The 144179-nt window shown below is 40.7% G+C and overlaps 4 protein-coding genes across 6 annotated transcripts in view; 2 read left to right on the top strand and 2 right to left on the bottom strand.

Moving 5' to 3' along the window:
• LOC307119559 (cadherin-7) overlaps positions 1 to 29343 on the top strand; it is a gene marked incomplete at its 5' end in the record, with an annotated part of 85256 nt that extends 55913 nt beyond the window's left edge. The window contains 3 exons of the mRNA XM_079805901.1: positions 11652 to 11769; positions 12792 to 13043; positions 27169 to 29343. Of these exons, the coding sequence (XP_079662027.1) occupies positions 11652 to 11769; positions 12792 to 13043; positions 27169 to 27677 (879 nt within the window). The 3' untranslated portion in view covers positions 27678 to 29343. The remainder of the gene's footprint in view (positions 1 to 11651; positions 11770 to 12791; positions 13044 to 27168) is intronic.
• Positions 29344 to 52153: 22810 nt separating this feature from the next.
• cdh19 (cadherin 19, type 2) lies at positions 52154 to 81658 on the bottom strand. Of its 2 annotated transcripts, XM_079805850.1 has the most exons (13): positions 81494 to 81635; positions 76029 to 76368; positions 75220 to 75514; positions 71805 to 71924; positions 71293 to 71460; positions 68818 to 69005; positions 68169 to 68422; positions 66824 to 66960; positions 61781 to 61902; positions 60917 to 61034; positions 58724 to 58975; positions 57699 to 57740; positions 52154 to 53822 (listed from the first exon to the last, which is right to left on the bottom strand). In XM_079805850.1, exons 2-12 carry the CDS (start codon positions 76233 to 76235, stop codon positions 57727 to 57729), a joined length of 1875 nt encoding a protein of 624 aa, XP_079661976.1. In that variant the 5' UTR covers positions 76236 to 76368; positions 81494 to 81635; the 3' UTR covers positions 52154 to 53822; positions 57699 to 57726. The 2 variants fall into 2 exon arrangements, with proteins under 2 accessions (XP_079661976.1, XP_079661975.1); XM_079805849.1 differs by lacking the exon at positions 57699 to 57740 and having other exon boundaries at positions 81494 to 81658.
• A 9290-nt stretch (positions 81659 to 90948) lies between these two features.
• LOC307120102 (uncharacterized protein) lies at positions 90949 to 105061 on the bottom strand (the record flags this gene model as incomplete). The annotated part of the gene is made up of 5 exons (XM_079806968.1): positions 90949 to 93287; positions 99614 to 99754; positions 100470 to 100513; positions 103343 to 103428; positions 104951 to 105061. 5 exons carry the CDS (start codon positions 105059 to 105061, stop codon positions 92467 to 92469), a joined length of 1203 nt encoding a protein of 400 aa, XP_079663094.1. The 3' UTR covers positions 90949 to 92466.
• A 391-nt stretch (positions 105062 to 105452) lies between these two features.
• LOC307119529 (uncharacterized protein) lies at positions 105453 to 121686 on the top strand. Of its 2 annotated transcripts, none has more exons than XM_079805860.1 (3): positions 105453 to 105640; positions 108027 to 108149; positions 119669 to 121680. In XM_079805860.1, the coding sequence occupies exon 3, from the start codon at positions 119674 to 119676 to the stop codon at positions 121555 to 121557; it is 1884 nt and encodes a 627-aa protein (XP_079661986.1). In that variant the 5' UTR covers positions 105453 to 105640; positions 108027 to 108149; positions 119669 to 119673; the 3' UTR covers positions 121558 to 121680. The 2 variants fall into 2 exon arrangements, with proteins under 2 accessions (XP_079661986.1, XP_079661985.1); XM_079805859.1 differs by lacking the exon at positions 105453 to 105640 and adding an exon at positions 106573 to 106631 and having other exon boundaries at positions 119669 to 121686.
• The last annotated feature ends 22493 nt before the right edge of the window (positions 121687 to 144179 follow it).

Below are 144179 nucleotides of genomic sequence, written 5' to 3'. Positions count from 1 at the left end.
TGTACAGCAGCTCTAGAAGAAAGTTATTGTCCAGGTTAAGCAGGTTTTTGACTGATTCATTTCCATTGTAAAAATGAGTTATTAACTAATTACACAACGACATCCTCAACCGAAAACAGAAAACCCCTCATACGTTAACACAACAGACACCAAACATGACCAAAACATGAGCACATGGGCAGCGAACACAATCATAAGACATGTGCTCAAAGAAAACAAGACACAAACATGCAGCCAATGAGAGCTGTCACCGCCTGCTGTCAATCAAAACATGAGCTCGGGCCGATGGAAAAACACGAGCTGAACTCAACAGAGCGCACAGAGAACGACTGAATGCTCATCCCGGTAGCTCACAATGGAAGAAAAACATAATAGCAAAAGACAGAGCAAAGACTGAGGAAACAAACTTTAGACATTTTATATTTGTGACAAACTGCTGAGACGCAAAGGCTGAGGATTCAAATGCAGCTTTATTTAAAGGGAAATTCACAATCGTAGTTGAAAACCGGTAAAAGGTCATAAACACCGGGTACCACCAAGCGGCAACCTCCCGCAGTTTCTCTTGAGGCCATTACGGAAGTTTCTTCAACTGCAGTTCATCGACTGGCCGCTAGAGACAGGCTCCAGAAGGGAGCAGAATCTCATTGAGCCCATGTTAAAATGGCCAACTTTACAGCAGATTAAAACATGTTTACAGCCTGGTACAACTTGTGCTTTTGGTCTATACGGCTAATTTTGCCCTTCATGACAACTGTGAGGGGGGATAACTGAATTTTTTATAGCTCATTCGTTTATATTATATAAAGCATTAAAGTTCTGCATAATTAAGGGCGTGGCCACTTCGAGTGACAGGTGGATAGCCATTTATCTGCTGTCTGTTAGTCATCGTGTCACTTAAGCTCCGCCCACGTCCCGCCTTTTTGCCCATTTTCTGTTATCCGGGAGTGACGCGCGATGATGAGCTGCCAAGATGGCAACGGCCATCTCGTCCATATTTTGCGCTTCAGAACGGCTCATCAGAATCCTATGGGTGACGTCACAGACACTACGTCCATATTTTTTTACAGTCTATGGGTACCACACAATAACAGGGGCACAGGGGCACAGGCAAAAACAGAGGAAACTAAGAAAACTGGACAGAGGGTTACAAAAAAACTTCATACGGGAAACCAGAAGAATGCTCAGAGTTGCAGTGTTACACTAGACAAGAATTTGCAATGAATGACGGAGATAACCAGGGTGAGGTAATCAGGCTAATGAGTCCATGCAAATGATTATGGGTAAATCTTCCAGACACTCCTTACAAAGTCCAGGAGGGAGCGAAGCGGAGCGGACCAGGGGGAAGGGGTGGGCCAGGTCCATGAAGTGGAAGAGGATTTGCAGACTGAGGCGGAGCAGGCGGTCAGGGCGGAGCAGGCGGTCAGGGCAGAGCAATTGGTCAGGGCGGAGCAGGCGGTCAGGGCGGAGCAGGCGGTCAGGACGGAGCAGGCGGTCAGGGCGGAGCAGGCGGTCAGGACGGAGCAGGCGGTCAGGACGGAGCAGGCGGTCAGGACGGAGCAGGCGGTCAGGGCGGAGCAGGCGGTCAGGGCGGAGCAGGCGGTCAGGGCAGAGCAGGCGGAGCAGGCGGTCAGTGCGGAGCAGGCGGTCAGGGCAGAGCAAGCGGAGCAGGCGGTCAGGGCGAAGCAGGCGGTCAGGGCAGAGCAGGCGGAGCAGGCGGTCAGTGCGGAGCAGGCGGTCAGGGCAGAGCAAGCGGAGCAGGCGGTCAGGACGGAGCAGGCGGTCAGGGCGGAGCAAGCGGTCAGGGCGGAGCAGGCGGTCAGGACGGAGCAGGCTGTCAGGGCAGACCAGGCGGTCAGGGCAGAGCAGGCGGTCAGGGCGGAGCAGGCGGTCAGGGCGGAGCAGGCGGTCAGGACGGAGCAGGCTGTCAGGGCAGACCAGGCGGTCAGGGCAGAGCAGGCGGTCAGAGCGGAGCAGGCGGTCAGGGCGGAGCAGGCGGTCAGGGCAGAGCAGGCGGAGCAGGCGGTCAGGACGGAGCAGGCGGTCAGGGCGGAGCAAGCGGTCAGGGCGGAGCAGGCGGTCAGGACGGAGCAGGCGGTCAGGGCGAAGCAGGCGGTCAGGGCAGAGCAGGCGGAGCAGGCGGTCAGTGCGGAGCAGGCGGTCAGGGCAGAGCAAGCGGAGCAGGCGGTCAGGACGGAGCAGGCGGTCAGGGCGGAGCAAGCGGTCAGGGCGGAGCAGGCGGTCAGGACGGAGCAGGCTGTCAGGGCAGACCAGGCGGTCAGGGCAGAGCAGGCGGTCAGGGCGGAGCAGGCGGTCAGGGCGGAGCAGGCGGTCAGGACGGAGCAGGCTGTCAGGGCAGACCAGGCGGTCAGGGCAGAGCAGGCGGTCAGAGCGGAGCAGGCGGTCAGGGCGGAGCAGGCGGTCAGGGCAGAGCAGGCGGAGCAGGCGGTCAGGACGGAGCAGGCGGTCAGGGCGGAGCAAGCGGTCAGGGCGGAGCAGGCGGTCAGGACGGAGCAGGCTGTCAGGGCAGACCAGGCGGTCAGGGCAGAGCAGGCGGTCAGAGTGGAGCAGGCGGTCAGGGCGGAGCAGGCGGTCAGGGCAGAGCAGGCGGAGCAGGCGGTCAGGACGGAGCAGGCGGTCAGGGCGGAGCAGACGGTCAGGGCGGAGCAGGCGGTCAGGACGGAGCAGGCTGTCAGGGCAGACCAGGCGGTCAGGGCGGAGCAGGCGGTCAGGGCGGAGCAGGCGGTCAGGGCGGAGCAGGCGGGCGGAGCAGGCTGGCAGGGCGGAGCAGGCAGAGCAGGCGGTCAGGGCGGAGCAGGCGGTCAGGATGGAGCAGGCGGTCAGGACGGAGCAGGCGGTCAGGACGGAGCAGGCGGTCAGGGCGGAGCAGGCGGTCAGGGCGGAGCAGGCGGTCAGGGCGGAGCAGGCGGTCAGGGCGGAGCAGGCGGTCAGGGCGGAGCAGGCGGGCGGAGCAGGCGGTCAGGGCGGAGCAGGCGGTCAGGACGGAGCAGGCGGTCAGGGCGGAGCAGGCGGTCAGGGCGGAGCAGGTTGGGCAGGAAGGGCTGAAGACCACCTCAGAAATGCTGGAGACCACCACAGCAGCACAGACTGGCTTGAAGACCTCCGTGTAGATGGTTCTGAAATCCACCACAGCGTTGTTGATAACCAACACAACAGCGAAACGGAAACACAGAGCACAGAGAGTTTCAGATTTGCCTCAGCGGCCCTGTCCATTGACCTCAAGGGCGGCCTTCATGGTCATAATGGGACAGGCAGGGTGTTCCAGGTCGACCTCTGTGTTCATTTCAGGGCAGGAAGGAAATTCATGTATGACCTCTGCGGCTACGGCGAGGTAAAAAGGAAGTCCAGGTACAACCTTTGCGGTTGCATTGAGGCAGACAGGAAGTTCAGAAATGAACTCTGTGTTTGCATCAGGGCAGACCGAGATCTCAGGTGTGACCTCTGTGGTCGTATCGTGGTAGAGAGGAAGTTCACAGGTCATGAGGCTGGGCTCTGGGACAAGGGCTGAACTGGACTCTGGTCAGGGACTGGAGAGCAGTGTGCGGCCCAAACACACAGAATGGCAATTGCGGTGACATGGAGAACCGAGGACAAGAGAGCAACCTCTGGGCCAGACAGCACAGGCACCCCAAGGCTTGATGGCACTGGGGCCAGTGGGCTAGATGGCACTGGGGCCAGTGGGCTAGATGGCTCTGGGGCCAGTGGGCTAGATGGCTCTGGGGCCAGTGGGCTAGATGGCACTGGGGCCAGTGGGCTAGATGGCACTGGGGCCAGTGGGCTAGATGGCACTGGGGCCAGTGGGCTAGATGGCACTGGTCTAGGGATGCCGGTTGCACGTACAGACATCAGCGGTGTGTCCTCCAAGCTGGATGCCAGTCTCACTCGCATGGGGACCACCTTAATGGCTTCATGTTGATGAGTTTAAACACCTTAATAGTGCAGTTGGAGGTTCTGGCATGGCAGCCATCTTGGCTGAAGGCTCTGGTGCGGCGGCCATGTTGTAAACCACAGAACGGGAAGGTGCAAAAAGCATAGGACTGGAGACCATTATAACAGGACATGTTGGTGACCGTGGCCACTGGGTGTGTCTTGCTTGATTTCACAGATGATGTCTCAGACTAAAATTCATCTTTGAGCTGTTTTCACTGAAAGCATATCTTAACATATGTCAGTGCCAATGTTTTGTCTCAAAATGTACAACAGTAAGTTTTTTTTTTCTAAGGCACGTTTATAAAACCTACGTATATGTCCTACTCCTGGCTTAATCTAAGCCCTGTCTGTGAAACCAGGCCATAAAGTAATGATTAGTTAGCAACCCAGTCAACCATAATATGAGATGTATAAATGAAGTGCATGTTATGTGTCTGTATCACTGTTTCACCTGCACCTCATGTGGTTTGGATAGACAAAAGACGCAGTCAAACAGAGAGAAGAATGAATGACTGTGAGTAAAGGTCAGAGGAGGCACACAATTCATGAATTACACAGCAAATATTTAGAAAAAGCCTATTGTGGAGCTTAACGTCTGAACTGTGTGATCTTGGCATTTGGAAAATATATTCAGAAAGCGAGAAAAGCCACAAGTACATAAAGCATCATAGATCAAAATGATACTATTAAGGAAACGGCCATTAGGCTTATTTATTTCATGTGGATTTGCATTGTCTCTTGCTGCTTATAAGAGCAAATAAAGCAAAGCTTTCTTTTGAATCTGCTACTAATATATCAGTTTTGTTTGGCTTCCTTTCTGTGGTGTCAGTGGCTTTGAGTTTAGAAGATAGAGGCTTTGTAGGAGCAGAGGTGAGCACTATTGAGTCGCCATGTATTTCACAACCTCTGTACAGTATTTATATTTTGTTGTTTTATATTATTTAATTGAATTAATTAAAAGAGCCATTTCATGTCTATCCTTGAATCACTTAAGTAGTCAATGATTGATATAGGAATTACAAAGTAATAAGTAATTAAATACTTTTTGGAGAGAGTCATTTGTACAGTAATCTAACTACACTATTGAAGATGTAATTAGTAACTAGTAATTCATTACTTTTTTAGAGTAACTTACCCAACACTGGTCTTCATGAGCACCACCTTTTCACATCCACTCTCAGGCTGTCATGAAAGGGAAAAATCCCCCTTTCCCCCTTTGTTCCCTCTCTGCTATGTGTGATACAAATTGACGGGAATGAAGACTTTGCTTGCTGGAAGAGAGCTGCTAGCATTAATGAGTTTGATTGTCTCTGTCAGAACTCAGTTATTTGATCCGTTCACACATGCTCTGCTGACACATTTAAGAGCACATTAAGGTGCAGCTGTAATCATACAAAGGTTGTACTTCTGTCTTTTTAGTTTGAGTGTGTGTGTGTGTGTGTGTGTGTGTGTGTGTGTGTGTGTGTGTGTGTGTGTGTGTGTGTGTGTGTGTGTGTGTGTGTGTGTGTGTGTGTGTGTGTGTGTGTGTGTGTACAGGTATGTATGGTTTATGAGGAAACAAATGTGTAATGGCATGGGTATTACAATGTAAACATGGTTTATGAGGACATTTCCTGTGTCCTCCGTGGCGGCATCAGAGGAGGACCATCAGAGGAGGACCACCAGAGGACCATCAGAGGAGGACCATCAGAGGAGGATCATCAGAGGAGGACCACCAGAGGACCATCAGAGGAGGATCATCAGAGGACCATCAGAGGAGGATCATCAGAGGAGGACCACCAGAGGAGGACCATCAGAGGACCATCAGAGGAGGACCACCAGAGGACCATCAGAGGAGGACCATCAGAGGAGGATCATCAGAGGAGGACCACCAGAGGACCATCAGAGGAGGATCATCAGAGGACCATCAGAGGAGGATCATCAGAGGAGGACCACCAGAGGAGGACCATCAGAGGACCATCAGAGGAGGACCACCAGAGGAGGACCATCAGAGGAGCACCATCAGAGGAGGACCACCAGAGGACCATCAGAGGAGGACCATCAGAGGACCATCAGAGGAGGATCATCAGAGGAGGACCATCAGAGGAGCACCATCAGAGGACCATCAGAGGAGGATCATCAGAGGAGGATCATCAGAGGAGGACCATCAGAGGACCATCAGAGGAGGATCATCAGAGGAGGACCATCAGAGGAGCACCATCAGAGGAGGACCACCAGAGGACCATCAGAGGAGGACCATCAGAGGAGGACCACCAGAGGACCATCAGAGGAGGATCATCAGAGGAGGATCATCAGAGGAGGACCACCAGAGGACCATCAGAGGAGGATCATCAGAGGAGGACCATCAGAGGAGCACCATCAGAGGAGGACCACCAGAGGAGGACCATCAGAGGAGGACCACCAGAGGACCATCAGAGGAGGACCACCAGAGGACCATCAGAGGAGGACCACCAGAGGACCATCAGAGGAGGACCACCAGTGGAGGACCATCGGAGGAGGACCATCAGAGGAGGACCATCAGAGGAGGACCATCAGAGGAGGACCACCAGAGGAGGACCATCGGAGGAGGACCATCAGAGGAGGACCATCAGAGGAGGACCATCAGAGGAGGACCATCAGAGGAGGACCACCAGTGGAGGACCATCGGAGGAGGACCATCAGAGGAGGACCATCAGAGGAGGACCAGTGATGTTCAGGACAGAGGATGGCTCCAACACAAGTGTGCACGGGTCCTCTCTGACAGAGAGCCTCAGCTGAAGGCTGTTGGGCACAATTACCAGCCACATAAAAGAGAACAAACAAGCCAGAGTAAGAGAGAAGCAGAGGAGGTGAGCAGACACAGAGTGCTGGATACAGCCCAGGTGTTGGACCAGTCTGAACCCAAACAAGCTCTTGAAGATGCCTTGTGGAGGACTACATCTCTTCGGCCTCCCTTCCAGATCTTATTTGATGTCCCAAGGAGCAACTTGAGAAAGAAATACTTGAGTTACAGTTTTCTCCCTTTCTCCTCTCCCATGCTTTATGAACAATAAAGAAAGTGAAGTTTTGCTATTAAAAAATGCCTGTAGTTTAGTGTGATGGGTAGGTTTAGGGTTAGGGGTTGTGTAAGGGGAGAGAATATACAGTTTGTACAGTATAAAACCATTACATCTATGGAGAGTCCCTGTAAACCGTGTGTGTGTGTGTGTGTGTGTGTGTGTGTGTGAAATAGTTATTTGTGGTGTTTAGCAGCCTTTACCATTTGCATCTTTGTACTTTGCCATTAAATCACTGCATGAAGTGTGGCTGGGTCCTCCCGAAATGTTTACTGGAGTAGATGGATTTTACATTAGTGCAAATAGTCCGCATCGTTTACTAAACGTCTGGTTGGGCCAGACAAAATTACAAAAGTCATCAAATCATTTACAGTGACAGTAATGTAGGGGTAAGACGCATGGCAGAACATTTTGACCGCTTTTTGCCGAACTCACTCTGCTCCTTTTTCCCATCACATTTCAGATCGGAAAGGCATTTATTTTCAATAAAAATGAAGAAGACATTTGAAAAGTGGAAATAAAGCCTCTAATGTGTGTTTAATAATGAAGGGTTTATTGGTTAGGGGTAGGTGAACAGAATTGTTCTTAAAGTGGGTGGGTCTTGTCCCGAACACATACAATGCTTCCGAAGTCCATCAATCACTGTATTCACTGTGTGTTTAATGGGACACTTCTTCCTGCATAAATTCTATTTTTTTATGTGCTAATTGAAATGAAGCTGCTGACAAAATTGCACATTAAGCCTGTGGTTAAACTATTGTGTTAAACTCTCTCTGCCGCATACGCCAGGCTGTGAACTGAAGGACACTCAGAAAACATTTATTCTCTGGCTAATTTCTCATTTTCTACGACCAATATCTTCTTATAAAAAGAACGGAATTGCTTATCAAGCTGTTAAAGTCTTTGTTGAGTGTCCAGTGGAATTATAATGCTTTGTATGTGGCCAGATGTTTGCTTTGTCTTTCATTTGGTCATCTTGTGAATCATGCCACTATAAACATTTCTGATGGAACTATGAATTCTGCTCTGTATCAGAATATTCTTCTGAACGATGCTACGCCGTATGTCCAATATCTGAAGCGCAGTTGGCTCGTGCTTCTGTTTGAAATCATCCTCTTGCTGGGATTCTGCCTCAGGATGGTTGAAAAACAAGAAAGGGAAAGAGTTTTGGAATGGCACAGTCAAAGTCCAGACATCAATCACTGAAGCAGCACCGATCAGACAGGGCAAACACTTTCTGTTTCTAACAGAATTATGTATGGTGATTAATTTTAATGCTGAGGAAGTTGAGTCTGAATGTTACAGTTTCACATGAAGCCCTTTAAAGATGTTTCTTCAGAATATTACAGCATCAAGCATGTAAAAACTGCCCATTGATCTGCTGTGATAATGCTCTCTCTTCAGCTCCATTCACAGAGTAGAAGAGAGCCAAGCCATCAACACTGATGTGCGATGATTCCCCACAAGCACTTGTTTAAAGCAGGAAATAGAGGCTTTGTATGGGCTTTACATTTTGTTAAATTACTAGTTTATGTAACATTAACCCTAACCCCAGCCTAAATGAGATACGTCTCTGTACAAAATTGCATATTGTGTTAAGGGTTAGGACATTTTATCACTGAGAGACATCTGCACATTATTTTTGATGTTGTTTGTAATGCCTTTTATTATGCAATTATATTAGTAATGTTTTTAATGACATAAAGGAACACAATCTGTGGAACTCTTCTTACCACACCACAGCTATAGCGAGAACGGCACAGAGGAACTATATCATTGGAATCACTTTCAGAATATTTTTTTTCCAGCTGATGAACGATAAAACCATTGACAGCCAATCAGAATCCATCCAGAGGGTGTTCCAGAAAGCAAGGTTAACTTCCATCACATACTGTATAACCTGAACTCTTGGTTGATTAACCCAAACCTGGCTCACTCGAGGAATGCAAATAAACTCTAACAAGTTCAGTTTACTTAGAAAAGTTTGGAAACCGATTGCCTTATTTTTGCAAAGGACACTTAAAGGGAAAACTGAAGTTGATATAATAATCAGCTAAAAGTAAAGAAAGCTAACACCTCCCAAGTAAATTAATAAATATCAAGTTAGTTTAATGCCAATTCTATTTAACATACTCTAGAATATTTACTAATCTTACTTAAGATTTAATAGTAAGATTACTTGAGTAGTTCCATTTAACTAACAGTGTTATATTATGCTGTGCAAACATCTTAAATACTATAATACCTAACAGAGTTTTAATCTGTCATTTTCAGCTATGGCGTTTTTAAAAAACTGTGTATTTGGTTTCCACGTTTTCTTCAAGTAAAGTGAACATATTTTTAGTAGTTCATCTAGCATTGAATGCACTTAACACTCAATTAAGTAAGCTAAATAACATCAAGTTGTTCTTACTTAAACCATTTAAGTTTTGTCAACTTAATTCTATGATCTGAGGATGTGTACTCCCAGAATGCATTGCGGCATGAATAAATTAATTTCTTTGTTTTACTATTTTTGGCTTTATTTTACTATTTTATTTGCTGTCTTTTGTCAGTATAATCCCAATAACGACAGAAAATAAAATTGTAATGGTCTTAAGTAAAAAAATAAATTGAAAAAAGACCAGCTGCCACTGTTGTGTTGTGATGCTGAGAGTTGAAGTGTGTGTGTGTGTGTGTGTGTGTGTGTGTGTGTGTGTGTGTGTGTGTGTGTGTGTGTGTGTGTGTGTGTGTGTGTGTGTGTGTGTGTGTGTGTGTGTGTGTGTGTGTGTGTGTGTGTGTGTGTGTGTGTGTGTGTGTGTGTGTGTGTGTGTGTGTGACTCAAGCATGGTCAGCTGCAAGATATTGGCACAAATATAGAGGGATTATATCAACACAATTAAAAGAGTATGTGTTTGCAATAAAATGTTAAAAGATCATTATTTGACATGAAATATAGTTATGTTATATATTCATTTACAAATATATATAAACCACAAGACCAAAATACTTGCACATAATTGTTGGTATATTTGTCATCTACGTCGACGATTGAGAGTTTCCTGCCATCCAAACGTCTGGCCCTGCAGTGACGATCATCTGTACAGCATTATCTAGATCAGTGCCAAGTTGGCTGAATCATGTATTCTCTTTGTGAAAGGCCAATGTCCTCATAAGTTAATTACAGTATCGATTCTTGTCTTAGACATAAAGATTTAGATCTGCTTAAAAAGATTCTCCTTCTGCGATCAGCCTCAAACTTCCTGCCAAATAACCACTTTCAGTCTGAATGATAAATGATGTCCAGAAGCTAAAAACCTCAAACTGTCCAGCTTCAACAAGCAACATGGGTCATAACATATATTCAAAAGCACTTTCCACAACAAGAGAGATGTTTTTTCACCTTTTCCAGCGAATGGTTAGTGAAAACAGATGCTTATAGTGCTGCTGGGCTCCAGGTCAGGATTGGTTGATTCCAAGAACCGATCCGAAGCTGTTGGAAAACTGGATGGATGCATGGCTCATCTTTCATGAAGGCATATTTCATACTAAATTTAGTTTTACAAAAAGAAATTATAATTAATAGTGTCAGATATTATAATAAATGGCATCAGTCAGATAAAGAATATTGTTTTAATATGACTTTGCAAAACTAATAATTTGATTCCAGTTACTAGAGAATATTGTCAAAAAGAGTCTTTAATGCTGAGATAAGACCACAATTACAGGAAACCAAAAGCTGTTCTTAGCAAACAGTATGTTGAATGTATTTATCTTAGATTCGATTGTTCATGTGTTTTTGATTAGACTTAGAGCCGCACTGCAGGAAAACCGCTGGTGTTCGGCCGTTCACACAGAAAGGGTTTTATAAACGCAGGCTAGTGGATATAAAAAAGCTACTTTTCATGGTAATGGTTTATCCAACAATATGGGATACAGAAAACATGGGATTTGTTCTGTAGTGCAAAAGTAACAGAAGAAGTTTACCCTGTAAAGTGCAATATGTATTTTCGGTTACACTCTATTTCGATAGTCCACTTTAAACATTCTACTAACTATAAGTAACTTTGCAACTACATGTCAACTAACTGTCTTTAGAGTATTAGTTGACTGTCAGTAGACTGGTAGGTTATGGTTAGGTGTTAGGGTTCGGGTTAGTAGAATAAGTTGAATTGTAGTTGCCAAGTTACTTACAGTCAGTAGAATGTCTGTTGGGGGACCAATAAAATAAAGTTTTAGTAAATATTAAACAGACAGTCTACAAATACTCTAATGACAGTTAGTTGACATTTAGTTGCAAAGTTACTTATAGTTAGTAGAATGTCTAAAGTGGACTATCAAAATAAAGTCTTACCGTATTTTCTCACCAGCATTTGCCTCTATAATCATCTAATAAAGCTTCAAGTTCAGTTACAGTAATCAAGGTCATCTTTTGTGTTTGGTGGAATCTTTTCAAAATATACAAACCTCGGCTGACGAACAGTTTTTGAACCTTCAGCAGTGAGTTATGAACATGAGTTATTAAAAATGGCTACACAGAATGAATGTGATTAAACTGATATGCATGAATATTACATTATAATTAGATTTTCAGAAACCTGAGAACATTACATTTCTTAGTTATTGCTTTAAACTCTCAGGCTTGCTGTAGATTTGAGCAGCTCTTTGGTGTTGTTGTGTCTGATTCAGGTCATTCAGACGGTCAGTGCTGTGGATAAAGACCAGCCTCCCAGCGGACACCGCTTCTTCTTCTCTCTCGCTCTCTCTGCCCTCAATAATAGCAACTTCACCCTCAGAGATAACAAAGGTAAACCACGAGTTATTACAGGCACGGTTTGTATGATGCAGCATTTGTGACCATTTCAAATGTTGACTTTTTAATTTCTGTGACACCAAACAGAATTGCAGGGCGTTTATTTTGAGCAAAAGGGAACTATTTGCAATTCTGTTTGCTGGAACAGAAAATAAACAACTAATCTTTAATACAGTTTTACATGAACTGCATTTTAATTCACTCTAGATTTTATAGTTCAGATTTCTTTCTTTATGTATGTGTGTACTGGAGTCTGCAGTCAGATAATGTATGAAATATTGAAGAACTGAGGTCAAAGGTCATGTTGAGCCCTGCAAACACATACATGCTCATAAAGATTTACACAGGCAGATTCGATTCTGATCATGTATTTAGCCTCTCTTTTCTGTGTGATTACAATCACTTCCATAGAAAGGTAAATCAAATCTTTAAAGCTGTTTAAAAAAATAAAGGAATCCATACAGATTGTGTGTTCTATTCACATCTTCTGCAGTGAAATAACAAACAGACCACAGTCGTTATTCAGTGATGATCAGGGTTATGGTTAACCGGTGTCAGCGTTCAAGCCGAGGATGAACAGATGAAGGGATTCGTCCAGCAAGCACAGGATAGCGTGACAGCTCGTCCTAAAACAAGACCAGACAACAGCGGATGAAGAACAGAACCAAACTCAGGACTTCAGTACAGAGGGAACTAATCATGAACCCGAAACTAAACAGATCAGGGAAACGGGAACCAAAGGAAACAGAAAAGAATATAAAAACAAGACAAAACTGAACATAACCGTGACATTCGTCCCTCATCCTTGCGCCGCAGAGAAAAGAATAGAATTATGTTTGCTTATATTTTGTATGTATATATTTGTTCCTCTCTTTTTCATGAAGTGATTGTGTTTTCCCATCATCCAACTCTTCATCCATCTATCCCTTCATTTAGGGATTCATTTAACTCTGAATCCTGGGTTAGGTGTCAGGTAACCCGTCTTCACACTCTCCCCTTGACCTTTGCCCTCTCAGATAACACCGCTTCAGTGCTGACGGCGCGCTCTGGCTTCCGGCGGCAGGTTCAGTCTCTGTACCGGCTGCCAGTGCTGATCGTGGACAGTGGCAGTCCGGCCTTGAGCAGCACCAACACACTCTCAGTGCGTGTGTGTGACTGTGATGCGGACGGGCTTCCTCAGGCGTGTGGCGCTGTGGCCTTCTCCCTCCCCGCGGGTCTCAGCACCGGAGCCCTGCTCGCCGTCCTGGCCTGTATCATCACACTGCTGGGTGAGAAACTCATCGATTTACCCTCACGCTGCTCACACTCCATCAGACTTCACATTCATTCATTCTGCCGTGTGTGTGTGTGCCGTTACTTTCAGCTCTGTCCTCTCCTGGGCTGTAGATTGCACTGCTTTCCCTCTGTACACACACACACACACACACGCACACACACACACACACACACACACACACACGCACACACACACACATTTTTTTACATTTTCAAAAAACATCACGTAGTCTGATTTATAAGATGTTTTCCTCATGGGGACCTAAAGGATTGTATGGGGGATTGAGAATTTTGGATATTGCCATTTTTGTGGGGACATTTTGTCCCCATAACATAGGGATTACCAGTCCACACACACACACACACACACACACACACACACACAACACACACACACACACACACACACACACACACACACACACACACACACATACACACACACACACACACACAGATAGATATAGAGATAGAGATAGAGATAGAGTTAGGTTTAGAGTTAGGGTTAGAGTTAGGGTTAGGGTTAGAGTTAGGGTTAGAGTTAGGGTTAGGTAAGGTGTGGAAAAGAACAGCCTTCTGCTAAATTATTCCTCTTGTGTTGCATTAAAATCATTAGAGTGAGTAAATGAGGATAACATATTTGTTGGAGGTTTTTTAATGTCTACTGTCTTCTCTCCGTGACTGCACATAGAGATAGAGTTAGTGATAGAGTTAAAGATAGAGTTAGAGATAGAGTTAAAGATAGAGTTAGAGATAGAGTTAGAGATAGAGTTAGAGATAGAGTTAGAGATAGAGTTAAAGATAGAGTTAAAGATAGAGTTAAAGATAGAGTTGCTGTCTTCTCTCAGTGACTGCACATAGAGATAGAGTTAGAGATAGAGATAGAGATAGAGATAGAGATAGAGATAGAGTTAGAGATAGAGATAGAGATAGAGATAGAGTTAGAGATAGAGTTAGAGATAGAGTTAGAGATAGAGATAGAGATAGAGATAGAGTTAGAGATAGAGTTAGAGATAGAGATAGAGATAGAGATAGAGTTAGAGATAGAGATAGAGATAGAGATAGAGTTAGAGATAGAGATAGAGATAGAGATAGAGATAGAGTTAGAGATAGAGTTAGAGATAGAGTTAGAGATAGAGTTAGAGATAGAGATAGAGATAGAGTTAGAGATAGAGTTAGAGATAGAGATAGAGATAGAGATAGAGATAGAGATAGAGATAGAGTTAGAGATAGAGTTAGAGATAGAGATAGAGTTAGAGATAGAGATAGAGTTAGAGATAGAGATAGAGATAGAGTTAGAGATAGAGTTAGAGATAGAGATAGAGATAGAGATAGAGTTAGAGATAGAGATAGAGATAGAGATAGAGATAGAGTTAGAGATAGAGATAGAGTTAGAGATAGAGATAGAGTTAGAGATAGAGTTAGAGATAGAGATAGAGTTAGAGCTAGAGTTAGAGATAGAGTTAGAGATAGAGATAGAGTTAGAGATAGAGTTAGAGATAGAGATAGAGATAGAGATAGAGATAGAGATAGAGTTAGAGTTAGAGATAGAGATAGAGATAGAGATAGAGATAGAGTTAGAGATAGAGTTAGAGTTAGAGATAGAGATAGAGTTAGAGTTAGAGTTAGAGATAGAGATAGAGTTAGGGTTAGAGTTAGAGATAGAGTTAGAGATAGAGATAGAGATAGAGTTAGGGTTAGAGATAGAGATAGAGATAGAGATAGAGTTAGAGATAGAGATAGAGTTAGGGTTATAGATAGAGATAGAGTTAGAGATAGAGTTAGAGATAGAGTTAGGGTTAGAGATAGAGTTAGAGTTAGAGATAGAGATAGGGTTAGAGATAGAGATAGAGTTAGAGATAGAGTTAGAGATAGAGTTAGGGTTAGAGATAGAGATAGAGATAGAGATAGAGTTAGAGATAGAGATAGAGATAGAGATAGAGATAGAGATAGAGTTAGAGATAGAGATAGAGTTAGAGATAGAGATAGAGTTAGAGATAGAGATAGAGATAGAGATAGAGTTAGAGTTAGAGATAGAGTTAGAGATAGAGTTAGAGATAGAGATAGAGATAGAGTTAGGGTTAGAGATAGAGATAGAGATAGAGTTAGAGATAGAGATAGAGTTAGGGTTAGAGATAGAGATAGAGTTAGAGATAGAGTTAGAGATAGAGTTAGGGTTAGAGATAGAGTTAGAGATAGAGATAGAGTTAGGGTTAGAGATAGAGATAGAGTTAGAGATAGAGTTAGAGATAGAGTTAGGGTTAGAGATAGAGATAGAGATAGAGTTAGAGATAGAGATAGAGATAGAGATAGAGATAGAGATAGAGTTAGAGATAGAGATAGAGTTAGAGATAGAGATAGAGTTAGAGATAGAGATAGAGATAGAGTTAGAGATAGAGATAGAGTTAGAGATAGAGTTAGAGATAGAGTTAGAGATAGAGATAGAGATAGAGTTAGAGATAGAGTTAGAGATAGAGTTAGAGATAGAGATAGAGATAGAGTTAGAGATAGAGTTAGAGATAGAGTTAGAGATAGAGATAGAGTTAGGGTTAGGGTTAGGGTTAGAGATAGAGATAGAGTTAGGGTTAGGGTTAGGGTTAGAGATAGAGTTAGAGATAGAGTTAGAGATAGAGTTAGAGATAGAGATAGAGATAGAGATAGAGATAGAGATAGAGTTGGGGTTAAAATTGGCATTTCAAACACAGACACATATCTCTGTGCCATCTACATTCCCCCAGCGGATTCCCCTTACCATGATGAGGAATACATGCACAACATCCACACAGAAACCAGCCATTTCCAGGCCCAGGGAAATGTGCTGCTGTGTGGAGACTTTAATGCAAGAACTGGATCTGAACCGGATAACATAGATCCAAAGGGCAATGAATATGTGTTTGGTCACAACCCCCTGAGTCTCACAAAAAATCTCCCACCAAGAAACAACCTTGACCAAACAGTGAATAAAAACGGTAGAGAGTTAGTGCACCTCTGTCGAGCCTCGGGCCTGTACATCCTCAACGGCAGGATCAGAGGGGACTCTTTAGGGAGGTTCACGTGTTGTTCAGCTCTTGGAGCTAGTGTAGTTGACTACGCCATCACTGACATGGACCCATCCTCCTTCAGTGCATTCACTGTCAAACAGCAAACTCCGCTTTCTGACCATAACCAAACTAACATTTATATCAAAACACACAATATACCAGAACAAAACAGGCTGGAAACCTGCAAAATGCATCAGGTCCAGCAGAGATACAGATGGGCTCAAGACAGCCCAGACAAATTTATTCAAGCCCTAAATTCGGAAGAACTAAAAAAGCTGATAAATACATTTATTACTACAAAATTCGAAACAACCAAAGATGGTGTGAATTCGGCTACAAATGAAATCAATTACATATTTGAAAAAGCAGCATATAAAAGTGAATTGAAAAAGAAAGGCAAAAAATATACTAAAAAAACACAAAAAGATGAAAAATGGTTCGACTCAGACTGCAGAACATTAAGAAAACAACTTAGAAAATTATCAAATCTGAAACATAAAGAACCAAACAACACAGACATAAGATCTGAATACTGTTCAAAACTAAAACAATACAAAGACACAATTAGAGTGAGAAAGCAACACCATCTGACCAAAAGTTTACAGGAAATAGAACACTCAATCAACAATAATCAGTTCTGGGATATGTGGAATAATCTGAGCACAACTAAACCACAAGACCTACCAATACAAGATGGAGATATCTGGACAAAGCATTTTGGAAAATTATATAAAGAAATCCCACCAAAACAACTCAATGACAATTATAATCTGATCAAACAAAATCTACAAACTTATGAAGAAACAATTAAAAATAATCAAAATCCACTTGACTTCCCAATTACACACGAAGAATTGACAAACAAACTCAAAAGCCAAAAAAGTAAGAAATCTTGTGGTCCTGACAGCATCCTGGGTGAAATGCTGAAGCACAGCACACCTGAGCTGCAGGCGGCTGTGCTCAAACTATTCAACACTGTACTTAGTTCAGGCTGTTTTCCTGACATCTGGAGCCAAGGACTTATAACCCCAATCCACAAAAGTGGAAATAAATTGGACCCTAATAATTTCAGAGGCATTTGTGTGAGCAGTAATCTGGGGAAGTTATTTAGCAGTATTTTAAACAATAGAATTGTAAACTTCCTTAACGAGCACAATGTCCTGAGTCCGAGTCAGATTGGCTTTCTTCCAAATCACAGAACTACTGACCACATTTACACCCTACACACCCTAATCAATAAACACGTAAAACAGACCAAAAATGGAAAAATATTTGCATGCTTTGTCGATTTCAAAAAAGCATTTGATTCTATTTGGCACAACGGATTATACTACAAACTTTTACAAAGCGGTGTAGGGGGTAAAGTTTATGACATCATAAAATCAATGTATTCGAACAACAAATGTGCAATACGAATTGGCAACAAACATACAGAATTCTTCACTCAGAAGAGAGGAGTGCGGCAGGGCTGTAGCCTGAGTCCAACGCTGTTCAACATTTACATTAATGAACTAGCGGTGCAGCTGGAACAGTCGACAGGCCCTGGACTCACTCTAGGAGACGAACACGTCAAGCTCCTGCTGTATGCAGACGACCTGGTGCTGCTGTCACCCACTGCACAGGGACTACAGCAGCACCTGGACCTGCTGGAGAACTACTGCCAGAACTGGGCCCTGGCAGTGAACCTCACAAAGACCAACATTATGGTCTTTCAGAAAAAGCCCAGATGTCAGGAACACAGACACCAGTTCAGTCTAGGCAGCACCGCCCTAGAGCACACGATGCAGTACACTTACCTCGGCCTGGTCATCACTGCATCGGGGAGTTTCAGTATGGCAGTGAATGCTCTCAAAGACAAAGCTCGAAGAGCTCTATATGCCATTAAGAAAAAATTCCAAAACATTGACTTACCAATTCCAATCTGGTGTAAAATATTTGATAGCGTGATTCAGCCCATAGCGCTGTATGGAAGTGAGGTTTGGGGTCCACTCAGTGATCAGAGCTACACTAGATGGGACAGACATCCAACAGAAGCCCTACACACAGAATTCTGCAAACTCATCCTAAAAATACATAGAAAAACACCCAATAATGCATGTAGGGCAGAATTAGGCCGATTCCCTTTGATTATTAATATGCAAAAAAGAGCCCTCAAATTCTGGATGCACCTAAAAGCAAGTCCCACAGAATCGCTACATTTTAAAGCGTTACAAACCCAAGAACTGAACCCCGAAAAAAGTCCCCTCAGTCAGCTGGTTCTGAGACTGACTAACCCGACTAACCCTACTAACACTAACCAGTCTCAGACCAGCACTGCTTCTCACACAAACATCAGAATAAACCAAATTATCAAACAATCTAAGAATACATATCTGGAACATTGGGATCAGGAAACTAAATTACAAAGTAAATTACAATTCTATCGAACTCTAAAGTCAAATTATGAATTGGAAGAATATCTCCAGAGTGTCAGAGACACAAAGCAGAGACGGATCCTGACCAAGTACAGGCTCAGTGCACACAGTCTGGCCATCGAGACGGGCAGACACAGAAAGAGCTGGTTACCCAGAGAGCAAAGGGTGTGTGTTCACTGTAGGACAGGAGAGATCGAGACAGAGACGCACTTCCTCCTTCACTGTCAAAAATACATGTCCATAAGAGACCTCTACTTTAACAAATTGAATACATTATTTTAGAACTTTACAGCCATGACTGAAGTAGAACAAATACAGATAATATTAGGAGAGGGACATACAGCAGCACTGGCTGCGAGATACGTATGTGAGTGCCACAGCCTGAGAGACAGCAGGTGAATGTGTGTGTAATGTGTGTGTGTTGCGTCTGACCTCAGTGTGTTTCCCTATTGTCCACCACAGTGACCCTCAGTACATGTGAGTGTATATATATGTTAAAACACTGTGGTATCAAATGTTCTAATTTGTTACACTGTTAATTTAAGTTTAAGTTATGTTGTAATATTTTCCTCTATTATATTGATGTTTATTATCATCATTAATATTATTATTAATGTTCACGTATAATTATTTATGTTCATATATGTATTATTATTTATGTTCATATATTCCTAGCTTTGGCAATATTGTACAATTTACATTCATGCCAATAAAGCAATTTTGAATTTGAATTTGAATTTGAATTTGAGTTAGAGATAGAGTTAGAGATAGAGATAGAGATAGAGATAGAGATAGAGATAGAGTTAGGGTTAGAGATAGAGTTAGGGTTAGAGATAGAGATAGAGATAGAGATAGAGTTAGAGATAGAGTTAGAGATAGAGATAGAGATAGAGTTAGGGTTAGAGATAGAGATAGAGATAGAGTTAGAGATAGAGTTAGAGATAGAGATAGAGTTAGAGATAGAGTTAGAGATAGAGTTAGAGATAGAGTTAGAGATAGAGATAGAGATAGAGATAGAGTTAGGGTTAGAGATAGAGTTAGAGATAGAGTTAGAGATAGAGTTAGAGATAGAGATAGAGTTAGAGTTAGAGATAGAGATAGAGTTAGGGTTAGAGATAGAGATAGAGTTAGAGATAGAGTTAGAGATAGAGTTAGAGATAGAGATAGAGATAGAGATAGAGATAGAGATAGGGTTAGAGATAGAGATAGAGATAGAGTTAGAGATAGAGATAGAGATAGAGTTAGAGATAGAGATAGAGATAGAGTTAGGGTTAGAGATAGAGTTAGAGATAGAGTTAGGGTTAGAGATAGAGATAGAGATAGAGTTAGAGATAGAGATAGAGATAGCGTTAGAGATAGAGATAGAGTTAGGGTTAGAGATAGAGACAGAGATAGAGTTAGAGATAGAGATAGAGTTAGGGTTAGAGATAGAGACAGAGATAGAGTTAGAGATAGAGTTAGAGATAGAGTTAGAGATAGAGTTAGGGTTAGAGATAGAGATAGAGATAGAGTTAGAGATAGAAATAGAGTTAGAGATAGAGTTAGAGATAGAGTTAGAGATAGAGTTAGAGATAGAGTTAGAGATAGAGATAGAGTTAGAGATAGAGATAGAGTTAGAGATAGAGTTAGAGATAGAGATAGAGATAGAGATAGAGATAGAGTTAGAGATAGAGTTAGAGATAGAGATAGAGTTAGAGATAGAGTTAGAGATAGAGATAGAGATAGAGATAGAGTTAGAGATAGAGTTAGAGATAGAGATAGAGTTAGAGATAGAGTTAGAGTTAGAGATAGAGTTAGAGATAGAGTTAGAGTTAGAGATAGAGTTAGAGTTAGAGATAGAGTTAGAGATAGAGATAGAGTTAGAGATAGAGATAGAGATAGAGATAGAGTTAGAGATAGAGATAGAGTTAGAGATAGAGTTAGAGATAGAGATAGAGATAGAGATAGAGATAGAGATAGAGATAGAGATAGAGATAGAGATAGAGTTAGAGATAGAGTTAGAGATAGAGATAGAGTTAGAGATAGAGTTAGAGTTAGAGATAGAGTTAGAGATAGAGATAGAGTTAGAGATAGAGTTAGAGATAGAGATAGAGTTAGAGATAGAGTTAGGGTTAGGGTTAGAGTTAGAGATAGAGATAGAGTTAGGGTTAGAGTTAGAGATAGAGATAGAGATAGAGATAGAGTTAGAGATAGAGTTAGGGTTAGGGTTAGAGTTAGAGATAGAGTTAGAGATAGAGTTAGAGTTAGAGTTAGAGATAGAGATAGAGATAGAGTTAGAGATAGAGTTAGAGATAGAGTTAGAGTTAGAGATAGAGATAGAGTTAGAGATAGAGTTAGAGATAGAGATAGAGTTAGGGTTAGAGTTAGAGATAGAGTTAGAGATAGAGTTAGAGATAGAGATAGAGTTAGGGTTAGAGATAGAGATAGAGATAGAGTTAGAGATAGAGATAGAGTTAGGGTTAGAGATAGAGATAGAGTTAGAGATAGAGATAGAGATAGAGATAGAGATAGAGTTAGAGATAGAGTTAGAGATAGAGATAGAGTTAGAGATAGAGTTAGAGTTAGAGATAGAGTTAGAGATAGAGATAGAGTTAGAGATAGAGTTAGAGATAGAGATAGAGTTAGAGATAGAGTTAGGGTTAGGGTTAGAGTTAGAGATAGAGATAGAGTTAGGGTTAGAGTTAGAGATAGAGATAGAGATAGAGATAGAGTTAGAGATAGAGTTAGGGTTAGGGTTAGAGTTAGAGATAGAGTTAGAGATAGAGTTAGAGTTAGAGTTAGAGATAGAGATAGAGATAGAGTTAGAGATAGAGTTAGAGATAGAGTTAGAGTTAGAGATAGAGATAGAGTTAGAGATAGAGTTAGAGATAGAGATAGAGTTAGGGTTAGAGTTAGAGATAGAGTTAGAGATAGAGTTAGAGATAGAGATAGAGTTAGGGTTAGAGATAGAGATAGAGATAGAGTTAGAGATAGAGTTAGGGTTAGAGATAGAGATAGAGTTAGAGATAGAGTTAGGGTTAGAGATAGAGTTAGAGATAGAGATAGAGTTAGGGTTAGAGATAGAGATAGAGATAGAGATAGAGATAGAGATAGAGATAGAGATAGAGATAGAGTTAGAGATAGAGATAGAGATAGAGATAGAGTTAGAGATAGAGATAGAGTTAGAGATAGAGTTAGAGATAGAGATAGAGATAGAGATAGAGTTAGAGATAGAGTTAGAGATAGAGATAGAGATAGAGTTAGAGATAGAGTTAGAGATAGAGTTAGGGTTAGAGATAGAGATAGAGATAGAGTTAGAGATAGAGATAGAGATAGAGATAGAGATAGAGATAGAGTTAGAGATAGAGATAGAGATAGAGATAGAGTTAGGGTTAGAGATAGAGATAGAGATAGAGATAGAGATAGAGATAGAGATAGAGTTAGAGATAGAGATAGAGATAGAGATAGAGTTAGAGTTAGAGATAGAGATAGAGTTAGAGATAGAGTTAGAGATAGAGATAGAGATAGAGATAGAGATAGAGTTAGAGATAGAGTTAGAGATAGAGATAGAGATAGAGATAGAGTTAGAGATAGAGTTAGAGATAGAGTTAGAGATAGAGTTAGGGTTAGAGATAGAGATAGAGTTAGAGATAGAGATAGAGATAGAGATAGAGATAGAGATAGAGTTAGAGATAGAGTTAGAGATAGAGTTAGAGATAGAGATAGAGTTAGAGATAGAGTTAGGGTTAGAGATAGAGATAGAGATAGAGTTAGAGATAGAGATAGAGATAGAGATAGAGTTAGAGATAGAGATAGAGTTAGAGATAGAGTTAGAGATAGAGATAGAGATAGAGATAGAGATAGAGATAGAGATAGAGTTAGAGATAGAGATAGAGATAGAGATAGAGATAGAGTTAGAGATAGAGATAGAGATAGAGATAGAGTTAGAGATAGAGTTAGAGATAGAGTTAGAGATAGAGATAGAGATAGAGATAGAGATAGAGTTAAAGATAGAGATAGAGTTAGAGATAGAGTTAGAGATAGAGTTAGAGATAGAGATAGAGTTAGAGATAGAGATAGAGATAGAGATAGAGATAGAGATAGAGTTAGAGATAGAGTTAGAGATAGAGATAGAGATAGAGTTAGAGATAGAGTTAGAGATAGAGATAGAGTTAGAGATAGAGATAGAGATAGAGATAGAGATAGAGTTAGAGATAGAGTTAGAGATAGAGATAGAGATAGAGTTAGAGATAGAGTTAGAGATAGAGATAGAGTTAGAGATAGAGTTAGAGATAGAGATAGAGATAGAGTTAGAGATAGAGTTAGAGATAGAGATAGAGATAGAGATAGAGATAGAGTTAGAGATAGAGATAGAGATAGAGATAGAGATAGAGTTAGAGATAGAGATAGAGATAGAGATAGAGATAGAGTTAGAGATAGAGTTAGAGATAGAGTTAGAGATAGAGTTAGAGATAGAGATAGAGATAGAGTTAGAGATAGAGTTAGAGATAGAGATAGAGTTAAAGATAGAGATAGAGTTAGAGATAGAGATAGAGTTAGAGATAGAGATAGAGTTAGAGATAGAGATAGAGTTAGAGATAGAGTTAGAGATAGAGTTAGAGATAGAGATAGAGATAGAGTTAGAGATAGAGTTAGAGATAGAGATAGAGTTAAAGATAGAGATAGAGTTAGAGATAGAGATAGAGTTAAAGATAGAGATAGAGTTAGAGATAGAGATAGAGTTAGAGATAGAGTTAGAGATAGAGTTAGAGATAGAGATAGAGTTAGAGATAGAGATAGAGATAGAGATAGAGATAGAGTTAGAGATAGAGTTAGAGATAGAGTTAGAGATAGAGATAGAGATAGAGTTAGAGATAGAGTTAGAGATAGAGATAGAGATAGAGATAGAGATAGAGTTAGAGATAGAGATAGAGATAGAGATAGAGATAGAGATAGAGTTAGAGTTAGAGATAGAGATAGAGATAGAGATAGAGATAGAGTTAGAGTTAGAGATAGAGATAGAGATAGAGATAGAGATAGAGTTAGAGTTAGAGATTTTTCAAGGTTCAGTTTTCAAGGGTGAGGAACATAGCGATAGTGAATTAATGTAAGGGTTGTAGTTCCACAAGAAACTGATTTTAGTTCCACTAATGTGTGGGAAGAAAGGCCCTGAGCCTCGGTTCATTTACACTCCAGGAAGAGAGTTCACACACTTCTTACTAATAGCACATGATGGATTGTTTACACAATTTATTACTTCAAATCCTCAGGAAAAAATGGACCATGGATGTAAATGAAGACAACAAGGAAAGATTCTTCAAGTTCAATGGAAAAGAAGATTTTTTTTAATGTATTTTTTTCAGGGCTCTGAACCGGTTCAAGGAACGAAAACGAAAACCGGAAACGAACAAAATTTTAAGAGGAACAAAAACGGAAACGAAATCCAAATCAATTTGAATCGTTCTGAACAGAAACGTTAATTTGAAATGACCATTAACCGGTTAATAACGTTATTTTATCGTTCTCTTTAATATTTTAATTTGGCAGTGACCAATCATAAATTGAGTAGTACAGCATGTGACGTTGACTTATCAAGCGTGAGTGAAATGCCTGCGCACCATCATCTATGAATCTATCGGTACGCAAGTCAGTGTAGAGCGCGCATTTTCATGCCTCAAGTACATTTCTTTCCCCGCTGAGGTTTGCAATGAAAGTGCAAGTATTGGAGGACATTATTTTCGAACGTTTAAATAAGCAGTGCAGACTTTAAGCTCAAATAGACTGATTTAGGCTAGTTTATGGATTTTGTTTAAGCCTGCCCAAGCAGGCTATAGCATCTATCAAACATTTTTCCTATAGTCTTTCAGATGGCCAATGACAGGTCAATGTTTTCTCTATAGACGGCTGATGCTTCGTATTAAATGGTATGTTATATTGCATTAAATGATCAAGCTTTATTAGCTGACTGAATTTGATTATGTGATGCAAGAACGTGTTGCGCAGTGTTTGCTTTGAAATTAGCAGTTGACGATGCATTAAAAGAGCAATGGTTATCCAGTTTATTTATTCTTTATTCATGCAATTTTTAAAACAAGTCGTGTTGAAAAAAAGTTATGTACAAAGAATGTTATCACTCTTCTGAAAATAATTCGGCATAAGAGGGCACTTTCGATTGTCTAACGCTCCATTAAAACAGGTCCGCTGTTTATGCTTTGTAATTCTAATGCATGTATTTCTGGTTTTAAAAATGTTATGAATTAAATATTCAAGTTTAATTACCATGCGTTATATTATTATTGAGTGAAAATAAGTCTATTTATACATATTTGTTTAAAGTATAGGCTAAATTAAAATAACGTTATTAACTGGTATTTTTTCATATCAAACCGTTTTCGGAACAGTAATGTTTATTGAGGAACGCAAAAACGGAAACGCTATAATATCGATTCTGCTCGGAGTGAACCCATTGATAATTTTTTCCGTTTTTAAGCCCTGATTTTTTTACAAAATATCAACTTTAATTAACAAATAAACAACGACTTTGCAAAGAGAACTGATGCACACAGTTAAAGTTAGACCATAGTGTTTTATCTCCATAGCCTCCACTTGATCTCTTACAGTACGGGACTTCCTGAATCCTCCAGCTGCTCAGGCCTGTGTGAATGTCTTTCTATCTCGAATCTTCACAGGTTCCACTAAAATCACAGTGAAATATTGCTTTCACCGGGCAATATTTCATTCTCGCTGCTGGAACATTGATGGATGGTGTATCATTAGGCATTTTCTGGTTGACATTTGGTTGTAGATTATTTTCCGTTGTAATATATGGGGAAGTGGCAGAATGAGTGAGATGGCAATGGAGCCTGAGGAGGAATGTTTTTATAAAAAACTCCACAAGTATTTTTAGCACTGTTTGAATTTCCTTTTCATATAATTCAAACAGTCTCTTCCTGGCTATGTGGATGGTTCTTGATCAGAAGAAGCTGTGAAACACACTTAACATCACACAGAATAGCCTAAACTCTGCACTGCTCCTGATCCCGGGTTAGGGTTAGGGTTAGGGTTAGGGTTAGGGTTAGGGTTAGGGTTAGGGTTAGGCCTTCTGAAGTCTGTTCAGAGACACACATAAGCTATTCAAACAGAACACCTTTTCTGTTTCCATGTGTCCTGTTGTCAGAAGAGTCCATCAGAAACTGAACAGACATATTCTGTGTGCAGTGTAGACAGCGTCAGTAACCGGTTCTGTTACAAGGTGATTATTGTAATTTAATTTTGCATAGATCTTACAGTAACTTCAAGGAACATTACAGTTAAATGAATTAATAAGTTTTTACTGCAACATTTTACATAATTGTACCATTAAGATTACATCGTAAAACATTTTACAGTGTGTTTTATGACCCATTTTATGTTGCTTATACAGTCTTTTTTGATTTATACTAACTCGTTTTTGAAAAAGTTGCCAGTCACTGCCAGCATTTTTGATCATTTTCACAAAACTTTCATGGCCCCCAGAATATGTTGTTGAATGAATATCTGAACAGGCAGTATATCAAAAGAAAGAACAGAGCCTATGCTTTTAAATAAATTATTTTAGGTTCATGCATTCCTTTATCAACACCTGAATGTGGATACGTTTCTTAAAAAAGCAAAATTTTGAGCAAAAAGCTGAGAAAATTGCATTTTTGTCTTCATCCAGACCAGGGCCGGGTTTCCCAATAACGAAGTATCTTAGCTCTAAAGAGTGTGTTCTACGAGCGAAGTTACGATCACTCACAGCAATTCCACGTGCGTTTCCCAAAAATGTACTTAACATGAACGCGCGAGAACCCGCTCTAAGTGCTACTTAAGAGTCGCTGTCCATTTGTGAAGTGATGAAATATAACCTTATATGGAATCGTTTCCTCTGAACGTTTCACCTAATAATTGTCATCTGATGTGGATTAGCAATCAAAACACGTCTATATAAAGCAACTGCCTACAGGCTGAGGCACTGACAAAATGGCTGAACAAAAAAAACCAAGAAAAGATACCTTTCAAAAAGACGAAATAAATATCCTCATTTAATTCAGATGTGTATTTATAATTTTTTTTGTTTGTTACCTGCCCTCATAAAAAAAAAAAAAATCCGGTGATGATAAAGTCAGTTTCCACAAAAATATTAAGCAGCAGAACTGTTTTTTTTTTTAATCAACATTGATAATAATGAGAATATAAAAAAAAAAAAAAAAAAAAAAAGTGTGCAATAAAGTACAATCAAAACCTTATAGTATTATCACAATGCACTTGAATAAAGTTAAAGGTGTAATCTGCCGGTTGTCTTGTAGGTGACCTCATAACTCTGTCTTCTTACGATACACTTAGAGCTTTACGATTACTCCAGAGCACTCGTAGATCTACGATCATTTTCAAGTGCTACTTACTAACAGACCTTAATATTAAGATCACTCGTACGGCTTACAATGCTTTTGGGAAACGCAGCCCAGATCGTTTTCTCACAAATGGCAGAAATTTCTGTCAATGGCAGGGAAAGAGTTAAAAATGAGTGATCAGGATGTTCTTCAAAAGAAAGTCATATCGGTTTGGAGTGAACTGGATAAAAAACAGTAAAGAAAATTGTGTCAAATTTTGGTTCCGTTGTATTCCGTGCAAGCGCTGAACCTTCATGTCTGTCTCTCCTCTAGTTCTGATGCTGCTGATCGTGGCAATGCAGCGCAGACGGAAAGTGCCTCTTTTCCTGGAGGACGAGCGGGATGTGCGGGAGAACATTGTTCAGTATGATGATGAGGGAGGAGGTGAAGAAGATACAGAAGCTTTCGATATGGCTGCGCTGCGTAATCTCAACGTCATACGTGATTCAAAGGTCCAGAACGTCACGCCAGAAAGCCCGTCTGTCAACCCATACTCCGCTTCAGCCAGGACATCTTACAAAACTCTTCCTGACAACATCTTTGAAGAGTTTATCTGGGACAGGCTGAAAGTGACGGATGCGGATCCCTCAGCACCACCGTATGATTCTCTGCAGACCTATGTGTTCGAGGGGAATGGCTCGCTGGCGGGATCTCTGAGCTCGCTGGAATCGCCCCGCTCAGATTCAGAGCAGAGTTACGACTACCTCAGCAACTGTGGGCCGCGCTTCAAGCGGCTGGCAGACCTGTACGGCAGTCTGGACGGAAGCAGTGTGTTCTCCTAGCCTGAAGGATCCTGGCCAACCTTGGCCTATAAACATTCGACAACATAATTGTTCTTGCTCTACAGGTGTAAAGGCTGTGTGTAAGGTCTGTATTTATTTTGTTGGCTTTAACAGGTTTGTCGAATCACTCAAAGGAAACAGACGTGAGGTACTAGGGTTAGATTTGGTAGCTGGACTGAATCTGGCCACTGCCCTGCATAGTTTCAACCTTAATCACAGAAACCTGAGCAAGTTCATTAAGAGGAGTTCAAGCAGTGCAATCTTAGTCTGATTTAAACACTGCACAAGTGTCACTACAGGAAGTCTCACAGGACTGTAGTGTACACCACAAGTTTTTAAAAGTTTAGCTTAAAGGTGTGCTATAAATGCTATGAAAGTGTTCAAATTGCTGTTGAGATGGTATTCTCAATTGAAAAGCAGTGGAGGCTTTGACCAGTAAACACTTTCCTATGCAGGGCAGTGGTCGTCCAGGGACGGATAAGACTATGGATAGCGTACATTTGCACTTCAAAGAGTTTGTCCATGTTCAGAGGGCTCCAAAAGAGCATTAGAGTAATACACCGACGGGAAAATGAGGATATATTCATATGAAACACATAGTAGTTATCATTAAACCTGGTTAAAGGACACATACCGTATGTTTCAACTTGTTTTTATTTTACGTTAGATATCCTGAACTAGGGTTGCATTCCAAATGATTACGTGTGTTGGTGATCTAGTGTGTTTGCTTGAATCTTTCTATGAAAGTCTGAAAAGAATTATTGTATATTTTTGTTAACCTCAGATTGTCAGTGTTTATATATAGATCTGAGCGTTCACTTTGTGACCTATATCAGACTGACATGTAAAAGATTGGTTCAGCAATCTATTTTTTAAAATGTAATATATAACATTGCTTTAAACTTTTTTTCAGCCAGACATCAAAGAGATGTCAAAGCTGCTCTGAAAGCCACCAGTATAATAAAGCGAAAGCTTGCGCGGATGTGTTCAGTTACACAAGGCAGAGGATTTTAAACATTTGCTGATAATCTGAGGTTCACAAAAAAAATGCAGTGTATGTTTTTCACTGGAGATAAATATCACAGTCAAAGCTGAGAAAACAAACAAGTGTTTTACTTCTACATGTTGAAGATACAAGAAATGAAAATTTGTATTGGATTTTTTTATTGTGAACAATCAAACGGCATTGGGTTCTTCAAAACCCTATTGAATGCCAGCTATTCTTCTGTTTAATGGAAGAAAGCAGTAGTTGGTCATTTTCTGTTAGAAAGGTGAGGAAGATCATTCCTGATTGTGAAGGTGAAATATTTGTTTCTTGGTGATATAAAACTGCCCGTCCCAGCTAATAAAATCCAAGAAAAGGACACATTTCTAATGCAACATGTCTGGTAGGAGAGAGAGAGAAAGTATGCATTCGGTGTTTCTGGTCTTCTTTCAGTTTGTGTAGTCCAAAGGCAGCAGTGAAATCTGTTACCAACCCTTTTATTCATATATACGGTGTTCTTCTTCTTCCTGTATAATAGCATTAAACATAATGCAGTTATAGATTTATACAAAAAACGGCACGGCTAGGAGACTGAAACCTGTTTATTTGAACACTTTCCTCTACTGGGTGAATGTTAATACATTTATGTTAAATAAAAGTCTCTCCGAGGCCTGACGCCACGCCCACCGAGTCTGTCTTCACTCGTCCCGCCACACTTGTTAAATGTTCTGCTTCTCCTTGGACAGCTTGGTTTATGCTCGGATCATCCACAGAAACAGTCCAGTGCTGATGTGCTGATGTGCTGATGTGCTGTGGCTTCTTTATTGCATCAGCGCCCTGTTTGTCAGGGTTAACATTACAGGGCAGATTTCTCTTTAATTGCATGCCCATATGCACCACTGGCTTATGTGAAGTGATGCAATACCAGGTGTAGGGTTTGACTGTATGAGCATCATGTCAGTGAAATCAGCAAGGTGTTCTTTAATTTACTGTGATGCAACCAAATGCAATGAGGATGTGTTCCATCTCCGCTTGCTGGTAAACAGAATCCACCCTAAGGGATATTGACACCACACACTTTGAAGATACTGTACTACACAGAGGGAAAAGAAGAAATGAGCATCAGAAGAGTCTGGGAGAAAGAGGTTTGTCTGTAATATTAAAGAGTGATGAAATGCATCTGGAATTCTAGACTTTTTGGGTCTGATTTGATCAACACTTGATCAATACCAGATTTTCCATGATTACGTTTGCATTGTGTTTTAGACTTGGATTGGGTGACTTTTGCACTGTTTATGGTTATTTATTTTTGGAAATAATAGTTAGCCACGAATCACCTAATTCAATAATGTCCTGTTTGTCCTGATGGAGTGTGCAATGTGGGTTAGGTTCATACATGAATCTCTGGATATAAGACACAAGATTAAATCCATGGCTTCGACTCATTGTGGTGATTAACACATTTACACTGTTAGTTAATACTAGATGTTGATAGTAAATTAATCCATGATGACATTTAATTAATAGCAATTCTTATATTACTAGATCTATTAATCAGATCTCTTTATTATCATTAATGACTGGGTTAGTTCTTCATTAACTCATGATTATCTGTGCATTAATAAACATGACTGAATATGAGTGCACTTCTATTGTAAAGTGTGACCAGATCTGTAGTTGTAATCTGAGATATTATGCGGTTTCGACTCGTTGGTGAGTAAGTAGGTCAAGTTCAGCTTTTGACCTTTTACTCGCCGCTTGCCCCCCTCGCCACATAATTATAGACAGCTTTAGTTACAACTTCTACTAATTAAAACTCATTTGTAAATATCAAAACAATATTTCCGAAGTATGTAAATGGAAGTATGACTAGTTAATATAGCATTCTCAATGCCAATTAAAACGAGTCAAAATCGCATGATATCTGGAATTCACCCTTCGCCGGGAGTTTGATTGACAGGCGATCTGACCAATCATAATCCGCCATCCGTCAAGGGTCCGACAAAGCAGTCAAGAGAGTTCGTAGAAAAACGGTGTACTGACGTCTTTCTGCGTTTGAAACAACATTCCTTCTGAAGTTTATTTGATACTATAAATGAACTAGAAGGAAAAGATGATCGGTTCACGAGCAGCTTTAACTGAGGCGCAACAGTGACCTGCCACCACACATTAAAAGGTTTACATTTCTTTAAAAACTGACAACATTTTAGAGTTGAGACTTTCTCATATTAAAAGTAACCTGCTCTGTCCTGTCTGTCAGTGTGTTGTCAGTGTCCTCTTTGCTCTGTGATGTGTTTTCCACTGCGGGAGAACGTGTGTGTGTGTGTGTGTGTGTGTGTGTGTGTGTGTGTGTGTGTGTGTGTGTGTGTGTGTGTGTGTGTGTGTGTGTGTGTGTGTGTGTGTGTGTGTGTGTGTGTGTGTGTGTGTGTTGTGGTGTGAGAGCGCGGATTGTCGGACATAGCAACAGTAACTAAAGGGGGCGGGTCTTTGCGAATGGTCAATTGTATTAAATGTTAAACTTTTACTTGCCATACATCTGTAGATTGTTCTAACATTCAAAACAAGAGTATTTTAGTTTCTTAATCGCTCTTCATGTTTCAATGCTTCCAATCTTTGGGGAGATTCAATTTTCTGAATGATCAATTGCCAAAAGAGATATGTTAATGTCAAGCCAGACCTGAGGGAGAGTGTGTCATCTCAGCGGACAGAAACACAGTCTGCAAGGGATTCACTGCATGAATAGATTCTGACACATCAGTCCTCATTTCTGTGTGTGTGTGTGTGTGTGTGTGTGTGTGTGTGTGTGTGTGTGTGTGTGTGTGTGTGTGTGTGTGTGTGTGTGTGTGTGTGTGTGTGTGTGTGTGTGTGTGTGTGTGTGTGTGTGTGTGTGTGTGTGTGTGTGTGATTTTAAGAGTCTCAGATGTAGCATTTACGTCATGCAAGAGAGAGAAACAAAAATGAGGAAGCAAATGCAGCTAAACTGAGACTGAAATCCTTTTTATTCAGCACAGAGTTTCAAAATACGGCTTGTTGAGGGGTTCAACATGCAATCTGCAAAATAAAGCATTTTTTACCATTATACTACACTTAAAAACTACTTTTAGCTCCATCGAGACAGTTAAATCTCTTGCCATACTAACTGTTCCCATTCAGTCGGTCACGTTCGACGTACGTCGGACGTACCGACGAATTGGGATCACTTCTGGGAGCCCCTATCAGCTTCGAGCTATCTAGAACCGGCCAATGAACAATTGGCGTGCGAGATTTGCATCTCGCGCTCCGCCCCGCGCCGCGGGTATAAACAGGAAGCGAGAGCGAATGCACGCTGTCATTCACTTCGGAGCCACACGGCAGATGAAGAGGACTCTCAACGCTACACTGCTTGAGTTTATCGCTGCTATCAGCAAGTTATTTAGAAGACCGGAGAATCCAGGAAACGCGTGTTGGAGAGACGGCACATTCCAGCGGGATCCGCGCTGACTCATCGGCTGCCTCTGCAAGCAGAGAAAAACTGCTGTTTTAACAGCAACAGCAAATCCTGTTGGTCTGGTTGGGCGTTTTTCCTGCTGAGTACAGGCACGGGCTGCACAACAATCCCGTGCGCTGTCGCGTTTCCCCCTGAGTGCTTCAGCACAAGAGCGTTTCCTCACAAAAAGAGTTCACGGGTGACGTGCCGTCCTTTTCAGGATGTCTTACCACCCGTGCGTTTCTGGATGCGGTCGTTCCCTGTCCCCTGCTGACGGTCACAATCGCTGTCTCACGTGTTTGGGCATACAGCACGTTGAGGCGGCGTTTGTGGATAGTTCATGTTCCCACTGCGGGAACATGACTATCGCGGAGCTTAGATCGAGACTCTCCTACCTCCGGGCTGGGGGAGTCCCCTTACCCATCCCACGAACCAGGGCTGCCCCTAACCCGGGTGGACCTGCTTCTTTGGATGGCCAGGGTGATCTGAGGATCACGTTTAGGGCAAACCCGCCGAGTCAATCTCCGCAGGCCCCTATTCCCTCTGCTCCGCAGCCGGTAGAGCCTCCAGGAGAACCCGCTGGACCCTCCCACGGGAGACCAGTGGTGACTTTTGGAGCTCCAGCAGATGAACAGATGTCAATCGCTGCATCGGAGGGGGAGTTTCAGTCCTCGGGGGATGAAGGTTCAGTTGTACTGCCTCCCTCTGGGAGAGTGGCAACGGCTGCACCGGACCCTGAGATGGCTGCTATGCTTTCCCGGGCCGCCGAAAGGGTTGGGCTCGAGTGGAACCCTCCACCGTGTCCCGAACCCTCTAGGTTGGACGATTGGTTCCTCGGGGTGGGTCGCGCTGGTTCTCAGCGTCCCGCCCCGACACCTTTCTTCCCGGAGGTGCATGAGGAGCTCACGAGGTCGTGGAAGGCACCTTTTTCTGCCAGAAACCGGCCGAGTGACTCCTCCCCCCTCACTACTCTCGACGGCGGACCAGCCAAGGGTTACGTGGGGATCCCGCCAGTGGAGCGCGCCGTCGCGATGCAACTGTGTCCGGCGACCGCCTCTAACTGGCGCGGTGACCCGCGTCTCCCGTCCCGGGCCTGTAAGTTCTCTTCCAGTCTGACTGGGAAGGCTTACAAGGCCTGCGGGCAGGCTGCGTCCGCCTTGCATGGCATGGCGCTGCTTCAGGTCCACCAGGCCCAAGCGCTCCTTGACATGCACGAGGGTAGGCCTGACCCAGAGCTCCTCCGGGAGCTCCGGACGGCGACGGACCTCGCCCTCCGGGCGACGAAAGTCACCGCCCGTTCCATCGGTCAGGCGATGTCCACGCTTGTGGTCCAGGAGCGTCATCTCTGGCTCAACCTGGCTGATATGAGGGAGACCGATAAATATCGGTTCCTGGACTCCCCCATCTCGTCAGCTGGGTTGTTCGGCGACGCGGTCGAGAGCTTCGCCCAGCAGTTCTCGGCCGCCCAGAAGCAGACGGAGGCGATCAAGCACATCCTGCCCCGGCGGCCCGCTGCTGCCTCCACCCCGCCGCCGGCGGCAGCGCCTCCGACTACTCGTCGCCGAGGACGTCCACCCGCCGCCGCCTCCGCCCCCGCCAAGGCACCGCAGCAGCCTTCCACCAGCCGACGGCGTGGGGCCGGCCGTGGGAAGGATGTCCAGCCCGCTCAGGCCGCTGCCAAGCCAGGTGGCAAGCGTCGTCGCAAGCGACCCTGAGACGGGCCACCCAGAGATGGAGGAAACTGCTCGGAGGGAGATGGCTGCAGCACCACTCCTTCCCCCGGAGGAGGGCCGGGGGAGAATCTTTTGTTTGTCTGTTCCGCCGCTGGCCCCAGTGCCAGCGGCACCCAAAACATCAATAAAAGAGCAGTTTCCAATATCTCTGGGTGCCAAGAGAGCGCGCTTGGCGGTGGTCGACGCTCCCATGCCTCGCCACCCTCAAGTACCTCTCCCTTCGCCAGCAGGGGACGCCGGCTGTCGGGACGCACACAAGCGGCCTCCCCACACTCGCACGTCCCCTCCGCGGATGCAGGTAAGTGTTGCACAGCACACTCAGATCCCGCTTCGGGCCGCTCCCATGCCGTCCGTGCCGGATCCCTGCGTTCCGCCTCGCTGCCCCGCTGCGGGTACGTCTGTGGTGCCGATGGTCCCCCTTGCTCGGAGTCTGGGAGCCTGGCTAGCGCTTCCCAGCCCGTCTCGGTGGCTCATCCGTACCATCAGACTCGGCTATGCGATTCAGTTCGCCCGGCGTCCCCCCAAGTTCAGGGGCGTTCACTTCACGACTGTAGTGGAGGCGAACGCCCCCGTGCTCAGGGCGGAGATCGCTGTCCTACTGGCGAAGGACGCGATAGAGCCGGTCCCTCAAGCCGATATGAGGTCCGGGTTCTACAGCCCCTACTTCATTGTACCCAAGAAAGGCGGCGGGTTACGACCGATCTTGGATCTGCGATTCCTGAACCGGTCCCTTCACAGGCTGCCGTTCACGATGTTAACGCAGAGGCGCATCTTCAGGTGCATCCGTCCCCGAGATTGGTTTGCAGCGATAGACCTGAAGGACGCGTACTTTCATGTCTCGATTCTTCCTCGACACCGGCCCTTTCTGCGCTTCGCGTTCGAGGGACGGGCATATCAGTACCGCGTCTTACCCTTCGGCCTGTCCCTGTCGCCCCGCGTCTTTACGAAGGTTGCGGAGGCGGCCATTGCTCCCATGAGAGAGCATGGCGTTCGCATCCTCAACTATCTCGACGACTGGCTGATCCTTGCCCAGTCGCGAGAGCAGTTGTGCGAACACAGGGACAAGGTGCTCAGTCACCTCAGCCAGTTGGGACTTCGGGTCAACTGGGAGAAGAGCAAACTCTGCCCCACGCAGAGGATCTCTTTTCTCGGTATGGAGATAGACTCGGTCGCCATGACTGCGCGCCTCACCGAGGAGCGCGTCCAGTCGGTGTTGAACTGCCTGAATTCGTTCAGAGGCAGGACAGCGGTTCCACTGAAACATTTTCAGAGGCTCCTGGGGCATATGGCATCCGCAGCCGCAGTAACGCCGCTCGGATTGCTTCATATGAGACCGCTTCAACGCTGGCTACACGATCGAGTCCCGAGATGGGCGTGGCACAGCGGTTCCCTCCGCGTCCAAGTGACTCCGAGGTGCCGCCAAACCTTCGGCCCGTGGTCGGACCCTCTGTTTCTCCGGGCGGGAGTACCCCTAGAACAAGTGTCCAGGCACTCCGTTGTCTCCACGGATGCCTCATCCACGGGTTGGGGTGCCACGTACAACGGGCTTGCAGTTTCGGGTCTGTGGACGGGGCCTCAACTGCAATGGCATATCAATTGCCTCGAGTTGTTAGCAGTTCGTCTTGCACTCAGCCGCTTCAAAGTTCCGCTCAGAGGCAAGCACGTTCTGGTCCGGACGGACAACACTGCGGCCGTAGCGTACATCAACAAACAGGGTGGTCTACGCTCCCGTCGCATGTCGCAACTCGCCCGCCATCTCCTCTTATGGAGTCAGAAGCATCTGAGGTCGCTTCGTGCCGTTCACATTCCGGGCCTGCTCAATCGTGCGGCCGACGAGCTGTCACGTCAGCAGGTACTTCCGGGAGAATGGCGACTCCATCCCCAGGCGGTCCAGCTAATCTGGAGTCGTTTCGGGGCCGCACAGGTAGACCTGTTTGCCTCCCCAGAGACGACCCACTGTCAGCGGTTTTATTCCTTGACCGAGGGGACCCTCGGGTCGGATGCCCTGGCCCACAGCTGGCCCCGGGAAGAACGCAAGTATGCGTTTCCCCCAGTGAGCCTTCTTGCGCAGACACTGTGCAAAGTCAGGGAGGACGAGGAGCAGGTCCTGTTGGTCGCTCCGTATTGGCCCAACCAGACTTGGTTCCCGGAACTAGTGCTCCTCGCGACAGCACCTCCCTGGCCCATTCCTCTGAGACAGGACCTCCTGACTCAGAGACGGGGCACCCTATGGCACCCGCGTCCGGACCTCTGGAAACTCCATGTTTGGTCCCTGGACGGGACGCGGAGGTTCTAGGTGACCTACCGCAAGCGGTAGTTGACACCATCACTTCCGCTAGAGCCCCCTCTACGAGGCGCCTCTATGCGTTGAAGTGGAACCTGTTCGTCGACTGGTGCTCTTCTCGCCGAGAAGACCCCCGAAGATGTTCGATCGTTTCTGTGCTTACCTTTCTACAGTATGGGTTGGAGCGAAGGCTGTCTCCCTCCACCCTCAAGGTCTATGTCGCCGCTATCGCCGCTAATCATGAGCTCGTAGATGGAAAATCTCTAGGTAAGCACGATCTGATCGTCAGGTTCCTTAGGGGAGCAAGGAGATTAAATCCTCCTCGTCCTCCCTCTATACCCTCTTGGGACTTAGCTCTGGTGCTAACTGCACTACAGAGAGAACCCTTTGAGCCTCTGCAGTCAGCTGAGTTGAAAATACTGTCGTTAAAGACTATACTCCTGATTGCGTTGGCCTCCATCAAGAGGGTAGGGGACCTGCAGGCATTTTCGGTCGACGAATCGTGCCTGGAATTCGGGCCCGGTAACTCTCATGTGATCATGAGACCCCGGCCTGGATATGTGCCCAAGGTTCCCACTACTCCCTTCCGGGACCAAGTGGTGAGCCTGCAAGCGCTGCCTTCGGAGGAGGCAGACCCAGCCCTAGCTTTTCTCTGTCCCGTCCGTGCTCTCCGGACTTACGTGGATAGAACGCAAAGCTTCAGGACCTCAGAGCAGCTCTTCGTCTGTTACGGAGGACAGCAGAAGGGAAAGGCTGTCTCCAAGCAGAGGATGGCCCACTGGATAGTGGATGCCATCGTCTTGGCTTATCAGTCCCAAGACGTGCCCTGCCCGCTCGGGTTAAGAGCCCACTCCACTAGGGGTGTTGCCTCTTCCTGGGCGCTGGCTCGTGGCGCCTCGCTGACAGATATCTGTAGAGCTGCGGGCTGGGCGACACCTAACACGTTCGCTAGATTCTATAGCCTCCGTGTAGAGCCGGTGTCTTCCTGTGTGCTCACTTCCCATAGTCAGTAACACCGAAGTACCCGTTCTAGTGTCGGCTTGCTGCGCCATTCCCTCCCCTATGGTAGACGGATGCGTGCGCTTTTCCGCTCCAGTCGAGTTCCCCGGAACGGCGAACCCTGTTGAGTCCTCCGCAACCCGCGGCAGTCGGACGTGGCGGAGCGTTCGACGCCAGGTCTAACACTCGTATGCATTGTGGAACTTGTGTTAGGCTGGGTTCCGTATGTAGTGACCCCCACGGCGGTCCCATATGTGTATTCTTCCACGGTACGGCTCCCTACGGCGAGCCCGTGTCTTTCCCTCGGCAGAGCTCCTCTGCCGTCTCAGGTACGTGTTGTCTCCCTCCTAATTGGCCGGGGCCACCCCTGAGACTTCCGTATGTTGTGCTGCCCACGGCCAGCCCATACGTGTATTCTCCACATGTTAACTCCCTCTGGGCATGATGTGGCTTCCGCAGCTGCCTTCACAGGCACGCTTTCCCAGCGTTATCCAATACAGTCAGCTGAGTGGGTCTTGCGGAACAGCAGCTTTGACTCTCCCTGCGTGAACCTACCCGCCCGCATCAGATCGGGGTCTGTGGGGCTCATCGCTGGGCGCTGGAAGTGGTAGTAACTATGGCGTTTTCCATAGGGGATCCCAATTCGTCGGTACGTCCGACGTACGTCGAACGTGACCGACTGAATGGGAACGTCTCGGTTACGTATGGTAACCCTCGTTCCCTGAAGGAGGGAACGGAGACGTACGTCCCGTCGCCACAGTTGCTGTACCATCACTGCAGGTCGAGCCACTACGTGTGGCTCCTCAGTGAAAAACAGCGTGCATTCGCTCTCGCTTCCTGTTTATACCCGCGGCGCGGGGCGGAGCGCGAGATGCAAATCTCGCACGCCAATTGTTCATTGGCCGGTTCTAGATAGCTCGAAGCTGATAGGGGCTCCCAGAAGTGATCCCAATTCGTCGGTACGTCCGACGTACGTCTCCGTTCCCTCCTTCAGGGAACGAGGGTTACCATACGTAACCGAGACGTTTTTAAAATGTATTTTTACATTAGTAGTAGCTCTATAAGATATTAAGTATAATTTGTAACCAAATTTAGTGTATTTCAAAAAACACCTAAAGACACATCTCTTCCAGCAGCATCTAACCAATCAAGAATAGCACTTATCATTTTATTCATTTTCTGTCTGTCTAATTTATTTAAAAAAAAAAAAAATATTCTGTCCTGTGTGTTCTGTGCTAGATTAACTGAGACTTGTTACAGAACTTGCATACTGTTGCCCTTGACTGTTCTAGTTGCTTCTTTTGCTCTCATTTGTAAGTCGCTTTGGATAAAAGCATCTGCTAAATGACTAAATGTAGTGAAATGAAAATAATCCAACTACACCGTCACAACCTCCCCAGTCTAGGGTTGGGAAGCCAGTGACAAACACTAATGCCATGTCCTCTCTCCTGTCCCAGCTCACACACTAACACCACAGAGAGAGAGGATATTCAAACTAAAGTCAGTCTTTTATTCACAAAGAAATAAATAACAGGAACGGTGGATAGGCAGGCCAAAATAATAAACAAAAGTGAATCTAGCTAAAGGGGGATTAAATTTACCTTACCTAACAAAAGACAAATCCCTAATAAAATACAAAAGCCACCGTTTGCTCCCTAGCTAACCAATAAACAGGAGAAAATGATTGATAAAGAAAATGACAACCTCCTCCCTATGGCTTCCGAAAGAAATATGAAGTACGTAAATCAGCAACAAAATAAGAAAACTAAATAAAAATATCTTAAATCACGGATAAGATACAAAAGTAACAATGAAAAGTGTAAAGTCTCCAAATGAACAACAATGTCAAACTCTCACTTGTGGCAGCTGTGAGTTTTAAAAGCTGCCCATAACTGCTGGTCTAGGATTTCTTCGTAATAATACCATAATATTGGCAAAGGATCCTTCTGTATTTGTGCTCGTCAAGTTATTCAATCTCCAACGTTTTTTCTACTTTGGTGAGTAATGTAGCCAATCACAGACATGTTTGTTGATTTCTTGAACACAATGGCCAATCACAGGTGTTGAAGTTAGAATCCACTCACCGCTCTTCATCATGTGGATGGCCGGGTGTGTGTGTGTGGTTCCAGAACACACTGCTGATGTTGCACAGCGCTGTTAAAGTGTGTCTATGCCTACAGGGATCCCTTCCAATGCCTCAGGATGGACAAAACTTTCTCTTTCTCTGCAGTCATAAAAAGAACAGAATTAGTACCTCCTCCAGACTTTTAATGTGCGGCAGCAAAGTTTCTCCAGCTATTCCTCACCTGGCTGAATGACAAATGGCCTTAAATAGGGAATAATCTAGAGCAAAACAGGTGCACTACAATTAGTTAGAAAAATCCTTACATGATTACTTCAATTTAACATGATTATTTAATCATTTTAAGATTATTCGTTTTTTTCTGTGTATTCAGAAGCCGTCTTCCAATAAACAGTTTACCAGTGTCAGCGCTACTTTGGTTTTAAATCAGAGCTGAAGCTGAAGAGCGCGTTGTTTGTGTTTGAGCTCCGTCAAATTGATTCATAATCCTTGATTTTCTCCTTAATACTCGCTTACAAAAGAATACTTTCTATTATTTACAGCGTGTGAACATATCTCCGATACGATTCTCTATAAAAAACAATCGGATTGCTTTGATATCGCTACTTATATCCGAACTTCCGCTACTAGCCGTAGCCCGCTAGCCTTGCACGCGTGGTAACTTGTTTAACGTTACACCCGGTAAACACTGATAGCTACAATTCGCCATCGTAGCACATCTGCTACAATGGCGAATAACTCGGATGTGTGTCTAATGTTACCTTTGAGTGCAGGTGAGGACACGTTCGAGCTGCATTCGGTGCAGTTGGAGTTGCAGTCGTTGGAGAGGCAGATTCGCGGCCTTCTAGACAGACAAGCTGTGCTGAGAGAGCGGCGAACGGCGCTTGAAACATCACGCGCCGATGCGCACAAGTCAGTGGATACTAACATTTTGACTCCGACCTCGTCTACTCCGCGTGTTTCTCTGCACAGGACCCAAGCACCCAGGACGCGATCATCATCCCTGGCTTCGTTCACTCCGGCACCGACACAGCGCCATGGACCCTGGGTGTTTCCACAGCGGAAGACGCGAGCCAGGACCAGAGCCAGGACCTCTCCGCCCCTCCCGGTCTTCGAGATCTCCACCCGGAACCGCTTCTCCCCTCTTCGCGAGACGGAACGCGACGCTGTGGTCATCGGTACTTCATTGTCCGGCATGTCCACGCTACCTCAGGTAAAGGCAAGGTAATCACTCACTGCTTTCCTGGTGCTCGAGTTCTCGATGTCGCTGCGCAGGTTCCCGAGATCCTGAACGGTGACGAGCGCATCGGAGCTGTCGTGCTGCACGCGGGAACGAACGACACCAGGCTGCGGCAGACGGAGGTTCTGAAGAAGGACTACAGGAGCCTGATCGAGACGGTGCGCAGAACATCGCCTGAAGCAACGATCATCGTGTCTGGACCTCTTCCCACGTACCGACTAGGACATGAAAAGTTCAGTAGATTATTTGCTCTAAATGAATGGTTAATGTTATGGTGTAATGAACAGAAGCTGCTCTTTGTAAATAATTGGAATCTGTTTTGGGAGCGACCTAGGCTCTTCCGTCCTGATGGCCTTCACCCCAGCAGAATCGGAGCGGCTCTTCTGTCGGACAACATCTCCAGAGCGCTGCACACCGCCATCATATGACTAGTAAGTCAAAGTCCAAATAACAGTATTTGCTGTCCTAACTTAATTGACATAAGTACCAATGTAGAACATTATATAGAAACTGTGTCTATTCCTCGTTTAGTGAGGTCAAACATTAAATCTACTGTAGGATCTAGGAAAAATCTAATTGTGATTAAACCAGAAAATCTCAATATTAGTGAACAAAACCAATTTTGTACTAACTTAATTGACATAAGTACCAATGTAGAACATTATATAGAAACTGTGTCTATTCCTCGTTTAGTGAGGTCAAACATTAAATCTACTGTAGGATCTAGGAAAAATCTAATTGTGATTAAACCAGATAATCGCAATATTAGTGAACAAAAACAATTTCTAAAACTAGGTCTTCTAAACATTAGATCGCTCACACCTAAGGCGGTTATTGTAAATGAAATGGTCACAGATAATAGTTTCGATGTACTTTGCCTTACTGAAACCTGGCTTAAGCCAAATGATTATTTCGGTCTTAATGAGTCTACTCAGCCAGGATACTGTTATAAGCATGAGCCCCGTCTGATTGGTCGTGGCGGCGGTGTTGCAACAATCTATAGAGATATTCTAAATGTTACCCAGAAAACAGGTCACAGGTTTAATTCATTTGAAGTACTAGTGCTAAATGTTACGCTATTAGATGTAAGAAAGAAATCTGTATTATCTCTAGCCCTGGCTACTGTATATAGACCTCCAGGGCCGTATGCTGATTTCCTAAAAGAGTTTGCAGACTTTCTCTCAGATCTATTGGTCAACGTCGATAAAGCATTAATTGTTGGAGATTTTAACATACACGTAGATAACACAAATGACGCTTTAGGGGCTGCGTTTACAGATCTATTAAACTCCTTTGGGGTTAAGCAAAACGTCACTGGTCCCACTCATCGTCTTAATCACACACTAGATTTAATTATATCACATGGAACCAACCCAACCGATATAGATATTATACCACAAAGTGATGATGTCACTGACCATTACATGGTAACTTGCATACTGCGTACTGCTGAAATCTGTCATGTTGCGCCACGTTATCGGCCAGGCAGAACAATCATTCCAACCACTATAGATAGATTCTCAAATAGCTTACCGGATCTGTCTCAGCTGCTCAGTGAACCCAAACAAACAGATGAACTAGAGGAAATGACTAGCAGTATGAGCACCATTTTCTCTAGTACATTAGAAATTGTAGCACCAATTAGATTGAAAAAGGTTAGAGAGAAAAATAAAGCACCATGGTACAACAGTGCTACACATGTTATCAAGAGAGAAACTCGTAACTTAGAGCGTAAATGGAAACAAACTAATTTAGAGGTCTTTAGAATCGCATGGAAAGAAAGTATGTCACGTTATAAAAAGGCCCTAAAAGCAGCCAGGGCTGAGCATCTCCGCAAACTAATAGAAAATAACCAAAATAATCCAAGGTTTTTATTTAACACTGTGGCTAGACTAACAAATAAACAAGCATCGCCTGAGCAAAATATTCCGTCACAGTTTAGTAGTAATGATTTTATGAACTTCTTCGCTGACAAAATAGAAAGCATCAGAAACAAAATTGTAAATGTACAATCATTAATGATGTCTTATGATTCAACCGCAATTATCGCCCCTCAAGAATTACTACACCGCTTTACAACTATAGGACAGGAAGAGTTAAATAAACTTATCATTGCATCTAAACCAACAACATGTTTATTAGATCCAATACCCACTAAACTACTGAAAGAGTTGTTACCTGTAGTGGAAGAGCCTCTTCTCAATATTATTAACTCGTCTTTATCTTTAGGTCATGTTCCAAGAATATTCAAGTTGGCAGTCATAAAACCTCTCATTAAGAAGCCACAATTAGATCATAATAACCTAGCAAATTACAGACCAATTTCAAATCTTCCATTTATGTCTAAAATACTAGAAAAAGTTGTGTCCGCTCAATTGTCCTCTTTCTTGCAAGAAAATGATATCTATGAAAAATTTCAATCAGGATTCAGGCAGCATCACAGCACAGAAACCGCACTCGTTAAAATCACAAATGATTTACTTCTAGCTTCTGATCAAGGCTGTATCTCAATACTAGTTCTACTCGATCTTAGTGCTGCGTTCGATACTATAGATCATAAAATACTATTAGATCGACTTCAAAATTACACTGGTGTTCAGGGACAGGCATTAAACTGGTTTAGATCGTATTTATCAGACCGCTACCATTTTGTCTGTCTAAATGGGGAAAAATCAAAGATAACGTCAGTAGACTATGGGGTGCCGCAAGGATCCGTGCTAGGCCCTCTGCTATTCTCAATATATATGCTGCCACTTGGTAATATTATAAGAAAACATGGAATTAATTTCCACTGTTATGCTGATGACACTCAATTATATATTTCATCACGACCAGATGAAAACGCTAAATTATCTAAACTGACAGCGTGTGTTGATGATATTAAACACTGGATGACATGTAATTTTCTGCTATTAAATTCAGATAAAACGGAGGTATTACTTATTGGTCCAAAAAACTGCCCACAAAACCTCTCACAATACAACTTTAACTTGGAAGGATGTCCTGTCGCTTTATCCACTACAGTAAGAGACCTGGGTGTTATATTAGACCGCAACTTGTCTTTCGAAAGTCATATTTCATATGTTACAAGAACGGCATTTTTCCACCTTAGAAACATTGCCAAGCTACGTAACATGCTATCTATTTCAGATGCAGAAAAGTTAGTTCATGCATTCATGACCTCGAGACTAGATTACTGTAATGCTTTATTAGCTGGTTGTCCTGCATCATCGATAAACAAGCTACAGTTAGTCCAAAACGCAGCTGCTAGAGTTCTTACTAGGTCAAGAAAATATGATCATATAACACCAATTTTATCATCTCTACACTGGTTACCTATTAAGTTCCGTATCAATTACAAAGTATTGCTACTGACCTATAAAGCCCTAAATGGTTTAGCTCCAGTGTATTTAACTGATCTTTTATCGCCCTACAATCCATCGCGCTCTTTAAGATCACTAAACTCGAGGCTTCTGGTCATTCCTAGGATATCTAAGTCCACTAAAGGAGGGAGGGCATTTTCACATTTAGCTCCTAAACTCTGGAATAGTCTTCCGGATATTGTTCGAGGTTCAGACTCGCTGTCCCAGTTTAAAACTAGATTAAAGACGCATCTCTTTAGCCAAGCATTCACATTATAAATACGTTTTATACTACAGTTAAATCGCACCAACAGCATTAATATTCTGAACAGCAGCTATGCTAATTATTTCCCATCTGCTTTTCTGTTGTTATCTCGGGACACTAGTCCCGAGGTAACTAGTTCATCAGCTCCAGTTTGTATCCAGCCTCTGATGGAGACTTCAGATGCCCCAACACCTGTGAAGAGACGACTCGACGCCTGTGAAGAGACGACTCAACGCCAGCGTTGTTATTGCCTAAAATAATACATGATTGATTAACTTATCCTAACATTTTTCTTTAACATTCTCTTTCTAACATTTTTCAATGTACATTTATGAAATGCACTTTCTGTGAAGCTGCTTTGAAACATTGTGTATTGTGAAAAGCGCTATACAAATAAATTTGAATTGAATTGAATTGAAGTTATTACTCTGCATAACATCATTACGGCAGCTCTACATTCTTCAACCAACATGGTTTAAGTGACGGATCTGCGACACAGGTACAGCGGTTTCGGACAGACGACTTCTCGTGGCAGTTTTAATCTTATTCTGGATGCTGAAGCTGATCTGATGCACCACCGGCTGGACGAGCGAGGGAATTACAGGTACAAGTTTTTACAGTGGCAAGTTACAAGAGTAATCTGTTCAAATGGTGGATGCCCTTCAGATTTTTCTAGCTCTGCTTGAAAAGAAATCAGCCAGTGACGGTCAAATATCTGGTTAACGCGACCTATGATGTGATCTGAACATGAAACACTGAGAGCGATTAAACTACTAAATCCTGATTGAGCGCTGAGAAATGCTTCTACAACGCTGTAATGATACAGGGTGAACTTAAACCTGTGTTGCTGAAATACATATTTCATGATAACGTTGCTTTATTTATGAACCCACACACACACAGTGCTGTCAGGATCATTAGGGCAGGACTCATTTTGGGAAACAGAGAGCCCGATAGAGCAGAACTGCTGTGTGTAAGTGCTGTCTGTGTGTAAGTGCTGTCTGTGTGTAAGTGCTGTCTGTGTGTAAGTGCTGTCTGTGTCAACATGATAAACAAACGCACGCATGCCACCCACACACTGCAGCCCAGGCATGATTAATGATGACAAACACATAACACACTCTAAACTGAACTTAATTATACGCTTCACGACCTTTCATTATTAAAGGCTGGTCTTCATTTTGGCATTTCATCTCAATACCAACATTTGTAAGATTTAGTCAGTTAAAACACTGTATTATGTTTAATGTAAAACTTTTTGTGTCTATTTGTGACATATTGTTACTAGTGATATTAATTTTGAATTTGATATTTATTTTAATTCATGGGGTTATTATTCAGTAATTCCATGAGTAAGACGTACATTTCAGACATTTCGCTATGAATTAAAACCTTTAGGCTAATTGAGTGAACCGTTACATTTTAATTCACAATGTGGCCACTATGACATTAAATTAAAACATGTGCAATTAAATAAAAAAATTAGTGCTGTCAAACGATTAAAATATTTAATCGCGATTAATCGCATTAATGCCATAGTTAACTCACAATTAATCACAATTAATCGCACATTTTTTTTTATTCTAAATGTCCCTTGATTTCTTTTTGTCCCATTATTTTTTCTTATTTTAATGCTCTTATCAACATAGAAAAGTGGATCGGCTTGCTTTGTTCAAATGTTTGTTTTATTGAAAACAACATTGGCATACTGTAGTGTTCGATTTCACACCAACATTCTCACTTGAAGCAGTCATTCACACTTGGAGCAAATAATCGCTCACACAATGTAACACTGTCCATCAATAAAAGGGTGAAAAAAAATACTTTGTTGCACAAACAGCCCCTTCAACAGCCCTTTCTAAGGGATCAAAACAGGGTGATACAAAATAAAATTACAAAGTGCACATGCAAGGTAAACTAGGACTCCGCCTATAGTGCAGTTAAACCAGGGGTCGCCAACTAGCGGACTCCGGTCCAAATCCGGACCGCGAAGCCTTTTGACGTAATGAAACAGTTAACGTTGCAATGCTCACTGTTACGTTCAGACCCAGACGCGCGGTCAAGCATGCAGGTGCGTTCACACCGGACGCGAATGACGCGACATGCACGCCGCTTAATTCGCGCCGCAGAATGTCTATTTGCGTCTTTGCATTGACTTAAATCACTCGCGCAAAACGCTTCATTCGCGTCCGGTGTGAATGCACCACCAGAGCAGAAAGCAGCGCTCAAGACAAGCACTTTTAGTTGAAGACCCCTGAGTTAAACCATGGCATAATACGTTTCTCATTTCGGCGTCTCACGCTTGCCATCCACGTCTACTCTTTCAATGGCCCACAAGTGTGGGCAGCCGCAGCGTGCCTGATGTTTTGTTTCCGGTCTAGCTACATCCGGAGTGGTGTTGTAGTTTTTCTAACGTTACTAGTTGCTGCAGCAGCATGTGAAAAAACTACAAAGTTTGTTAGACCAAAAAGAACGTTAATCTCGCGATAAAAAAATTGACGCCGTTAAAATAGGTTTGCGTTAACGTCGTTAATAACGCGTTTAACTGACAGCACTAAAAAAAATATATATATACAACGATCAGGCATAACATTATGAGCACTGACAGGTGAAGTGAGTAACACTGATGATCTGTTAGTGGGTGGGATATATTAGGCAGCAAGTGAACATTTAGTCCTCAGAGTCGATGTGTTAGAAGCCGGAAAAATGGCCAAGCGTAAGGATTTGAGCGAGTTTGACAAGGGCCAGATTGTGACGGCTAGACCAGTGGTTCTCTAACTTTTTATACCAAGTACCACCTCAGAAAATATTTGGCTCTCCAAGTACCACCATAATGACCAACTTTAAATTACAGTAGTGTAGTATGCCTAACTATTCAGCTACAGCTCTGCACAGTTCAAAAACTAGGCAGTTTATTCCTAATAGGAATATTTATTGTTGTCAGCCCCTTTAACATTGTAAATACACTGTTTGTACATTAACACTACACTGTGCTTACATACAGGTAGATAAAATAATTAAATAAAAATTTGTTGTAAAGTTACATTAAAACTGTACTGTACTTAAATGTAAAACAAAAACTTTACTAAAATAAAGATTAAATAAAAATGTATGTTTTAACATGAATGTATTATTCCTCTGCGTACCACTAGAGGCAGCCTGAGTACCACACTTTGAGAACCATTGCCATAGACTGATTGCCAGTCCATCACAGGGTTCACACACAGACACACACATCCGCTCACACCGACGGCCAGTTTATGCTGCCCTCTTCACGTATACTGAATGTCTGTAGATTGTGTAGGAAACCTAGCCTGACGTCGTCATACTCAATTCTAGTCAGAATATGAGTCTGATCTGCTCCATTGGGCTGTGATTATGGGGCGTGTTTCAACCGAACCAGGAAAGACCTCAATTGGATAGACCTACAACCAATCAGAGCAGCGGAGCGACGCATAACGTTACGTTAGGTGTCAAATGTCAACAGAACTCAACTGCACTGTGTTGCCATGTCCGCGGGTTGAAGCGACCCCAATTATGTAATATACAGACCCAGGAATACGATTTTTTAGCTGCCAGCCCTGCCAAAATAACACATATTTTACCCCCCAAATGCCTTTTTTCCCGGAGAACCCCCCCCTGGAAAGCTATTGGGCTTGTTTTTGGCTAGTTTTGAGGAACGTTAGCAATTGGGCGGGTTTTGTTGTAAAAACTTGGCAACCCTGTGACTGCACGCACGCTGGAATAAGTAGCCTAACGTTAGAAGAAAAAGATGTGTAAATGATCTTTGCCGGTGTTGTAAAAAAAGAATTTAAGGATACACAGAGTACTGACCAACACCATCATCATTTCTGAGAGAAATAGTAAAGGTGAACGCATATACGAACAAGTTCTCCGTTTAGGATTAGAACAAACTCAACCCAAGCGCCTTTGATGACGTAGATGATTACGTTAATGTTGATGATCTGTCCATCATCGTCTAAAGCCCGCCCTGACAATTTCATTGGTCCGAACAGTTTCTGTTCAGGCATAATTACTTCTCTACCAATCAAGTCCAGACCGAACTGCCCGAGTAAAAATGTTGTGGGCGGGGCTAAGTTCGGCTGGCATCCAGGCTATAGGAAACCAGCACAGAAAGGGCTCGGCCGGGACTCGACCTGCTGTGAGGAGACAATGGGCCTCGTTTGTAAAACGTTGCATAGAAACCGCTTCTATTTGCTCTTATGAACACTTCTCAAATGTGCATACATGTGATTCAGAGAACAAACATACAAACAAAGGTGCATACGCCTCTCTTCCAGATGTGAACATTTATATAGTGTCAAGAAAATGTATGTTAACCACTTGGAGAATCTGTGAAAATGTGAATAATTTTAACTAAATAAAAGAGATCATAAAAAAATGCATGTTATTTTATATTTAGTACTGTTCTGAATAAGATATTTTACTTAAAAATGTTTACATATAGTCCACAAGACAAAAAAAAAAGCTGAATTTATTAAAATAACCCTGTTAAAACGTTTATGAACCATTAATTATCGATACTGTGTGTCGTTCCCTGGATGATCCGCGGCTGTTTTTGTGTTTTGTGTTGGTTGTTCATGAGTCCCTTGTTTGTCCTGAGCAGTTAAACTGGCCAATGTTCTTCAGAAAAATCCTCCAGGTCCTGCACATTCTTCAGTTTTCCAGCATCTTTTTCATATTTGAACCCTCTCCAGCAGGGACTGTATGATTTTGAGATCCATCTTTTCACATTGAGGACGATTGAGGGACTCAAACACAACTACTAAAAAAGGTTCAAACATTCACTGATGCTCCAGAAGGAAACACGACGCATTAAGAACCGGGGGGTGATGTATATATCTGTCAGTGCAAGTGAAAGTTGTGAAATAAGTTTATATAGTTGATTATATATATACATATATATATATATATATATATATATATATATATATATATATATATATATATATATATATATATATATATATATATATATATATACATATATATATATATATATACATATATATATATATATATATATACATATATATATATATATATATATACATATATATATATATATATATACATATATATATATATATATATATACATATATATATATATATACATATATATATATATATATATACATATATATATATATATATACATATATACACACTAGGGGTGGCACGGTTCACAAAACCCACGGTTCGGTTCGTATCACGGTTTTCGGTTCTGTACGGTTCTTGTTGTTGTTTTTTCTATTAATCGTTAACACTCCAGAAATTTACTTCAGCATATGATATAAAGCTTAATTATCCACAATTAAGGATACAGTATTTTATATCATGTAGAAGTTGTTTCCTAACTGACTGTCTCCTGCTTACGCTGTCTACAGAGTCAGACACATTGGCGTAACTTTTTCATGTTAATCATGTTAATTTTGATCAGAAGAATGCACTGTGGCTTTAATTCCGCGTGAGCAGCTGACCTGATTAACATGAAAAATAACACATTTCAACATGAAATCATGTCGTGAAGTGTTCTGTGTGTTTCACAATCACCATATGACATCCAGCGCTGTGAAAAAAATTATAAAATACATGAAAACACAACACTACCAGAAGTTTTTGCCCAAACTTCAAAGGCCTGTTTAAATTATTCAAACTAGAAGCATATCTTAACTTTAATGTTACATTTATCATGTGAACTACTTATATGTGAAGTATGTTATATGTGTGTTTGGGACAGACAGAGGGTAACACGGTCGCATTTGCAGCAGATACGCTGCCCATCATAATTCTAAGCACAACACAGACAGGAGTCAGAGGAGAACACCGGAAAATGTGACAGAATGGACAAAATTAGTCTGTATTTGCAATATACGAGCGGCACGAGCCACGGTTCAGATGCACAAGACAAACGCTGCCAGTGTGTGAATGCACGCGTGCGCCCGCTCTCCAAACCCGCTGCTTCTGCCCTGCCAACACACTGCTTGCGCGAGCGGTGTGAAGCTGGCGTTTATACGACGCTGGCGCATCCTCCAACATCAGGCAGCCTTCCTTATCTCTCCCACTTGCCATTTCTACACTTGACATGACCTGCAGCACTCCCGTTTTACTGTATGTCCACACATTCTTATTTTGCGCGAAAAGGACACCCAATGTCTGAGGTAACATACGGGCACGAGGCTACATTGTGCATGCGTCGAACCAAGACAAGCGAACCGAACGGTTCGGTTTTTTTTCATATACCGTGCCACCCCTAATATACACTCACCTAAAGGATTATTAGGAACACCTGCTCAATTTCTCAAAAATGCAATTATCTAATCAACCAATCACATGGCAGTGTCTTCAATGCATTTAGGGGTGTGGTCCTGGTCAAGACAATCTCCTGAACTCCACACTGAATGTCGGAATGGGAAAGAAAGGGGATTTAAGCAATTTTGAGCGTGGCATGGTTGTTGGTGCCAGACGGGCCGGTCTGAGTATTTCACAATCTGCTCAGTTACTGGGATTTTCACACACAACCATTTCTAGGGTTTACAAAGAATGGTGTGAAAAGGGAAAAACATCCAGTATGCGGCAGTCCTGTGGGAGAAAATGCCTTGTTGATGCTAGAGGTCAGAGGAGAATGGGCCGACTGATTCAAGCTGATAGAAGAGCAACTTTGACTGAAATAACCACTCGTTACAACCGAGGTCTGCAGCAAAGCATTTGTGAAGCCACAACACACACAACCTTGAGGCGGATGGGCTACAACAGCAGAAGACCCCACCGGGTACCACTCATCTCCACTACAAATAGGAAAAAGAGGCGACAATTTGCACCAGCTCACCAAAATTGGACAGTTGAAGACTGTAAAAATGTTGCCTGGTCTGATGAGTCTGGATTTCTGTTGAGACATTCAGATGGTAGAGTCAGAATTTGGCGTAAACAGAATGAGAACATGGATCATCATGCCTTGTTCCCACTGTGCAGGCTGGTGGTGGTGGTGTAATGGTGTGGGGGATGTTTTCTTGGCACACTTTAGGCCCCTTAGTGCCAATTGGTCATGGTTTAAATGCCACGGCCTACCTGAGCATTGTTTCTGCCCATGTCCATCCCTTTATGAGCACCATGTCCCCATCCTCTGATGGCTACTTCCAGCAGGATAATGCACCGTCACAAAGCTCCAATCATTTCAAACTGGTTTCTTGAACATGACAATGAGTTCACTGGACTAAAATGGCCCCACAGTCTCCAGATCTCAACCCAATAGAGCATCTTTGGGATGTGGTGGAACGGGAGCTTCGTGCCCTGGATGTGCATCCCACAAATCTCCATCAACTGCAAGATGCTCTCCTATCAATATGGCCAACATTTCTAAAGAATGCTTTCAGCACCTTGATGAATCAATGCCACGTAGAATTAAGGCAGTTCTGAAGGCCAAAGGGGTCAAACACAGTATTAGTGTGTGTTCCTAATAATCCTTTAGGTGAGTGTATATACATATATATATATATATATATAGGCTAGAGACCCGAACATGTAAGGTCACATTTTTAAAGCTTTATATCTATTTATTCCACAGCTTGTTGCATATTATCTGTATAATATTCATTTAAAATAAATGTTTAATCATTTATAAACTAAAATTGCTTGTGTGTAATGAATAAAGGCTATATTCATTATATATATCATTATATAAATCAATTATAAATCATATAAATTTATTATATTAGGTAATTATCATTAAAGCCAGACATTATCTTTTTTATCATACAGTGGCCTTTAATTTGGAGTAAGCGAAACTGGGGGAGTGACTTTATTGCATAAGACATGTCACTTTGCTTACAGCTGATTGGTCCAGTTTGAGATCTCTTATCCAGAACATAACCTGTTCCAGAGCAGGCTAGCTGTGGAGCTTAAGTTACTATGACGATGAACACAGCGCAATCTAAACTTACCTGGCTAGAAACTGGCTTCATGGTTCAGGCCCCAGAGCGTTATTATTGCATTAAAGGATATGACATGATTCATCTTGGATTATTTATTTTTTATTTACAACAAAATAAGCTAATTCCCTGCACAACAAATAGCATTGTAATATAACAAAATAATGTGTAACAACGTTTACAGTGGCTTCATAAATTAATAAACAAACGTTAAAAAGCAAAACACACCTGATGCACATTCTTTGTTCTTCATTTTCTAGAAGTAGATAAAACCCTTGTGTAGTTTATTAAGAGAAGGTGCACCGCCATCTTGGTCCAATGGAAGTGGCTTGAATCACCGGACGTCATGAACACGAGCTTCCCACGAGGACTTGAACACACCATTTGACTTTTAAATGAACCAATTCAAATAGAATATTCTCTGATTACATGTAAGTGTCCCCATCACCTCGATAAACACAGCATCAAGCTCATCAAGTTCATCGAAGTTTCATGGGTTTTTTTGGAAGAAGACACGCTGTGAGGATTTGACCTCAGAAGAAAAATCTGATCCAATGCAGTTTGATCCTAGATTTCTGTCGAGTAACTCATTTATTACTTACATGAGTTAATGTATTATTTTTACATAAATTAACTAAGTTCACTAGTTGGGCTTTTCCCCAGTTATGTTGCCAGATATAAATGAATTACATCAAGGGAAACATATTGAAAAATGAAACACACAGGCAGAAATAAGTCACTATTTACTTCATTCAAATGCCAAACAAAACAAGGATTTAAATTGTATCTATGATATAAAAAATATTAGACCAGTGTTTACTGTAAAATACTGAGTTTGTGAATATCTGCTCAGATTTAGATATATTGGACAACATTTATTTTTTTTACTTAATATAAAACATTGGTGTGATAATACATACAAAGCATATGTGTGTGTATGATGCTTGTCCTGATTTCGCAGAGTTAGACGCGTTCCTGTTTCAACATATTTTGCGCGCGTTAACAAGGACGTTAAACACCACAGCACTCAACCATCAGATGCTCTTGAGATATATATAATATAATTCAATTATTATAATGTTCCCTAGATATGGATGTGTGTATGAACACATGAATATTGGGGCGATAAAGGACCATCATATCCATTTAGCGTCTCTGCAATATACATTCCCTGATGCCCGAAGAGTTTCAGAAGTAGTGGAAGAAGAACAGGGGTCGATATCCTTTGTTTTGACCCCTTACTCCAAGACTTGTAGGTATGATGATAAAAGCCACAGAGAGAGTAGTTATTTATCCTCAGGTCAGAAGAAAGTCTCTGCATCTGCTGCTCCCAGCCATGGTGAGAGCCGTAAGAGCTGTGGCCCCACATCACGAGTCACGCAAGGGTCCAATATGGCGGACTCCAGCGAGCTCAGGGAGCCTGTGGCTGACCCCGTCCCCTCAAAGGCATATGTGTGCAGGCAGTCAAAGGGGGGGGCATAGGGGTCTTCATCTGCCTCAGACAGCCGATCAATAATAAACTGTTGAAAGACCCCGTCTTCTGGGCCAATGAGGTGAGAGTACCGGAGAGACATGCGGATACTGGTCGCGACTTCTTCCCGACAGAGCTTGCGCTCTCGCCGACGCGGATGCCGAAGAGGAACGGTTTGACTGGACTCTGGGACTGCAAAACTCAAGATTTTCTCAGAGAACTCCTCTGTTTCCAGCTCTTGTGTTGCCATTTTCTCCTGCCGTAGTGTCTTGTATTTTCGCACAGCTAGGGTTAACGTGGACAGCACTGCAGGGCAAGCCGGAAAGAGAAGTAGTGTTACTACACTTTTGAAATGAACACTTTTTAAACTGGATATAATTAAGAAAATCTTACCAGGTCCAGGATTTCATTAAAAACATTACAAATTAAAGGCACAATATATAAGATATTTGGATTACAATGCAGGATCAGGATCAGGATCGGGGCCTATTAAGCATTGTTTTAACTGATCGGCAACAGCTATTCTAAGCCCGATCCTTTATATTACATCCGCTGTCATGCCGTTGTTGTGCAGTAGGGGGCGGTATGCAGCTTCAAGTTGGTTTACCAACCATCAACCGCCTAGCCTGACAAGCCAGACCAACAACAAGATGTTGGGTCTGGAAACTCACCATTGACAGGGCTCAATCCGAGGGGTGGGATAAACGGCTGTCTTTCAAATTCCCTCTGCACGCAATTGGATAGCGCCATGACCGCCACAACCAATCAGAGCAAAGAAAAAGGTGAAGCCGAGCTAACGTTAGTTGATAGACTTTCGTCGTATCCGGTAGGCAAAACTTCGAACACATCTTCCTTTCTTAAGAATGACTTCAGTGCCGTTCTTTGTTCTTTTCTCAAAGAAAAGCTTAACTCCAAGTCTTCCAGAGTCGCGGCCAAAACCGATTCAAAAGACCGCTGTTCGTCAGCTTTGTTTACGAGTAGCACGCAGAACTTCCGCAACTCTGCCGTGACGTGCCGTCATTATGTTAAGCCCGCCCACCGACTCTACACACGCTGTGATTGGCCTGAGCAGAGTTTGGTTTTTCCAGCTCTCAGCTCTACCGAGAGTTGCTAGACTACACTTGCGGCAAAATACATTTTCTGCCGCTAGGGTGCGTCTAGATTTCTAGGCTATCAACCGCCATTAAATGGAAGAGAAGAAGCTCATGTGCTCTAGAACCAATGCATGTTCTAGCACGTCACACACGCACGCTCAAGCTTCAGTGTTTAGCATATTTGATGCACACTTTTGTAAGGAAATCACTCAAATGTAATTTATTTACCATTTATTTTTAACACACTAGACGCTTGAATACAGTGCCCTTCACTTATTTTGGCAGCTCTGGTAAATATGAGCAAAGGCGGCTTTAAAAATAAATCTGCATTGTTTATCCTTTTGATCTTTCACTCATAAAAATTCACATAAATCTACGACGTCATCAAGCTAAGTTTTTGTTATTGTGACCTCTACTGGTGAAACTTACATACTGTGCCTTTAATGTAATGATAATTCATCTCCCTAACAACATTTATTATAGGAATGCCAGCTAAAATAATGTTTCAGTTTCTCTTTGAGGCACACACCCCATTTCTTTATATCACATGACATTTGAGTTTTAAGGTAAACCATTGGTGACAACCAGAGCCGGCCCAAGGCACAAGCGAATGAAGCAGCTGCTTAGGGCCCCCTTGGCCACCAGGAGGCCCCCAAGAGCACATGAAATTACTTGCCGCATGTTACTTTATTGAAATCGTGAAATTGCCTCTTACTAGATAAACTGAACTTTTTTTGAAAAAGTTTTCTAATATATGCACGGATTGATTCTGACAATCGAGCTCGCAGCACCATTGGCTGGACACCATTCTTTGGCTTGTTAGCCAGAGTTCAAAGTCCATAGTGCGAGAAAAAGAACTTGTCAGTTGCCTGGTACATTTTTTTATGCATGGCTGGATTTGAGAATGTGATATGGTTTAGTGTGATATCTTATCTGATGTGCTGCATGGTTTGGACGGAGTAGGCTATTCAGCATAGCTTTCAGTTTCTGTTCACAGTATAAGCTTCTCTGCAAGTAGGCCTACGATATGTTTGAGTCGTTCAAAATGATAATTTGGGAACGCAACGCAACATGCAGCAATCATCTTCCCATATTCGTAATGAGAATCATTTATAAATCTGTTGTCAACAAAAAGAAGCACTAAGGTCTTCCTGCGTGTTTCTGCCAAAATGCAAGCTGTTTAACGTTTGAAAGAAATCCATCAACATTTCTTGTTTTTAAAAGAAGTCTCTTCTCACCAAGGCTGTATTTATTTGACCAAAGATACAGTAAAAAAGACAGTAATATTGTGAAAAATTATTGCTATTTAAAATAGCTGTTTTCTATGAGAATGTATATAATAAATTGTAATATATTCCTGTGGTCAAAGCTGAATTTTCAGCATCATTACTCCAGTCTTCAGTGTCACATGATCCTTCAGAAATCATTCAGATATGATGATTTGCTTAGGAAACATTTATGATTATTATCAGTGTTGAAAACAGTTGTGTAATTGTCTTTTTAGGGTTCTTTGAAAGCTTTCTGAAAAACTTTTTGAAAAAATTGTGAGCACATTCAGCATAAGAGTCTGAACTGTAAAACTTTGAATATTAAAGTGCAAGTTAACATCTGACCACTATTGTGGGTTTGCTACCATTACAATTAAAAACCGTATAAGGGTAAAAACATGACAGGCAGATAAACAACACAGCTACAACTAATCAAATTGATAATGTGTGTGCGAATTATCAAGAACTGACAATAGCCAATCTTACTGGTGGCACCGAGGAGCCCCCAAATAAATTTCTGCTTAGGGGCCCATAAAGGCTTGGGCCGGCCCTGGTGACAACAGAAAACTGACCAAGTTGTACACAAAAACAAAATGCTACATTATCACAATGCATGTCTGTAGAAATGTATGTGACGGCAAATACTTTCAAGATCAGATCGAATATGTTACCGCAAGAGCAGCCACACATTAATGGATCAATGCCTGCTTTATTCATTTCATCTTTGTCCATCATTAGTCAAGACGTCACCTTTATCTCTATAGCGCTATAAAATAAAGTTTCAAAGCAGCTTTACAGAGATAAACAGGAAAGTCCATTTTGAGCTGAGAAAATAGTTTTAAATGTATTAAATATTAATGTTAGCAGGTGCATGATACAAGCTTTGGTGGAACCCTGTCCTGACTCAGATAAACTCTGTCCATGACCACACCTCAAGCCCCAGTTGGGATCAAGGTAATGAGCGGGTCAAGAACTATCGGTCATTGGCCCCAGAAGTGACCGTGGAAACACAGCTATTGTTGTTGCTCTCAGGACCAGACGGGCCTCAAAACATTTGCTGATACTATTAGTCTAGATTAGGTATGGCTAAGATCTCAAGGCTTCATTAGGTCTAATTAGGTCTATTCGAGGGTCCCAGTTGGGTAACATTTTCTCACCTTTTCCATGACTGGGTGTAGGGTTAGGGTTAGGGTCCACTAAATGCCTATAACATCATGTATGCCTATGTTAAACTTGATTACTCTAGTGCAAAACAGCACATTCTCAAAGAATTCTGCTGAGGAAATCTCTTGGTCTACATGAGTTTCCTACAGACACTACACTACAGTCAAACTGTCCCCTGTATAGATCGAATACAGTTTTTGAACACAAATTTTGTTCCCTCCGATACAGGATCATTCAGGACATTTGGCAACCCTAGCTAGTAGTCCAGTTCTTTGTACAAATGCACATCTTTAAACATATGGTTAGTGGTTGCTTGGGGATACTTTTGTATTTCTCAGCCAAATATAACAACATGTACCTTAAGCTGTTGTTAACTGATGCACCACTCATCAAGAACACAAGTAAGCAATAATGTATAGTCAGCTGGTCATTTTCACCAAATAAACTCCGACAGAGTGGTCAGGGGAATGACTTTGATGAGGAATGCTCATGATGTTACACATCTGCAATCTCATTTGCAAACAATATGTAATTAGCATTATGACACTTGATCAAGCATCAGTGTTATTATATTAGTGTGAGGTCACACTGGTTTATCATTAAATTGATTATGAGAGCTTATTAGATTATCCTGTGTTCACTGCTGTCATACTTGCCTGCTTGAAGCTTGAAGAATATTCCTCATTAACACAAGAGCTCTGCTAGAAAAGAGAGTCTTGTGATTCAGCACTAACACAACCACATATGTATCCCACAATTCAGCAGACATCTATCCAGGGCTACATATGGACCACTTTAAAAAGAGTGTCTTTGAATCAGACGTCCTTAAAGGATTAGTTCACTTTTAAATAAACTTTTGCTGATAATTTACTCACCCCCATGTCATCCAAGATGTCCGTGTCTTTCTTTCTGCAGTCGAAAAGAAATGAAGGTTTTGGATGAAAACAGTCCAGGGGTTTCCTCCATATAATGGACTTCAATGGGCTCCAAACGGTTCAAGGTCCAAATGACAGTTTCAGTGCAGCTTTAAACGATACCAGACGATGACTAAGGGTCTTATCTAGCCAAACCATCAGTTTCTGCCAGAAACCGAGCAGTATTTATGCTATTATTTTACCTCTTAACAGGAGAAACGCGATCGTCTCTGAGCTCTGCCATAACTTCCGCTAAGTGAGGTCAAAATATGAGCGTGGTCATAGATATATCGATAATAGATGCCTCATTCTACTGATCCGTGCAAGCGCTAATGAGGCATCTACGTATACATCTATGACCACGATCAAATTTGACCTTACTTAGCGAAAGTTATGGCTGAGCTCAGAGAAGATCGCGTTTCTACTGTTAAGAGGTAAAATAATAGCATAAATACTGCTCGGTTTCTCACAGAAATGGATCGTTTCACTAGATAAGACCCTTATTCATCGTCTGGTGTCGTTTAAAGCCCTTTGAAGCTGCATTGAAACCGTCATTTGGACCTTGAACCGTTTGGAGCCCATTGAAGTCCATTATATGGAGAAAAACCATGGACTGTTTTCATCCAAAACCTTAATTTCTTTTCGACTGCAGAAAGAAAGACATGGACATCTTGGATGACATGGGGGTGAGTAAATTATCAGCAAAAGTTTATTTAAAAGTGAACTAATCCTTTAATATCATAGTAGCACTTCTCGTTTGGCCTCACCTGTAAGTGTGATGAGGCAAACCGCCAGCCCCAGTAAGATCTGCATGCTGAGGTCCAGAGAGAGCGCCTGAGCCTCCACGCCGGCGGACGGACAGTGGCCGCTGGGCTGGCAGACACACACCCTGATGGTGAGGGTGGTGGTGCTGGACAGAACCGGGGATCCGCTGTCTCCGATCACCACCGGGAGATGATAGTGCGTGCGATCATGATGGGTGAAGGAGCTCCGCCGTGCCAGAATGCTGGCGGTGTTATCTGCAATGGGTTCAGATTATGAAGCAATTCTACTATACACAGTGCATTATACAAACACATTGGGCAGACTTGCTGATCATTTGACCTGTATATCAGGGGCATGCAGTGCTGTTCTGAAACGAGGAGGAAAAGTCCTCACAATTTTATAATGCTTTATTTTTAATCCAATGTAAATTAATGTTGCACTTAATGTTGACACATTTTCCAGGTAAATAAACATTACTTGCTGTTTTTTTGGGCGGGAGTTTTTTTTGCCTAAATGATCAATTCATTAAAATTGAATCTCATCAATTTAGTATTTTTCTTTTTACAGTGTTTACGCTGCATAACAGAACTGCAACTACACACACACACACACACACACACACACCGGCGTTTCACACCACAAGAGTGAGCAGCGCAAACTCCACCCACAGCCGATTCTGCAGATTTCATTGGTCATGTCAATCACAGAGCTGATTTCCTACAATTCTACGTTACAACAAATTCTAACCCCTAACCCCTAACCCTACATCCCTAATCTTAACCAGTGAAACTGACTGAATAGTGTTCTAAAGAAAATGGCAGTACAGGAGAAAAGCAGTTAATACGATTGTGCGAGATGAGATCACTGAGCCGGACCGTCCTTAACTTCCCAACCGGACATTGGCACATTTGTAGTTTCACCCAGCACCACTACCCCATCCTACCCTGTGAATCTCAAGCCCCAGAACACCCCCATCGCTGAGAACACAGCGATAGAGAAGAACTTTCCCACGCGCGGCACTGGGACGGCCCGCAGGGGATCCACGCTTATATCGTAATATATTATAGCAGAGGATCAAACTCCAGTCCGAAAGTCACTGGCCTCCAGCTCTGGGCTCCTCTCTCACAAAGCATATTTATATAGCATATTCAATAACTTTTTTGTTCTAACATCAACTAGAAACAATGTTTAATTTATGAACATTTCTTTGGAAAGTCAATGACAATTGGATGAAGCAATAGCCAACAGCGAAAGTCTTTGCACTTGGAGGTTCTGCCCACTTTTGGAGTTCACAACCCATGTTGGAGATCTCCGGTCTGCAGTTAAACCTACAAGGGGTTTTGGCACCGAGTCTATTTTTGCTGCGCTGCTGACGCTCAATTAAAGTGAAAGCAAACTTTTGATGGACAAAATAAATATGATTTCATACAAAAAGTGCTCAAAATGCACAGAGTAAGTATGTCTAGTGTGTTTTAACAAGAACTGGACTATGTCAGAAAAGAAAATGAAGAATCAAAATATGTTTAAAAGATTTACCTATTTAAAATAGTTTTTAATCATTCAGTTTGGGTGAAAGTATGGTGTATTATAAAAAAACTAAATTAAACAGTCAAATATGAGCTATATATTATATGTGTATATGTATTTTTTAAAATGTATTATGCAATAGGCTTACACAGACAGGTACAGTATATATTTTGTAGCACTACCCAAATCAAAGATTTTTAGTTTTTTTATCTGCAGTTTGCTGTCTTGTAAATATATCGAAGTATGACTGAAATGGCATGATCGGAGCGGTTTTATTGCTTGTGTTTGTTGTTTACCATTTAGATGCGAATGTTGTATAGACACCCCATGTTAACAAACTTTAAAGACTATCAAGTAAAAGTAAAAGTTTCTAAGTTACTACATGAAGTATTTCATCTTAAATGACAGCATAGGTTAAATGATTATGGGTAAAAGAAGCCAGACCCCAAACTGGAGCTGAAATCATCTAGATTCTGTTGGATTTACTAAACAGAAGTTCAGCATGAAACTCTTGGTGAAGCTTTGAGTTTAGCACTGACTGATCACACCTGCTGTGGGAAAACTCTATACCTAACATAGGCAACAAAACGCAGTTAGTGTGTGTGCCGCAGGCGTAAGATGAGTGAAACTGGCCCTTCTAAATGTAGAAAGCTCATGTTGTGACATACCTTGGTTGTCTCTGATGGTGAAGTTGGGGTTGATGTGTTTGTCTGGGATCATGGAGAAATAGAAATGATGGCCATCTACAGGATCATCTGCATCAGTGGCGCTGATCAACTCGATTAGCTTCAGACATACAGAGAGCATCTGATCTGTACATGCACACCAATTCATCAGCAATTCAAACTCTCACTATTGTGGAGGTACACGTCTGGGGATTGTTGAAACGCTGCTTGTATGTAAAAATTCATCCAGTTCAATACAGAATATGGACTGTGTCATAGTAAATATATTTTTGTATGTTTTGAATACATCAGGCCACTGTGTATGGAAGTAAAATAATGCCAAATGTTTTTGAAACAAAAAAGCTTGTTGAATTGCACTACTTGAAAAAATATGCATTGCATTAACCATGCTTGCATTGTATTTTTTGGTCTTGCATTTTTATGCACTGAAATTCAACATGGTTGTATATTTAAGATGTGAATATTTCAATTCAAAACATTTCACTGAACATTTTCATTTTCATTATTCATATATTCATTCTGTTTCTTAAATATGCTACCATGTTGAATTTCAGCCCATAAAAATGCAAGCCCTGAAAATACAAGACATTAAAATGAACGCATGGTTAATGCAATGCATATTTTTTAAAGTAGTGCAATTCAACAAGCTTTTTTGTTTCAAAAACATTTGGCATTATTTTACTTCCATACACAGTTAGCTGGTTAAATCTTTCCGTGATTTCTCTACTTCATCTAAACTGGTATTGTAACTAAAAGGGCTAAGCAAGTCATTATCCTGAGAGTAATAGCTCTGTATTGTCAGGACCGATTATGAAAAGATTAAACGTTGGCGTGTGTGTGTGTTACCTCTCCTGCCTGTGTGTCCTCACACACATATGGCTGATAGTCTTGAGAGAGGGTGGGCATGTTGTCATTGATGTCCAGGACTGTGATGAGTAAAGACACTGAGGAGGACAGCTGGTCGTCTCCTGAAAGATGCAGGAACACACACACACACACCCGTCTGTAGCACATCAGTTACTCAAAGCTGTTCATTTCCAAAGGGTTTGAGTCACTTTATTACACAGCTCAGTGGAGAACTGCTCATCCGGGTCACTGAAGTCAGCAGCGCTACACGCTTGCTAGGAACGGGTTTTCCTCCTGAAAGTTTTGCGTTTGGTGAGCTAATAAAATATTAAAACTCAACTCAATATTTTGTGTACAGTTATTTAATGAAGCCCTCTGGTATCACAGACTCGCTCTCTCGCTGCTGCTGCCTTTTGGCGACGTTGTTTTGTACATTGTAATGGATATGAGATAACAAACAGGTACGATTTTAAAACCGTTTCATCTCAGATCAATATCTGTTATCCCATAATTATGTATGTGGAGAAATATGTGGCATGACTGTACTGTATCCCTTAAATGTTTAGTTTAAAAATCTAGTTTGAACTTGCCGCTTGCAAGAAACTGCTCTTTCCGTGGAAGCTTTGCGTTTAAAACAGCACGATAAATAATTCCATTTTAAATATTTTAATTATAGTGTATATATGAAAAGAGAACTTCCATTACATTGACATTTTTTAGCGGTGTATTACGAGAGCGGTAATGGACAGCAGCATTAAAAAAAAACACCGCAAATCTCCAGGGAGAAGAAAAAAAGTATGTGCTTGAGATTTATACAGCATCTTTAACTAAACCAGGTTTGTGACAAGATAATGTGTGGCGTCTTTTGACGCTTCGTTTATTCCATTTTATAATAAACAATGTTATAATTTGGAAAATTATTTAGATAAGGCAAGGGAAGACAAAAACTTTGAAATTACTAGTTAACTTTGTTTTGTGCTCATGATGAGAGTTTTGATTATTAGATTATGGGGTTGGGAATCTTTGGGTAGACAAAGCGTAGCGAATCGATTTGATTCACGATTCATAGGTTTTCGATTAGATTCAAAAACTATTTTAGCAAATGCAGAATGATTCGATTAGAGACGATCCACGTTAAAATAGCTTGTTTTAAGAAACGTACCCACGTGCAAGTGTGGTTCATGAAGTTCAAATAAAACAAGTTTTTTTCTTTTTTTAAAGCAGAGGCTCTGGTCTTTCTTTTGCTATATTGCATGTTGAGATATTCCAACAAAATATTCTGGGGGGTTTGAAAATTGTGTGATTATTTAAATGATTTAAAAAATGCTGACGCTGGCTGCAGTGGCGGTTCTAGACCACGGTAACTAGGGGGGGCCAGGCAGGGGCCACTTGTGCTTTTAGGGGGCACACGTAAACATTTATCTTAACCAGTAGTTAAATAGGTAGTTCACCTAAAAATGAAAATTCTATCACCATTTACTCACCCCCATGTCGTTCCAAATATGACTTTCTTATGTTAAACACAATATTAACTTATGTATTTTATTAAACTGTTGTATAAGATCAGTATCGCATTTGCACTCATCCTATTCTGGGTAGAAAAACAGAATTCGTGTGATATTGTTATTATACTGTAGTCTATATCATGATGTAAATGTGAGGGCGTTTTCACACTTGCAGTTTAATTCGAAAAATTAATTCGGTAATGTGAAAGTTGTCATGCGGACCCGGGTGAGCTGATCAGGGGGACTGAATTCGAGACTGCCTGAAGGAGGTGGTCTGATCTGATTGCGCAAATTGCACTCGACCTGTGCCGCGATTCATGTAAATGTGAAAGCAACAAGGACTGGAGTGCGCAAGAAAAATAACCTGCGCATGCATTTTATCAGATGACGATGTATTTAGTTCAATAAAACACATGTAAGGGATGATAGTGTTGATGATTTACCTTGTATACGAGCAAGAGGGAGCCTGTGGTGTATCGCGGTGTGACGCGGACCACAACAAACATGCCCAGAGTAAAAACGCTCTGAGACTAAAACTCAAACGGGGGCATTTTTGCCGCATATCTTGAATTTTATGGACATTCTAACTAAGAAGCACTGAAATGGTTTGGTTAACGACATTCTAACAGGTTTTTGAAACAACACGAGGGTGAGTTACTTTAGGTGTTTTTATTTTCTTTTTGGGGGAACAAACCCTTTAACTTATTTTCCGGATTATTGAAAGTCTTTTTTATCTGGCCATGTACTGCATCACTCTGCAGTCTCTACACGTGAAGTAAAATAATTTAAAGTTAATTTATTTATTTGAAAAGTAATGTAGGCCTATATGTAATATGATCATGCATGCTCAATTTATAAAAGTAAAACTAAACCATTTATTTGTTTATTTGTTTTGTGTTAACCTCTCTGTTAGCGGACTCTTCGCAAAGCATAGGCATAAAAACAAACATCTAATACTCTATAAGCAACACTGGACAATTGGATAAAATAATATTATGACTCGCTATATGTGAACAAGACTGAAATTATATTATTTTCTGTATCTTTTCTCGGGTATGCCTATCTCTGTGGTGAAACACGTCTCTGTAGTCGCACATGAACGGTTCTTTCATTGCGTTGGTTACAGGGGCGGGGCCAGAGGGGGGGCCTGGGGTGGCACGAGCCACCCCCAAAATGTAATTGGCCACCCCAAGTGCCCCCCCACCCATCAGAGTCGGAAGGTAATATATTGTTGGACTTGTAGTTCCAGCGGTGCATTGATTTATTTATATTTTATTGTATGCATGCAAGTGGCCACTGCACTCATCCCCCTGTTTGCTGTGGTTGTGGAGCGCCTCCGCACTGGGGAGGAACCACTCTACCATGACGTGTTGTTATCGGAATAAATAGTGGGTGCAAACGGACGGCGAAGGTTGGTTTCTCTGCTTTAAAATTTATAAAAAATCATTTACGCACAAAAATAAACTAAAGCTAAGCCAATCCAGTAGCCAGAAAATGCGAATGAGAAGTTGCGCACGCTCTGTGAGAAGATTGTGTGTGTGTGTGTGTGTGTGTGCTCATCCAAAGCGCGCAAACCGCGTCTTTCGAGTCTTGCGCTTAAACGGACAAATTCACACAAAAATTGTCAACATGACCGTCTTGAGTATTCTAGCAAACTAATATTGTTTTTAATGTTAATCAAACAACACAAGACGAGGACATCACTCACTGCTCTTGCTTTTGTAACTTTAATAACAATCTTTAATTTATACAGTCAAATATGCAATGCTATTTTACATTTGATTACTGATATTCAATTTCTGTACCTGAGAACTAATGTTAGACCTACCAGAAAAACCTGAAAAGTCACTGTTTATTTTATTAGTATCTTTGCTCTGATTGTATGTATTTGTGCTTTTGCATAGTTAGATTTGTTTTTATTTTTATTTGACAGTAGTTATTTTTTCCCTGAATATAGCACATACAGACTTAACCATGAGTAATTTGAACAGTTAGACCCCTAGTACCCTTTATTCACATAATAAATATGTATTACAGGCCCCTACTAATTATTCTAGAAATAAGTTAATTCAACGAAGGTACCCAATTTTGCTACATATTTTTGATGGTTTGAATGCATACTCCTACATGTTTTACCATTCATATCTATGCAACCAATAAATAAATTACTACTAAAGTACAAAATTGTTTACAAAAAAAAAAAATGTATGGATCTTTATGGATCTAGCTCTCAAAATGCACCAGATTTATGCATTTAAATTTAAAATGAACAAAATGTTCTTTTGGAGAGCACGCCCCGGGACCCCCTAGAGGCACCAATGTCAACCCAGCACAGTCTCACAAAATCCTGTGGGAAACAAAAATAATATATTTATAATGTACTATAAATATGAATAAACAGCTTCTTGTTAAGCTCAAAAGCCTTTCTACTGTTGTCAATTATGTTGGTCCATCTAGTTTAAAACTATATACAACTATGATGGAAAAAATCTTGCTTGCATTGCATTTACCACAGCCCATGTGCTTCTACTACTGTTGAGTTATTTGTTATTTCATATCACATTTGAAGCTGCTAATTTTGAATTCCTTTTCACGCAGAATAATAGTTTTGTTATCAATAATATAAAGTATTATTACCTCCAGTGTAGGGCTATTTATACTGGTTCACTGTTTACTTGTATTTAAATGTGCCACCCCTCTCTGAGTCTGTGCCCCAGCCTGGCCCCCCCACGAAAAATTGTCTAGACCCGCCCCTGGTTGGTTATAATTTATCTTTGGCTGCATCTTCCTAATTTGTAATATGATCAGAGATTACATATGTGGACGTGTTCGGAGAAATTAGCCATTGAAAAAATATATTTTAACTACCAGTATGTTTAAATTAACAAAATGACTGAATGGAATTCAAAGTCGTCAAGTCAGTCAAATTAATCTACAGTATCACTGCTGCATATGGGTGAAGTTACACACAACACAACATGTATAAAGAGAGCTTATTTTATCTGTAATCAAGTGCGTAGCAACCATTATAGCCCGCGTTTTACAACTATTTGAGCGAATGCAGACTGAGTGACGAATCATTCATAACAGACTACTTGCGCTCCACAGTGCACAGCCTCCTCATTTCTTCACTGCATTGGTTATTAGTTATGACACAATAAAGTACTCTTTTCATCACACACCGCCACAGCAAAAACTGCACAATGCAACCAGTTTCAGAAAATTGATTCCAAATTTAGGGGGGCCAGAGGGGGGGCCAAGCTTGTTGACTCGGGGGCACTGGCCCCCCTTCTGGCCCCCCCTCCCCCCAGAACCGCCACTGGCTGGCTGGCAACTTTACAATAGAAACAGTTTTTCACAAAATTACTGTTTTACTGTGAGCAGAAGAGATTTATTTCAAACACATTATAAGAAATGTACCTGTCCACAAACTTTTGAACTTTAGTGTATTTATTTGTAAAACGCAAACATTTGAAGCCTTCTCTAGTGGTCTCAGATGTTTAGTGTTAGTGGTGTAAGCATGTTGGCGTATACTCACTGATCTCTCTGGCGATGACAGTCAAGTTGTACCAGGCGGCGGTTTCTCGATCCAAACGGGTGGCCACATACACAGTCCCATTACTGGGATCAATTCTGAACATCTCTTCTGTGTCACTGCTCTTGGAAATGCTGTATCTGGTCAAGAAAAACAATTGTCATTTGGGGCAATTTTCCTCATATACTTCTATTGTTTGTTACCACATGCAGATTTCAACCATTCACAAACAGCATTTAAATCAAACAATCATGAACTGTCTGGACAGTTAGACTTTATGCAAACATAACGTATTCTGTTCTGTCTGTTTCTCCAGATTGCTCCAAATTTACTGGGGGTTCTCCTCTGGTGCAAAAACACAATGTAAGCTACATAATAAGTCAATGTTTTGTAAATGTATAGTATTGGAATTTAAAGCAGCTCCCTAACCCTAACCCTAACCCTAGATAAGATCATTGAGAAGTTCATCCTAAGTGTGACATCCTGCAAACACGAACAACACCAGACACTGAACTGAAAACTACACAGATAATTGACTAAAACAATGAACAGCTGTGATGAATGAGGTTAGTGTCCATGGTGACAGACTGTGGCGGGAAAATTGAACAAAGGAAAACATGTGACTGATGAAAACAAACTGAATGTTCATGAAAGGTAAAACAAACTGAACATAACTGTGACGTATACAATAGCCCTGAATCTTTAGCCTGACAGTAGAAAAGGAGATACTGCATTACGTCATGCGGTGGGCTTTGAGGGGTTTGGGGGTTTTGTGGCGTTTGCATCCATGGTTTTTTTATTCTGCCCTTGCAGTTCTGCCCCAAACGTTGGTTAGGGTTAGGTTAGGTTAGGTTAGGTTAGGTTAGGTTAGGTTAGGTTAGGTTAGGGTTAGGTTAGGTTAGGTTAGGGTTATGTTAGGTTAGGGTTAGGTTAGGTTAGGTTAGGGTTAGGGTTAGGGTTAGGTTAGGGTTAGGTTAGGTTAGGTTAGGTTTGGTTAGGGTTAGGTTAGGTTAGGTTAGGTTAGGTTAGGGTTATGTTAGGTTAGGGTTAGGTTAGGTTAGGTTAGGTTAGGGTAGGTTAGGGTTATGTTAGGTTAGGGTTAGGTTAGGTTTAGGTTAGGGTTAGGTTAGGTTAGGGTTAGGGTTAGGTTAGGTTAGGTTAGGTTAGGGTTAGGTTAGGTTAGGTTAGGTTAGGTTAAGCCAACTAAGTTATGTTTTGAAAGTACCATAGAGTTACAGTGTTAAATCTCAAGGCATAAAAACTAAACGATGAAATGTCATTCTCCCCTAACATTTAGGGATTAGTATGGGTCCGAAAGGGAAAGGAGAAAAATACAAATGAAAGTTACCTTATGGGGTTGTTGGTGGTGTCTGTGTCTCTTGCATAGACTGCACCAACTTGAGTGCCAATTTGGGCGCTTTCTAGAACTTTCCAGCTATAAGGTGTTTCGGAAAAGATGGGTGGTTCATCCACATTTGTCACAGTGATTTTGAGTGTTGTCCGGTCATGAAACTCATATGCACTCAAAAAACGTGTGTCTATGTTTTCATTGACGGCCTCTACAGCGATGATGAACCGCCTCTTGCTCTCATAATCCAGTGGCTAAAGAGATGAAGAGAACACATAAAAGACAGAAAACTCATAAAAGATCTCCCACGGGGGTTGTAAGGCTTTTTGCTTATCTAAATGTACTGCCTCAATATGACTGGATGTTTCTAAATACAAATAAATATATGAACTCTATAATAAATATAATATAATATAATATAGTATAATATAATAATACAGTTACTAATTAATAATTGACAATAAAATCATTTTTTATCATAAATGAAAACATAATACAAATTGTATATAAATATAAATGAATGAATGATAAATGCAGCTTGAATCTGAAAACATCATGTCCAACATTTGTAAACAACGGTCATGGAAATTCAGAAAGAAATGGAAAGAGGATGATTAGATATACATATAACTGTATTGTTCTATAAGACCTGAGCCAGTATGACAATCCCCTCTTGAGTGTCAGGGTCCGTCTGGATTGTGAAGGTGCTGCTCTCCTCGAGATCCTCTAAGCTGTAGTTCATTTTAGCATTCAGACCAACATCGCTGTCATCTGCCATTATCCTTCCCACTGTGGTGCCCACTGGGGCTGACTCTGATATAGCGAAGGTGTACAAATCTGGACATGAAGAGGAAAACACTTTCAATGTTCATGTGCTTTGACAAAGAAAACACAAAAACTACATACCCATGTGTTTTTTCTGCTATGGTGCAATTTCTTTTCATTGACTTCTATTATTTTTTATTCTGTGCTATGATATTTCTGTCCTTTAACCCTTACCACAACCTAACCCACTCAGAAACATTCCCCATCACCACATTATAAGATGCCACTTCATGTTATGTATTAAGTTGAGCTATCTATGTGAGCAACTATGTGGGCTGCTCTACAAAGAAAGCACAAGTTGAGTCTCTTTTAGTGCTTTTTACTGTGCAACAAGGACCAAATCAGATATCTGATCCAACGACTTGGCAAAGATGTTGAACCACAATCCAAAATTAACCCAAATCTTCTGTCATATATATATGCTGAACAGAGTAAAGAGAAATCAAATAAAAAGATAAAAACAAGAATCAAATAGAATAGATACAAAGGACAAAACCAACAGTCAAATAGAAGTATAATAATATTAAAATGCCCGGGAATAGAGATACGTTTTAAAATTGACTTAAAAATAGTAATGGAAGGTGCAAGGCGGATTTCCAGGGGGAATTGGTTCCAAAGACGGGGGGCGGCAACAAAAAAATCTCCCTTCATTTTTAGACGAGAGCGAGGGATGGATAAAAGAGCCCTGTCTGAAGATCTTCAAAATCTGGAAAACGACTGAGGAGTAAAAAGGTCTTTACGATAATGAGGAGCTTGATCATTAAGAGCTTTAAAAACAAACAACAAGAGTTTAAACTGAATTCTAAAATGGGTCGGGGACCAATGAAGCGAGGCCAAAATTGGGGTGATATGATCATATTTCTTGTCCCGGTCAGCAGCTGCAGATGCACCATCTGGAAGAGTGTAAGCGATGACTGAGGAAGACCCAGATACAATGAATTACAGTAGTCCAAGCACGAGGTAATAAAAGCATGAATAACCTTCTCCAAGTCTTGGAATGACAAAAATGATGTCGTTGATAACAACTATTCTTAACAACAGAATTAATTTGTTTGGTAAACATAATTCTGAATCCAAGATAACCCCAAGTTTCCTAACCTGGGTGGAAACTGAGGGAAAATGATTACCCAAATCCTTAATAACACTATTCCTTAGTTTTTGCCTTAGATGCATTCAAAATAATATATATAAAAATAATAAAAAGAAGTGGACCCAAAATAGATCCCTGAGGTACACCACTAATAATAGGGGCAGAAGATGAAGAGAACTTGCCTAACAACAGATCCTCTTGATAACGAATAAATGCTCTAAACGCCAGATAAGAACATTATGGTCAACAGTATCAAAGGCAGCTGTAAGATCAATACAGGACTTTTACAGGCATCAACTGCAAGTAAAATGTCATTGAACACTTTTAGCAAGGCCGACTCTGTGCTATGATGGGCAGTGAAACCAGATTGAAAGGGTTCTAATAACTTGGTTGCATTTAAAAACTGGATCATTTGAGACTGCACACATTTTTGTAAACGTTTTGATAAAAATGATAGCTTAGAGACAGGCCGATAATTACTAAAACAACCCTCATCCAGACCTTGTTTCTTAAGCAAAGGCTGAACAACCCCATGCTTAAAACTCTTCGGGACCACCCCAGTGTCCAAAGATGAATTAATCAACACTTGGACACTGGGTACAATTATAGGAAAAGCAGTTTTTATAATCTCTGAGGGAATAATATCAAGTGAGGAGGAAGATGTCTTCATCTTCTTTACCAAATCACAAAGCTCCAGTAGAGAGACCTGCTGGAAATTATGATAGAACGGACTAGCCAGAGAAACCAAGGACAGATCTGAGAGCTGTGAAGTGAAGGATGAACGAATAGCTATCACTTTATCAGAAAAGAATGTTAAAAATGTCTGAATGTTCGATGAAATTGGCAGCTTGGATTAATTACTGAATTTAACGAAGAGAATACAATTCTAGGTCTATGACAGTGTGTAGTATTTAAATCAGAAAAATACTTTGCTCTAGCTGACTTTGCAGCACTCTGAACCTTAACCAGACACTCTTTGAAAATCTCCAATGACACAGTTAAGCGATCGTGCTTCCATCTCCTCTCTGCTTTACGACAAGCCTGTCTGAGAGAACGAGCACTACCAGAAAACCTAAAAGCTTTCACAAAAATAATATGATGTGATAAACCCTTTCTTAAAGGTGCTGCCTTTCCCATAAGTGTGATGTAAAATATTTCATCTGTTTGTTTGACTGACTGACGTGTCATGGTCATGTTTTGGATTCTCACTGTGCTGGAAAGTGGGTCCGTTGTCATTGACATCCATTAGGCTGATGGTCACGGTGGTCGTGGCGCTGTAGCCTCCGTTGAGTCCCAGCATATCTTTCACCTGAACCACAACCAGATATATCTCCCTGGCTTCTCTGTCCATATCAGGCCATGACGTCACAATTATGCCTGTGTTGGAGTGAAAGAGAAATAAACATTGAACACTTGATGCTGCTCTGTCCAGTCCAAAGAAGTGTGCCACGACCCTGACACAAAAAATTTAAAACGACCAGCCAAAGTGTCAGGACTTTGAAGCAGATGCCCTAGCAGAGTAAACACGGGAGCAGTTTATCAGATGTGTTTTACAGACATGTTTTACAATACTTCAGTGTGACACAGTGTCTTCATTTTAATCCCTATTTATTATTTATTTGACATAAATACCATTTAACCCTAACCCTAATGCCGTGAGACTCGGATCATTTTAAATGTGACTATTTAAAGCACAAAGGTTATTGCTGAGCAATATGCACCTGTTTTGGGTTCCACTGAGAAGTAGGGCTCCCCCTGCAGGATTGAATAGATGAGTTTAGCGTTGTTTCCAAACATAGGGTCGTCTGCATCTGTGGCTGTCACCTGGATAACTGTGGTCCCTGTAGAGAAGAGCAAAGGGAGAATGACTGAATACAGTTCACATATTCATTGTGCTGCTGTCATTGAATCTGCCATTGCGTGTCTGTCTCTCATTTACGAAAAGTTCTTTAATGAGTCTGTTCTTTGTGTCTCTGATATTGCCAGCAGCTATATCTCCCTGTAGCCCAAGACTGGTTTCCCACTGAAGCTAAACATTATCTGGATGGGAAACCTCCTGGGAAAACTAGGCTTCTGCTGGTAGAGGTGTTAGTGAGGCCAGCAGGGGGCGCTCACCCTGTGGTCTGTGTGGGCCCTAACGCCCCAGTTTAGGGATGGGGACACTATACGGCAACAAGCACCATCCTTCGGATGAGACGTTAAACTGAGGTCCTGACTCTCATTAAAAATCCCAGGATGTCTTTCGGAAAAAGAGTAGGGGTGTAACCCTGGCATCCTGGCCAAATTTGCCCATTGGCCCCTGTCCATCATGGCCTCCTAATCATCCCCATTTATTGATTGGCTTCATCATTCGTCTCCTCTCCACCAGTCAGCTGGTGTGTGGTGGGTGTTCTGGCGCAAAATGGCTGCCGTTGCATCATCCAGGTGGTGCTGCACATTGGTGGTGGTTGAGGAGATTCCCCCTTTCATGTAAAGCGCTTTGAGTACCCAGAAAAGCACTATATAAATGTAACTTAATTAAATGCAAATGTAAATGTAATTTAATTAATTAATTCTATTGAGTTAAAGTGTCTCTATATTGTAATTGTTCCTAGTTGTTTTCTGTCCTGTCTCTTCTTTGCTAAATTTGTGTATTTGTTCTAATGCTGCGTTCCAGGCAGGTTTTTGAGCCCGTAAATTAAAACTTCAAACCACGACTCACGACTTTGTAGTGTTCCAGGCAAAGTCACGCCAAACTGCCTGAGCGCAAGGAATCGTGTGGTAGTTAGACGTAAACAAAGCGTGGCGGACCGTACGGGGTGTATGCTCATTTACAATCATTTCTATCGCCAAAGGTGCTTACTCCTTGCTTATTTGAGGGAAACGGAGGAGAAAAACAGCGCAGACGGCAAGAAAAGCTGTTATACCTTTTATTTTACATTATTTGTATATTTGTTTCATAAACACTGCATCCGTAGGGGGCTGCCATTGTTGCTTCGCGGGCTATGTGACGTCAAAACTCGTAACTGGGAGTACATCGATCTAGTACGAGTTCACGGGTGGGAAGTCACGGGTTTGACTGCCGTTCCAGTGCACTTTCACGGGTAGAAGGTTGGAAAAACACGGGTTACGGGTTGCCTGGAACGCGGCATTACTGTCGGTAAAATAAGTTGCCTACATCTGTTAGTTCATATTAAAAACATATTTTAGCCTGAAACAGGCTAAAGGTGCCATTTGCCCCCAACATAAACAGACTGAATAAACTGATAAAGAAAGCAAGCTCTGTTTTGGGGACTACACTTAAAGTATTAAAAAGATGTTTATTCACATGTGCTATTAGTATACTTCTTTTAAACTAAAAATAAGAACTTTTTATGTATTTTTCAGAAATTTACTTCAAATCTATTTTACTCTTTCTCCGCTATGTTAGGGGGCGCTATTATTCTTCTTCTGAAAGAGTACAGAATCTCCTGATCAAAACACAGGTGAAGAAGAAGCAGAAACAAGTGATAGAAAATTGCTTACGCAAATGTAAAATAACGTGATCATCAAGCATATAAGTTCAAAACGGCCTAATGTTACTGAATGAAATGTCGAGCTATAGGACTGTGAAGCTTTGGGGGTGTTGATGAACTTGATCTACTCCATCTGTGTTTTGATCATCGTTCTGAATCCCATCTAAATGAAGATTTGACAAAAAATCTGGGGGCGTATTACAGAAACATCTTAACTTTAGAATCCTATCTTATCTGTTTGGTAACCATGGCAATTTCAGTTAGGACCGCATTTAGGACAAAGGCTATTACAGAATGACATTTCTTAAGTGCATAATCTTATCTTAACTAGGGATAGGAAACGGGTATTATAGAAGCATCCTAACGCGACAAAAAATCCTAAAAGCTGTCTTAAATTTAGTACAACCCCACTGGTGTCCTAACTTCAAATCATTTATTAATTATATAATATGAAGAGCAGCGATGTTTGATGGTGGACCCAGAGGATGTGCTGTGCTTTGATAATAAAATGCTTGTAAATAATTACAGACTCCTGACACATGGTTTTGTAGTTAGTTGACGAATTGCGACCAACATTACAGAGGCCATGGAGCCGTCACGGAGCTGAACGCTGGACGTTAGATATTCGCAAATTTAAGGACCGTCTCTAAAGTGACATATGACATTGGTTGGTACCTACACATTTCTAACTTCAATAGCATTTGAACGGAGTGTGCATCATACTTGACACCTAGATGAACACTTTACAGTTGGTTTTGATACTGTAAGTCATTTCTTTCAAATGCTATTGAAGTGTGAAATGTGTATACCAATGTCATGTCACTTTAGAGACAGTCCCTAAATTTGCGCATATCGAACGTCTAATAACGTCAAACCAACTTAATGCCAGTTCAGTCTTCTAGTGACTAATGCCTTATACTTCTCTTTTTTTTGTGTGCAAAAGGTGATTTATAAAACAGGCTTTATCTTTTTAACGGAGCTTAACAAAATGTCAATTTCTGCCGCACTGGAATGAAAAGCACGCCATTGTTTCTCCATTTTGATTTTAGGTTTACCTCAGAAGCAGTTTGTGCGTTGTTGGTTGCTATGTAACAGACCTGACAGTTGATAACCGAACTCAATGGAGCAAGTTAAGATTTGCTTCTGTAATACGAAATTGTGAAAAAACCTAAATTAACTTATCATATCTTAAGTTAAGACCTAAGATAGAACATTTCTGTAATACGCCGAAAGAGCGCGTATCAAGCGCTAAAGAGAACTCGAGTTTGGCGTACTTTCTGTGCGAACGATACTGGCGCGTGTCTTTCTGTGCATCCTCAGTGTGTGTGTTTGTGTGCATGTCACACACACAGGACATTCACAGATGCTGCGTTCTCTTTTGTCTTGTTGCGCTTGAATGGTTTAAAAGCATTGTCATGAATAAGAGCATGATCTTGTAATGTACGCTAGCCAAAGGATGACAGAAAAAATGGATACTGCGTTAATTGCGTTAAATATTTGGAACGTTAAACTGGAAGAAATGTATCGCATGCTTTAACGTTGACAGCACTACTGAAAAGTTTTTTTTTCAATTTAGACCATGTGTAATCTTTTAAGTTGCCTTTATTTGTCATGAACATATGAAACGCAGTGGTCAACACACCTGTGGGACACATCTCTGGGATGCTGGATACGTAAGGCTCATTGATAAATTCTGGAGCGTTGTCGTTGATGTCCTGGACTTTAATGATAAACTCGGATTCAGGTTCAACAGGATGTTTGGATATGCGGTTGATGGCCTGGGCTTGTAGAATGTAGAAGGGCTTGAGCTCGCGATCCAGGCGCTGTAATGAGTGAAGGTCACCTGTGAACTCATCAATGATGAAGATCTCTCCAGCTCCTTCACCTGACAGGATGTACTTGATAGTAAAGTCCCCTGTGTCGGAATCGGATTTTAGCTGAAGGAAAATAAACAGGATTTCAAATAAATTTTGCAAGATATATCAACTATTTATCAATATAGAATTATATTTTAAATATATAGCCTATCAGTGCCATTAGGCAATGGTCATTGGTGCCCCTTAAAAAAACACCCATGAAACGTCACATTGACTAAGTTATATATTACTGAAATTAGCATTACTATGGTTTAATATTGGTTTGGTTTACCATTTAAAAGTACATTTAATTGGGTGTGTAAAACATTACTTACGATTTTATTGAAATAACTTTTTCAGATTTTTCCCCCATTATTTTATTATTACAACTTAATATCGTAATGTTAGAGTTTAGGGTTAGGGTGTTTAGACTTTAGGGTTATTATTATTATATTGCTAAATGAATGTAAGACTGACACAGAATTTATTCATGAGCTCCCCATCCTCGTCTTTTAAGCCATGTGAACTTTTCCCACATTTCTTTAGTTCAGAGGTGTGAAAGCCCTTTGTGATCAATGTTTCACTCCAGTTGTACCTGACCAATCTTCCTTGGTGTTGGATCTTCTTCTTCAACAAATATTTGGCTCCAAATCCAGCCTCGTCTCACTCTCAGATGGGACCCACGAGAGGCTTTACTTGAACGTGTCTCATGTTGTTTCTTTGAGATTATAAGGTCACCCCCAAGCCAGCCAGGCATGATGAAGATCATGAGGAGCACATGAAGAACAGAACAGTTGTCCATTGTGGAGAAGTCTTTGAATCAGTGTTTCATTGAATGTTAGGGATGCTGGATGTCAGGGTGATGATGCCAAGGGAGGAGACGGACTCAAACAGGATATGAGGCAAAACTCCATTAGAAGGAAATGATGACTTTTCTGTTATTGAGAAACAGGAAAGAGATTATTAGAGTGATTTATAGGGTTGAGGTGAAGGTGAACATGATTCCTCAATAGACTGAAGTGTTGGAGTCTAGACGAAGCACAAATAATCCATTAGAGAGAGAATGCTGGGTAATCATCAGGCTAGGTGGAATCTGCAAAGCTTTGAGAAAATCTCTCATATATTTAATCATGTTTTAAAATACTCAACCAAAATGTTTAATAAACAACAATGCAAGATGCAGATTATTACTTTTTTTTTTTCAGCCATAGTACTGACTTAGGTCACTAAAGTATTTATAGATAATATTAAGAACATGGATCTGTATCTTTCCTACCATTGTATTATACAGTTCTGTCTCATTGATTTTGTGATCTATGTATTTTTGTTAGGATTTTATTAAACATTACATTGCATTTGGATCCCTGCTAGTGATGGTAGTCCGATTCATTTCAGTTAACTGGTTCTTTCAGATGATTTTTTTTAATGAACCAGATGAAATTAACGATTCATTTGTTTAAAAGTTATTCTAAAGGGGACCTATCGCCCCTTTATGCAACATTAATAGTTATTTTCCTGTTATTACAGTGAAGCTGCTTTGAAACAATGTTTTGTTTAATCACTATAAAAAATAAATGTGACTCAACCTAAATAGTTTTTAAAAAGACTTCGCTTAACTGCTTTAGTAACTCAGTATTGTAATTCTGTTGGTAATAAATACACTTTGTTAGTGTGATTTTATTTTCAACCAAACCAATGCCAGTGAGATGTTATTTTTACACTGCCTTTTTATGTTTTAAATAAATTATTGTGACTGTAATATTTACATGCCCGTTTTTCTTTTTAATTGTTAAGAAATGGTTTAGGGGAGTTGGGCTGTAATACGGACTTAAAAACTAAATACAACATTTTCACTTAAATTTGTCCAAAATTCGAATTATTTTCAAATTCTAAAGACATTATTTCAAAAATTATTTCAGAAATCTCCTTATATATTAAATCTGGAACAGAATGAGGCAGAGTTTATCCCAGACTGTGATGGGTCATTCATGAACAATTTATTCATTGCCCGTCACATAAAAATTAGCAAAAGATTTGGGAAGATTTGTTATAATTAACAAAATGACAAATAAAAAAACTGAACGAGATGCTGAACTGTTGAACTGTAAAATGACCTGATGTTCCCATCACTGTTATCCAGAATTTTAGGGACGACAAATAGTTCATTGTACATGAATGAAGATGAAACTATTTTGAACACAGTTCATTCAGTATGACCCAGAGTTTTCCATCTTGTGAAAGTCAGTTTTAATTAAGTTATGATATCAGAGAGCAGGAATGCTCGTGTGTTTTGCTTTTTTAAATCTCTCAATATGGTTTTTCAGTATGAGCCAAACCTAAATTGGAACCTTATTTTGCAAAGCCGTGAAACAATTATACCTCACTATCAACACAAATAAATAATTAATTGCCTAACCAGCCAATTATGTCCCAAGCTAGTTTATTTTACTTTGACTGTATGTGTCAGAATGTGTTGGGCAAAGATGAAAACATGGAGCTGGATCTAGATGCAGCAGCATTTTTTAAGAGAAAAATCTAAATAACAATAATACTCAGACCTCTCAGCAATCTTTAAAAACTCAAACAGAACAACAACAATACATTGACAATAACAGACCAAGAACAACAGAACATGAGAGCGATAAATACACAGGGAAACACTAAATGAGGCCAAATCAAAGACTGTGGGTGGGTTAACCCTAACTAATGAACTAACTAACCCTAACCCTAACTAATGAACAGGGACAAAGGAAACATGAACTAAGGGTTCCTTTACACAACAAGGATTGTACTAAAAAAGGAAATGTTTTTCCTTTGTACAGACAACAACGTTGTCAAAATGATTCCCACACACACACAGATCCGTGAAAAGGATCAAAAATGCTGTATTCTTCTGCCAGGCCAGTAGATGGCGATGTCCCTGTGTAAAGAAACACTACGCACCTATAGACCTAACACATAATACTGATGCATATGACGCCACTGTTATCTCAAATTTGCGTTTTTGTAGTTTACACAAAGACAATTACAGTACAATTTTCTAAAACTTGCACTTTAAAACCCATTTTCAAAAGTGTGCGTTTTCAGGCCAAAACGCTGTTGTCATGTAAATGAACTGCAAAAAGGCATAAAAAGAAAGATCTTTTTTTTTTTTTTTGAAAACAGGGTTGTGTAAATGGCTTGTAACACAGAAAACTGAAAGTGATGTTTTATTAACAAATTTCGGGAGGAGCACATTCAGATAATTAAACATAATTAAACTACAGCGTGTGTTTGTACAAGAATAAAGTTCAACATATAGCCTACACTATCAATGTTTTATTTTTATAAACATGACAATATAACATCGCAACTACATGAAAGGAGGTTTTACTGTTATAAAAAAACAGATTTGTGAGCATTAGTGGAGCTGAAGGTTTTAGAATAAACACGAAACACTGTCATGGGGAGAATCTGGCCATTCGTGATTCACAGCTGTGTCTTGTCTAGTCATTAGTCTTGATGTATTTAAGCTCTTGTGTTTGCCATGTGTTCTGGTTGAGTATTGTTTGTTGTAACCCGCTGTTGGTGAGTGTTCATGGGCGAGTCTGTTTATGTTTCTAGTCAAGTCTGTTTCAAGTCTTCGTTTGTTTGGTAACTGTTGACCTTGTAAATAAACTTCACTTGGGTTCATCACTACAACTTTCCTCAGTGGATTTACATTACACCATAATACAATGCAGTCTAGTTCTAGACCAGAGGTGTCCAAAGTCGGTCCTGGAGGGCCACTGTCCTGCAGAGTTTAGCTCCAACCTGCCTGGAACTTTCTAGTTTGCCTAGTAAGACCTTGATGAGCTGGTTCAGGTGTGTTTGATTGGGGTTGGAGCTGAACTCTGCAGGAGCAGGATTGGACACCCTGTTCTAGACACTCTAGACAAAATTCAGAGATCACCAAATATGCATAATCTTTGCTCTATTTAATTTGTAAGTGTGAACTCGTGAAAGGAAACAATGAAAAGGGGAAAGTGCAAATCAAACTCAAACCCAGATCAGACATGACACTATGGCAATGGATGTATAACGTTAAAGCTACACTGTGATATTTTCCCCCATCTAGTGGTGAAAAGGTAAATGACCATACAGTGAATATTAGTTTCTGTTCCTCTCAATTCCGATTTCGTTTTAACTCCTACGGTGGCCGATTTAGTCCAAGATTAACATGGCTTCCAGTTCGACCTCGTCCACATTCGACACGGTGCCATCGAGTGTTAAAACGCCAAAGGCGAAGCTTGAATTTACGGGTATGTCCCTCTTTGGCTAATGTACTTTAAGATGGAGGGGCAACATGGCGATCCGCATTCGAACCCCTCACCCGTATGTATTTACAATGGCATATTATAAACTTACAAGAATACTTTATCACTTGAAAGAAGTAAATATACATTAATGAGCACATATATTTTTGAAAGAGCTAAGTGTTTTTAGCTAAGAATAAACTAAAAAAGTTACAGTGTTGCTTTAAGGAATTGGGGTCCTTTTTGTTGTCTTTAGAGTGGCATCTTAGGTTGACCCTAATCATGCACTAACCAATAATGTAATAATGCAACATTTTATATATTTATTTAACATGAACTAACCTTAAATGCAGCAAAGAATGACATATTTAGGGCCCTATCATACACCTGGCATACACACAAACAAGTGTTTTTTTCTAGTTACTAATTACCGGACGCATTATCATGTCCACGTCCAGTGTCACGTTGTTTAAATATCAAATGTACTGGCGTATCTGTTCACCAATGGGCGTCTGGTCTGAAAACAGGTGTGTTCAGGAGCGTTGTTGGAGCGTTGCTGGAGCGTTGCTATTTTGAGGAGCTGAAAATGACTGTGCCATTGACCAACGCAAACCTGCTGTAAAGTCAATAGTGCAGTATTTGTGTGTTCTTTAAAGGGTGTGTTAGTGATATGAGCCTGTAGGCGGTGCACAACACACACACACTCTGATTATTACACACACAGGGACGCACAGCAGCACACACACACATTTTTATATGAAAAATGAAAGCATTAAAATGTAAAAGATTATTATTGTGTACATAAATATAAAAATGCCTACATGTCATAATGGATAGTCATTGCATGTGTCAGAATAATGATGGATCCGTGCCATGTAAATAGAGAATTTCGCAATCTGAATTGCGAGCGCAACTTGGTTTTTTTTATGAAACTTATGGTTTCATAAAATTTCTTTATGCTACTTCTGGCATTTCAAGTATATACATATGTGTGATTTTGAAAATTGATAAATTAAGATTACTAATTTCATGATTCATATTTACTGTCTCTAGAAGGTACTTCACATATTAATAATCACCAACCGCACATATATTTTTGTTTTATTATTTTAAATGTGTATTTATCACTGCACACAACTTTTTGTGGTAAAGCTTTTTTGAAAAGACTGCAAAGACACGACTGAAGATTGTCAAACTTTGTCTCATCCTACAGTCAAATCTTTAGCAAAGTTTAATTGATCATTAGGGAAATCATATTGTGATGTGTTGTTTACCGTCATGCATGATGGGTAATGACACGCTGGGTTCAAGTATAACTACGGAAAAAACTACACATCACATTAAAAAGACATTTTATGCGTGTGTAAACTTTTTGGTTAAAGGTAATATGAGCAAAAGTTAACATTGTATGTATATATATATATATATATATATATATATATATATATATATATATATATATACACACACACACACACACACACACACACACACACACACACACACATGCTAACTAATGAATGGAATCATTGTTTTTTAAGTTTAGACTAATTTTGTTTTAAATATTTAGAAATCACTGTCACTGACAAGCTAACAAAATATTAGTTTAAATCTGTTATTGAGGTTAGATATAAACAGTCCAGATGTTTGTCAGGATGTAATGGTGATGTTTTGGTGCCAAGTATAGACAAATGCAACATAGTATTTTACATTTTGAATTCTATTTTTTAAATCCTTGCATATGTTCATGAAAAATCATCAGATTTAGTAAATTAAAACAGCTCACCTGTGTCTCTGAACAATATCAGCAATTCCCTGAAAATCACCATCAAGTTTTCCTCAGTAGTTTATTAACACAACTTGAATCTGTTAACTGGTCACAGACGGCAGTGCTAATGCTCACAACTCTCAAAATGGTTCGTCCCTCCAATGACCAACTCCTATTTCTCCCCCATTTGTCTTTTTTCCTCATACATTCTGGAGGAGAGCAAACAGTGCTTTTATTGTCCAGGCACAGTGACACACACATCTTTCTTCTTCAAGCAAACAGCCTAGACCAGTGGCCACACATCTCAAACCTCAGACTCCAACAATACAGCATTTATGAGCTTTATCTCGCTGCAGGCCTGCACTATATTCATCTGAGTGCCAACTGTTCCCTAGACTGATAGGAAGAATGTTTCTGACATTTAAAGAGCCCATGAGCCCCTTCTTGCTTCTTGACACACCGGCATTATGACCACCTACAAAAACATGAACGGTTTTTGAGATGAAGGAGTGCTGGCAAACACAACAGTCCACAAAATGGGTAAAAAGTGCTTGGTAAAAAGTGATGTTTGTTCTGTTTACAATGTTTGGTAGAGATATCACCGTTTGTGGCGCTTCTGTACTTTCACTTAAGTACAAATCCGTCTTTACAGCTTTCACTTGCAACAGAGTAATATTTGACCAGTAGTTTCTATACTTTCAAGGAATGGAGTTGTGTGCTTTTGTCCTTTGTCCACCTCTGTCTACACACACACACACACACACACACACACAGTTTCACCACTGAACATAAGCCCATCTCCGGCACAAGAATGAAACAGGACAACAGAGATTGGTTGATTACACTTGAATTACTTTTAAATGTGTAAAGTTTAGGCAAGGTAAAAACGATATAAAATAAAATGTATTAAGAACTGTATCGAAAATAAAGGAGGTTGTCAAAAACCAGTGGTTGTGTGGAGTATTTTGCAATGGTTTAGATCAGTTATTCCCAATTGGGAGTACTTGTGCGGATTCCAGGGGGTATGCGAAAAGATTTCGGTTTTGCTCGGTTTGTTCAGAATCAGAGCTGTTGCTTAGGCGTAGGATAATAGACAGTCAGTCGCCCCAGCTTCACCCAACCTGGCGCGTTCATTGTTGCAAATGTGTCTATTTACAATGTGATTTTGTAGCATTCCTGTTGAAAATAATGGCCATTCAGAGGTGTTTAAGTTACCGGTTGGCTGTGAGCAAGCCTGCCGCAAACGTCCTGATATGTGAAGCCAAAGCGTCTCGATCACCCGCAGGTGGTTGGTCCCAGTATAGCTCATAAGAAAAAAATCTGAGCGACCACACTCCATTACAGAGTCCACTTCCAAAGAAACTGAAGAAGAGAGATGATTCAAGAGAAGTAAGCATGGAAAGCACGCTCTGTCACAAAGATTTGAGGAGAGACTGGATGCATTTGAAAAAAAGTTTGAAAACCTTGAAAGGCGCATACAGAACAATGAAAAAGAGGTTACAGAAAATAAAAATGAAATAATTCAACTCAAAGCACAAGTGGATAGGATGACAAAAAGAAAACAAGGAGTTGAAGGAAAGATGCCGGGAAATCGAGCGTTACGGAAGACGATGGAATCTCAAATTGATCGGGCAACCAGAGAAGGAAAACGAGGATACTAGAGAAGTGGTGATCGGTATTCTCACAAGAGTGATTCCGATGTCAGTGGAAAAACTACGAGACAAGGTTGATACTGTCCATCGTTCGGGAAAGAAAGATGATCAACATGAGACCAGGACCGATCATCATGCAGTTTGGCCTGCGGACGACAAGGAACGAGATTTGGAGGAGGTCGAGGAACTGGTCAAAAGAAGATCGTGAAGCTCGGGCAAAGTTGTGTCCAACGGTACAGGAAGCCAGACGTAACGGGAAGAAAGCTTACTTGAAGGAAGGGTATGCTATTATAGACGGGAAAGAGTGGATGCACCTTTCACAGGTTAAGAATAGTGTCATCACCTTGATTCAGAAAGTTTGATTAAGGGGACTGTTACTGTTAAGGTCAAAGTTGAAATCTATGACAGATTGTTCATTCCTGCCTTAAACCATATTTCTTAAGCGCATTTAAGAGTGTGCATTTTGTTTAATTCGTATAGTTCTTTAAATGTTCGAAGTTTAAAGAATAACATTAAGCGCAAGGCCATTTTTTTATTTTGTAAGGAAGTCAAAGCTAACCTTACAGTATTTTGTTACAAGAGACACATTCTAACAAGGACGATGAGAAATTCTGGAAGCAACAATGGGGAGACAATATTTGGTATTCACATGGAACCTCTCATTCTGCAGGAGTGATGATTTTATTTTTTAGGTTTACAGGGAAAATGATTGATTATAAAAGTGATGAAGCAGGTCACTGGTTAATGGTTGAGATGGAAGTATTTGATTTTAAAATGATTTTGATTAATGTATACGGGTACAATAACAGGTCTCTTAATAGGAATATGATGTTAAAGTTAACTCAAGCTATTAGGGAATGGAGTGCAACCTATGGCACGGATAGCAGAATAATAGGAGGTGATTTTAACACCTAATTCCTGGCTTGATAGAAAACCTCCTAAAGGATTACAACCGGAATATGAAATGTTAAACAATTTTTGTTTATCCAATGACTTGGTAGATTATTGGAGAATGACACACCCTAACATAATGCAATTTACATGGATCAGCCCAGCAGATGCTAACCTATGCTCAAGGTTAGATTATTGGCTTGTATCTCCAAATATTACTAATCTTACACCAAAATGTGATATTCAATCATCTCCTCTCACGGACCATTGTCTTATTTGCTTGTCATTCTCAATAGTAAAAAAAAAACATAAATCAAACAATATTTGGAAATTTAACAATACCTTGTTGCTGAATGATGAATTCTGTAACCAGATTAGAATAATGAAACTAAAGACATGGATATGTCAGATATAAGTAAATGGGAATGGTTTAAATTTCGAGTTAAGCAACAAGCTATTGAAGCTGGAAAGAAAATAGCCGACAACCGTAAACGGAAACAAAAGGAAATAGTTTAAAAGATAAGTTTATTGTGTGATAAACCTAACATAACTGTAGAAGAGACACAAGAGTTACACACACTTCAGAACGGATTAGATGATATATACTTGGAGAAGGCAAAAGGTGCCTTTGTAAGATCAAAAGCCAAATGGATTGAACAGGGGGAAAAAAACTCATATTTTTATAGCCTTGAAAAACAGAGACAGACCAAAAAATTTATAACAAAAGTAAACCAAAATGGAAATGTTATTCAAGACAAAAAAAAATTACAGAGGAAGCATGTCAATTTTATTGTAATTTATATAAGAAAAAAATTCAGTGTCGATTGTGATACCTTAACAGATGAAGACAAATTTATACTAGAAAAAGATGTAACATTACCAGAAATTGAAACTGCTTTAAAACAAATGAAAAACGCTACATCACCGGGCATTGATGGTTTATCTATAGAATTTTTTAAGACTTTTTGGACAAATATAAAAAATGTATTATTTAATGCATATCTGGATTGCATTAAAAATGGTCAGTTATCCCCAACAATGAAAACTGGTCTGATAACTTTGTTGCCCAAGCCCAATAAATACTTATTATTATTAGATTATTGGAGACCTATAACTCTACTTTGCAATGATTATAAATTACTAGCTTTGGTATATGCTAACAGATTAAAAAATGTCTTGAACAAGTTAATAGACGAATTTCAGTCAGCCTTTATTAAAGGTAGACATATTCATAACAATGTGAGACTAATTATGGACATGTTGGATTACCAGAGCCTTATTAATACAGAAAGCCTAATATTGTTTATTGATTTTTTCAAGGCATTTGATTCCATCCAACATGACTTTTTACTGAAATCGCTCCAACTTTTTGGGTTTGGGAATAACTTTTGTAAGGTAATAAGAATGTTTTATGACCAAATATATAGTTATATTTCACTTCAATCAGACATCACTCCAAGAATCAATGTCTCTTGTGGAATAAGACAAGGGTGCCCAATTTCACCAAAATTATTCATTATCTGTACGCAGCTTTTGGCATATTTTGTAGTAAATAATAAAGACCTTGAAGGGATAAAAGTTTGTGTCACTGAATTGAAAATAAGACAATTTGCTGATGATACTGTGATATTTCTAAAGGACAAATCAATTCTACAGAAGGCTTTAAATGTGATTTCTGTTTTCCAGGGCGTCAGGCCTTTGCCTTAACCTTAAAAATGTGAAATTCTACCTTTGTATAATTGCACTGAGACTAACTTGGAGATGATTCCAGTTAAAAATGATGTAAAATACTTGGGCATTCTAAAAATTTGGCAATAAGAGAATCCAAAAATATCACAGAGAACTTTGAAGAAATAAAAAGAAACTTAAATCATTGGTTAACAAGAGACTTAACTATTTTAGGACGTAACCTTTTGTCAAAATCAGAAGGGATTTTAAAATTAATTTACCCAAGCTATTCTCTTTATATTAGTTCACATAACATAAGAAAAGTGAATACTATAATTTACCAATTCATCTGGCGTAATAAAACTCACTACATCAAAAAATCACAACTTGTAAAGGACTATAATAAAGGAGGGTTAAAAACAATTGATTTTGAATCTATGGTTGGAGTTTTTAGAGTTAACTGGGTAAAAGCTTTTTTAGATAAACCTGCTTCTTGATGGTATCCATTTCCCAAAAATATTTTTGATAAAGTGGGAGGCTTAGAATTTCTTTTAAAGTGCGATTTTGAGGTGAATACCACAAACAAGTTCTTCATTACTGGAAGATGGTATTTACTCACAATTTTACACCACATGGCTCCACCCTGTGGAACAACAGAGTGATAACAATAAGTAGAAAAACACTTGTTTTTCTTTTTATTGGTTTGATAAGGGAATCATTTTCATCACAGAAATATTAGATGATCAAGGTAATTTTCTTAGGTTTACGGATTTTAAAACAAAATTCGATATACAAAGTTCTATAAGAGAGTATAATAAGGTATGTAAAGCAATACCAATAGCCCTATTAAATATGATACAAAACTATTTACTTTTTTCCAAAAATCAAATAAATTTGCCTAAACTACAATTAAACCAAATTCCCCTAAATAGCAAAAAATACAACAATAATTGTATTAGCAAAATTTTCAAAGGTAAACTATTTCATGATTTTGACCAAAATACAAAAATAAGGCATTATGATAACAAAATATCAAAAAAGTACATCAAATTCATGAAATGGCCTATACCTCCTAAAATCAAAGAAATGCAATTCAAAATTTTAAATGGATATTACCCAGCAGCAGCAATGTTAAAAAGAGATTTGGTTTTGAAGTGGAGCCATGTGTGTTCTGTTCCCAGGAAGATGAAACTATTGAACATTTGTTTTTCTCTTGTCCAGTGATAAAAAGATTCTGGCAAGATGTCATGAATTGGCTGGAAACAAAAATGGAGAGAATCACACAGTTGAAGTTAGAGCAAATTCTTTTTGGTAATGAAAATCTTCCGAAAGAACTCTTTAGAATTTACAATATCATAATTATGGGTAAATACCATATCCATAAATGTAAATGGCAAAACAAAAATCCTTCCCTAGTGGTGTTTAAAATTGAACTGAGGGAATACTTTGCTTCTTTGAAACTTCTGAAAGATTCCAGTGATAACATTTACTCTCTATGTGAAGATGTCTCAAATTATTTGTCATTATAATTTGTTAAGCTTCCATGTAACTTTATTTTAAGAATATTTATAGACTGAGACAATTTATCATGTATGTGTACAACTTTGACATGCCTTATGGACTGTAATGCCTTGCTTAATTTATTTTATATTATTATTATATTTTGTTCTACTTAACTATGTTCTGCACTTTAGTCTACCAACGAGAGATTTCGTAAATTGTGTTTTGTAAAGAATTTTGTTCTAATAAAAATAAAAAAACAGATGCAGGAGCGCGGCGCGACCTTATGATGTCACACATGGATACCAAAATAAAAGTCCCGTTCACGTGCATAGACATTTACGTAGAAAAAAATCTATTCCAGAGCCATCCATTAGTTCTGCTGTTTCTTCAATCTGCCATAGATCAGCATTAAAGGGATAGTTCACCAACAGATGAACATCCTCTCATCATTTACTCTCACCCTCATGACACACACACACACACACTGTTAAAAATAGTGTAAAATTACAGTAAAAACGGCCCAATAGCAACAGTAACAGACTATAATAATCCAAAATAGTATATTACCCTAATACATGTTAAAATAGGACAAATTACACAAATAATGTCAATAACTATTGAAAGATCATGAAGATTTCCTTAAACAAATTCTAGAACAATCATTACTTTTAAACATTTTATACCCATTTTCAGGTATTTCAAATACTCAACTTTATGTCCACAATTATATATATATAATTGAGCTTCGCTTGCAGGGATCCTGCTCCAAACGGACAGTGGGGGACACTAACTATCTCCCCCTTTTTGAGAATACACATGGAAATGCACTATCCAAACTTAAAGAATGCTTTGGAATATAGACCAACGTTTAGTCTCATTTTAAAGAAGACACTCTGCAGATTATTGCTGAAGTGAAAGCAATTAAAATAATGAAAGTATGAAAAAGTTATGGAAGTTTAAATTTACTGTAAATGAGAAATACTGAACTAAATATTTTTTATTTCATATAAAATATATATTTTACAAAAAATGTTTTATTCTAAAATTACTATAAACTCAAAGCCATGTCTAACCAAGTTGTGTTCCAAATTTGAAGTTGACAAAAATTGAAGTCCCCATGAGATGTTGTTTAGGCGCTGTACCAAAAATAGCCACCAGGTGTCATTCAAATTCCATTGTTTGCTTTTTTGATGCATTTTCCTGTACATTTCTGTCCAAATGTCACTTCCATCACAAAACAGTCACCAATTATGGACCCTTGAGACTCAGACCTTTCCGACAATATGTGTTTTGTCAAGATTGGAAAAGATTTTGATTATAAAGTAGTAAAAATAATTGTTGTAATATGAAACATGACACCGCCCACTAGGGGGAGGAACCCGCTAGAAGAATTTAGAGTAACGTTTCCATGGAAACGCAACGTCCGATTTCAAAGCGGTTTTCACAGGATGAATTTTGAGTCTGTAAGCTTTCAAATTATACTTAATTTATGATAATTACTTAAATATATGATACAAAAAAAGCCAATAAAAAAAACTTACATAACGCCAGGTTGTCTGGTGAAAGACAATTACTCGCTGGGAAGACACTTTTCACAGACAAAGTCCCAATGAGTGAATCAACTGAGAATGGCCTTCATTTGCAGCTATTTACCTTGTCCCAAACTTCCCCCAAACTCCTGGGAGATCACTGAAATATCCCCAAAATCTATTGCATTTAATGTCAATTCTCACCATACAGTATTATATGTTTGATATCGTTTGAAATGTCGAGTGGTACAAAATCTCATAACCACATAAGTATACAAGAAGTTAATAAGAGTTTTTAGAGCTTGAGATATTTTACTCATGACAGTAGGTGTGGCCTTGGGAGCCATTTGGTCTATTTTCCAATCCTGGCAAATGGGAACTTGATCTAATTTAAATTCCCTTTGTTATCATGTATTTCCATTTGAAAGAGGTTTCAGTCTGGTCTGAGTTACAGAAATGAGTTCGGGGCCCATACTGTAATGGAGTTGGCCCTTAACATGGAGTGTCTTGACACCCTGTGTTGCGTAATATTCAGTCAGGTATCATTATCTTATTCTTTGCTACAGAGTATTTGATGTTATGTACGAATTATCTTTGAATTGATTATGTAATTGGCATTATACATTTACCTGACTGTTAATAACATTGTTACATTTTGATCCTTTCTGAATTACTCTGTAATTATTAACTATCTCCAGAACGGAACGATATAATTGCAACAAAGGGTTAAAACGAAATTATTAAATGTGTGACTAACTATCAAATATAAATGACCAAACAACCAATTGGCATTCTCTTCTAAACTCGATAACTATGATAAATGGAGTCAGATTAAAGATGTATATTAGTTTTAAATCCATTCTACCCAGCTGGAGAAACTATCGTTACCGTTCATTGGAGCGATTTCAGCGGCCTTACAATACTTTGATTAAAAAGTTGATTAGAGAGGGGAAAACAAAAAAAGTAAAGCTCAAAATCCTTATAATAACTTTTATTTCAATACACGCAAATGCATTAGGAACACTGCACATTCTATTCTAAGTCAAAACATGAAGAAATATGCATTACATTTGTTATTACTTTACAGAAAGTGAAGAAAAAGGAATATTAGGCTGTTAAAAAAATAGCAGTGTCTGCATTTTCCTTTACAAAGTCAAACATTTACTGTATAAACTGAAAAATGCTTGAAGATTTAGCTTTCTTGTCTACCACGGGTTCTGAGAACTGCTTCACATCGGTCTTGCATGGAGTCGACCAACTTCTGGCATCTGTGAACAGGTATTCCAGCCCAGGACGATTGAACTACACGCCACACTTCCTCTGCATTTCTTTGTTTTGCCTCAGAAACAGCATTTTGATGTCACCAAGTTTTCTAATGGGCTGGCCACTCCATAACGTTAATCTTGTTGGTCTGGAGCCAAGATGCTGCTCGCTTACTGGTGTGTTTGAGGTATTTGTCTTGTTGAAAAACCCATTTCAAGGGCATGTCCTCTTCGGCATAAGGCAACATGACCTCTTTAATTTTCTGATGTACTCAAACTGATCCATGATCGCTGAAATGCGATAAATAGGCCCAACACCATAGTATGAGAAACATCCCCATATCATGATGCTTGCGCCACCATGCTTCACTGTCTACTGTGGCTTGAATTCAGTATCTGGGATTCGTCTGATAAACTGCGGCACCTAGACCTAAAAAAGAACAATCTTGCTTTCATCGGTCCACAAAATTGCGCCATTTTTCTTTAGGCCAGTCAATGTGTTCTTTGGCAAATTGTAACCTCTTCAGCATGTGCGGGGGCTTCTTGCCGAAAGCTTGGCTTCACGTAGGCATCGTCTAATTGTTACAGTAACTTTAGATTTTCTGTGATCTCCCTGGAGCTGATCTTTGCCATTTTGGCTATTCTTTGATCCATTCGAATGGTTGTTTTGGGGGGTTTTTCCCCACGTCTTTCTGGTTTTGGTTGCGATTTTAAAGCATTTGATATCATTTTAGCTGAGCAGCCTATCATTTTCTGCACTTCTTTATTTGTTTCCCCTCTCTAATCAACTTTTTAATCAAAGTACGCTGTTCTTCTGAACAATAACTGGAACGACCCATTTTACTCCGATTTTTAGAGAGAAATGCACGGGACATTTGTTGCCTTTGCCACTTGTTTGACATCAGTTTCTTCACAGAATGAATAACCTCTAATTGATCTCTAATTGAACTCCACACTGCTATGTTTTTAAACACTGCCTTTTAAATTAATGATTCAATTACACTAAATCAGCAGCATGCATGTCATGACTGCTGGGTCTGTTGGTTTTCTACTCTACTACACCGACTAGTGAAATAATTGCCATGTAGGAATATAATTTCTACCAAAAACAGTGACTGATCTAGTTAGTGATGTTGGACTGCTATTATTTTGAACACATCTGTATGTGGTGTATTTCTGTATGATTACTGTGCAATCCTGACAAACTAATTATTACCACGGTATCCCTTTTTAATATAAAACTGTGGTAAAACATCAATGCTTGTGTTCTAAATAAGTTAAATAAAAAACAAAAAAGGCAAACATTTATCAAAAGTATCCGGTCTGATAAAAAAAAAATTCCCTTTGTTGGTGAAACGTCTTTCGATCTTCATTTTAATAATCAATACATTGAAAATTGATTTCTGACTCTGGCTTCTTTGCTCCCCTTACAGTCACTGGACAGGACACTGGACAGGACACTGGACATTTAGTACCATAACCAGTGTGCGAAATATCTCCCAATTGTTGCGCAATACCGATCAAAATATTTTTTGGTTTTGTTTACATTTTTAGCATTACAGCAGACATTATGCAAACAAAGCACAATATAACAAACAAACCAAAAAAAGTAAAATAAAATTATATTATATTTTTGACTCTGGCTTCTTTGCTCCCCTGACAGTCACTGGACAGGACACTGGACATTTAGTACCATAACCAATGTGCGAAATATCTCTCGATCGTTGCGCAATACCGATCAAAAAAAAATATTATTATTTTTTTTTTTTTTGCATTACAGCAGACATTAAGCAAACAAAGCACAATATAACAAACAAACAAAGAAAAGTAAAATAAAAATATATATTTTTGGCCATCTTATCTTTGGCCAATTATGACTACAGGTATCATAATCAAATCATAATAAAATTTTGTTTGTTTGTTCATGAGAGGTTTTGCAAGCCTGTATAACTCAACACTGAATAAAAATTGAGTGGAGTCTGACTAACTTAAAACATATTGGCCATTGCATACAAGAGATCAACAACTATTTCACGTTGTAAACGGATACATTTGACGTTCTACAGAAACAAATATGCACAGGAGCATTTGCCAATATATTATTACGGTATCAACTGAGGGTGCTCTGGCATGCATTTTGAGGTGCTTTAGACAATTCAGCAGAACAGTGTCTGCAAACGGCCATTTCTGAGTCTTTCTCGGACACTTTAAAGCCTTCTTTAAGCCTTGTTTATACTCGACACGTCCGCACGAGCACGATCGGGTGCGCGCGGCAAAAAGGACATAATCGCAGAGTGCTAAGCGGACGAGACCTCATTGTTCGGTAAAATCTATTCTGTCTTTTCACTTATTCAAATCTTATTCAATAATTTCGTTTGCCGGGGATTTCGCACACTGACCGTAGCACATTATACAGTCTCTCAAACATGAGGCGTTTCCTGTCTGTGAAATTAATTCCACACTGATGACATATGAAACCAGTTCTCTCATACATTAATAATCATGTGGTACTTCTGGGCTATTTTATACTTAGTACTTTTCCCAACACATGTGTCCGGCTTCTCTCCAGTGTGAACTCTCATGTGCCGGTTAAGGCTTCCTTTTCGGTTGAAACGTTGTCCACATTGTTGGCAGCTGAACGGCTTCTCTCCAGTGTGAATCCTCATGTGGCCTAAAAAGTTATGCTTTTTAGTGAAACTCTTTCCACACTGAGGGCATGTGTAGAGTTGCTCCCCAGTGTGAAGTCTCATGTGGACTTTAAAGGTTTCATGTTGATTGAAACACTGTCCACACTGTTGGCAGGTGTAAGGCTTTTCTCCAGAGTGAATTCTTTCGTGGACTTTAAGGTGTCCATGTTGATGGTAACTCTTTCCACACTGAGGGCATGTGTAAGGCTTCTCTCCAGTGTGAACTCTCATGTGCATGTTAAAGCTTCCTTTTCGGTTGAAACTCTTTCCACACTGTTGGCAGGTGTACGGCTTCTCTCCAGTGTGAAGTCTCATGTGCCTGTTAAGGTTTCCTTTTCGGTTGAAACTTTTTCCACATTGTTGGCAGGTGTAAGGCTTCTCACCAGTGTGAATCCTCATGTGGTCTACAAAGTGTCTTTTTGTAGTGAAACTCTTTCCACACTGTTGGCAGGTGAAATTGCTTATAGTTCCCTTCTTTTTAGCCCCTTTTCGTGACAATGTCTTTCCAGCCTGTGAGCAACGAAAAGCTTTCTCTCTTGTTATGAATTCATGATTCTTATATTGATCTTTCTCTTCCATTTCATTCAGTACTTCGCTCTCGTTTCTCAGTACCGTCAGGTCTAAGGTGAAAAGAGAAATGGAAATCGGAACACCAATTAAATGCCAAAAAGCAACAGACAACAAAACATTTAGACATGTAAATTATCAAAACCAACTAGTTCCTATTCCCAAGGGTGTTGCACTGGGGGAAAAGGTGGACAGAGTGTGGAAGGCCCAGAAGTTTATTTGGGGGACATTGATATCCTATCCATAACAATGTGCTTCGAAATAGCTGAGGAGCACCTTCTTTTTACCCCTAAGTGAAGACTGAAAAAGAAATTTGCTCCGATGCCAGCAGCGCCACATAGCATTTCTCAATAAAGAATCAATGATTCACTGCTAAGAAAAAGCACGCCATTCTACTTCCTTCTTCTTTTGTTTAATGGTGATTTACATAACCTACTTAGTGCACATGACATCGCCACCTATTTGGTGGTTGTGCAATCATTTTTCAAATATGCTACGCGGTTTTAAATTACAGCAGTAGAAGCTCCCGACTGGTGGAAAGCAAATGAAAGGCGAGGTGTTATCTCTGTATTGCTGGGGCATCGGTGCCATCTGAAGCCTTGCTTAAGGTTTTTCGTAGTGTGGTTTTGGTTCAACAGGCTACGCTCCAGACTAACCCACATCACTTAGACATGTAACTTTAAAAAAAAAAGTGTAGTGTAGCGTATATTTTATCTGATCTGTTTGCTGCTGTTTGCACTGTAAAATAAACCCGTGAAAAAAAGTATTTTTAACGGGTCACAGACACTTGTCAATCGTATTTTTATTTAATTCCAATTCAATATTATAATCTTATCAGTTAACTGTTAATAATCGGATAATGAGGAGCGGTTGTCGGTTGGGAGAATGAACTGAAATGAACATCCCTACAGCAGTGTATTTTTAATTTAAATTTTTTATTAAGAATAGGCAACATAATGCCAGGATGACTGTCCTTCCTTTGCCGTACCTGAAGTTGCTGCATTGCAGCTGTCTGTAGATTACAAGAATACACAGATGGGACCGCCGTGGGGGTCACGACATATGGAACCCAGCCTCACACAAGTTCCACCAATGCGTACGAGTGTTAGACCTGGTGTTGGACGCTCCACCACGTCCGACTGCCGCGGGTTGCGGAGGACTCAACAGGGTTCGCCGTTCTGGGGAACTCAACTGGAGCATATAAGCGCACGTATCGGTTCCATGGGGAAGGGAATGGCGACACTTAGAACGGGCACTTCGGTGTTACTGACTATGGGAAGAGCACACAGGAAGATACCGGCTCTACATGGAGACTATAAAATATAGCGAACGTGTTAGGTGTCGCCCAGCCCGCAGCTCTAATATCTGTCAGCGAGGCTCCACGAGCAAGCGCCCAGGAAGAAGCTACACCCCTGGTGGAGTGGGCTCTTAACCCGAGCGGGCAGGGCATGTCTTGGGTTTCATACGCCTCTGCTTGGAGACAGCCTTTCCCTTCTGCTGGCCTCTGTAACAGACGAAGAGCTACTCTGAGGCGGATTTAGTCTCCTCGCCCCCCTCAGGAACCTGATGATCAGATTGTGCTTCCCCAAGGACTTTCCTGCAGCGATAGTGGCAACATAAACTTTGAGGGTGGAGGGAGACAGCCTTTGCTCCAACCCGTCTTGTAGGAAGCCTGTGGTAGGCCACCTAGAACCTCTGCATCCCGCTGGGACCAGACATGGAATTTCCAGAGAACCGGACGCGGGTGCCATAGGGTCAGGAAGTCCTTCCTCAGAGGAATGGGCCATGGAGGTGCTGTCGAGAGGAGCACTAGCTCCGGGAATCAAGTCCGGTTGGGCCAATACGGAGCGACCAACAGGACTTGCTCCTCGTCCTCCCGGACCTTGCACAGTGTCTATGCGAGAAGGCTCACTGGGGAAAACGCATATTTGCGTAGGTATATTTGAAGCGGCCCAGTGCAAGACGAACTGCTAACAACTCCATTCAATTGATATGCCATTGCAGCTGAGGCTCCGTCCACAGACCTGAAACTGCAAGCCCATTGTACGTGGCCCCCCAGCCGGTGGATGAGGCATCCGCCTGGACACTTGTTCTAGGGGAACTCCTGCCTGTAGAAACAAAGTTTTGGCGGCACCTCTGTGTTACTGAAACACGGAGTGAGTCGCGCTGTCAGACCGAACGAGTCCAGCTCCTTACCGAGAAAAGATATCCTCTGCGTGGGGCAGAGTTTGCCCTTTTCCCAGTTGACCCGAAACCCCAACCGGCTGAGGTGCCCAACGCTCTCTAATGGAGCAATGACCGCCTCCGCGACTTTCATGAAGAGACGGGGCGAAAGGGACAGCCCGAAGGGTAAGACTCTGTACTGATATGCCAGTTCCTTGAACGCAACGCGTAGGAATCGTCTCCCTGCATCGAGGGAGAATCGAGACATGAAAGTACGCATCCTTCAGGTCGATCGCTGCTAACCAATCTTCGGGACGGATGCACCTGAAGATGCGTTTCTGCGTTAGCATTCTGAATGGCAGCCTGTGAAGGGACCGGTTCAAGAATCACAGATCCAAGATCGGCTCCCAGTGACCGTGTAAGCAGGACCAACAGCACCACAGACGTACCCGCAGCGGGGCAGCGAGCCGGCGCCTGACTCGGACGGCATGGTAGTTGCCCGAAGTGGGGTCTGAGTGTGCTGTGCAACACTACCTGCTTCCGCCGAGTACCCCTTCCGCCAGTTGCACTGCCACCCCACCGATGAGGGTAGTGAGAGAGGGGAAAACTTATGCAGATTATGGCCCTTTTGGTGTTCCATATTTTGGCACCAAATAGTTCCACAATGCCAAAGCCTTCCAATGCACATCCGGGAAAAGGCAAGGGGCGGGCAAGGCGATTTACACATTGCACTACGCCCCAGCCACCCGGGAAAGCATGGCTGTCAAGTATGAATCTGATTCAGCATGAGCACCCACTATTAAAGTGGGAATCTCAGCATCATTTTCAACACATAACAGCCCTTTCTCCGATGCAGCGATTGACATCTGTCCTCTGCTAGAGCCCCAAATGAAACGCTAGACCCCCCCCCCTTTTTTAAGGACCAGCAATCCCATCTGTAAGCTACCAGCAGGCATGTGAGATAGTAAGCGTGGCCGTGAGACGGCACGCTGAAAACTCAAGCCCTCATGAAAAAGGCAAGATGAACAACGCGCCGACATGGTCATACTCTCATGAGAGAACATGAACCACCCACGCACGAACACAGTCTCAACATGCTTGCGATGTGATAGAGGTACTGTAATCCTCAGGTCACCCAGGCTTATTAGCCAAAGTAGCCCCTTTTCTGGTGCACCAGAAAAGAAACTAGATCGGGGTATAAGCGAAGGGACTCAACCTCATTTGAGGTTTCATAGTATCGACCGGACATCTGAAGCGCCGAGGGCAGCCGGCAGCTAGAAGGCGCACTGAACACTCAAACCCTCACAAGGAAGGTGAGACGAACAGCGCGTCGACGCGATCACGTTCCCCTGAGAGAACACGGATCACCCACGAACGCAATCTCAACATGTTTATGCGAGAGGGATCATGGCCGCATCCAGAAACGAATGGGTGGAATGATGTCTTGAAAAAGACGTAGTGTCACACCCGCTAGGGATGAAACGATTACTGGTTTCACGATAAACCACGATAAAATTTAGTGACGGTTAGTAATATCGTATAAAATTGAATTATCATTAAAACCGCGTGTGATTATCACGATTGTGAAAACTCGCGGTAAATCTTGTCCAGTCAGTCTAACGCAGGCACAGCGCAGAGCTGTTTTCTGAATGAGGAGAAATGGCAGAAGGCAGTGACAGCACCGGGAGATTTTTCAGATTTCTAAAAGGACCAAATCTGAGTTGTGGTCATATTTTGGCTTTTACAAAAGTCCTGAGGGAAACTTAATCGAAGATGGTCACCCTGTCTCAGAACATGCCAGAAGAAAGTTGCTGTAATAGGGGGAACACTTCAAAACTACGAACGCAAGGCAAGTGGACTTTGACCTCAATACCAAAACTACGTCTGGGAAATAATAACGTGAAGCGAACGAACAAATTCAGAAAAGACTAGGGTGACATTTAAGGGATAATAATCAGGGCTTGACATTAACAACCGCCATTTGCGAGTGTAGCGTTATTTCGGCTGCACACTAGACACTCTGGTGGTTGAACTTATTATAGTCTTCTCAAAAGCCATCTGTTATAATCGCGTTGCGCATTATAACCACTCACATGTGTTTCTATTGAGTTTATGAATGCAATGTCTCATAATCAGAGGCGTTCAGATTAGCCAGAGTTTTCTTCAGAGCGCGCACCGCTCTCACTGAAATCTACACTCAAAGCAGAGATAAACGTGGGATGCACGCAGGAGATTCACTCATCATACAGTGGTTGACTGTTTTTGTTCTATTTCAGCAGCGAAAATTGTTTAAAAAAAACACAGCAGAACCACAGCGCATCTGATATGACTGGCACAACGCTGGCGAATTTAGGGACAGTCTCTAAAGTTACATACAACATTGGTAACGTACACGTTTCAAACTTCAATAGCATTTGAAGAGAATGACAGTCATAAAACTCACTGAAAAGTGATCATTTAGGTGTCAGGTATGATGCACATTTTGATATTTAATCAAATAAACTGTCAGATCATATGGAAATATGGATATGCATTATTTCACTAGGATACTGTATGGGCTCTTACACAAAATATGCTAGATTTAAATGCATCATTGCTGAACACTGATGAGAATATTGCTTGAGAATATATTTACAGAGATAATATTCGAGATTATATTGACACCAAATTATTAATATTTATACGTTTCTATATAAAGAAGGAAATCCCGCATAATCTAGCTTAAAGTGCATAGAGCTGCTTGATTTATTTGTTGTTTGTTGATTTTCAAATATAAAACTTGTTGAAATGTTTTAAGTGTGTGCATCGGTTCTTTTTGAACACTTTCATCTCATTTGAAGAAAACCGTGATAATATTGATAACCTCGATAATTTGGGTCACTATAATCGTGATGTGAAATTTCCATACCGTTTCATCCCCAACACCCGCGCTGCTCTTTTAGAAGAAAAGCTCTTTTAAATGTGCTGAAGCACCCAGGAGCGACCGCGGCAAAACACAGGAGAGTAGTGTAGCCTGAGTATGCATTCACTGTTGGGAACGCCCTCACCGAACCAACAGTGCTCTGAGAACAGCAGTTTATCACTGCATCGGTGAGCTGTCTTAACAACCCCACTGGTGCCCTAACTTCAAAACTTTTTGAAATCCAAAGGTAAAAACCACAGTACAAAAGCCTTTTTCCAGAGAGCATTACATTTATTTATTATATTAGATGAAGAGCAGCGACATTTTGATGGTGGAGATACTTTTGGAGGACCCAGAGCATGTGCTGCGCTTTGATGATAAAATACTCACTGATAAAATACAGATTCCCATGACACAGGATTTTGCAGTTAGTTCCCTAATTACGACCAACATTACAGAGGCCAACGAGCCGTCATGGAGCATTACCGGCCGTTCTTCACTGGCATAAAGTTGGTTTGACGCTGGATATTTGATATTCGCAAGGACCATCTCTAAAGTTACATACAACATTGGTAGCTACACATTTCTAACTTCATTAGCATTTGACCGGAATATGTAAAATGTGTGCATCATAGCTGACACTTAGATGAACACTTTACAGTTGGTTTTGATACTGTGATTCATTCAGTTCAAATGCTATTGAAGTGTGAAATGTGTATACCAATGTCGTATGTAACTTTAGAGATGGTCCCTAAATTTGCGAATATCGAACGTCTAATAACTTAAATCCAAATTTATGCCAGTTCATTCTTCAAGTGACTAGACGCCTTATACTCTTTCTTTTTTTGTTTTGCAAAAGGCGATTTATAAAACAGGCTTTAACTTTTCAACGGAGCTTATCAAATTTTCAATTTCTGCCGCATCATGATAAATGCTAACATCTATTCAGGGCTCTAGTGGAGTCCATGCCTTGACGGGTCTGGGCTGTTTTGGCAGCATAAACAGGGCCAACACAATTTTAGGAAGGTGTTCATAATGTTATGCCTGATCGGTACATACATATATGTATTTTTTTGTAGGCCTACTGGCATCAGCAAAGTACTCGCAGAAATTAAGCAAACTAGTTGCTATTTATTTTCCTTCTTTGTTTATTTAAATAATTAATAATCATTTTATTTAATAATTTATTTAATTTTGTTATCACGGGAAATTATGCGTGTTTGTGTGTATGGGGGGGGTAGCCTTAATTTCTGTAGAGCTGGAGATTTTAATAAAGATCAAATGATTGAGTTCAGCTTTGAGAATGAAACCAACCTGTGTGTTCCTCAGTTTCTCCATGTTTCACTCTCAATGTTTCTTCAATCTTCATGTTTTCACTCTCCTCTTTAATAAACTCAATCTTTATGTTGATGTGGATCTCAGTCACTTCTCCAGGAGCTTTTCTGTGTGTTTGTCCTGTTTAAGATGAGAATAATTAACAGAAAGAAACAAGAAACAAAAATTAACTTCAAATGAAAGAGCATCACTTATAAATTAAAAGGTAGGGTATAGCGCACCAAACAAAAGCTTTATTTTTTTAGACATTGGTTTGAGTTTAATAAATTAGTTGGTTGTTGAATTCTGATGGTCAGATTTTGAGTATTACTGAACTATGTCTTAAAATGTTATATTTCTGAGAAAGAATATTGTATTGCCATTAATTCTATTTCAGCAAAAATATATCTCTATTCATCAGTCAGAGCCATTGTTAATGGACCTAAATGATCTGATTAGACAAAAACACTCAAAACTAGCACTACAGATTAATATAATAATTCAGAGCCTTGATATATTAGTCAGTTTAGTTATTTAATGATTTGTAGAAATCGAGATAGAAATACTATTAGAGCGCTTCGAATCACTGAATCATTTGTTGTGAATCAGTCGGTTCAATTGACTCGGAGAGTCTAAAGCTCCGGTTCCCTCGTCACTCGCCAGAGATTGAATTCATGTTAGAACTGATTCACGATAAAGAGGAAAATGAGGCGCTCCTTCTGTTACTCGTGAGTTTATTCTGTTACTTTACTCACACAACGCTGATAAATGTTCGATAAAACAATGCAGTGTTACTTTTAATAATACATCATTAATTCTATTTCGTTTTAAAAACGCTTGAACACAAACCTCGAACCTTTCTTCAGACGAACCACAACAGATGCTTGAGCGCGGCGCAGCCTTATGACGTCACACCACTACACCAAAATAAAAGTCCCGTTCACACTCTGCTGCTGCTTCTTCTTCAGTGTTTTTTTGTGGCAGTTTGCAAACGAGGTGCATTAGCGCCGTCTTCTGGACTGAGGTGTGAACTCATTTTATAAACTGTATGAAATTATTTTCTAAATCCTATTTGCAAGCTGAGTTTCTTTCAGAAATATCATAATCCTTAATTATAGATTGTGATCCAGGCATACTCAATAGATTTTTTAAATGCAATTCATTTTCCATTGCCCTCTCTAGTTCTCTCCTTTTTTTCAGAATACTTTCTACAAGTCAAAAGTACATGTGTTACATTTTCCACTTCTCCACAATGAAAGCATAATCCTGTCTGATGTTGTCCTGTTAAATATGAGCAGCTATTTAATCTTGTGGGACCGATTCTCAACCTTGTAATTATATTTTCCTCCTGCCGTCCCAGACTGCTGTGCTTTTTAAATATCACTTCTTTCTGAATGTTGTATAAATGTCTTCCTTTCTCCTCCCGATCCCATATATCCTGCCACATTTTATTAATATAATCTTTAATGATGACTCTAATCTCCGATTTGCTAAGTGGAACTTGAATGTTTATTTGCTTCTTTTGCCAATGTATCGACCTTCTCATTTCCCTCAATACCCACATGTGCCGTAACTCAAATAAATTTTATATCATTTTTTTGTTGATTTAATATAAAAATCATTTGATTTATTTCATTGAAAAGATCTTGTCTACATATAGATCTTCCACTCTGAATACTTGATTAAGAAGACATGGAATCTGCCTTATGTGGTTTAACTTCCTCTACCCATTGCAGTGCTAAAATAATGGCCATTATTTCAACTGAAAAAAACTGAGAGGGGATCTGATGTTCTTTGTTTGGATGTTATCATTATATTTTGGGATGAATACAGCTGCAATGGATCTTTGGATGCATCTGTATATATATATGAATTGAGTCTGAATTTCTATATACTGTTGTATGCTTTTATATATGCCTCTATTTTTTATAATTTCTTTTGTTTCCATATTTACCAATGGAAAACAGAATAACCATGGTGGGATAGTAGTCCTACTTATTGTTCTGCAATGTGCCATATTTAGCAGATATCAAGCGGTTCCCTCAGGACAGAAGCAGATGGGATGAAAGATGTAATTTATTCCCCTTTATATAGTATGAATAGTATAGAAGAATTTATATAGATGAATAGTATGAGGCAAAATTAGAAACCGCACACCGGAAGGCCAACTCTCTCTCACTCCATGCTTCTCGTCTGCATTCACAGTCAGACCAAGCGAGAATGCTTAAAGGGCACGAATGAACTACAATTGCACATTGATTTCAGACACAAGGAATTTCGACTACGCCGCCCTAGGAATTTCACCTAAAGGATTGTTATTAGGTCACACAGGTTCGACTCTCTTAATGAGGTAGGCAGAAACGTGGGTATCATAAAAGGACAACATTTTATTAATACAAAGTTTAAAGTGAAAAAGGACAATCACATTAAAATAGTATCAATGATACAAGCAACCTCTGGGAACGAGTATTGCGTAAGGGAGAAGCTCCTTTTCTCGAGAATATGAAGCAAAAACGTGTATAGTGTCTTTGTAAAACGCAGTACAGCTCGTTGAAAAGCTCACGCAAACGCAGGCTCAAAGGTGTTTGAATATGTGGATTCGGCCCTCCTTCCGCTCGTCTGTAAACACTGACTCTGTACTTACACCTGCGTCTAGCGTGACCTTTTCAACGTAATTGCGTTTTATGTGACGTCTGTCTAATTTATTTATTAAAAAAATAAACAAAAAAACTTCTGTCCTGTGTGTTCTGTGCTCGATTAACTGAGACGTGTTACAGAACTTGCATACTGTTGCCCTTGACTGTTCTAGCTGCTTCTATTGCTCTTATTTGTAAGTCGCTTTGGATAAAAGCATCTGCTAAATGACTAAATGTAAATGTGACATCACGAGCGCGCATCAATGAACAGAGCAAGGCGAGCATTTGTGCTTATAAAACTTAAACTTTATTTATTTATTTTAAAAATGGCCGATCGTTTGGCTAGATAAGACCCTTATTGATCGTCTGGTACCGTTTGATGTGGTTTAAAGCCCTTTTGAAGCTGTACTGAACCTCTCATTTGGACCTTGAACCGTTTGGAGGCCATTGACTTCCATTATATGGAGAAATATCCTGAAATCTTTTCATCAAAAATCTTCATTTCTTTTCGACTGAAGACAGAAAGACATGGATATCTTGGATGACAAGAGGGTGAGTAAATTATAAGCAAAAGTTAATTTGAAAGTGAACTAATCCTTTAACATTGATTCAACGTTTATTTATTTATTTTTATTTCATTTTATATTTTCTTTTACTGAAAACCCTAAAGACTGGTATGAATATTGCCTGTACTGCTAAAATTCCTTGCACATTTTTAAATCCAGCTTAAAAACATTCTTGTTTAGGGAAGCGTTTGTGTAATTTTATTTTAAGTTGTTTTTAGTTGTATTATATTTTCTTTTTGTACTATTTATTTTTCATATATATGTTTGTGTGTTTATGTATGTATGTGTATGTACATGTATGTGTATGTGTGCGTGTATGTATGTGTATATATATGTATATATATATGTATATATACATATATATGCACATATTGTCATATTCTGTTGTGATTTTATGTTCTTATGTACAGCGCTTTGAGAAGTTGCCTTTAAAGGCGCTATATAAAATAAAGTTATTATTATTATTATTATTATTACTGTTGTTTGTATGATTTGGGAAACTTTTTCTTTTCAGTACTAGAGCTCACCAACTCTGAGCTTGAGGAAACTGTGTATCTGTGTATGTGCAGTCTTCTGTGTTAAAGAGCAGTATGGGATGTGGATTACGGGCATCCTAAGAGATGAGATTTACCATGGGAGTCAATCAGAATCAGAATCCACCTTGCAGTAATGACGTGGTTAGACCTGGAAAACAGTATAACTGTTGAGGAATTGTATGTACGATAGGGAGGGCATGGCCAACAAACTCCTTGTGAGACGTGAAGCTGCTTCTGCTGATGAAACTACCAACTATTCTTCAGTACATTTCTCTTTAATTAATTACACTCCTGACTCTTGGTCTTCATTTTTCACTACTGGTCCTGGGTCCTAAACTGTTACTCCAACAATATGTTAAAGTATAAAAATGATTGCGGTGTATAAAAACTCTAACCCTGTCTTCAGCTAGTGTGTCTATGAATCAAGGCTATGTTTGGTGGTCATAGACAGACAGACAGACAAAGACGGATAAGACAGACAAGAAGACAAATACAGACTGGAGATCCATAGATTGGAGAGATGGATGGAACTACAGATAGTGAGATGGATGGACAGAGGTTACGAGAGATAGAAGAGATGAAATGAAGAGATGGAGGTTGGTTACAAATGTGGACCCCAATAGTGAGACAATCACATTTTCTCACAAATACTTAAGATAAACAAATAAAAATCCATGTTTTTCCCATGTCCTGTTCCACTGTTAAAAGGCGTGTTAAAGGTGGGGAACATGAGTCTGGGGTTCCTCGTCCTAGATTGAGCTAGCCGGTTAGCAAATTTAATTTCACAAGTTTTTTTTTCTTCTCATAATGAGGAAACCATAGGCCATCATGTGAGTCTAATTGCAAATAAAGCATCAATTATAACATTTAAGCAAAACATGATCATTAATTATGAGCCTCATAACTTACCTGGACAGTGGTTTGAGCACAAGGAGAGGCTCATGGGTAATGCTGGCGCCCACTAATTAATTACATTAAAACTTGTTTATTTGAATCTAATTAATATCCAAAACGAGTCCCCCGTTCTCACAATTGAAGAAGAAACTATTAAAAATGATGGTCATAACGGTTGATGAGGCTCATGGCATGGGTACTGTAGTATTTACTGTAAGATCTGACACACCAAGCCGATGGAAAAATGTTATTTCTTAGAAAAAGATGATTTAGAAGCGATGGCCGCAGCACAACTACCGTCTCATCAATTAACCAGGAGAATATATTTACTATATTTTGACTGGAAGGAACCAGGTTAGTAGCCTACAATAAAAACAAGGATAAAATCTCCTGAATAAATGCTGAGTAATGTAGCGCTTTAAGTTAAAAAATTTAATTAAAAAAAACAACACAGCATGTGTGCTATGTAGAAAGAAAAATGTGGTGTATTTTTTACTTCCTATTGAAATATGTTAGATTAAAAGTCGCGCTGAGTGACACTAAAAAAGGGGAAATTTGTGTCCAGGAACAAAAATCAAAAGATTCAATTTTGTGACGTGAGACTGGGTTGGTGTGTGTGTTCAAATAACAGTAAATAATATTGTTTTATATTTTAAATCAACCTTATCAGCAGATGTTCTTACAAACTAAAATGATATAACAGACTTCCAGTTGCTCATGAAGCTGGATAAAATAATCGTAAAGCAGGAAGAGCATTCTCTCCTGTTTCACCGACTGCAGGCAAAGAGAGGAAGAGACAGGGCTAGAAAACCCCATTCCAGCGATTGGTCAGTTATCTGACTTACTTTCATTAGAGGAGCTGAACTGTAATGTGTATTTGCATATGATTAGAATTTCATTTAAATTTAGGTTCAATATCTTTCTGCACTTGGAGGACCAAACTATGGGGAAATGTGCGGCGAATGATGAGACAAATGACTGCCTCTGAAGTGTGGGTGTAATTAATTATGAATGTAATACATTGCTTTTTTTCACTAAAATCCTTTCTATTGTATTTGCTGTTTTATTCCGTTTTTTCTTTGAGCAATATTTGCTGAATTCTGCTGTAAACATTTTAGAGACTTTTATTTTGACATTCTCCTCTGGCGCTGTTTTGATGCCATTTTCAAGCGCCTCTTGCCAGTTTGCATTGCATATTAAAGGTCCCGTTTTTCCTGTTTTTTAAGCTTTGATTGTGTTTACAGTTTACAGTGTGCAATATAACATAAAAAAACACAGATTTTTTCACACAATTTACTGATCTGTATTCCGCTGTTTTCACTGTCCTAAAAACGGCTTGAGGATTTCCTTGTTCTATGAAGTCCCTCCTTCAGAAATACGTAACAAGTTTTACAGGTATTATTTATGCTCTAACAGCAACATTACACACTAACTAAACTTTGAAGAATGGGATCACGAAGAACTGGACCTTTAAGAATATGAAGTTATATCGAGTGGGCCGTATGATATGATATTGACATGGCTTTGAGTCTTCAATTAACTAACAACTATTATATCATACAAGAATGTCTCATGAAACGCTCAGTGTGAGATATATGAACTTTATTCATGTATTATTTAGTACAGTGTCAAAGGGAGGAAGAGGAAACTTGAAGAACTTTGTTTTTCGAGTTCCACTGAGTAAAAAAATTATTAACAGTCTTTGCATATATTACTGTCATTTTAAAGATCTTTGATTTAATATCAAAATTGTGCTCAAAATTGAACATTTTAGAGGCAATAATGAAACCACAGCCAGTATGGATGCTGATGCCATATTGCAGAGACCCTTAAACACACACCAGGCCTGGTTAGGAGAAGATTTGACAAAGTATTATATGTGATTGTTCCAAAACATGTGGCCTCTTGGCCAATTAGATTCGAGTAACTAAATTACATTTTATGAAGACCAGCTATATATGCTAATAAGGATAAACAATAGGCCTATATAAAAAATATAATGTCTGACATTAAAAATGGACCACAAAACAAGCTAAATGGGGAATATCTATATCTAGCATAAAAGGTCAGCACATAGACAGAGACGTTGCCATAGTAGAAATGCAACGTGCCACATATGTTGCCACAATGTAAATGTGTTTGCTGGGATTAACTCTCAATGTGAACTGTGTTATCAATTTACAATTGTGATATTAAATGCATTTCACCAATACATTTAACTTTTGTTAACTTTTTTATTTTTGAAATAGATTTTTTTCGAAATAAATGTCCATTCACTGATTTTAGACTCAGCGGAGTGTGAAGGGGACTTTTATTTTGGTGTGGTTGCGTGACGTCATAAGGCCGCGCCGCGCTCCCGCATCCGTTGTGATTCTGCTGGAGAAAGGTTTGTTTTAAGCGTTTAAAGTGTTTAAAGCGAAGCTAAATGAACGATATATTAATAAATATAACACTGCATTGCTTTATCTAACATGTATCAGTGTTGTGTGAGTAAAGTAACAGAATAAACTCACGAGTGACAGAAGGATAGAGATGGGCAAACCGTCATATAACAAATTAATATTGTAATTTACTTTATAATTTAAAACCACATAATAAGCATATACATTTACAAAACACACATTAGCCTATGTATCTAAAAAATATAATCAAAACCATTAGTTTTAATAGTTTACAGATATATAAGTTACCTGTATTGACTATAAATCGATTTGAAGCTGCACCTGTCATTCAATATTCAAATACATTTTGATTTGGTTAAATATATGTATAAATGTAGGCTATTCTTACTCAATGGTGTTTGAAGCGTCTCATCTTGTGCACTTTCTTTCCCAAGTGCAGCTCCATAGTAAACATTCCTGAGGTAAATAAAGTCAAATATTAAAAATGACAGCCCTCAGCTGCTTCTCAACACTTTTAATTTGTTTACCTATTCATAAAATATAATATGCGAATGTAACAGTTATTGTCATTCATAATCATTCATCAAAATTTGATACATGAAGAGGTGTTTTGTCAAAACTGCATCTTAGAAAAAACATTGATACCACCAAGTTACTTAAATAAATGGTTTGGGAAAATATTCAACAGAGCAATTATTTTTTAATAATTAAGTCTTGAAACATTTTTCTTTAATTGATAATAAATGCAGTAATTAATCGATTAGATCTCTTTTTGTTTAAATCTCTTCTCCTCCATCTAAATTAGTTTGGTTTCATATGTTTTTTGTTGTTGTTGTGGGTATTGTGTAACAAATAAAACCAAAAAAGAGAAATTTAACATTGTTGACAGAATATATCCTGAGAAACTCACATATGAGATGTCTTGATGTCGAAGTGTTCAAATGAACTGAAACTAGTCTGAAATCTGTTTTACTTCATTCAAATGAATATGACTTTTCAAAAACAAAAATATGTATTATTGATTTGTTGTTGTTATTAAGAAAACGTCATATTCATCAAACTAAATGGAGTAATTTAAAACCAAATTTTGCTCATTTTCGAAAATGTGTGAAATTAATTTAGTTTGTGATGCCATTTCATTTTAAATTCAACTTTTTTGTTTCTTTTTATTTCAATTGTTAAGTTTGCTTACAAAATGTGAAAATATGTGTCAAGAAATAAATTCTGTAAATTCTGCTGTTGAATTCTGTCATTTTGAAATTTAAAAATTATTATAAAAAAAACGAACAAACTCACTCTCTTACCAGAGCACTGTCTACTGAACTAGGAGATATTTTGGATTAATTTTTCTTTCTGTGAATTATTCTCATCTTAAACAGGACAAACACTCTGAGCGACTGAGATCCTCGTGAGACACTATTATAAAGATGGAGTTTATTAAAGAGGAGAGTGAAGACGTGAAGATTGAGGAAACATTCAGAGTGGAACTGAGGAACACACAGGTTGGTTTCATTCTTAAAGCTGAATTATGGCCTAATATTGTGTTGGTCCCCATTTTGCTGTCATCGAGGCATGGCCTCCTCTAGACCCCTGATGGTGTGCTGTGGTAAGATGTTAGCAGCAGATCCTTTAAGTCCTGTGAGGTGGGGCCTCCATGGATCGGACTTGTTTGTTCAGCTCATCCAACAGATGCTCGATTGGATTGAGATCTGGGGAATTCGGAGGCCAAGTCCTGCTCCACGCGGCTCTGGGGTGTTAATAAAGGCCTTCTGAAGCGAATCGATGAGTTTGTGTAAGAAAAATATCCATATTTAAATCTTTATCAAGTAAACTTTCGGCCTCCGCCTTCCCTGTTCAGTTTCTGGAGAAAGTGTGTAAAGTTCTCCTGCGGATGGAAAGACTAACGCTCAGCTCCACTCGTCATGACGTCACACACACATCTGGAGTTTCACTTTCAACATTCAACACTTTTACACAGAAGGCGGAGGCCGAAAGTTTACTTGATAAAGTTTTAAAGGTCCCGTTTTTCGTGTTTTTTTGAAGCTTTGATTGTGTTTACAGTGTGCAATATAACATGTGTTCATGTTTCGCGTGTAAAAAACACAATGTACTGATCTGTATTCCGCTGTTTTCACTGTCCTCAAAACGGCTTGAAAGATTTCCCTGTTCTATGAAGTCCCTCCTTCAGAAACACGTAACGAGTTCTGATTGTGCCAGCGGTTCCCGTGTTGTGATTCGACAGCAGCTTAGCGCACGTTGCCCGGAAAGGTCGCGCCTCTCACCATAACGGGGATGCATGCGCTCAATGATCTCTAAGTACAGCGTCCCTGGGAAGGCCGAACAAAGGTGACTTGACTCCGGGATGAAAATAACAGCGTCTCGACGACATGGCAGCAAACAAACTATACAAACGCAACCGAACGCAACACTTCCTCTTCTCCACGCAGGAGCAACAAGACCACGGCCCCTTTTTCGCGTACTCTTGTGGGCGGAGTTTAGTCGACAAACTGCTCTACTGACGTAATTAAAGCAGGAAGTACCAGGATGTAGTCCAAACCGGCCGTTCGCTGTAGGCTTTGAAAGGGAACTTCTGTTAAATTAAATATCTCACTTGGCTTTGAACTTTGAGCTTTATAATTTTACAGGTATAATATATGCTCTAACAGCAACATTACACACTAACTAAAGTTTGAAAAATGGGATCACGAAGAACAGGACCTTTTAAATATGGATATTTTTCTTACACAAACGCATCGATTTGCTTCAGAAGGCCTTTATTAACACCCCAGAGCTGCGTGGAGCAGTTATATCAGGGTTTTTCAGTTTTATATCAGTTTTTTTTTGGCGGCCGCAGTAGGTCTAGTTCTCCCCGCCACCATGTTTAAAGCTTATGACACACCCATCTCGGGAATTGGGGTATCAAAATTATTTCCGAACTTCCCAGTGGTAAACACGACATCAGAGGGCGCTCATGTGCAATTTTTACCTGGGAAACTCGTATTTACGATAATTCCGATAGCATGTGAAGGCAACATGAGTGTCAGAGAGAACGATCAGAGCTCCTCCCGCTCGCACTCTCTCTGTCTTCAAAATAAGCATTCTTAGCTTTCTAATGTTTCACATATTACGTTAATCAAAATCAAAAGGTCGGAAGACCAAATCCATGTTGCACGTGGCGCTATCAGACGAGGTTTTCCTTTAATTACCGCTGGGTGTGAAATTCGCTCAAAAAACATTGACTGATTCTCTGACCAGCTGACATAAAGCATACTTTCAATAAACAGGAAACAAATTATATTCGGTTATGAAGTGTTTTCTCTGTGTTGACAAATCTTTCGCGATGTTCTAAAGACGGGATTCACACACAACGCGTCTGCTAATGTCTGATTCACGACCTAATGACTCCTTTGAACCGAATCATTTTAACGACTGGTTAGAACAACTGATCTGTCCAACACTGAACTCACCAATCAGTTTATTAATTTACTCAGAACAACACCTGAAATGAGAACACAAGTGTGCTCACCCAATTTAGCAAGAGTGGATAGTAAGAATTATTTTTAATTATCAACAGTCTTTCAGCTTATTTATGTGGACAATGTGTAGTAAAATAAATAGCCTACAGTCATTTAGTTTAGACTGGAGTGAGGTGAACCCAGAACAAATTTGTTGTTAGCTAGCTGATTGTATATGGCAGAAAATTAGGCTATTTGTTTATTTTTTAATATTGATATGATTACCAAAACAATTATCAGTAAATAGTGTAAAAATGAGGAACAAAAACAAACATCAAGGTATCAAAATAAGATAAGCAAAAGTTACAAACTTTCTTTGAATTTATCTCAAATTTATTGTCTGTATTGAGCTTGCAGATCACGTGGGTAGGTTTTTTTTTTTTTTTACTGTGCATTTGTGTGTGTGTATGGATGACCATGTCTGTCAGCCACCACCGAAGACCATTTTTGACCCAGGAAAAACCCTGTATATGATGGACAGATGCACTTTTTATGGACTTCAAAAACAGAGCAACTATTAATCCAATTCTAAAGCTTGGATTAGCCTGGACTTTTGTAACATAACGTCATTACAAAAGAAGAATGTCATATACACCTCGGATGACTTGGGGGTGAGGAAATTATGGGCTTATTTTCATTTAACCTAATTAAAATTACTGACTAATATGCTGTTATATCGTCTGTGCTTACATAATAGAGATTTTAATAGCTTGATGCGCTTTAAATATCTGGTTGCATTGTAAAAAGTTTTGGTGGATAGGATGGACGTGTCCGCGATCGCTCTCTGTGGTTCTGACTAAAGAAGAGCGCTTTGGAATCTCCATTACGCTCCTGTGCTCTAGCGCTTCTCTCTATAAGGCCTATAGACTGTAGAAGTGGTCAATAATCTTATATTTCCCCAAAACAAAGTTTAGTTCTGCTCGTATAACAAGAGCCCGAATATTTGACAATTCTGTTTAATTGTGTTAAGGAAACAGGAAAAAAGTTACGCACGTCAATCCATTCCTGACGAATTTGGTTTGCTTCTTATTTATTAAATATACAGACGATTAGTTCATAAAAAATACTGTTATAGGCTAATATTTAAACATATCCTAACTATGAAACTAAATAGGCTACGTTTTCTTTAACCCTCTGTCCAACGAAAGCGCCAGTGCATTTTTTCCTTTATGACAGCGGAAACAACTCACAATACTCCGTCATTTTTATCCATGGAGAAGCCGACAGTGAAGGAGCGAATTGAAGCCGTGTGTAAGTGTTTTTTCTGAATACTCAGTTTGCTGGATTTGCTCAGCGTATTACACGCTAACAAGTGGATACATTTCGATTTTGTAGTTATTTTTCTATTTATAATTTTACTGGTTAAAGCTACACTGTGATATTTTCCCCCATCTAGTGGTGAAAAGGTATATGACCATCCAGTGAATATTAGTTTCTCTTCCTCTCAATTCCGATTTCGTTTTAACTCCTACGGTGGCCGATTTAGTCCAAGATTAACATGACTTCCAGTTCGACCTCGTCCACATTGGACACGGTGCCATCGAGTGTTAAAACGCCAAAGGCGAAGCTTGAATTTACGGGTATGTCCCTCTTTGGCTAATGTACTTTCAAGATGGAGGGGCAACATGGCAACCCGCATTCGAACCCCTCACCCGTATGTATTTTCAATGGCATATTATAAACTTACGAGAATACTTCATTACTTGAAAGAAGTAAATATACATTAATGAGCACATATATTTTTGAAAGAACTAAGTGTTTTTAGCTAAGAATAAACTAAAAAAGTTACACAGTGTAGCTTTAAGATAATTGTATTTGAATTATAACCAGGGCTGTTTTTGCCGCCCGCACTCAATTGTTATTGCTATTGCTGGATATTCGCACTGCTAGTGAGTCATAGTTTCTCTTTTGAGCTGAGCCATTGACAGGCTGTTCCCTTGATTGTTTGGGCGATTTACAAAAGCGTCCTCACCTGTTCTGACTGTAGTGATTAGCATCTATTTAATACACTCGTTAACGGGAGCGTTCAGCCTCCTCATGTGAAGCCCGAGTCGGGTAAAGACATCGACTCTTCCGAAGAGGCCACCGGTAAGGCACCCTAGTTTTCCCTTTCTCTTTCCTCTCTCTTACCATGTGCTTTCAGGACATTCCCGTTGTCTCTCGACCACGTTCCTCTACTACACTCCGAAGGCAGCGCAACACTGCTAATCTGCGTCCTATTCCCTCCTCTGTTAATGCTCCTTCCTCTTTTTCTGTGGGGCGATGGAACTGTCAGTCAGCTGTCAACAAAGCTGACTTCATTCCAGCCTTTGCCACTCAATCCGCTCTTAATATCTTGGCCTTAACTGAGACTTGGATCCGTCCAGAAGACTCAGCAACACCTAATGCTCTCTCTAACAACTTCTCTTTCTCTCACACCCCTCGCCACACTGGGAGGGGTGGAGGCACAGGTCTTCTCATTTCTAACAATTGGAAATACTCAACACACACCTCTCTATGCAACAACAACTCATTTGAATACCATGCGATTACAGTTACATCTCCCATTACAACCCATATTATAGTCATTTACCGCAACCCTGGCCAATTAGGCACATTTGTTGAGGAGTTGGATCTGCTGCTGTCCTCATTCCCAGAGGATGGCCGTCCACTTATAGTCCTCGGTGACTTTAACATTCACATCAACAAACCGTATGCTGCAGACTTCCACTCCCTCCTAGCCTCATTTGATCTCACCCACCTCAACACCACACATACCCACAAATACGGCAACCAACTTGACCTCATCTACACACGCAACTGCACTACAGATAACATTTTGGTCAAACCACTTCACATCTCAGATCACTATTTCATCGCATTTAATCTACAACTTACTACTCAGGCACCACCAGCCCCTCTACCAGTTACTTTTAGGCGAAACCTAAACTGTGTCATCTTCTCTTCCCTCATCCACACAATTCTCCACTATGGATATTAACACTGCTACAAACACTTTATGCTCCACTTTAACTTCTTGTCTAGATAGTATCTGTCTTCTAGGCCAGCACGAGCTACTCCCTCTAACCTTGGCTATCTGATGCCCTTTGTGAACACCGGACCAAACTCAGGGCAGAAGAGAGGAAATGGCTTAAATCAACCGACCCGTCTGACCTGAGAAAATATCAGTCTCTGCTCTCATCCTTTTCAGGTGAAGTCCATGCAGCTAAATCTTCATACTTCCACAACAAAATCAACAGCACCTCAAACTCACGCACACTCTTCAGAACTTTCAACTCTCTGCTCTGTCCTCCTCCACCTCCTCCCACCACCTCCTTATCTGCCGATGACTTTGCCCATTTCTTCACAAACAAAACAACATCCATCCGTCAGTTCTTATCCCCCCACACACAGGATTTTACATCAGCCAATCCCACAGCTGATCATCATTTCCTCATTCACTACACTCACTGAGGCAGAAGTATCTAAACTTGTCCTCTCCAGCCATCCTACCACCTGTCCTCTAGATCCCATCCCTTCACATCTCCTTCAAACCATCTCTCCTACACTCCTACCAGCACTCACACACATCATCAACACATCTCTCCTACACTCCTACCAGCACTCACACACATCATCAACACATCTCTCCTACACTCCTACCAGCACTCACACACATCATCAACACATCTCTCCTACACTCCTACCAGCACTCACACACATCATCAACACATCTCTCCTACACTCCTACCAGCACTCACACACATCATCAACACATCTCTCCTACACTCCTACCAGCACTCACACACATCATCAACACATCTCTCCTACACTCCTACCAGCACTCACACACATCATCAACACATCTCTCCTACACTCCTACCAGCACTCACACACATCATCAACACATCTCTCCTACACTCCTACCAGCACTCACGCACATCATCAACACATCTCTCCTACACTCCTACCAGCACTCACGCACATCATCAACACATCTCTCCTACACTCCTACCAGCACTCACACACATCATCAACACATCTCTCCAACACTCCTACCAGCACTCACGCACATCATCAACACATCTCTCCAACACTCCTACCAGCACTCACGCACATCATCAACACATCTCTCCAACACTCCTACCAGCACTCACACACATCATCAACACATCTCTCCAACACTCCTACCAGCACTCACGCACATCATCAACACATCTCTCCTACACTCCTACCAGCACTCACACACATCATCAACACATCTCTCCTACACTCCTACCAGCACTCACACACATCATCAACACATCTCTCCTACACTCCTACCAGCACTCACACACATCATCAACACATCTCTCCTACACTCCTACCAGCACTCACACACATCATCAACACATCTCTCCTACACTCCTACCAGCGCTCACACACATCATCAACACATCTCTCCTACACTCCTACCAGCGCTCACACACATCATCAACACATCTCTCCTACACTCCTACCAGCGCTCACACACATCATCAACACATCTCTCCTACCAGCACTCACACACATCATCAACACATCTCTCCAACACTCCTACCAGCACTCACACACATCATCAACACATCTCTCCAACACTCCTACCAGCACTCACGCACATCATCAACACATCTCTCCTACACTCCTACCAGCACTCACACACATCATCAACACATCTCTCCTACACTCCTACCAGCACTCACACACATCATCAACACATCTCTCCTACACTCCTACCAGCACTCACACACATCATCAACACATCTCTCCTACACTCCTACCAGCACTCACACACATCATCAACACATCTCTCCTACACTCCTACCAGCACTCACACACATCATCAACACATCTCTCCTACACTCCTACCAGCGCTCACACACATCATCAACACATCTCTCCTACACTCCTACCAGCGCTCACACACATCATCAACACATCTCTCCTACACTCCTACCAGCGCTCACACACATCATCAACACATCTCTCCTACCAGCACTCACACACATCATCAACACATCTCTCCTACACTCCTACCAGCACTCACACACATCATCAACACATCTCTACTACACTCCTACCAGCACTCACACACATCATCAACACATCTCTACTACACTCCTACCAGCACTCACACACATCATCAACACATCTCTCCTACACTCCTACCAGCACTCACACACATCAACACATCTCTCCTACACTCCTACCAGCACTCACACATCATCAACACATCTCTCCTACACTCCTACCAGCGCTCACACACATCATCAGCACATCTCTCCTACACTCCTACCAGCGCTCACACACACATCATCAACACATCTCTCCTACACTCCTACCAGCGCTCACACACACTAAATTTTTCAACTAAACATCGAAATATATCTAAATAATAAACTAAATTAACCATTTAAACTAAATTACTGATCAAATTATTAATCTAAAGCCCACACTGTCACTGTATGATACTTGAAATTTTTCCAGAATGGCTATACAGCTGAATAAAATTATGCTGCATTATTTTCCTGTTTAACACTGTAAAGCTGCTTTGAAACAATCTACATTGTTAAAAGCGCTATATAAATAAAGTTGACACACATCATCAACACATCTCTCCTACACTCCTACCAGCACTCACACACATCATCAACACATCTCTCCTACACTCCTACCAGCACTCACACACATCATCAACACATCTCTCCTACACTCCTACCAGCACTCACACACATCATCAACACATCTCTCCTACACTCCTACCAGCACTCACACACATCATCAACACATCTCTCCTACACTCCTACCAGCACTCACACACATCATCAACACATCTCTCCTACACTCCTACCAGCACTCACACACATCATCAACACATCTCTCCTACACTCCTACCAGCACTCACACACATCATCAACACATCTCTCCTACACTCCTACCAGCACTCACACACATCATCAACACATCTCTCCTACACTCCTACCAGCACTCACACACATCATCAACACATCTCTCCTACACTCCTACCAGCACTCACACACATCATCAACACATCTCTCCTACACTCCTACCAGCACTCACACACATCATCAACACATCTCTCCTACACTCCTACCAGCACTCACACACATCATCAACACATCTCTCCTACACTCCTACCAGCACTCACACACATCATCAACACATCTCTCCTACACTCCTACCAGCACTCACACACATCATCAACAAATCTCTCCTACACTCCTACCAGCGCTCACACACATCATCAACACATCTCTCCTGCACTCCTACCAGCGCTCACACACATCATCAACACATCTCTCCTACCAGCGCTCACACACATCATCAACACATCTCTCCTACACTCCTACCAGCACTCACACACATCATCAACACATCTCTCAGCACCGGCATCTTCCCTACCACTTTCAAGCAGGTACGGGTAACCCCACTGCTTAAGAAACCCACATTAAACTCTTCACTCATAGATAACTACAGACCTGTCTCTCTCCTACCATTCATAGTGAAAACATTTGAACGAGTGGTTTTCAATCAGGTTTCATCCTTCCTCTCACAGAATAATCAGTTGGACATCAACCAATCAGGTTTCAAAAGGGGCCACTCCACAGAGACTGCATTACTGTCGGTCACTGAAGCCCTGCGGATAGCTAAAGCTGACTCCAAATCATCAGTCCTCGTCCTGCTCGATCTATCTGCTGCCTTTGACACAGTCAATCATCAGATTCTTCTGTCCACCCTTTCATCACTGGGCATCACAGGGATTCCACTCCACTGGTTTGAGTCTTATCTCACAGGTAAGTCTTTCAAGGTTGCCTGGAGAGGGGAGGTATCCAAAGCACATCAGCTGACCACAGGGGTTCCTCAGGGTTCAGTGCTTGGACCTCTCCTTTTCTCCATTTACACTACTTCATTAGGTCCCATCATACAGGCACATGGCTTCTCATACCACTGCTATGCTGATGACACTCAGCTCTACCTTTCATTCCAACCAGACGACCCCACAGTAGCTGCAAGAATGTCTGGCGGACATCTCGGCATGGATGAAAAAACATCACCTGCAGCTCAACCTGGCAAAGACTGAACTGCTCGTCTTCCCGGCCAATCCGACAATACAACATAACTTCACCATCCAGCTAGGTTCTTCTCGGATCACCCCTTCATGGTCGGTCAGAAACCTTGGCGTAATCTTTGACGACCAGCTGTCCTTCAAAGACCACATTTCAAAGACAGCTCGCTCATGCAGGTTTGCGCTCCACAACGTCAGGAAGATCAGACCTTTTTTAACAGAGCATGCAACACAACTTCTCGTCCAGGCCCTGGTCATTTCTAGGCTTGACTACTGCAATGCGCTTCTGGCTGGACTTCCATCATGTACGATCAAAACACTTCGAATGATCCAGAATGCAGCAGCACGTCTTGTCTTCAACGAACCCAAAAAGGCCCACGTCACACCACTCTTCATCTCACTGCACTGGCTACCGCTCGCTGCTCGCATCAAGTTAAAGGCACTTCCGTTCACTTACAGATCCACCACGAGCTCCGCTCCTGCATACTTTGACTCGGTCCTACAAGTCTACACCCCCACCAGAAGCCTTCACTCAGCTAAGGAGCAACGGTACCATCACAGAGAGGCAGAAAATCCCTCTCCAGAACATTCACATTCACCGTTCCCTGCTGGTGGAACGATCTTCCCACCTCCATCCGAATTGCAGAATCACTGACAGCATTCAAACGACAACTGAAAACTCACCTCTTCCGCGAGCACTTAACCTTATATAAAAAAAACTTTCCTTTTCCTTCTATTTTCCTCTGCTTCTTCCCTGCCCTAGTGTGTGATGCTCTGTGCGATGTCCAAAACTTAGTACTTCAGGCACTTTCTGTGTTTTGCTGCCTCCTCATGGCGGATCACTTCCTGTACTCCTCAGTTGTAAGTCGCTTTGGATAAAAGCGTCTGCTAAATGAATAAATGTAAATGTAAATGTGAATCCATACAGATACGTGCAAGAAATAATTATACACCATAAACTGTCTACTTTTATTTGTGTACACTCACAATAACAACAAAGGCTGTGGATTCTGGGAACAGACTGTTTTGCTTGCACTCATGCTCTCTTCATTTCAAAAATGTATTTTGTTTATTAAACGCAAAGTTTAAGTTTTATTACAGAACCTCGTCCCCACCCAAACCCCTGCTGCCGTCGCCAAAATCTCACTCTGAACTCAGTTCAAAACTTGAGAGCCCTGAATCAATGATAGATCATCTTTGGATATCAGCATTTGAAGTTGCACTAATATAACTAAAGAATCATAACTAGGCTAATATAAAAGGACATGCATAAAATGCAGGATACATAGTATATACAGTTGGGAGAGATTGATTGTGAGTAAAGATAGAGTCAATGTCATTTGATTGTGAGTAAAGATAGAGTCAATGTCCTTTGTGTACTGGAAGTTTGTCTCTAGTCTTTGCCCAAATGGCTGGTGTCTGGTCTCCTGTGCTGCCTTTGAGGGTTCCAGGTATCGTCTCTGCTAAGGTCGTTCAGGAGAGCAGAGGAGATAACGGCATTTGAAGAGAGGTAGTTTGCGACTCTTTGGGCTGGGCCAGTGATCAAGTTTAACCAAAGGGGAAGGGGGAAGGTGCCTAGAGCATTTTGATCATGCCCATCCATTACAGTGTCATAAAGGCTAGTGTTGACAATGGTTCAGAGCACTGTTCCATGTTAACCCATTCTGTTTCAGCATCATTGTTAATCCATGGTTTTTATTGACGATTATGTGCACAGATACCAGATACCCGGAAGCAATTCCACTCCGTAAAATCACACCCCGAGCAGTTGTTGTAACAAAGTTCTTTACCATTTTTGTTCTACTGAGACTGGTCACGTCCAGATTGATCAGGGGGCTTATATTCTATCTTAATTGTGTGCTCAAGTCTTTAAGTCGCTCAATATTACACATCGCATATCCAGTGCTTATCACCCAGAGAGTCAGGGTTCATTGGAAAGGTTCCATCAGACCTTAAAAGCAATGATTAGGAAATACTGCCTCGAGACATGGTCTGAGTGGGACAAAGGAGTTCCTTTGCTTTTATTCTCAATCCGTGAAATGGTGCAGGAGTCTCTGAAGTTCAGCCCATCAGAGCTGGTCTTTGGCCGTACTGTGAGAGGACCACTGAAAGAGAGAATGTTAGGCATTGAGGACTCTAAGAAAACAAACGTGTTAGATTATGTCAGTAATTTCGTGATCGGCTTCAGAAAACGTGTGTGCTCTATGTCAATGTCCCCTCCATAAACTTCTGGGCCCTCCGCACTAGCAATGTGTGTGCTATCCCCCCAACCCCACACCACCACCCACCCCCTGGTGTGATGCCCATGTGAATAGGATCTAGTTGTATGTTAGTTTTGATACTTTACATGTCTAAATGTTCTGTTGTCTGTTGCTTTGTGCCATTAAACTGGTGTTAATTTGCATGTCTCTTTTCACCTTAGAACTGATGGTGCTGAAAGAGGAGATTGAAGTGCTCAATGAAATAGAAGAGAAAGATCAATTTAAGAATGATTATTTCATAACTGGAGAAAAACCTTTTAGTTGCTCACAGCCTGAAAAGACTTTGTCACAAAAAAAGGCTAAAAATAAGGGAACTAGAAGTAATTTCACCTGCCAACAGTGTGGAAACAAATTCACTCTAAAAGGAAACCTCGACAGACACATGCTAATTCACAAAGGAGAGAAGGGTTGTACCTGCCAACAGTGTGGAAAGAGTTTCGCTCCAGGAGTAAGCCTTAAAATACACATGAGAATTCACACAGGAGAGAAGCAGTTCACCTGCCAACAGTGTGGAAAGAGTTTCCACCGAAAAGGAAACCTTAACAGGCACATGCTAATTCACACTGGAGAGAAGCCTTACACCTGCCCTCAGTGTGGAAAGAGTTTTGCTGAAAATGGAATCCTTAACAGGCACATGCTAATTCACACTGGAGAGAAGCCTTACATCTGCCCTCAGTGTGGAAAAAGTTTTGCTGAAAATGGAATCCTTAACAGGCACATGCTAATTCACACTGGAGAGAAGCCTTACACCTGCCAACAGTGTGGAAGAAGTTTCAACCTAAAAGGAAACCTTAAAGGCCACATGTTAACTCACTCTGGACAGAAATCCTACACCTGCCCTCAGTGTGGAAAGAGTTTTGTAAAAAAAGGAAAACTTAACAGACACATGAGACTTCACTCTGGGGAGCAACCCTACACATGCCCTCAGTGTGGAAAGAGTTTCGTTAAAAAACAACATTTTGAAAACCACATGAGGATTCACACTGGAGAGAAGCCGTTCACTTGCCAACAGTTTGGAAACAAATTCACTCTAAAAGGAAACCTTGACAGACACATGCTAATTCACAAAGGAGAGAAGCCATTTACTTGCTCACAGCCTGAAAAGACTTTGTCACAAAAAAAGGCTAAAAATAAGGGAACTAGAAGTAATTTCACCTGCCAACAGTGTGGAAACAAATTCACTCTAAAAGGAAACCTTGACAGACACATGCTAATTCACAAAGGAGAGAAGCCATTTACTTGCTCACAGCCTGAAAAGACTTTGTCACAAAAAAAGGCTAAAAATAAGGGAACTAGAAGTAATTTCACCTGCCAACAGTGTGGAAACAAATTCACTCTAAAAGGAAACCTTGACAGACACATGCTAATTCACAAAGGAGAGAAGGGTTGTACCTGCCAACAGTGTGGAAAGAGTTTCGCTCCAGGAGTAATCCTTAAAATACACATGAGAATTCACACAGGAGAGAAGCAGTTCACCTGCCAACAGTGTGGAAAGAGTTTCCACCGAAAAGGAAACCTTAACAGGCACATGCTAATTCACACTGGAGAGAAGCCTTACACCTGCCCTCAGTGTGGAAAGAGTTTTGCTGAAAATGGAATCCTTAACAGGCACATGCTAATTCACACTGGAGAGAAGCCTTACATCTGCCCTCAGTGTGGAAAAAGTTTTGCTGAAAATGGAATCCTTAACAGGCACATGCTAATTCACACTGGAGAGAAGCCTTACACCTGCCAACAGTGTGGAAGAAGTTTCAACCTAAAAGGAAACCTTAAAGGCCACATGTTAACTCACTCTGGACAGAAATCCTACACCTGCCCTCAGTGTGGAAAGAGTTTCGCAAAAAAACAACATTTTGAAAACCACATGAGGATTCACACTGGAGAGAAGCCGTTCACTTGCCAACAGTGTGGAAAAAGTTTCACCCGAAAAGAAAGCCTTAACCGGCACATGAGAGTTCACACTGGAGAGAAGCCATTTACTTGTGGACACTGTGGGAAAAATTTTAGGTATAAAAATGCCCTGGACTACCACATGAGTATTCATGTATGAGAGAACTGGTTTCATATGTCATCATTGTGGAATTAATTTCACAGACATGCCTCATGTTTGGGAGACTGTATAATGTTATACTGTATTATTGTTTCGGTACTAAATCACCTTATAACAACTTCAAACTCTACAAGAAGGGTTGAATCATTATTACAAGGGGAGTTCGACTATTGTTTTCTTTTAATAATATGCAAAGTATGTAATACACAAAAAAGAATCCAACCACATCAATGACCCCCAAAAAACAAGATTTGAAAATATAAATCAGGCTAGACACTTGCCAAGATAATATCTGTGGACTCTCTTTGCATACGTCAATAAATGAGTCCACATAGGAAAAGTTCATGAGTAGGCTGGTTGCTTACAACACAAGAGCTCTAAGTCCAGGAAAACAAAAAAGTAAAAAAAAATGATACTCAACAGTCCTTTTCTTGCTTGGTGGTAGGTAGGAAGTTTAAAGTCCTGATGAAAAAACAATGTCCACTGAATAAAAAAGAATAAATCCACTGGATCAGAGCCTTAGAAAAAATAGGGTATCCTTCAGCGGTAAAATGTCTCCAGAGTATACTCCAAAATGTATATCCTAGTCCAGAGCGGGCACACATGAAACAGCTCCAAAGTCAATTATCCAAAATCTCTTTTTACCCAGAGTTAAGTCTCATTTACCATTACTCTGAGCTGTTAGCAAAAAAAACATGCCAGCTCACCGAACACCCTGTGCCACAAAATGGTCGCCATCCCCCTTTAAAGGTCAGCCCATCACAATAAGTGTCCTTAGAGGCCAACAAAATCCCCCTAATTCTCCCTCAGACAAAAAAAAACACATGTAAACACTCCAAATTAACATACATGAAAAATAAAACCAACATTGATCATTTAGGCATGCCACCTATACCAGGACTTTTCCCCACATATAATGAACATAGTGCAGGGTTTTACTGAAAGAGTGTTACAAGCTTATGCTGCGTTCACACCAATTGCAAATAGAACGTCTGGAGTCTGTGATTTCAATGTTAAGTCAATAAAGACACGTTGACGTCTGGAGGTCCTGTGGCGCAATACACGCGAATCGACCATCTTGCGTGATATGCACAAGTGGACCTGGAGCCTGCTTGCTGCTGTCACATGGTAAAGTGCGTTGCCTGAACCATATTTGTGTGGCTATTAATGTTTAGTATATTTTTTTTTTAATGAAAATGAAAGAGGCAGAATGGTGTTTTATGACATTTATCCTGGAGCGACTTGAACCCGTGTCTATTTCACTTCAAACGCTCGATTTATATGCGCGTCCAATTCGCTGTGGACGTGCGAATGGATTCAAAATGTTCAAGTGTCCAACTAGACGTGGATTTGACGCTCTATTCACGTTTGGTGTGAACACAGCAAGGTTATTATAGTTTTGCATTTTTAAAATTAGTTTTTATTTTATTATCGTTTTCGATTTTGCAACAAATTTCAGTTTAGTTTTAGTTCGTTTTATAAATTATGTAGCTAGTTTTAGTTTAGTTGTTATTTTGTAAACACATTTCTATTTAGTTTTTATATATTTAGTTTCAGTTTTAGTTTTAGTAATTATAGTTTAGCAGAGTTACCAGAACGAAGTGTAGAGACCAAATCAAGATTTTTAATTTCAGCAAAGTTTAATGTTTGCACCGATTAAAGTTTACTCTTATGCAGACATTTTAATAATATAAATAAAATAATGGAATACAGATTGTTTTATTTAATGCCATGTCATCAGCTAAGGCTATATTCATGGCAAAAATTAAATTACAAAAATACAAATATCATATTAATACAATAAAACCAAGCAAACAAACACGTCATATCCAAAGCCTTTTCATGCATAATCTTACTAAATAAGTTTTAAGTGAAATAACTTGATAAAAGAGAATTCTTGTTTTAACCAAGGACAGTCCAACAAAACATGTTTAACGGAGAGGGGAATCTTACAAAACATGCATAAAGTTGGGTCTTAACCTTTAAGCAAAAAATCTCGAGTCAAACTATGACCTATACGACAAAAAAAATGGTCTCAGATTGAACAAAGAACCAAATAAAAGCAACGTAAAAATATGAAAGCAAAAATGATAAATTCCAGACAAACTCATTCATATTAAAGATGAAATATTGTTAAACAATAGCGTATATGACACGACCTTCCTTCCGGTTTAAAGCTAAACCGGCTCCTTTACTTCCGGTGTGTTAGCGTTCGTGTATTGTTCGTCAGTGAAGCCGTCAATATGGCAGTGTTTTTCACCCGGTCACTTCAGGATTTACCTCAGATGAATTTAAACGACGTAAGTCGCATCATAGCTCTGAACTCTTCAACATCGGCGGCGATGAAGAACAAGGGTTTCAAACTGTATGTGACGACCACTACGAAGGTAAGTTTACAATGTTTTTATTAGTCCTTAGCATGTCGTACATTAACATAGCAACTAACTAACGGTAACAGCAGTGCTTGTGTTCCATGTATTTAATGTGTTATTTGTGTACAATATAATATATTAACCCCAGTGTTAATCTCAGTTTCAAACAAGTGTCCAGCAGGAGAGATTATTGTTAGGGCTGAGTGCTTCAGAAGTATGGAGAAACGAAAAAAGTCTCACAGTCCAAGTGTAAGGGATCACGCAGGTTCAGATCAGGTTCATGATAAATGAGCTACTCAAATCAAGTTTCTGTGAGTCATGGCATTGCTTTGAATTAAATGACAAAAAAAAACTCAACTAGCCTACCTAACAACTACAGGCTATATTTTTCATAATGTGTATTGTCACATTTGTTCGATGTGATCTGACCCAGTATTGGGAAAAAAAAGGAAAAAAGTAAATCTCACAGAAACTAGATTTAGTTCAGAGTTCTCTTACTATACTTTCTTTGCTCCTACTTCACTCTTTAAGTAAATGAGTACAGTGAGCGTAATCATAAAATTGGACTCTTTAAATTATGCATAATAAAGTAGGCTAATAGACTAGGCCTACTACACATAAGTTGCACTTTTATAGTGTCTCACTTTTGTCATTTATTTTCTCATTTCTTCTTATAAGTTCCCAGCCTAGGCTAATTACAGTTCAAAACAGTTCTCAAACTGTATTCAAGACTGTGTTATAAGTGCAGTTAGTGATTCTGGATGAAATTATGCATGTTTAGGTGTATGTTCACATTAGTTTATAAAAGCTGTTGTCCAACACCTTTTTATGGGTACTCAGGAGAATATAGGGAAAGTCAATCATGGGGACATGGGGTTAGTTGAATTAATAATTAAAGTTTCGCTCACTGCACCTGTAACCTTAAATTGATATTGCAACTGGTCATTTTTCTATCTCTAACACATGTGTTTTGTAACAGATTGTTCTGAGGGATTCAAAACCTGTGACGCTCGAAAGCTGTACATGTACGTGTGTGGCTGGCACTGCCCTGTGCAACCACGTGGCAGCTCTTTTGTACCAAACTGCACATTATTCGCAGCTTGAGCTCAAGGCCGTGCCACCGGTGCACAGCTGCACAGAGACGGAGCAGAGGTGACACAAACCAAGAACCATGGTAACTTACCGCTAACAATTTCATTAATGGATGTTAGGTTAACTTTGACTAAAACATGTTTGGTTTCATTGCAGGGTGTTAAAGGTCCCATGGCATGGCATTTTTCTATTATTTTATAGTGTTTCCTGAGGTGTACTTATATTATTAGTATGATTTTTACATCATAAAATGTCATAATTTAGAAATAAAAGGCATTTTTTCTATACTGCTGTTTGCCCTGTGGCTGAATGCCCTGCTTCAAGAGGCGTGTCTGCTGTAAGACTTCAGTAAAAACACCCACTGTTGTGATTGGCTGACATCTTTGCATTTTAAATGAGCGGAGGGGGCGTGGTTTAACGAGGCACGAGCAGGCACGAGTCTGCCAGAGAGACGGATGGACCTGTGTTCACTTCTCATCAGTTCTCTCAGCATGTCTCAGTTCAGGGTGAACTGTTGTAGTTACTAGCATGTACTTCAGGTTATTAGTTTATTTCTAGTCGGAGGGACTGTCACTCATGTCAGAAAGTTAGTAACTTTAGTAAATTATGGATCAGCGCTGACTCGAGACGCGAACCGTTTAGAACGATTCAGTCCGATTTGGTGAACTGGTTCGGTTCACTAAAAAGAACCGATTCAAAAGAATGATTCGTTCGCGAACCGGACATCACGGAGACGAAGCGATTGCTAACAAAGTTATTTATAGTAACTACTGAGTTATGAGAGCGCTGTCTGTCAGCGCGAGTTTATTGTGTTTGTATCTGAGAGTTCTGAATAAACACGAGTCCCAGTCACACCGAGTCCTCTTCATCATTATTCTACCAACTTTGTAACACATGCAATGTACCATTACAGCGAGATGAACGAGTTAGTAAGTGTTGAGTATAGCATTATTTCTAGATATGTTCCAATCATATGAATAGCGTCATTGACGCGCATTGAGTAACGTTACACAGCGCAAACAAAGACACAACAGCAGTAATCGAATGTAATCCAGTTTATTGTGGGGTTAGCTGGCTAGCCTAGCCGGATACCCTCACGCTTACCCCCCTTCTGCTTAATCTCACGCCGCGTTTGGTGCCTCCGCTGTGGGCCAGATGCAGTACTGGGGGTCGGGGATGTTGGAGGCCGAGCTTCAGCGTGCGTGAAGTTTATCTCTAAAGATGTGACTGCTGATGTTAAACAGAAAAGACTGTATGCACATTTTAGAAGACGCGACAAGGACGTACAAAAACACTGACTCACAAGATAGAAAACACGAAAACACTGTTCTGTCGGGAGAGAGAGAAGCCGCTGCGTGTCCACAAATAATAAATAATAAGCTACACATAAGAAATCACTGATCACAGATCAGAAGGAACTGAAGAAAGACTTCTGTTTTCATTTGTACATCCAAACACTGAGAAACTGCAGCGTTCACTTGTTCACAAGTAACGTTAATGATCTCGAGTGTTTGCATGGGCGTGCCAGATTCTCTGGGTGGAGGAAAGGGAGGAAACCGTTCCTGCTTGGACGTCAAACCAGGAGACTTCAGGATTGGCTAGTCGGGCCTGTCATTTTCTCAAAGGCAGAGAAAGACAGCCAGAACTCGGTTTTACACCGATCAACATTTCTATCCACTTGGGGACAATATTCAGGCTAGGGGAACTCATATTAATGTTGAAAAACCTCATAAAATGAAAATTTCATGCCATGGGACCTTTAAACCTGGTCTGGTGAATAAGATGGTGATCATCTCAGCCCGACCGAAAGAAAGAAGGCTGGTAGAAGGAGTCAGGTTTGTATTGTTACTGTTACTGTACTGTATTTTGTTCATTTCAAACTCTTCAACTCAAATTCATGCAGTTTTGCTGCTAATGTGAACATATAGGATGATCAAAAGTCGCACATGTCTATTTAAATTCATATAATGTTTGTTTAAATTCAGAGAACTGTATGTAATTTCAGTGCAAATGGCATTAATGTAAATGTGTATATCAAAATGCAAACAGATTAAAATTGTTCTTACTTCATTATCTTACTCTAGTAAAAGAGTTTGTACGCAGGCGGTACAGATCAATTATAGCAAGGGCAAATAGACTCAAACTGCAATAACCACTCCAATGCTGCAAAAAAATTATGTGCAATATGAACCCCAATATTACATGACTCAATACAATGACAGATAGTATGCATGCCTGCAGATGCGTGTGCATACTATTTTTATGCAATGACTGTGTGTTCGTTCTTTTTTTTATGCAATGGCTGATCTATTCTATTCTATTTTTGCTTTTTGTTCTGTCCTTTTCACAGAAGCAACCTGTATAGGGGAGTGACTTCCCCCTTGCCTGTACCAGCCACACTTAAAGTCGGAGCAGTGTACCAGAACATTCCAGCTGATCTGGCTCCAATGATTACAACTATGTCAATATCAGATGATGTACCTCTGGTTGAATCTATGTTTGGGAGAGTTCAGGAGGGAAGTGTGCTGTCATATCAGATGCCTGCAAAGGTTGTGCCCCGCACATTTCCACATAAAGATGCTCCTTCACCCCCACAGCTGCCACTCAGTGATTACAGACTTGGGCCATCAAACTGTGCTTTTGTCTACATTGAACAGCAACATTACCACATGGCATCCCTAGAAACATCACTAGAGATGGCACACCAAATAGAAATTTCTACTAGAGAGCAGAGTAGCTGTACTGAGTGGCACCAACTAAGACAACCCCGCATAACCTCGACCAGATTTAGAGAGGTCTGTCACACAAAAGCACTAACATCTGCAGAAAATCTGGCCAAACGGCTTCTCAGGCCTTGTCACCAGACAGCCGACATGAGGAGGGGGCTAGAAATGGAATCCACAGCGATAGAGGAATACTGCAGAGTAAGAGAAGTAAACCACTATCAGTGTGGGTTCCTTATCCATCCTGATGCCCCATGGATGGGCTCGTCGCCTGATGGGATGGTCTATGACCCCAAGAGCCAGTCTGCCTTTGGACTTGTTGAAGTTAAGTGCCCAAACGTAGCAAGCTATGTGGACTGTCCATACATTGCAGTCCGTGACGGAACACCAACTTTGAGGAAAACCCATCCTTACTTCTGGCAGATGCTGATTTCTGGATGTGAGTGGTGTGATTTTGTTGTTTACACACAGGAGGACATGTTTGTAGAAAGGATTCCCTGTGACAATGAAATCACTGACCTCATCAAAGAGAGGGTTGATTACTTTTTTTCTATGTTTACCTCAGCACTTTCTTGTGTAGTGCATGTTATGCATTTTTTTTTTTAATGTAATGGTTATATTTAAACACACGAACATGAGTTAAATAACAAATGACTGACTAATAAAAATATATCTTTAAATAATTTAAATCATTTGGTGTGATGGTATTTTTGCTACTGTTGTAGAAGGTCACAATACTTAATGGGAAGACATGAAATTGGTATATTAAAGTAATGAAGCCCTCAAAATAAGTTGATCATCTTTAATATCATTTTTTGTAATGACCGCCTCTTTGAACATGACATAAAACAAAGGGACACAGTTTTAGACGGTAAAAATAATTCATTTATTTAACAACCAACATGTTTGTTTTCCCTGGTAAAATAAAGGATAAATACCTCCAGCTTTAGCTGTTTTTGCAATTCATTGCTACCCATGGCTCAGGCTTCTTAACCCATGCTTTTACAAGAGGCCCATTTTCATAATTGGTGAGGAGACATGCAACAGTATAGAGATGGTTGATGCTCCCAAAAAGTCGTAGAGGGATTTTGGTGTCAAAAAATGTGTGCTCTTTCACTCGACGAATGAGTCGGTCCACATGCACCCTAAGACGTGCTATGGCCTGGGTCTCCCTAACTTCAGCAGCAGACATTTGAGACCGCCCAGCGAGGAATGCTGGCCTGTAAATCTTGCACGGTACAATGTCTTCGATCAGAAAACCACGATCTACCATGATAGCCATGTCAGGTTTTAAGAGGTTGATGATACCAGATTCCTTTGTGATCTGCTTATCGCTTATGGAGCCAGCATAGAGAGAAGAAACAAATGTCACTGCTCCATGTGGAGCAATCCCAATTAGACCTTTAGGTGTGCAATGGGATTTGTAGGAGGAAAAAACCTCACTCTGGAGGAGAGGGGAGGATGGGCACTGACACTTCAGCTCGGTGCAGTCAAGGATTACAGTGGTGTCAGGGTAGTCCTTGAAATCCACAGGCAAATATTCACCTATCTGCTCCGGTGGTATCCAGATCCTGACTGAACCGAGTACCGTGTATAGGAAATTACTCCATGATGCTATTATGCGACTGACCGTGGACTGATGGACATTGTACCGGTCAGCGAGGTCCCGTTGTTTGGAGCCCAGGGCGAGATAGTTCAAAAACATGAAGCACTCATCAATGGGCTGGAGGGAATGGGTTGCAGACTTAGACTCAGTGAGATTTCCTTTCTGAGCCTGCCTCACACTGACCATAGATGGCACCGCAGGTTCAATCAGGGCCCAGAACCGCATCAGCAAGGTGTAAGAGGCAAACCTTAAGAAATGAGAAACAGATATTTGATTGAATATGTGTAAATGATTTTCACAATTAACTATACAGTAGAATAAAAATCAATCACTTTAATTCAACGCTGCTAATACTCAGAGGCGGACAGTACTTAAGTATTTTTACTTTCTACTCCTGTACATTTTTCAAGTACATATTTTATCAGTGTTTTCCTTTGGAAAACTTTGATTTCATTGCATCCCAAAGCATAATTTATAATGTCATACTTTTTACTGCACTACATTTCATATATAAAAGTTGTTTTTTTACCTTGAATACTTTATGTAATTAAGTATTAAATGATATTCAATATGAAACATAGGTGCAATATTATGTTTTGGAAGGTTGTGAAGTAAATGTTTTCCAAAGAAGAAAACTGATAAAGTACATACTTGAAAAATAAAATTACTTGGAAAGTTAAAATACTTAAGTACTGTCCGCCTCTGCTAATACTGTATTCAGACAGTATCACCAATTAAAATAACTAGGCTAATACTCATAATAATAATTCATATGATAATTCATAATAATTTCTTTGCTACCCATGCATCTTTTTTGAAACTGACTAGGCTACTAATCTTACCTTGTGAAGAACCGGATATCCTTGTCTGAAGCAGCAAAGCCATGGATACCAAACCTCTGCTTCATCTTAAGGCTTTCAACTTGTTCCCTCAGCAGGCGAACCTCCTCTCGTAGAGCTGTATTTTCGGCGGCGACTGCGGAGGCATGATCAGGTTCACCGGAATCTTCCTCCATGGCCTCATCTTGTTCGGGGGCGTGATCCTCCAGTGTCAGCGGTCTATCTCTCCTCTCCCAAACACTTGTTCTTACAGGTGGGAGGGAGAAGTTATTCCAGTGGAATAAAGCTGGGATAGCTCCCTTTTTCAACAGTCGTCGTCCTTTCTCCGACGCTGGTTCACGAACATCTTCTTTTTTTAAATGCCGGCTACACACCCGGGTGTGAGGCGTTATCGTGAAGTTGTCCCTACGGATGGCGACAACCCACTTGCGTCTTAATTCTTCATCCGTGGGGAAAGTTTGGAAACTAAGTACATTGTTGTACTTAGCAGAGGCCTGACACATCGGCACACAACAGTGTTCAGACGTTGAGCCCATAGATCGCTGATATTTAAACGTTTTCTTCATCATTTAACGTTACCTCAGCTGCGACCTTTTCAACAGCGCAGCATTCCGGAAATAGCAACGGTGGCTTAGTTGTAAACGGAAGAACGTCATCAGTAGCGTTGGCATATAGGCCATTAAAAGCTTATTTATTTAAAGATTATTTCTTCAGTAGTACAATGTAGACTAGCAGTGTGACCACAGCTAAAGTCATCTGACTACAGCCAACACAAACTGTTGTGAAGACAGTGTGATTAAATAATGAAGTGTATGCTGGCTGCATGTTTGTTTTGTGTGTGTGTGTGTGTGTGTGTGTGTGTGTGTGTGTGTGTGTGTGTGTGTGTGTGTGTGTGTGTGTGTGTGTGTGTGTGTGTGTGTGTGTGTGTGTGTGTGTGTCCTGGTATTCCCTACTTTGTGGGGAAATGTCTCCACACTGATGATAATATTATTAGTAGTAAATGATTTGTAAAAACAATGATAACACCTTTGAGCCTCTCAGTATTATGCGAACATGAAATCTCAAACACACAGTAGCACTTGCTACTATAGTTGCTGTTGCACCGGCGTCTCTCGCGTATGTAACGGCGTTCTAAAAGCAGTGAGCTTAAGTTCACGTGCGTCTCATTACCTTGTGTCATTTCCCATTTCACTGCCACGAACGCATTCTTTGTGAGCAGCTGTTGAACGGGACTAGCGATGTGTGTTCACTGCATGCGTTGCATCACAGGACAGCAGTTAATCTCCTCAGCTCACTTCACGCGCAGCGCTGTAGCTCCCTCAACCGCCACAGGGCAGATTTTCCGCCACAGTAAAGAGAGCTTATTAAATACGAAAACGAATATTTATTTTTGCTAATTATTATTTTATTTCAGTTAGTTTTTCAGTAAGAGTTGTTAGTTTCGTTTAGTTTTAGTTTTAGTTTTTCATTTATTATGATTTTTTAATTTTATTTCAGTTTACGAAAATGTTTTTTGACCAATAGTTTTAGTCTTAGTTTCAGTTTTCGTTTACGAAAATAACCTTGGAACACAGCATAAGAGGCCTGAATTCGCCATTTGTGCCCAAATTTTTCCGAATGGTTTAAAGCATATAGTTGTGTTAATAGTGTCCTATGTGAACATGTTCTGCATTTATTTTCCCCAGGTTTTTTTTTTCTCTTTTTTTACTTTCTTAAATCATATTTTAATGTGCGGCAACTATAGTTATAACAAATATGTTGTTTGCACCCCTTCAATGTCAAATTGGAATAGGAGAACACCTACTGACTGTAGTAGGTGAATGTAAACTCATTACTTGTCTAAATTTCAACATTATAATGGAATCATTCCGTAAATATTTAGTCTTATACTGTATCCCTGTACTGTACGTTTTACTGCTGTTTTCTTTTATACCTTGTAAAGCACTTTGGTCAACCTTGGTTGTGTTTAAATGTCCTCTATAAATAAATATTGATTGATTGATTGATTGATTGATTGATTGATTGATTGATTGATTGATTGATTGATTGATTGTATCCCAAGTTGTACTGGTAGCCATCCCAGAAGAGACAACAAGGGAGAAACATGATATGATTTCCTAGCATTCATTAAAAACCTTGCAGCAGCATTTTGTACCAGCGTCTTTAATTTTGAACCACTATCTTTATCTGTCGATCAAATATGAGGGATGAGTCAAAAATGACTCCCAAGTTCTTTACTTGATGCAAGTAGACCTTCCATGGGCCTAAACTATCGTTTACCATCTTGCTACAAGCTGAGCAACCAAAAATAATGACTTCTGTTTTATTTTCATTCAATTGAACAAGATTTTCAGCCATCCACAATTTTACTTCCTCTAGACACTTAAAAAGTAGGGCATTGGAATTTTGTTGGAGTGTCGTGAGCATACAGATGGTAAGAAATACCATACTTCTTAAAGATCATTCCCAAAGGGAGCATGTACAGTGAGAACAGGACTGGACCTAGAATGGAGCCTTGCGGGACCCCACAGGTAATAGGTGCTGAAGCAGAAAACAATCTTCACTGAAAAATATCTACTTTCCAAATAAGAAGATTTGAGCACTCTCACTAGTCCCAATATAGTGTTATCATTTCAGCCAGAGGAACAGAGGGAGCTCTTGAATTAAAAACAGGAGTTGCTAAATATGCAACTCCTGCATAGCTAAATATGCATATCAGGCACTCAGACGAGGTGTATTGACAGATAAAATATGTAACCCAGACGAGGCCCGGTCAAGCCCTGGAAGTAACAGTAGAAACACAGCTAATGATGTGGTGGAAAGAAGGTTCACAGTCCTAATAAGGTAAGGCAAGGCAAGGCAAGTTTATTTGTATAGCACATTTCATACACAGTGGCAATTCAAAGTGCTTTACACAGAAATGAAGTTAAAATATTTGTAAGTGAATAAAATAAAAATAGAAATATATATAGTATAACAGTTATAATAGGAATTAAAATAAATAAAAAATAAAGATGAAATCCCCTGGGGTGGAAGAAAATGGAGAGTCAGGTTTACTTTAAAAATATTTGTCAGGTAACTGTGCATTTAAACATTACCCTTACAGACAAATTTTCCTGGACAGGAACACCAGGGCTATCTCTACTTTGTTCGACTGTCAGAGCGGATCTACACGGTCCTTCCTCTTTCCACCAAGGCTATACAGATCTATCCGTCAGAGCAGATCTAAACGGATCATCCTCGCACCGGAGGGATTTCGATTTATCGCTCCCCCATCTCTCAACCTCTTCCACCCAGACAGCCTTAACAAAATAAAAAAAATAAAATAAAAAAAAGTTTAATTTTTTTATACTTTTATACTGAGGGCAGTATAATTAAAACTAAAAAGAAAAACGGTTAAATTGAAACACAATTAAAGTTCAAGCAGTTCGGACAAAGCACAGAGCTCATTCAGTAAATGTGTAAGATAAGGTGCAATCAGTCGGACGTACAGTGGCACAGCTCATTCAGTAAATGCACAGCTAAACAGATGTGTTTTGAGTCTGCACAGATGTGTTTTGAGTCTGCACAGATGTGTTTTTGGTCTGGATTTGAAAGTGGCTACTGTTGGAGCACATCTGATCTGTTCAGGAAGCTGGTTCCAGATACGGCTGGCATAATAGCTAAAAGCAGACTCTCCTTGCTTTGAGTGAACCCTTGGTATTTCTAATTGACTTGATCCTGATGATCTGAGTGATCTGTTGGGTTAGTACTTTATCAGCATATCTGCAATGTATTTAGGTCTTAGGTCATTGAGTGATTTATATACAAGTAATAGTACTTTAAAATCGATCCTAAATGTAACTGGAAGCCAGTGTAAAGACCTGGGCCCGTATTCATAAAGATTCTAAGAGTCCTCTCAGAAAACTCCTAATTTAGCTTAAAAACTTTTACGTAGGAGTAACACACACACACACATTATATATATATATATATATATATATATATACACTGAAAAAAATTATGGCCCGATTAAATTAAGCATAATTAATTTGTGCTCGTTTAAATAATTTAAATGTAGTTTTTTTATTTTAATTTGAAAAAAATAATTAGTTTTATGGGAATTGCATGTGTTTTTGTTTGAATTGAGATCAAATAAATTGATTGCGACCACTTACGATAATTTTTTTTAGTAAATTCAACAAATAATTTTTTTCAGTGTATATAAATCCTTTTATTATTTACCAAGCTGTTAATTTCCTATAAGGTATTTGATTGGCTTAGAATTATAAACATTGTTCCACTCTTTCCAATTACACTGATTGCTGGCATGTCTATTTAATTGGTGGTTTGAAAGTTGGTTTTAATGCAACAAACATGATCCCTGCACGATCTAATCTATAGCGTCTTATTAAGTCACTGTTATCCATCGTCTGCAACACATTTCTTCTCTCTCTTCGTCTTTCTGCCATTTTCTCCGCTACTAAAGAAACTCTTAAGCCTCTTAAAAGTCATCATCTGTGCTCTTAACAAATTTGACCTTAAGACTGTCACGAACGCTATGGTGAAAAAAGGGGTGAGGACTCAAATGCAGGTGAACATGAATTTTATTAACCAAAGAAACATAAACACAAAACAAAAACCCACTATGGGGTAAAAATCAAACATCAAACAGAGACAAACCAGGGACCGAGATCAGGGACAAGAATCAGGAACCAGAATACCTCCACACGTAACATAGACAACATAACCGCCCAGGACTGAAAATGGAAGGAGCCTAAATAGCAGACAAACAAGGCAGGTAACAAGGGACAACAGGTGGAACAAATTAACTAATAATCAGATAACGAGGGGTGGGGTCAAGACAGATGACAGGCGCACACAGGACAGAAATAAACCAAAACACCATGTGCTACACAGGACAAGACAGACATGTGACACTACCCCCTCTCCAAGGAGCGGCTTCCAGACGCTCCATCAGAACCCAAAGAGGGACAGACCAGGGCGGGACGGGAGGGACAGACGGCCGGGGGGGCGGCCCGCAGAGTTCAGGCGGCCGGGGAGGCGGCCCACAGCGTTCAGGCGGCCTGGGAGGCGGCCCACAGCGTTCAGGCGGCCCGCAGAGTTCAGGCGGCCCGCAGAGTTCAGGCGGCCGGGGAGGCGGCCCACAGAGTTCAGGCGGCCGGGGAGGCGGCCCGCAGAGTTCATGCGGCCCGCAGATTTCAGGCGGCCGGGGAGGCGGCCCGCAGAGTTCAGGCGGCCCGTAGAGTTCAGGCGGCCCGCAGAGTTCAGGCGGCCGGGGAGGCGGCCCGCAGAGTTCAGGCGGCCCGCAGAGTTCCGGCGGCCCGCAGAGTTCAGGCGGCCCGCAGAGTTCAGGTGGCCGGGAAGGCGGCCCGCAGAGTTCAGGTGGCCGGGAAGGCGGCCCGCAGAGTTCAGGCGGCCCGCAGAGTTCAGGCGGCCGGGGGTGCTCGGACAGAGCAGGACGCCGGGTCGGCACGGGCAGAGCAGGGCGTCTGGGTGGCACGGGCAGAGCAGGGCGCCGGGTCAGAGCGGGCAGAGCAGGGCGCCGGGTCGGAGCGGGCAGAGCAAGGTGCCGGGTCGGAGCGGGCAGAGCAAGGCGCCGGGTCGGAGCGGGCAGAGCAGGGCGCCGGGTCGGAGCGGGCAGAGCAGGGCGCCGGGTCGGAGCGGGCAGAGCAGGGCGCCGGGTCGGAGCGGGCAGAGCAGGGCGCCGGGTCGGAGCGGGCAGAGCAGGGCGCCGGGTCGGAGCGGGCAGAGCAGGGCGCCGGGTCGGAGCGGGCAGAGCAGGGCGCCGGGTCGGCGCGGGCAGAGCAGGACGCCGGGTCGGCGCGGGCAGAGCAGGGTGTCTGGGCGGCGCAGACAGAGCAGGGCGCCGGGTCGGCGTGGGTGGAACACGGACCACCAGAACAGCCTTCCTCCTCCGTTTCGGAACAGGGACCACCGGAACATGGAGCATCGAAACACAGACCACCGGAATAAGGTCCAACGGACCACGATCCACCGGACCTTGGACCACCGGAACACGACCCACCGGACCTGGGACCACCGGACCACGATCCACCGGAACTGGGACCACTGGAACAGGCATGGAGGGAGCCTTTCTCCTCCTCCTCCTCCGTTTTGGGACCACCGAAACAGGGACCACTGGAACAGGGACCACCGGAACAGGGACCAGCGGAACAGGGACCAGCGGAACAGGGACCAGCGGAACAGGGACCAGCGGAACAGGGACCAGCGGAACAGGGACCAGCGGAACAGGGACAATGGTCATTGGAGGGCTGGGGTCAAGATAGTCTATGAACTCCCAGAAGCCAAAAACCCCCATCCTCCCCATCTCCTCCGGAGTGAGGGGCATGTCCAGACAAAGATTAAAAACCTCCTTGGTCTCTGCCTCACTAAGGTCCAAGTGATCGATCTCAATGAGGAAGACCCGAGCAAACCTCCTCACATCAGCTCCCTGCTGACGTAGATAACGGGAGTTCACATACCACATAGCCTCTAGGTGGGTGACAGGTTCCATGGAGAGAAACAGAAAAAAGGGCAAAAAACAACTGCTGAGTCCTCTACTGGCGGTTATGTTCTGTCACGAACGCTATGGTGAAAAAAGGGGTGAGGACTCAAATGCAGGTGAACATGAATTTTATTAACCAAAGAAACATAAACACAAAACAAAAACCCACTATGGGGTAAAAATCAAACATCAAACAGAGACAAACCAGGGACCGAGATCAGGGACAAGAATCAGGAACCAGAATACCTCCACACGTAACATAGACAACATAACCGCCCAGGACTGAAAATGGAAGGAGCCTAAATAGCAGACAAACAAGGCAGGTAACAAGGGACAACAGGTGGAACAAATTAACTAATAATCAGCTAACGAGGGGTGGGGTCAAGACAGATGACAGGCGCACACAGGACAGAAATAAACCAAAACACCATGTGCTACACAGGACAAGACAGACATGTGACAAAGACCTCTTTTAAAGGGTTAAGATGCTTTCTGAATTACTTTTTTCTTTACTAGGATTTTTTAGTTAATTTTAAGAGTAAACGCCCACATTTCTAAGAATTTTCTTAGAATTTTGTCACTAGGAGCTACTCTTTGCATTAAGATTCTTTATGAATACGGGCCCTGAGGACTGGTGTGATATGGTCATATGTTCTGGTTCTGCTCAGCGTTCTGTATGAGTTGCAGCTGTCTAATGGTCTTTTTGGGAAATGGTCTTCTTGCTGGTGATAAAAGCATGAACGAGTTTCTCTAAGTCTTGCCTGGAAACAAAGAATCTATTTCTTGATATATTTTTCAGATGATAGTAAGCTGATTTAGTTATTGCTTTGACATGACTATTGAAACTCAGGTCAGACTCCAAAATCACACCAGGATTCCTGACTTGATTTTTTGTCATTAGACCTTTAGCCTCAAGATATGCATTCACCTTGAGAATTTCATCTTTGTTTCCAAATGTAGTGATTTCAGTTTTGTCTTTGTTTAACTGAAGAAAGTTTTGGCACATCCAACTGTTAATTGTCAAATGTTATTTTTCATTATTTGGCTCAGTGGCAGCATATACAGGTTGAATAGGAGTGGTGCAAGAATTGACCCTTGTGGGACTCCGCATGTCATGGATGTCCACTCAGACTTATGGTCACCTATACTCACATAATAACCTCTCCCTTCTAAGTATGACCTGAACCATTTGAGGACCATTCCAGAAAGCCCAACCAAATTTTGTAGCCTGTCAAGAAGTATGTTGTGGTCAACAGTGTCGAATGCAGCACTGAGGTCCAGTAGTACCAGAATTGATGTTTTGCCTGTATCTGTATTGAGGCGAATATCATTTATTATCTTTATGAGCGCTGTCTCTGTGCTGTGATGCGGTCGGAAACCAGATTGAAAATTGTCAAAGTATCCGTTTGAGTTCAAGAATTTTTTCAGCTGACTGAAAACAACTTTTTCAATGATCTTGCCTATGAAGGGGAGATTTGAGATTGGTCTGTAGTTGCTCAGTATGGAGTTATCCAGATTTCTCTTTTTCAGGAGAGGCTTAACTACTGCGTTTTTAAGGGAGTTTGGAAAAGTCCCAGAAAGAAGTGAGGCGTTTACCACTTCTAGGAGATCTGCTTCTAAACAGTTAAACACACTTTTGAAAAAAGAAGTGGGGAGTGTGTCCAAGGCGCAGGTTGATGTTTTAAGGTGCTGTACAGTTTCTTCTAAGATTTTACCATCAATTGCTTTGAAATCAGTCATAGTAACTTTCTGAGGTTGTGGTCTGATCTGACTCACCCCAGAGCAACTCAAGGATGTGCTGAACGCATTTCTGATATTAATGATTTTCTCGGAGAAGAAGGAAGCAAACTCACTGCATTTGCTGTCTGAGAGCATTTCACTGGGAATGTGACTCGGGGGGTTTGTTAGTGTCTCAACAGTAGCAAAAAGAGTGCGTGAGCAAAAAAAGAAGGTGCTTTGAAAAGAAGGTCTGTCTAGCTTTGCCTAGTTCCACATTGAAAGCACGAAGACTGTCTTTATAGATGGTATAATGGACTACAAGTTTTGTCTTTCGCCACATTGTCTTTTAATTAATTTCACTGCTGTTGAGTTTCTCTAAGGTGCTTTTTGTTTGCCACTCTTTTTTCTGACTTTCACAGGGGCAATATCATCAATTACACTCTTAACTTTTGAGTTAAAAGAGTCAAGGAGAAAATCAACAGAGTCTGCAGATATGCTTGGTGTTAGAGATATAGCCTTCATAAACAGCACACTAGTGTTCTCATTTAAGCATCTCTTTTTGACAGACAGATCTAGTTTCAATGGCAGGAGAGATTGATATATCAAAGAAAATACAGAAATGATCAGACAGTGCCACATCCTTAATAACTATCGAAGAAATGTTTAGACCCTTACTGATAAGTAAATCTAGAGTGTGTCCACGATCATGTGTGGGTCCGTGAACATGTTGTGTCAAATCAAAAGTGTTAAGAACAGTCATGAGATCTTTTGTTGTACTGGATTCAGCATTGTCAATGTGAATGTTAAAATCCCCAGCAATAGCAAAACAGTCAAACTCAGATGAGATTGCTGATAACAGCTCTGTAAAGTCATCAATAAAGGCCGGAGAATATTTTGGAGGCCTATAAATAATGATAAGCAGGATGTGTGGAGCACCTTTTAGCACAATGCCCAGCTATTTGAGAGACAAATATTTACCAAATGATACTTGCTTACATTGATAAACATCTTTAAATAGAGCAGCGACCCCTCCGCCCCTCTTGACTGCCCTGCAGACACTCATAAAAGTAAAGTTAGGAGGGGCTGTTTCATTGAGGACTGTTGCACTGCAGCTGTCTTCTAGTCATGGTTCATTTAGAAGCAAAAAATCTAGGTTTGTGGTTGTTAAGTCGTTGACTAGAAATTATTTGTTCTTAAGTGAATGGATGTTTAAAAGTGCTAACTTAACAGTATTAATTTTTTCACCCACAGTAATCTTAGTTTGACAAGTAACAGGCAGCAGATTAGATGGGTTTTGCTATACGGCCTGAGAAGGCCTTAGACTTTCTATCACGTAACAGAACAGAAATAGAGAAAGAGACAGGCACACTTGGTTCCTGCTTGTTCTGTAAACATTTGATAAAGTTACTGTTATCATAGCGGGGACCCAACACACATCACAGAGCTGGTATCAGTTGTTTTTGGTGCAGATGGAGGAGGGTGTGTGCCATGGTGTTGTGACCGAAGAAATCTCACAGGAGGAGGGGCAGAGCGAGCTGGGCCCACAGTCTTTAGTGGTTGTGGGGCTTGATGCTGTTTGGTTGATATCTGGGGGCTCGCAGCGATCCAGTGTGATTGTCTGGTTCCAGTAAAAACAAAATCAATTATCTCTGTGAAGCTCAGAAGTGGGGATGCTGTAGAGAGGAATAACATGTCTGGTGAGGGGGGGTGTTTCTCTGGTGTTACCGGAAACTGCAATATGTGATCGTCCGGTTCATGGAGTGACTTAGACATTTCATCCAGCTTCATGGTCAGACCAGACATAAGGCGTAAAAGTTCACCAGTTTGACCCCCGATGGTCCCCATTTTTACCAGTGCATCCACAGACTCCACAGTATGGGCTGAGATGTTACTGTTTAGTGCCTCGATCTGTGTCACTTGGAGCAGTTCTAATCCGTCACAGTGTGTCTGTGGTGAGCTCTGAGGGCAGGGCTCTGCTGGGAGTGTGTCCATGAGAAGTGGTTGTTGTGGCTGCGTGGTGTTATCATTGTCCTTGTGGGGTGTGTCAACCGCATGTCCATTCAGATGCTGAAATGAAGTCCTGTGATCGTCCATACTCTGTCCAGGTGTGTGTGTGCCATCCAGGTTGAGTGGGTTAGCACACACAGCTGAAGGATGATGAAGAGAAAAATAAATATTGTCCTTTAGCACTCTTGCACCGAGTTTGTTTGGGTGGAGGCCATTTGATGTAAACAGTTGTCTCTGACTCCAGAAGAGGTTAAAATTGTCGATAAAGTTCACTCCCTTCATGTTGCAGGTTTTTTGCAGCCATCTATTAAGCCCAAGTAGCCGTGAGAACCTATTTGTTCCTCTTGCTGGAAGTGGTCCACTGATGAACGGCTGAACTTTCAGTTTTCTAAGTGTTTCAAAAAGTTTATTGAAATCCCTCTTAATGAGTTCTGACTGCTCTTTCGAATTTTTATCGCATTCCAAGGATCATGGATCAGTTTGAGTACATCAAAATACTTAAAGAGGTCATGTTGCCTTATGCCGAAGAGGAAATGCCCTTGAAATGGGTGTTTCAACAAGACAATGACTCCAAACACACCAGTAAGCGAGCAGCATCTTGGTTCCAGACCAACAAGATTAACGTTATGGAGTGGCCAGCCCATTAGAAAACTTGGTGACATCAAAATGCTGTTTCTGAGGCAAAACAAAGAAATGCAGAGGAATTGTGGCGTGTAGTTCAATCGTCCTGGGCTGGAATACCGACTCCATGCAACACAGATGTGAAGCAGTTCTCAGAAACCATGGTTATACGAATACATTTTAGTTCAGTGATTGACAAGAAAGCTAAATCTTCAAGCATTTTTCAGTTTATACAGTAAATGTTTGACTTTGTAAAGAAAAATGCAGACACTGCAATTTTTTTGAACAGCCTATAATTTTTCTTCACTTTCTGTAAAATAATAACAAATGTAATACATTTTACTTCATGTTTTGATTTGCATTTGCGTGTATTGAAATAAAAGTTATAAGGATTTGGAGCTTTACTAATTTTTTTAAACACACTGCTATTATTTTGAACAACTGTAAAACATAAACATCAGAAGTTGTTTTACATGCTGAAAGGTACTGCAGAAACAAGGTTGTGATGTTGCAAAGAGCAGAAAATGAAAATATAACTGAGAGATGTTTTGAAACCAGTTGAGACAAAAGCACAGACGTATTTAGATTTTTTTATTATAATTTTTTGGAACTCCCATGTTAATGGTTACATAAAATTTTTGTTTAAAAAAACTCACCAACTAATTTAAATCATGAAAAACTATTTTGAAACAATTTATATAGTATTATTATTTATATAAATACATTTAATTACATGTTCAGGGCCATGAAAAACATTTCCTCAATTCCTTTTTTTTTATTCTGGATTCCATTTTGATGGTTTAATTAAATTTTAATAGTCAATGATTTAACAATCAGTGATTTTAAAAACAATACTAATAATTTTACATTTATATAACGCTTTTCTGAGTACTCAAAGCGCTTTACAAATAGAAGGGGGAATCTCCTCAACCACCACCAATGTGTAGCACCACCTGGATGATGCTCTGCTCAATTAGCAGAATTAAAAACGCTCACAGCTGCATGTCAACTTGCAAAAGGACAAGTTGCAAACGTTTTTACAGATTCAGCATTTGCTCATGGTGTGTGTCATTTATTTGGAGCAGTATGGAAACAGAGAGGCTTCAAAAAGTCTGATGGATCTCCCATCCAGCATTCTGAGCAAATATGTCAATTAATAACCGTATCAGGGCCGGCCCTGACCAATTTGCTGCCCTAGGCAAGATTTTACTTGGTGCCCCTTGTATCAAGGTTTAGCACTACATGTTTTCAGTCTAAGTTGCGGAAACACTGGTACTGTTTTATTTTTTAATGCATTGATGTTTTTTTATTATTTTTATTGTTGTTGTTTTATATGATGTCCAGTCTACCCCGTCATTATGTTCACGATATTATTATTATTATTTTTTTAAAGGCTGATGATAGTTAAACTATACAAAAATAGCACCTACGCCACATTACAGCTTAAACACAAATAACAAGTAATTGCATCTAGCATTCATGCACAAACTATTGAGAACTAGCAAAAGTGTTTGTTTTCCAGTAGATGGCAGCAAACTTCCACTAATATGCACATTCATGTTTTCACCATGAATTAAACTGAGAAATTTAGATATTAAATGTGAAATTTACTTTAAAATGTTGCTATTTTAAATAAACCTGTATATAAATATAATTACTAATTTCGGCAAATACATTTTAAAATGTCCATATGTCCCCTTAAAACTGCACAACTGTAGAGTAAAAACATTAGGCTATTAAAAAAGTGATATTACATGCGTTTAAAAAAACAGATATGATTTTTTTTGGGACAAAATACACTGTCTGTGGCCACTGGAGAACCCAGAACAGCTGCTTGCATATAGTTTAAGGTAAAACTGGAATTAATTAGCGTACATTAGTATTTTACTACTATGCAATTAAATAAATTGTTCATTCATTACATCACTTTACCTCTGTCTTTACACTGCAAAAAAATACTCTTCTTATTTAGTAATTTTTTCTTGTGTCCAGTCCAAACATCAAAAAATTATTAAATCAAGATGTATTCACTAGTAAAATGACATTAGATAATTTTTTCCTTGTTTTCTGGGGGAAAAAATCTAAATGAAGTCAGTTTTAGCTTAAAACTAGCACAATTATCTGCCAAATGGGGTGAGAAAAAGTATCTTATTTCTGTTTGGGACAGAAACAAGAAACAAGATTGCAATCAGAAACAAGATTATTTTTCTCACCCCATTGGCAGATAATTTAGCTTGTTTTAAGCATAAACTCACTTAAGAAAAAATATCTAGTAAATGCACCTTGGTTTAAGAATTTTTAGATATTTAGACTAGAAACAAGACAAAAATACTAAATAAGAAGAGCATTTTTGCAGTGTTTCCCTTATCTTGCCTGCATCAGAGGGCTTCTGTTTTTTATGACTAGAGCCGGCTCTCCCTATAAGCGAACTAAGCAGCTGCTTAGAGCCCCGCCGCCACTAGGGGGCCCCCTAACTACAGATTGCACTCGCCAGCGTCGCCGCAGTTTATCACGCAAGACGCTCAATTCGCGTCATTCGCACCGCGCGAAAAGCGCCTTCCGCGCCGCCGGACCTCCAGACGCGCGTCAACGCGCCTTTCCATTGACTTAACATTGAAATCAAATCACTCGCGCCAGACACTCTACACTGCATGAAAAGTGGGATTTTCGTCAGTATGTGACACTGTAGATTGCCGTGAAACTTCAGGTTTACGACTGTGCACGGCAATTTGCAGGCAACACCGAAAACTGCCGGAAATTGTCGGAAATTGACGTGGGCCTTGCTTGGCAGTTGTCCCCCCATGACCCCCCCTCCCCTTAATTCTAGGGGAGGCTTTATCATGTAAATGAAGATGCTGTGAGCTACACAAATGCAAATCAGAGTAGCAGCAGGGGGAGTTTTATCTAGGTTCTGAATTTTTTTGACTAAAACAAGTTTAAAGTTTAAGTTAAAATGTTAACTTAAATTTAAGTTAAATGTACTCGTTTTTGTACACATTACTACATTTTTAGGGCAACCAGTTTGCTCCAATTTTTTAAGTAGATTCAACTTGTCCGGGCTCACAGTGTAGATTAATTACTCTGTATGTCATTAGCAATAACCAATGTTATGTAAAAAAAATAAAAAAATACAGG

This window comes from Gobio gobio (genome assembly GCF_949357685.1).
Source record: "Gobio gobio genome assembly, chromosome: 23".
NCBI classification, from domain to species: domain Eukaryota; kingdom Metazoa; phylum Chordata; class Actinopteri; order Cypriniformes; family Gobionidae; genus Gobio; species Gobio gobio.
Note: the sequence above shows the minus strand (reverse complement) of the source record. Positions and strands in the feature narration are given on the sequence as shown.

Bases quoted from the DNA above. Each gene is read 5' to 3' on its own strand.
- cdh19 (XM_079805849.1), bottom strand. From the start codon at position 76,235: ATGGACAACTGTTCTGTTCTTCATGTGCTCCTCATGATCTTCATCATG. The intron at 71,461-71,804 runs GTGCATATTGCT...ACTCCAACACAG, and splicing joins CTCAGTGGAACCCAAAACAG to GCATAATTGTGACGTCATGG. The intron at 66,961-68,168 runs GTAACTTTCATT...TTTCTTGACCAG, and splicing joins ACCACCAACAACCCCATAAG to ATACAGCATTTCCAAGAGCA.
- LOC307119529 (XM_079805859.1), top strand. From the start codon at position 119,674: ATGGTGCTGAAAGAGGAGATTGAAGTGCTCAATGAAATAGAAGAGAAA.